The sequence below is a fragment of the Amia ocellicauda genome, chromosome 8, assembly GCF_036373705.1.
Source record: "Amia ocellicauda isolate fAmiCal2 chromosome 8, fAmiCal2.hap1, whole genome shotgun sequence".
NCBI lineage: Eukaryota > Metazoa > Chordata > Actinopteri > Amiiformes > Amiidae > Amia > Amia ocellicauda.
This window is the reverse complement of record NC_089857.1, coordinates 10,857,838-11,002,016: the sequence shown is the minus strand read 5'-3', so window position 1 is coordinate 11,002,016 and position 144,179 is coordinate 10,857,838. Positions and strand designations below refer to the sequence as shown.

Sequence of the window (144,179 nt, the reverse complement as noted above, 5' to 3'; positions counted from 1 at the left end):
TGGGGTTAAAACTAACAATAAAGGGTATACAAGATGAGCCGAGTGACATGTACAGTGTTTTTAGAAAAAAGACAGGATTCACTTGAGATCATAGAGAGGAACTGGCAAATGTAATAATCAGGTATTTTATACAGGTGTTTGCTAAAGCCGAAGCTGTGCCTCAGGTTCAGTAAAGACCCTGTGCAGTATGAAATAATCCCAACATTACATACAATGAACTGTGACTCTACGAGTGCTTGAACCACACCAGCCAATAGGGCTTGGTGGTATTTCAACTGCTCAGCTCCAGTGATGATTGTAGAGGATTATCGAGGAACTGTGAACAGATGTGTAACACAGGGCTTGTACCCACTCTTCCAGCAGCATCCTGGGTAGAAAACATGTTTGTTCCATCCTCATCACATGTTCAGTCCATTTCCACCAGGACTTTCTTGTTTCGCTGCTGTTGATGCTCTATTTGCATTTCCAATATGTTGACTGGATTATTATTCTTGTAGTCAACTTGAAATACTTCACTGCTGTTGATACAATTAAACCTACCTTTGGTGGCATTTGTAAACTGAGCACAGTGTTATTGCGTGGATATTTGATCGTGTGTTTTTGTCCTTGGGCAAAATCTCTATGGTCTAGGTTTTTAATTAAAGGTATGATATTCATTTTATTTTGGACATTTCTGCCCATCATTCAGTCTGTAGCCAATATAAAGGCAAACATGAAATAAGGTTTAAGATGTACTTAGTCTTCTATTTAAGACTGGAGTGTTTTACATGAATAGCACAGTAGGCAAATGGACAGACCCTACCCAAGTACTATTCTACCCTACTCCTACTTCCTGCAAACTCAGAGATTAGTATACATCTATTCCAACCCAACATGTACCACTTATCAATAGATGCAAACTTAATTCATTTTGAAGAGGCACTTACATGAATAGAAGACTAATTTCTTTCAATACTCCACAGAAGGCAAACCCTCCCAAGCCCAATGACTGATTGACTGACTGACTGACTGAATGAATAAAGGGTGGGTCACCAGTGGCTTTCCAACAGTCATATCCTCAATTCTGACGCCCAGGTGGCGCTCTAAATGCCAGGCAGTCCCAGGATTGACCAAGCATGTCTGGGGCCAAGTACTCAGGGTTTCCACAGCTGTTGCACAGCAGCACCCCTGCAGCTCAGAGAGCCCTGTGCTTGTGAAGCCCACGGTGTTGTCAGTGCAAGTGACATTAGACCCCCCCCCACACAGTAACACAGTGCTCCTGTATGTGCTGTGGATCTGCAGCATGAGGAGATCAAGATGACTTGGCAACAGGCATTTCAGTTCATGGCCTACATCCCTCCTGCATCCAGCACAGAGGTCGCAGGAGTGAGACCATTTGATTAGCCATTTGGAAATTTGCAAATTAGGAGAGCATGAAAGGACAAAATAATTGCCAATGCAATTAAAAAAGAAAAAAAAGAAAAAACAAACAGGCTGGGAGGCTGTCTTCCAGTGTGGTTGTGTAAGCATGTCATGTTGTATATCTCCCCTGCAGCAATTTTTCTGATAGTCTGTAATCATTTTACTATATGTATATTTGTGTGTATATAGCTGGTTTACATGTATATTAAGCTGTAAAAGATTTCCACCACCTCATCATTTGCTGCTTGTATTCACTTATTGTTTTAATCACTGTATCAAATAATATGCTGTGAATAAGAAAAACAAGTTTCATGAACAGCTGTGTAAACAGTGACGCCCTACCTCAGTGCTTTTCTATGAGAAGAAGAATCCCCTAAGGACAGCCTCAGCACGGGGGGATATAAATTCCCCACCATTTGTTTGTGCATTTTAACCAAGTCTTCAAGCTGAAGCAAATCATTGTGGCAGTAACCTGGTGCAAATGTGAGGCATCCCATTCAAACTGTCTGAACTGGTGTCACCTCTTGTCATGCAAAATCTAGCAGAAACATGCCTAGAATCTTCACTCAATGTACCTCCCCCACCTCCACCCACCCTCTTTGAAATACATATGTTTGGTTTTCTGCAACAGACCTCTCTCTCTCTCTCTCTCTCTCTCTCTCTCTCTCTCTCTTTACTTCACACACATAAAGTTCTGCTCCAATTCGCCAGCTATCGTTTCACCCAATTTCAGCACATCTTTTAAACATCAAACTCCACCTGTTGTCTTCAGATCCACCTATAAAATCCCAGAATCCATTTGGTCAATAGCTTCCCTAAAGAAAGAGAGACAGACAGACAGACAGACAGTAAGCAAGCAATCAAGCAACCTGCAACTTCATTCACTCCATAAATAATCTTGAACACATTCCAGTAAAACACTCTCACCCCAGGCTTTACTTGTAAGTACCAACAATCTTAAAAAGGTACAGACCACAATAATTTTCAACAGTCTTTTCCTTATCTGATTTTCTTGCTTTAATGCACTTCTGGACTGGCTGTATTAAGGACCAAGTAACCCATTTAAATGTTACTAGTTTCCTAGTTCCTGAAACAAATCTCTTGAAGGCATAATCCTGAAGCGCAGTTTAAATACAGTACATTATTCAAGTGATGGTATCCCTGAAATCAATGGCTTGGGAGTCCAGACTTTACACTTCCCCTCTCCTTCCCCTCTCTGGTTCAGTGAACTAGGATCTTTACAGTTTTCACTACACTGAATTGGTGTTCAACAAACTCAGAAAATATAAACACAGTTTAATGAGCAATGCTATTAAACTAAATGACTCCATAATATTGTTTCAAATGAATACTCAAAGAATACAACTGTAAATACAAAGAGTTACCAAAGAATATAAACTCCTTCCTGACTATCTAAGTTACTGTCTGGGTCAGGATAACTTCCATAGAGGACAGTACACTGGATTTTCTGATGGCCAACCATGAAGAGCACGTTAACTCCGTGACCACCCAGCTAAGTGCCTGCTCAGCTGACCATAAGGCAACCTTGGGAGCCTATAGTTACAGAAATAGAAAGGGCTCTGGTGAATAGCAGATGCTGCAAACAGAAAAAGAAAGTAATGACAAAGGCTTTAAGGCTTCTGAAAGTGTCAGAAAGAAATGCTCTGTACTGGACATGAGGAGGAGGTTCACCCTGCATGGAAACTGCCAGTGAGCAGCTGCTTCAATGAACAAAGCTTTTAAATCCTCCTAAGGGATCCTCCTCTTTTAATGGCACCGGCCTTCAAGTAAGGCTCCTGTACGACAACACAGAGGACCAGTGGCAGATGATCTTGAATTTACAGAATGCATTTGCTTATTCACACTTTTTTTTTTTTTTGTGTTTTGCTGGAAAAACTGAAAGTCTTTCCTTCTCTCCCCATTAATGAATGCACTAATCCTTCTTTTCATGGCTCTCTCTCTATAATTAACTCCCAGCTGCCACATGAGTAGGAATCCTCTTCTTTTTTGTTACCCTGATTGGGAAGTCTTTTGTGGAGATTGTAATGTAGCTCGAGCTGTGAAGCAATTCTCACAGGTTTGCTCTGGGCCCAGTGCCGATGCTCTGTGTACCCACACTGCCTCTTACACTGACCCACCAGCTCTCTTTGTGTGAAGACATCAGATCACCATGCCAAGGTGAAGCCCCCTTCCTTTTCCTGGGTCCAGGCACACATCCTCGACACTTCTGTTCCCTTTTCCAGGGATTAGAGACGGCGCTCTTAAGGAATTCCATAACAGTGAGAACACTGCCGTGGATGTGTGAAAGGGACAGGCTGGTGCTTTGAAAGTGAGAAGCTGAAAATAGCAACAATTTCTGCGGCCAATTAAAGTGATGATTCAGAGGGGGCAGATGGACTGCAGAGACAGGGCTACGTGTGTAGCAAGTGTAGTGTGGAGCATTGAGTTAAATGGCTCCCAATGGCCCAAGTGGCTACAATTGTTTTTAATATGGCTTCCGTCATATTTCAGATAAAGAATAATAAACTGTCAATGCTCATATAGAACAGAACTCTGCACAGTATATGTCATATTTTTTTACTGAAATTCACATGGGATTCCTAGCAGCTAATGCATCGCTACCTGTTGCATTGTAAGTCACATGTGGTGGATGCATCACATGGTCTTATGCATCATTTTAAGGTGTAACAAGGAATGTCACACCACCAGTGTCAGACAAATACGTTACTTGTATTAGAATGGGACCAGAATCAGTGTGTTTTAGGTCGTCCTTTCTATGCCTTCATTGCTGCACCACCACATGCATCTAGTTCACATTTGGCCCATTAGAATACGAACATATTAGTTTGATTTGTTGATTGCCTGTCAGCGTGATGTTTTACTGCAGGCTAATAAACCACTAATTGGTTTTACTCGGCTCTGCAGTAATTATATTGCCTCTAGTCGTGTTACTAAATGGAAGTGATGCCCTTACGACAGTGGCTGAAACAAGCATCTTTCAATTAGTAAGTGGCACCAGTGACAGCCTCACGCCATCACTGTCACGGGGGCCTTTATTCTCCATAATGAAGTACAGAGGGAGACAATATACACTGTGCTGTTCTGTAGGGACACACCGCTGGATGGATGGCTGGATGGAATGACAGATGCAATAAAAGACAGCAGATGTTTTCAAGGGTGTTCTAGTCTATTCGTGAAAATATGCTTCTTGTGTTTCATGATTCCTTCTGCAGTATAAGTGTTTTTCAACAGTTAAACAATCATTGAACCCAAACACTTAAGCTGAGAAAAGCCAGGCTGGCTTAATTGGGCACACTTACAGTTTCAGTGGCCTGACCCCTGATTATTTTATCTGTCTTAGCCAGTGAAAATGTATAAATGCGCAATGTTCTTGTCTTTATTTTATTTTTTACCATATCTGTCATTTCAACCTTCAGGCCCTAGATTATGCCACTTCCTCATCCCAGCTGCTATTTACGACATTAGTGTACAAGACTGAGTAAACATAATAGCAGTTGACAGGATCTTCCAAGTTGTTGAGCTGGAATATATTTCAGTGTATGGCAGCGCCTACTCTTCTCTGTCAGACTGCAGACTCTGTCTTTGTAGGTTCGATGCAGCCTGTCATTAAATGCTCCTGCACCTCATGTGTGCCTTGGCAGATGTGTCCTATTCATCCGCTCTGTCACTGATGGATTTTGTTTTTCTACTGCTTACAGTATTATTGGAGTTGGCCCACAGACTGCCATAGATTTTTGTACCAGATAATTGTGTGATAACTGATATTAGCCTTCATAATATTAGTCATGGGTGGGCGGGGGTTAAATAAATTGCGAGCTTTGATCTGTATCAGTGCTTGATCTCTTTGCACTATTCACTTTTAGCAGTTGCTTGTAAAGCCACTAGATTGACCTTTATCAGCAGCAGTACAAATTGCTGGCGACAGCAAGAACAGGACTGTTGCTCAGCCTGCACAATAATAAAGACCTTTCAGTAACATATTGTAAAAACGAAAGTCTGTGAAGGGAGATTGAGATGCGGCTGGTGAGTGTGTGCGCATAGTGTGAAATTGTGAATTGTGTGTCTGTGCGTGTGTGAGAGAGTGTGTGTGTGTGTGTGTTTGTGAGAGTGTGTGCATGCGTATGCTTTCTAAATGACTGAATGGCTACAGAGCTCCTCTGCGTGTCTCAGCTGCATCTGGGAACTGTAGCGCTGCTGGGTGAATAAACCCAGTTTTCAGTGTTTTCCCCAAATCTTTGTGCTACCCTTGACAAATGTAATACCAACATTTTACTCTTACTGACAGAGAGAGGGAAAGTTCCCAGTCACAGGTTTGTATTTCTATTTCTTACAAAAGGGATGACAGACCGGTAATGTGCACATTGAATTACGATGCCTTGCTCGCTTTATTTGATCATCAGTTTTTCTGTAGTCAATCCAAAGTGTCATATCCTGGGGATGTGGCACTCAAAAACTGTATTACTCCAGCAGAGCAAGTATAATACTTAGACTTCAGCATGGTACCCAGGTAGAAATGGGCCTTCTCACTTCCAGCTGTCATCTCATCAGGATCACTGTGGTATATACATGTGAACCCAGGTGAGACAACTATCATTTCTTGCTTCAGTGTATCGATCATTAGGGCCATTAGACTGAGGTATTTATCATTACTTAAATGGGTTCGATATGTCTTCAGCAATTTATTTTAGTGTCCGCTGGAGTGATTACAGTTGCCTCATGTGCAACTTAGTAATGATTATGTACCACTGTGAGTACTGCAAGATGGAGCTCTTATTTATGATGTTTTATAACTATGCTTCAGTTCTTCAAACGTTGTCTTGGAGAATGCCTCGCTAATCACACGAGGCATGCCGTCTCCTACTGATTCATGATATTGTATATTTTCTGATATATATTAAGATTTGAATATGAGAAGAACTAAGATGCTTTTTTTCTAAAGTATAGTTCTTATTTTAGTCCCTTCCTTGTGAACTGATCTTCAGGTACAATATTCAGACTAATGTAGATGTGGAAGAAAGTGCATTCGTAGCCCATCAATTCATTTCATTGCTTGTCACTACTGTTCCAACAAAAATAAACACTGCATGATTACTGGGAAACTCACTGAAACATGATTTATAAATGTAGCTAAATCTTTCATATTCACTACCTGCAATAGCTGCTTTACTATGGCAAGCCAAATTGTCAATTAGAGATATCTCAAAATACAATTAATCTCTAAATTGAATTGTAGATATCTCAAACTAACTCCATTTCAAGAAATTCTCAGATTGACTTCCTTTGAAAATGCTGTATGATTTGTATGAATTTCCTGTCTATTTTAAGATATCTGAAATAGAACAGTAAGTAAATTTGAGATATCTCAAATTCAATTCTAGATATCTGAAATAGGACAGGAAGTCAGTTTGGAATATCTAATTTAACACTCCATTTCAAGACATCTCAAATTTGAAGCTTTAAATGAGATAACTCAAATGCAAGTTGAAATATCTCTAATTGAATTTGAGATATCTCAAATTAGACAGGAAGTCAATTTAAGATATCTTGAATTGTATTTTGAGATATCTCTAAATGACAATTTGGCTTGCCATAGCTTTACTACTGTAAGAGTATGGGCTCAAATTATAAGTATCGCATTAAAAAAAAAAATACTGTAAACAAAAAAAAAGGTTGATGTTGAGATAAAAAATAAAAATATTGAATGAAAAATGTATAGAATTGTAAAAAAAAACATGTATCGAAAGCAAAAAAAAAAAAAACTTGAAAGCAAAAAATATTAAATCGATAGCAAAACTCACCTGCAGTCCCTGTCTTTGCTTGGGATGCTGCAATTTTTGCTTTCACCGCCGGTTTCTTTGCTTTCGATTTATTAATTTTCGTTTATGAGTTTTGGCGCTGTTTTGGCGTGAGGGCGGGATTTACAGGGAGGCGTGGATCATGAGTCTCCATTGGTCCAGCAGGTTTGAGTGACGGTTCTTCCTGACCCAATCAGTGATCAAGTGGGCTGGTCTGACAGTCACTCTGCAACACATCTGACTTCACACTGACTGACCCAGACTGAGAGGAGCAGCTACATGGCCTCGGAATTTAGTTATAAACAAAGCGTGCTTTTAATAAAAGTTGTGGACAGTCGCTTTCTACATATTACATGTGTTTATTTCATACAGCCTTTATTCGCATCTTTATCAATGGCGCCAGTAATTTTGTAGGTGACTTTGCATATATATATATATATATACATTCACCTAAAGGATTATTAGGAACACCATACTAATACTGTGTTTGACCCCCTTTCGCCTTCAGAACTGCCTTAATTCTACGTGGCATTGATTCAACAAGGTGCTGAAAGCATTCTTTAGAAATGTTGGCCCATATTGATAGGATAGCATCTTGCAGTTGATGGAGATTTGTGGGATGCACATCCAGGGCACGAAGCTCCCGTTCCACCACATCCCAAAGATGCTCTATTGGGTTGAGATCTGGTGACTGTGGGGGCCAGTTTAGTACAGTGAACTCATTGTCATGTTCAAGAAACCAATTTGAAATGATTCGACCTTTGTGACATGGTGCATTATCCTGCTGGAAGTAGCCATCAGAGGATGGGTACATGGTGGTCATAAAGGGATGGACATGGTCAGAAACAATGCTCAGGTAGGCCGTGGCATTTAAACGATGCCCAATTGGCACTAAGGGGCCTAAAGTGTGCCAAGAAAACATCCCCCACACCATTACACCACCACCACCAGCCTGCACAGTGGTAACAAGGCATGATGGATCCATGTTCTCATTCTGTTTACGCCAAATTCTGACCATCTGAATGTCTCAACAGAAATCGAGACTCATCAGACCAGGCAACATTTTTCCAGTCTTCAACTGTCCAATTTTGGTGAGCTTGTGCAAATTGTAGCCTCTTTTTCCTATTTGTAGTGGAGATGAGTGGTACCCGGTGGGGTCTTCTGCTGTTGTAGCCCATCCGCCTCAAGGTTGTACGTGTTGTGGCTTCACAAATGCTTTGCTGCATACCTCGGTTGTAACGAGTGGTTATTTCAGTCAAAGTTGCTCTTCTATCAGCTTGAATCAGTCGGCCTATTCTCCTCTGACCTCTAGCATCAACAAGACATTTTCGCCCACAGGACTGCCGCATACTGGATGTTTTTCCCTTTTCACACCATTCTTTGTAAACCCTAGAAATGGTTGTGCGTGAAAATCCCAGTAACTGAGCAGATTGTGAAATACTCAGACCGGCCCGTCTGGCACCAACAACCATGCCACGCTCAAAATTGCTTAAATCACCTTTCTTTCCCATTCAGACATTCAGTTTGGAGTTCAGGAGATTGTCTTGACCAGGACCACACCCCTAAATGCATTGAAGCAACTGCCATGTGATTGGTTGATTAGATAATTGCATTAAATTGAACAGGTGTTCCTAATAATCCTTTAGGTGAGTGTATATATATATATATATATATAGTGTGTATGTGTGCATGTATGTATGTATGTATGTATGTATGTTTGTGTGTGCGTTTCTTGCCTAAACATAAACTGGGACATCACATGCTCTTAATGAATACGATGCCTCTTGCTAAATGACGTGATCTCCATCAGTCTGGAGCTGTGTTATATAAGGAGCTGAATTAAAGTGCTCTGCAGGTGACATTAATATGAACATGATATTAAACATGTTACTGTGCACGTAGCCGGTGAGTCCTGTGTTTTGTTTCAGTGCTGTATGTATGGGCTCACATGGCGGTGGGATCCAGTGATTGTCCAGCTCTTGACTGCAGGTCTCTGCGCACACAGGGGCTTTAATGAGTCGCTGAATCGGCGCTGGTGTTGAAACCGAAACAGTCGATACCATCCAGACCAGCCCACCTGCTCACTGATTGGGTTACTGTCACTCAAACCTGCTGGCCCAAATGAGAGCCATGATCCACGCCTCCCTGTAAATCCCGCCCTCACGCCAAAACTCGTAAACGAAAATTAATAAATCGAAAGCAAAGAAACCGGCGGCGAAAGCAAAAATTGCAGCATCGCAAGCAAAGACAGGGACTGCAGGTGAGTTTTGCTATCGATTTAATATTTTTTGCTTTCAAGTTTTTTTTATTTTTGCTTTCGATACATTTTTTTTGTTTACAATTACATACATTTTGCATTCGATTTTTTTATTTTTGATGTCAACATCAATTTCAAGGTTTTTTTTTTGTTTACAATATATTTATTTTTTTAATGCGATACTTATGGCGCTAATTTGAGCCCATATAAGAGTCTCACAAAACTTTGTCAAATGCGAAATACTTTTCCCCTAAGAAAACCGTATTAATGTATTTTAAACCGTATTTTCCAGATTTACTTGGATACACATATTATCTCCATTCCTCATTTGACATTGGGGATTTCCAGTCTGACTACCCTAAAGGTTCAGAATGTTCTGAGTGTTATTATAGCAATGTTTTTTGAAAGTCTGAGCCCCAAGCAATACATTGCAAATAGTGTTGTGTCTAGTTTCCAAATGATTTAAGTGCTTTTGGATTGGAACTGAACATACAAATATCCAGTTTCCATATGACAAATCACAGTAAATAATGTATTTGTGGTTTACTTTAAGTCAGAGCAACTACTGTAGCTTTATGGGTGTAATAGACCTTTTATCTTATTTGATATTTCATCTTATTAGCAGTTGAAACTATTTCTGAGAAATATCCTACAGACCGATGGGAACATGAAGGGGAGAGGCGACAAATTAACACATATTAGACCAGGGTTTGAGGGTAGAGGGAAACCAGGAGACTGCAGCGGAGTGGCCCTAACAGTGTGCTCCCCACAGTGTACCCTGTCTGCTAATAAATAAATAATGATAAAATAATAACACATGCATGCAACCCTGGATATCTGAGAAAGAGAATACTACTCAAAAGGAGGTTGTATCATGGGTCCTCAGTGAATGTGTTTTGTATTACAAAGCTGCCTATTGGCCACTGTGTGCCGTCATTCAAGCAGCCCTCCCCAGCGTGTACAAAGATTATGACACACAAGTAATCAGCCTCTTTTTGCTGGAAGAGACTCCCACACAACCTTGTATTTTAAATGCACTCGCCCTGTGCTTCTGCAAGAACAGTTCTTAGACCTTTGACCTTTCATTGGATTTCGGTTGACTGATGACCTGATTGCTGGACAAATTCTCGCCCTTATATTTGTAATAGACGTGTTGTATCTAGAACAACATATTGAATTGCTGTTTAAATGTGTAGTCATCTTATTATTAACTAAATATCATGTATGCATGTCTTTTATTGTATGGGGTGTTTTTATGAGATGGTAGAAGTTAATATATGGTAGTAGTGGTGGGAATTTGTGTAAAGATTTTTGCAAATTTATTTTGATGATTTTATTACACCAGCAAATTACTAGACATTAAATAATGTGAATATTCATATTTATCTGTTAAACTATTATTTTAAAATATATAAATTCAAAATATCTTTATCTTATGGACTGTGCTGCTGAGCAACTTAATTGGAATTCAGGAGGTCCAATTCAAGAGTTTGAACAATGTAGGCTATATTTTAAAATATATAAATTCAAAATATAGCCTACATTGTTCAAACTCTTGAATTGGACCTCCTGAATTCCAATTAAGTTGCTCAGCAGCACAGATATATTTTATTGTCAATTCTGGCTCTTATGAAAAAGTTGACAACAGAAGAGCTGTTGGAAAATGTGCGACTAGCTTACTGAAAAACTGACAATCATTTTAAGCAAATTCAGGTTTCAAGACACACTGAATTTTGCATGAAATGTTTCAGCAACTCAGATAGTAATTGAAATATTTTTAAAAGATTCATTTTACAGTCAGAGTTTGGCTGAGCTGCATAAACAAGCGCAAAGTATATTGTGAAGTTTCTGGAGTTTGTTTTTGGTGATATCCCAAAAGTATTTATTAAGTACTTATATTGGTCAAACACAGTTGCCAAGAGGAAAAAAATAAAAAGCATAAAAAACACTCCAACAATTCCCTGCATATCTCCAGTCTTATATTCTTCCAACTTGATGGCTTTCCTTCTCCTGGGAGCTTTATTATTGCCTTGTTGCAGCAGGGTGGAGACATATTCCACTACTTGTAAGGGGGTGCTACTGGGAAGGACCTGCCAGGTCAAAACTGCACACAGTTAATTACATCCTGACCTAAATAGGTCTTAACATTGATTGATAAGATGATAAGAAAGATGATATATACATATATCCCAATATATAAATATAAAATATTAGCCTAATCATTTTAGGGACTGTGGTAGCTCTACTTAAGTACTATTTACAGACTATTTATAATATGGACAATACAACTACATCAATCTAAACAGGTTCAGGTAGTTTGAGTACCAGTCAAAAAATGCTATCAATATTATGTTTTCCTTAATGCCCATAGATGGTTTTCTTCAGATTGTTTTGCCAGGAGAGACTTGAATGCAGGGGCTGTGTTAATTGCAGGAAGAGTTCTAATGGAAACCAGGTTCTCCATAAGAATCAAAGCAGGACATTTGTTTTTCTCTCTCATTTATACCTAGTTGGTTGGCTGACGATCTCCAGCACATGGTGATAGGACAAGACAAGGAATAATTCAGTGACCTTCAAGTTAAATGTCTGACTAGAGTGCATATGCTGTGGACTTGACCAAACCTCCTGCATTGATTTTAGTTATGCTGGTTTGTTCTGATCTTCCTTTGAAATAAAATGGCAAACCCCCCTTTATATACAACAGCATCCCAGCATCTCCTAAAGAAATATATAAAAAGTGTAAAATAATTCAAATTAAACATTACATTTGCTTTTTTAAAAAACAATAGTGTATTTCATGGTAGGAGCCTTTGGGAAAAGTCTGATAAATAACTCAATAATAATGATAATTGTAATTATAACAATAATAATAATGTGTATAAAGAATAATTTTTAAAATGTTTCTGAAAAGAAGATACAGATACTGGCAATTCTAAATTAGAAACACATATATTGTATATTTCACTGTGTTTATTTTAATAGATGGAATCACATTAATAGGTTTCCTTCCCATGTTTATTGTGTGTTTTACTTTGAAGCATTAATCCTAAAAGCATTTTCATAGACTCGTCCTCTCAGAAGTTTAATGGCTTATAACGTGCTTGCTTCTCAAGGGCTGGCATACCAGAAATTATCTGCCTAATCACGTAAAAATTCCTTCCAGTGAAAACCTTCTTGCCTCTTCAATTAGATTTGACATTGAAGCCTGTGAGAATGCGGGCCTGGTGAGGATTCCTGTGGTTTATACAGCCATAACGACAAAATGGAAACTTTATAAAAATAATAATTATTTTACCAGTTTGTGCTCTATGTTTTCTTCCTTAAGACTAAAATGAAATGACTTTGCTTCAAGATACTTTACTTCTGGGTCAAGTGTTGCCACATTTCTAACCAAGTTAGCCCAAAATATATTGAAAGGTGTATATATGTAAAGGTAACATCAGAGGTTACAATGTTTAGATGTTGTGTTTGTCCTTTTCTAAAGTGGGACTGTTAAATGAGAACCAAATAAATCGCCATGAAAACAAAGTGGTGTATTTTTTTTTCTTGGCTTTAAGAAGAACATGACATTATTTAATGATTTAGAAATATATAACTCCCCCTCCTTCATTTTCAATCTCATTACCCTTATTAAATCTATAGAGTTGTGCTGCTTTGAAAGGAATGCATGTTAAAGCTTGCTGGTCCCTGCCACATTTGGAATAAATTATCTTCTCTGTTGGCATTGGAATAAAGGAAAGTGAGGCACAGTGAAGGAATATGAAGTACAGAGTGAGAGGGATGGTAGTCTGCCAAGATCCTCACAGTTCTCCCTTAAACTCTTGCTTTGCTTTGTTTATAAAATAATATTTTAAACCCTTTACTTGATTAACTCCTCAGGGCTTTATCAACTCAAGCCTCTGTGTCCATATGTACAAGTGGCTTCAAGCCAGGGCACATATTTACATGATCTTTCTTACTCTTCTGGATGCACAAAATGTTGTCACTTTAATAGAGGAGTGGTCCATTAAAACCCGTCTGAATCATTAAATGTGCTTTTCTCATACCAGTATTTCTTGGAATAATCGTTGTTCTTTTTACTAAATTTAAGCGGTCACCACCCAAGGACCCCAATGTGTTGCATCAATTATCTAGCTTGTTGTTATAACTACGCCATCTTCTGTTTAACGAGTGTAAAGAGCTCTCTTGGCAATCAGGATCAAATTTTTCTTCAGTGGGGAGCAGAGAAAACAGTGACAGCCACAGTGAGAAACCATACAATTTAAACTCTGAAGACATAATAAATAATAAATGTAAATGGCCAATAAAAAGACAATATGTCAAAAGGTTAAAATATAAAATAATTCAAAAATGAAGTACAAGAGATCATATCAACTCAGAATACATATATATGTTGTTTGTCCTTTGACCCCTCAGCTGGATTCTCCATCTGCCTTTACATCTATGTGTGAGTAGTTCCTCACACTGAAAAAAAAAATGGTAGGATGTGTTAAAGCCGAAATGTAGAAATGGAATGAGGGAATGACAGTGAGGGCAGGGTAACAGTGGAGTGGTTGACTTTTGCCTAGGTCACGCTACATGTTTTTTAGCTCGATTTAAGCCTGATTTGGCCCTCCCAACAAATCTGCACTGATCATCACGACAAGCAACCTGGTTGGGGCGCATCCCCGCCACTGATGGTCGTGTAGTGTGAGACGAGCTGCGATGCAATTGCTTGCCCCCAGATCTGATCGTAAGCTAGTCGTAGCCCCTACGATTTTATTAAACGTTTAAAATTTACGACTCGATCAGCACCAATCATGTAGGGTAACGTAATCAGTGTCACACAGAGACCGGCAGCAGCCAATGAGAGCTGACTGACGAAAAAAGAAACAGGAAGACTAAACATGACAGGAGAATACGTTTTTCATATTTATGACACAGACGGACACAAACAGCAACAGCGGCTTGTGGTCGCATTCTTGTTGAACAGATTTCCAAAGTTCTGCACAGATCTGCAGAAATCCACTGATCCCATTGGTGGAGCAGCACAGATCCGCACAGAACTGCGGACATGTGCGCTACACGAACATGACCTGTAAATGTCCATGTTCGTTTACCTTTTCTGGATGGATCATGTGCGTTTCTGCAAGATATGTGGAGTTTAGAGGTTTAGAGATCCCCATGACACAGGATTTCAGATTTCACAATTTCTTAGTCAAGAAGTGTTTGACCCCCTGTTCTTAAGTGATCGTGTAGTGTGCACTCCTTCATGATGCAAAATACATAAATTCGGTGCAAAATATTCGTTAAGTGTGAGCTGCCCAACGTTCACAAAATTGAGTCGGTTTGTAGAAATCCTGTAGTGTGACCCCAACTTTAGCAGCTTGATCGAAGTAGCAAAATGGTGGCACTTCTGTGGCAGAGCAAATCTTTCCCCTCACGTTCCAGGTTATTTTAGTCTCACCTGTAAGAGTTACCCCAGTATTTTTCCATTACCCTTTGTTGCGTACATCATCCCATAATGCTCCACATCACTCAGGCCATCCATCCCTACCCTCGTCATATTCTCTCGCTTCTTTGCAGTGTGCCTATGCTTACCCCTCTCTTCTGTCCAGTCTGTCAGCTCTGAGCCTGATAGCCCTCACCCTTCCAGGTAATCTTTGACTGTTCACTTCCTTGGCTTTTTTAATTATTATTTTCCATGCAGGACCATTAAACCCCTACCTACCAAAAAAGAAAAGAAAAATCCCATTCTCTTGAGATCCGCATTCCTCAGCACTTTCCAGTTACATGGAATGAGTTTCGGTAAATCTGTCATTTTCAACACCCATGGCTGAACCGAATCAGTTTTGAGTGAACCAGAGATTAGATACAGAGATAAGGGTAATTCAGCGCCGCATTCCCAGTTTAGGTTTTACTAGATTCAGAGGCTGTTTTTTCAGTTGAGCCCTACATGATATGGTCCGTTTCACTTGACTGTTCATCTGGTGAACATGGCATGTACACTAAAATAGTTCTTACCCCATATGCATTCCTGAAAATATTTATGTAGTCTTCTTTTAATATTACTATGAGATTCTGTAGTTCTGTAGCAGCTTGTGTGATCTGTGAGTCTTCTCCCAGGCCACAAATGATTTGTTTTTAAATTAATATTCACATAGTCATAAAATTGATTATTTAAAAATTAAAATGTTGTGTTATTAATTCACTTTCATTATTACAGTGAGCTCTTAGTTTTGCTTCCAATGACATCTTAAAGTTAGCAGAGTTGAACAGATGAAAAAACGAATGCAATACACATGTTCTGAAAGGCGCACACATTTGTCGGCAATGCTGCCTCTCCCTTTCCTTTAGCCCTGGGCAAACTGAATCTAATGAGGCGGGAGATATACAATATAATGAAAACTAACACTCATAATACTGTATCACATTCTCTGATCTTATTTAACTACATACAAGTTAAATCAATTCGATGCTGCTTCTATGACTGAGAAAAAACGTTGAGTTATCCAAGAACAGGTTAAGTTGCCCTGAGAAGGCGCTCGGTGCCAAGTGCTGCAGGTGGTAGAGAACAGTAGGCTCTCTGTGTAACTCAGGGGGGATTTCCCAGGATACCATGGGAAATACACCCCCATTGGTCAAGTCACCAATCCCGTCCTTCCTAAAGGGATGGGTCTTTCAAAATCATGGTGTCTCCTTTATTCATGTTTTTTTGTACTAAATTGATTTGTGAACCAATGCAAAAACAAAAGCATTTCAGGATGAAAATACAGCCAATGGCCACCAACTATCCTCCTCACTTCAGTGACATCGATAAGGATTTATTTTTGTGACATTCCACCCACATTCCATGGCAGCAATTGCTATCTAAATATCAACTCTTTCTAGGATCAACATAAAGTAAAATGCATTACAGTAAAGGCATAAATATATTTATTTATATGTAATATATATTCCTGGAGAGACCTATAATCTTAGTGTATGCTTTCCATGCAAATAAACCTGTAGCATCTCCTATTAACAATTAACACGTTTACAACAAACTCTGGGTGTTACTTTGTTTGTTCTGTTTGTTTATTTCCTTCAGGGCTCCGTTACAGTAAACCTATTGAAACATTTCCAAACGTTTATATCAAAATATTTGCACAAGGATATGAGTCACAGGCTTGTCGTGTCTCCCCTGGGGAGTGGGTAAGCAGCTCAGACCGCAGTGACCTGTCATGGTCCAAGCAGTCAAAATTGTATGTTTTCCCTAGCTCTGCATGACATGCAGACAGGATGGCTTAATTTTTCTGCTTTTATAAGGATCCTGTAAATGAGAGAGCAGTTCTTTCATTACTGAGCCATTGTATTTTGTTATTTCTGTTTTTCCCACAAGGAACACATAATAAATGTTAAGCCTCAGTTTAGTATCTGAACCACAGTGTTTATTTTTTATATAATAATAAAAAATAAGAAGCCGAGAAGAAGAATCATGTACAGTGCATCCCTCTGGTACATGTCAAAGAAGGTTAAAATGCCTTGCTGGCCCAGGCCATAACTATAAAATCCCTACCCTAATCTAAACCAAAATAAAAAATAAAATCTCAAGATCCTAACTAAAAGCCCTAAAATCCTAAACTAAAACTATTCCCTCACTCATACATAACGTGTCTGTGCACATGCCCCTGGGCTTGTCCCCACAGACAGCAACACCAGGCATTACCACCACTAGGTAAGCGTGATATTGTGGCTCTGTGGGATTTGATCTTCGCAAGCCGATTACCTCTTTAGCTTGTCTGTTGTCTCGTCCAGATGTCTCCCAACTAGATGGCACTCTCACCACTACAGGCAAGTGCCTCCGCCTGGTGCCGCGATCTAAGTGTCAGGAACAAATTGTGCAAAACACGCAATCTTCAGGGGAGGCAGCAGAGAGAACTACGGGAGGCATAGGCGGCGGCGGCTCTCTACTTATAATCCAACCCAATGGCTTCTTCCACCACGCGTCAGGGATTGCCATCTTCCGACCACAGGTTCACCGTCCTCGCCAGCCATTCTCCACCCGCACCAGGAATTGCCGTCTTCTGGTCACGGGTGTGCCATCCACTATACCAGGGAAAGCGGTCTTCGCCACCGCTGCCACACACCATCACCTCCTGTCTCATCCCAGTCCCATGCACTGCGCTCGGCTGCTTTCACCCTGGCTCCAGTTCACTCTGTGGCACAACCTTGCTGCTCTGTCAGCTGGGGCTCTGCAGGCGCAGAGGGCAGAGGCAATGTGATCCCAGGGTCTGTGACTCCTTTCCCCGCCTGTCCGGGGCACCTGAGTGGATGGTCAGGGATTCGGGAGTCCTGGGGCTGCCCATCTTCCACCTGCGTTGCCACAAGCTCCCACGCGGACGGTCAGGGCATGCACCCACCTTTGCTCTCCCATCTTCCGTCCACTCGGCCCCCAGGCGGGGCGCCTGGTCACTCACCCCCTTCTTCGGTCACCTCTCCTCTCTGCCCTCGCCTCATGCGCTGCCCAGCCCCATCTACTGCCCAGAGAGAGCCACCACCTCCCACTACGCTATTGCGCTACTGTTGCGCGTTTCTGGTCTGTCTGTTCCCTTCTGTGCTCTCATCTCTCTGTTCTGCTCTCCCCTTCCTGCTGGACCAACCAGCCTTTATCCACCTGGGGGTCTGGGTGCGGTTGAAGGATTGCAGAGACCATGTGCGGTATGTCCAAAGGAAGGCAGGTGATTTGCTGGGTGATAAAGCAATAAAAACACACGTCCAAATAATAAAGCAATTAAGCAATAAATTGATTAAGTGATTAAACAAAGCAAACCAAGTGTAAAGTGAATAATGGAAAATAAATACAAAAATAATAAACTAGTGCAAAACCCGACTGTCACCGTCTGTAACACATGTATCTAATCGGTGACAGCAGCAGGCTTTGCCAATCCCCAGCTTCATTAAGTGCCTCCCAATGATGTTTCCACTTGTTTCGAGTCACAGTGTCTCTTGTCCGGGTCACTCTGGCACAGCTTCTGATCCCACACATCTCCTCTGTGGTCGGTCTTCTTCATTCTTCTTTAGCTCATCTCTGATCTGTTGTTCTTGCCGTGTGTCTGGCCTTTTGCCCTTTTAACATCTTCACTAATTCCCATTCATTTGTTTTCCTGTCTCTTCCTGTTATTTCAGATATGTGCACCTTTCCTCCTGCTTCATTGTGTTGTTTTGAGTTTTTGAGTCACTTTTGTGTTTCCTGGACAGGTTTCTGAGCCTCAGGTGAGAACGGGGAGTGTGCATTGGTCAAACACCTCACTGCAGGCATGTCTTGTGACTATAATGTGAAGGAGACACCCAAGCAAGTAATTAGTAACCAATCAGAAGTGGGTATTATGTTTAAAAGTCTTTAAGTAGGTGAGAGAAAGAGATAGAAAAGGGAGAGACAGATAGAGAGTGGGAATGAAAGAATGTCAGGCAGAACAGTAGGAAAAAGAAAAGGAAAGATAGTACATAGTAGTAAAGATAAACAAAGATGTTCTGCTGAAGTAATGCACATTGTAAACAGATTTGGCTTTTTTTTTTTCTTCTACTCCAAATGTGTATTGACTGTGTGGTTGCCTCTATCTAGTTAATCTGAATCAACTTTAGCCATAAAAAATGTAATAGATAAAGAACATACACTTATCTGCTGAGAAATATATACTTCCTAAAAGCAAACTTGCTGGAAGGGTTTTTCTCAATAAGTCATTGGAGGCAGGACATCTGGGATTAAGTGCTGCTTTTATTGCCTGTACAAATGCAGTTCTTACTGTTACTGACATAAAAAGTCTGACTATTGTATCCCTTACAATAGAAATATAGTATTCTTAATTAGATTTTGAGACTTACATTTTAATTGTTGATGGGTTTATTAATGAAACAAAGCTTAAATATATTTATTTTAATTTACCAATATTTTCCATTTGCCGTACTTACTTATTTTATTAAACCATTATATACCACCTTAATTTGGAAAGATTATCCTCCATTTTTGTTTGGGAAAACTGCTTAACAGAAGCTGATCAGTATTGTTTTATTTGTGTAGGAGGAGTCTGTGTAATCTGGAGAAATATATTAAATTCCAAAAGAACTACAAAATAAAAAAAATTATAAAATAAAGTTTTATCTTAAAATATTTACATGTATTGCTTTCAGTTTCAGGGAAAAATGCAGAAATCTTTCCTATGCCCAGATGTCTAGAAATTGTGGGGCCAGTAATCCTTGTCACATCTGAACATTTAAACTTCTAAACTGCATGCAATCAATTGGCAAAGAAGAAATTCCAGTCCAGGAACTTTGGTTTATATTTCTTGTCTTCATACCATTAAAATTATAAGAAACATTAAATTGAATTCAAATTTGACCTCTTCAAAAATGTATTGCTTTTCTATGTAAGCGTACAGAATGCAACCCAGCAATCGACTATAGTTATAGTGTTTGTCTTTCTGTTTTGGTTTGCCACAGTTGTATTATATTTTTACATTTGACGATATAGAGCATGTCCAGTACACTCAATTATAGGTTGGATAAGACATATGGCCATATTTTATGTGTGTTTCCATAGTGTTCAATGCTTGTCTTTCTTTTTTGCTTTGTGGTTCTGAATACTGTAAATCAATGGTGAAGTCTGGAGTGCACTTTGACAGCAGTGTGTGTCATGTGTCCAAGAATATGTTGGGCCTGCATTATGTGCTAAGACTGCTTCTACTTTGGAGGGATAAATCATTCAAAACCTATAGTAGAGAATGTAATATATCATTTTTTAAAGCTGATGAATCATTTTTCTTCATTGTAATATCCTAATGCAATGTAACACCTTTCTCACACGTTATCTCTGCACTGCATGTCGTACAAATGTTAATCAGTGGGGATCAGTGCTGTGATATTGAAGAGTCTATAATGAAGTGAATGGTCTGATATTGCTCAAATCACATGCCTACAAAATCAAATCTAATCCATTTAACAGAGCTCCAAATGTAATCAGAACCAGAAGAATCAATGCACTTTTATCCCTTTGCTTTTAATTCCAGCTCAATACAGACAGCATCTTCTGAGGATTTCAAAATCAGGAGCTCTAAGATGCAGCAAAGCAATGAAAGCACGTATTGCAACTATTGACTCAAAGTAAAAACAATTGTTTCCTTTGTCTTATATTACCCATGATTAACACAGATAAGCATGTTTTCTCTTGTATCAGTATAATGACGTTTCATTTACTCCCATGACATTTTTTCATTTAATACTGTGTATTTGTTTATAAATCAAAATAAATAAATGTTTTAGATTACATTTTGGTGCAGTGTCGGGTAATTACAGTTCATCTTGCTTTTCTTTAGCGGTAGGAATAAGCAGGTGCAGTCCGTAATTAATGTTTCATTTAAATACAAAAAAATAAAGAAATAACTGAAAGAAAAGGTACATCTGCAGATATGATGACCTCTATCTCAAATAATCAAAAAGGAAAAGGAAAAAATCATATTTTGTTTTAAAAACAGGCCAGTTTTTGCTTCAGGTAGCATCCTCAAGGTTGATCTCTCTTCAGTTGTGGTTTTGGTTTGATGTGTGTTTTGAAGTATATTTCCTCCCTCCTCCCTCTGTCACAGACATGATGTACAGTACTGTGCAAAAGTTTTAGGCAGGAGTGAAAAAATGCTGTAAAGTAAGAATGCTTTCAAAAATCAATTAACTAAATGCAAAGTGAGTGAACAGAAGAAAAAGCTAAATCAAATCCATATTTGAGTGACCACCCTTTGCCTTCAAAACAGCATCAATTCTTCTAGGTACACTTGCACAAAGTCAGGGATTTTGTAGGCATATATTCAGGTGTTTGATTAAACAATTATACCAAACAGGTGCTAATGATCATCAATTCAATATGTAGGATGAAACACAATCATTAACTGAAACAGAAACAGCTGTGCAGGAGGAATAAAACTGGGTGAGGAACAGCCAAACTCAGCTAACAAGGTGAGGTTGCTGAAGACAGTTCACTGTCAAAAGTCAAACACCATGGCAAGACTGAGCACAGCAACAAGACACAAGGTAGTTCTACTGCATCAGCAAGGTCTCTCCCAGGCAGACATTTCAAGGCAGACAGGGGTTTCCTGATGTGCTGTCCAAGCTCTTTTGAAGAAGCACAAAAAACAGGCAACGTTGAGGACCGTAGACATGCCAGCAGTGCCATCAGAATTGGCAGAAAACAGTGGGACCCTGGTACACCCATCTACTGTCCGGAGAAGTCTGGTCAGAAGTGGCCTTCATGGAAGACTTGTGGCCAAAAAGCCATACCTCCGATGTGGGAACAAGGCCAAGTGACTCAACTGTGCATGAAAACACAGGAACTGGGGTGCAGAAAAATGGCAGCAGGTGCTCTGGACTGATGAGTCTAAACTGAAATATTTGGCTGTATCAGAAGGCAGTTTGTTCACCGAAGGGCTGGAGAGTGGTAATGAAGTTGGGGATTTGGTCAGAATTAATGGTCTCCTCATTGCTGAGAAGTTCAGGCAGATACTTATCCATCATGCAATGCCCTCAGGGAGGCATCTGATTGGCCCCACATTTATTCTGCAGCATGACAACGACCCCAAACATACAGCGACAGTCATTAAGAACTATCTTCAGTGTAAAGAAGAACAAGGAGTCCTGGAAGTGATGGTTTGGCCCCCAGAGAGCCCTGATCTCAACATCATCGAGTCTGTCTGGGATTACATGAAGAGAGAAGCAACTGAGGCGCCTAAATCCACAGAAGAACTGTGGTTAGATCTCCAAGATGTTTGGGCCAACCTACCTGCCGAGTTCCTTCAAAAACTGTGTGCAAGTGTACCTAGAAGAATTGTACCTCCAAGGTATTACAAAACCAAACCTATTTCCATTTTTCAGTTTTCCATCTTATTTTCCTGTGCCTTTGGTCGGAAAATTTATGGAAATGCCTTGGGCATTCTGAATTAATCTGGGGATTTGCTATATATGTTTTAACATTGTAACCAGTCACCATTTGTTCTACAGTCACGCTTTTGTGATTCATTTTTAAAAGTACTGAAACTAAAGCTTCCATATATTTCGGTACAATCCATTGGGCAAAGCAGCCATATAGTGATCTTGTTTTGTGATAAACACAAATTCCATCAAGTTCTCCCTTTGTGAAGGGCAGAGACAAGACTCAAGGTGGGATTTTCAAAGCTTGAGGTTTACACCTGTCTTCATGTCTGGGACTGGCAGGCAGGTCAGTAAAGAGTTTTTTAGTTTTTAGTTTTTTTTTCAGATTTCATAATTCATTAGTGATCCCGCCAAAATTATACCTCTATATATTCCTTTAAGAAAATCAATAAAAATGTTTTAGAAAGGTCTGTCAAGACTTACTGAAAGTGCATCTGACAGTGTCTTTTGCTGCACAGGAACAGTTATTACTCTAAAGCAGGGGTCTCCAACACGTTGCTCACAGGACACCTCTGAATCACTCACCAAACGAATTTGAAAACTCGTCACCTCCCCCCACCCCCCAGGTTCACGACTGAGGAAATACCGTCAGCAACACCCCTGTAAATTACAGTTAAAAGGAAACACTTTTTGGCCGAATACAAACTACAAAATGTGAGCAGTTTAGTCTAATTTTAAGCAAAGTTAAATTGTAAATGTATGATAGTATTGATTGGAATTAAGAGACTAACACAGGGGTTCCCAGTGTCTTGTGATGGAGGCCCAGTTTCCGGAGGTTGCATGGGATGGTGGGCTGCAGTAGGAAATAAACCACCCGATCAAAATGAAATATGTCCCAAATCATACCCTTTTATTTTATATACATTTCTGTTAGGGAACATTAATGAACTTTAATTATTGATTTATTACTTTCCCCCAAATTACATGTCTGATTTGTAACAGATTTTTTCAGACAGTGTGAAAATAAAGTAAAGGTTCAGAAAAGGTGTGGTTGAAGGCTGGCTTTGGGGGGCCGCACCAAACATCCTCGAGGGCCGCATTTGACCCCCGGGCCGCACTTTGGGAACCCCTGGACTAACCACAATGTGTTTACATAGAAGATGAGAAAATTCCTTTAACGTTTAGGTATTTTAGTGTTAATTTAATAGTACTTAATTAATGAATGTGCTTTTCTTTCAAAGTTTAATGGGAAACTACTGGGGCTTTCTATGTGTAAGTAATATGTATTTATTCCTGGTAGGTTTGTTTTGTTATTATCAAACAAGCTTTAATGTCCACTTCCCTACAGAACTGCTGAACAGTGAGACAAGATCTCTTACTGAATCATTTACAGAATATTAAGCTTTACCTTGACCTTGAGTGGTACAATTGGGATCCATTCTCATTAAAATGGAAAGCTGCCAAACCATGGAGGTGGCAGTAGATCTGGACCCTTTGTTCCCTTCCCTTCCCTTCCCATCTGTACAATATATTGCCCCCTGGTAAGTGACCCACCATTGGGATTTCCATTCTTAATTTTGCTTCACAATAATTAAGCAAATAAAAACACCTTGTTGGTTTTAATTGAGGCAAAATGCAATGACTAAAGCCAGGTGTTAATAATCATTTGCCCACTGCAGTAGTTCAAAACAGGTACCATAGACTGCAGTGACTATAACAGGAGCTCTGTGTGCAGTAACAGAAAATTTCAGAAGAGATGTAGTAACTTGATGTAGAAAAGTCAACATTTTCTTTCTGAGTGTGACTAATCATTGGATGCAAATGTATTAGCAATAGTTAGGGTGATTTGGCCCTTTTTACTTTTTCATAAGTGACATGGTTCCTTCAGGCTATAGTGCTGCAGTAGTATTTATTACGAAATGAAAGAAAATGGCTTAATTCATGTTTATCATGCTGCACTGGAATATGATGAAGGCCAAAATAATTTTAATTTTATATCTCAATACATCATAAAGCATAAGTCATAAATCACACAAGTTCCTGCCTGCAAGACTGTATTTGTTTATTTTCCAACGTAACCCCTGAAATATACCCCCCCACTCCAAAAAAGAAAACAAAATATCTGAATAAGCATATCTGAATAACTGTAGATTAACATTAACCTGATTTTCCAGAGATGCACTGATATGCTTTTGAGGAAGAGTTTGACTTATTTAGTTACTGATTTGTTAAAAAGGAAACAACCCCCCCTTAAAATCTGCCTATATTTCTAGCATGATTAAGGTACATTGTTTCTTGATTATGTACATTGCAGCTTAAAGTTTGTGTGCTATTTAATTTGCTTAAATAGAAGGCCAACTGTGTGGTAAGTTCCCTGAAGATTTTCTCCACCTATTTTGTATTTTCTCTGTTGTGCTGGGATTTTATTCATTTGTCTTCACCAGCAACATAAATCTTCTCCCCCTGGGGAACAGGAACACTTTATGCTGCCAAACTCAATCAGGGTCCTAAGAAGAAAACACTGCACACGTGACAATACATGTCAACAAACAAACAAAAAAAACAAATTACTTCCATTATCAAAAATGTACTGTGAAATAAGAAGGAAAGTGAATGTACAGTATCCACAATATCATAATAAAACACAGCTGTTGTATTATGTTTTGAATCCCAGGTATAAAAATGTTGAGAAACACTTTATTAAACAGGTATATTACCTGCACTGTAATAGCACGTAGCAGCAGTGAGGAGGTCTTATCACTGCATATCGAAAAAACTTGTATTTCTTGAGTTTCTTCTTAGGTTTTCGTTATCCTTGACCTTTTTGGTAAGTGGTTGTATATTGAATAATGATTCCTAAATATGCAGATACATCTTTACCAAGGTACACAGTAAGATAGCACTGAAGCAGAGAGTCAGAGTACTGACTAATTGTACACTTTTGTGAGCTACCTTTTGAACTACAGCTGTTTGGCCTGATTTCTATGAAGGAAAAAGCAGACGTAGAGAAAAAGGAAGAGGATGAATATGTGACGTGTGTCTAGTGTTTAATATAGCAGCTGCTGTGTGTTTGGTTTGTGTATTATTGTTGTTTTCTTTACTGTGAGTAAGACAGGGGTCTGTGAGGGTCTGTCATTCACGTTCAATTCACTAGAATTACACTTGGGTATGGTTACCTTTTTGTGTTTTTTAAGTTTTCAGTTGGCTCCCTCATGGGTAGCTTGTGATGTGACTCGGGGGAATAAATGAATTTGAAAAGATGCATAAGTAATATTTGTGTTTCTGTGCATGGGAACAGGAAACATGCAATGGCTTAAATCAGTTAACACCCCCACCACAAGCCACAAGAGTGGAGCACAGAGACAAACAAGTGATCTGCTGCTCCAGGTCCCTAAAGCACACCAGTCCACTTCTGCTCACAGTGAAAGGAGCAGCCGGGCCGGGGGAAGCACGCCAAGTTGAACCAAAGTGCTGCACTGAACAAGACACCTTTTGAGCACTGGGATAATCTTCAAACGAGAAGATTCAATACAGAGCATGAAAATAAAGTAAGTGGATTAGGGCACACTGGCTCCAGTCTATTCCAGAGCACTCACTCAATTACACTGCATGCACAATAACTAGCAGCACGTCTGTCATACAAGACTGAGAAAAGGAAGGGAGAGAAATGCGAGTATCATAACCCCCCCTCCCTGAGATACTTTTAAAATTCATAGTTAAAACTGTAATGGAGCTTCTGCCATAAGCTGGACTGCGAACATATCCACGAGCAGCGTGGTATTGCTCAAGCAGCACATAAAAAAGTAATGAGATGCTGGATTGAAGATCTGCGATTGCTTTTAATGAAAAGCTGAAAGGAGGCAGCTGCTGACAGGTTCCTGGGGAGCTCACTTTTAAAAACCGCAACACGCAGCTCATCGCCGCTAATGGCTTCATTCACGACCAAATTGTCATGAGTCACGCTGTTACCATGACAACCTCCGCTCTCCCTCTGCTGTTGATCTCCATTAAAAAAAAATCCTCCTCATCTTTAGACACATATGCAGAGTGAACGCTATGGGCTGCTCAGATAGTAAAGGTGGGAGGTAGTGGATTTTGGGGGGTGGGGTGTTCGGGGTTTGAGATAATTCAATTTAGAGTGTGGCTCTTTCTTAAGCAATTTTCTGTCAGGTGGACTGATATTTGCATATCAATGTGACTTTGACAGAGGTGGCTATGAAGATCTTTTTTATTTTTTGTATGTCTTTTTTTTTTAAGGAAAGCACTTGAAGTCAATTAGAGAGGCCTAACAGTGTTATGGAATAATCAGTCCTGCCACTGTCAGGTCAGGCACTGCTTTAGCTTAATTGGTTGCTTTATACGGAAAAAAAACATAATGTGTTGGAATTTATTTCATGCCGAGACCACAGCAGGGGGCCAACTTATCTACAGACCCCCTTCCCCTTCTGAGTCTCTGGGCAGAGGTGTGAGCTTCAGTCTGGGAGGACGTGGAGAGCTATTTGAAAGTCTAATACATGTGTTCAAGCTTAAATCATTTGAGGAGATAAAAAAATCTATATTATATCCAGCAAATTTGGCATTACTTTTTAATCTTTTGAATTTGATTTAGTGGCACCATGAAATGCATTATAACGACCAAATAATGAGACCGTTGCACACGCCCACCCACCCCATAGAGATTTAACTAACCTGTGTCTTGTTTTTCTTTCCAGAGACTTAAGTATCTTTTGGTTCTTTTTAATAAATGAGTCATGAAATAAATTAACTGAAACATCAACAATATGTAGCCCCAGCAATCCTATCTGAAAAACACGACATATTAAACACGAGAGACATTCACAAATCAAAGCTTTATTGTGGCAGATGAACTCTTTCCTTTAACCATATTAGGTCAATATCTACTGACAGATACTTCATGGCTGATAAGATAGTTTATCCCAAAAGTTTACTTGCCAGAAACCACAATTTCTGCCCTGTACAAATTTATCTGACTTGATTAAAATCATGGCTCATAATATTAATAATATTAAAATTGTACTCAATTGCTTGAGCACATTTCTCAAAACCATATCCAATTTTTCAAAACATTTAACACAACCCCAACAAACTGTAACATGATTTGCAAAATGACACATTTAATTTGCAAATGGCACAAACACACTCAGAACAGCACATATATGTCACAAAATCGAGTAAGCCCATAAAGAAAGTATCATGTGTCATCTAATGAAAAGTTATTTCTGTCAGCCCTTTCACAATGGAGCAATATGACATGGTCAGCCCTGAGTACATGCTCTTTGCATCTATGGTCTGCTTGTTGGAAAATAATCGTAGACATCTCACCCCAGCCTCCACTATATTCATGTTCTCTGAGTGACTCATATCAAGAAGACCAAAGCAGGAAGAATTTCACTCAACAGCAAAAACTACTTTGACAAAAGATTTAACGTCATTCAGTTACAGTAGTGATAAATATTACATTAAAAAGCAACAATAAAAACCTCAGTGTAATTGTTCATTAATGTAATCCTTTTTTTTGCTGTCTTTCAAGCAAGATATTCTCGTCCACATAACATTTAATATTTTCCCTCGCAATACAGCCAAGGAAAAACCTCCTGGCATGTCGGATCATCCTCTGCAATCTTCTGTGGAGATTGACAAGTGACATTATAGTCATACAGACAGTTGTCATATACCTTCCATAGCCAGGCCTTGATGGGGTTAAGCCAAATATGGAGGGAGGAATTACATGGACATGTGTGGGTGGTTTTCAATCAAGGTTAGTGTAAAACAAAGTCCCCAGGTAACAGATTCCTGACTTATGCAGCCATTTACACTTTAGTCATGCTGGAAAGACAATACACCTCCCAACATACAACATTACTGTTTTAACACAACACCCCTAAGAGATGAGTCTGAATGACAGTGCTCTATAAACTAAAAAATAATAATAGAATAATATTGATTTGACAGGTCTTATACTAATAGTTTCCGTGCCATTAACACGTCAGGTCTTTTCACTCTGTGGCTGCCGTTACACTGAGATGTTATGAAGGGGGTATTTATGGTATGGCATTGGTACATTCACAGACCATGAAACGATGCCTTCCGCGGCAGTGTAATAAAATCCTTATTAAAGTACAAGTCATCTTATGGTAGGACAGGACTGCTAAAATCCATTTTGAAATATGATGGAAAGCCTACTTAGGCAAAGAATAAAGAACCTTAACATCCATAAAGAACTATCATTGCACTTCCTCTATACTGGCATAGGATAAATGCCCTGCTGTGGTATCTAAGCCTGTTTAATATAGGATTGAAATCCCTGACATGAAAGCTTAAAAAATCACCACAGTAATAGGGTAACCCCCTGATTATAGAGTGTATTTTGGACAGGGCTAAAGTGCTCTCAGGTTTCAGCAACACACAGCTAAAAAACAATCCATTTAATTTAATCTCTTTAAAGAAAAACATATTCATGAAATTGCTACAGGTTGGATAAAAAAACAAGACTATATTCTATTCATAAACCTCTCTTAAAAATGTTTACTATGTCAAATCATGTAAACACATTGCAATTTACATACACGCATAAAAGTGCTGTGCGTAGAACTTGGTCAAGAAGCTGTTCAAAGCTACTGCTCTATGTGAAATGCTTTATTGAATGAAAACAATACAGTTGCATCATGCCATCGGGGCCAAATTATTTCCAATTCATATATTTTCCAAAGTCTACGTATCAACATTTCAGTAAATAAGATGACCCCTCACCTCACAACAGGCCCTTATTAAGAGAATGTGTAGTTTGTATGTGCCACTGGTGTTTCAGTTGAATGCCAGGCGTCGAGGTGAGTTTTACACAAAACATGTTGACTGTTGCAAAATGTTATTAAAAAGTGTTATTTTTTAAATAATATCAGGCTTGATCATATGAAAATTAATTAATGTGAGTAAAACGCAGTTCTATGGGAAACACGCCCCCTTGGTTCCACCCCTCTGATGTCATGGTTGATGTCACATGGGCAGCTTTGGTGTCTTAAACTGCTTGATTATTTGTGATTAATTAAGAAAAACATCCAATGTGTTTTATCCTGCAGTATTCTTTTATTCAATTCAAAATAAATGTTTTAATGGTATTAAACACAGGAAGTAATAAAAAGCGGATGTTAGCAAGCTAAAAAAATAATCATATAATTAATATATAATCTATTTGATATAATCATTTTAGTAAAGTTAATATAGATGCGTAAATTAAGTAAATAAATAGTAGCAAAGACATAGGCATTGTCTTTTTTTCCACCTACAGTTTGTATAACGTTACAAACAGACAAATACAGCACTTTAGATGTAGTGAAAGGTATGTAATACCCAATATTTGTGTTTTTTTTTTTACTGTCCCTTCCAACACATGATGCCTGTGTGTGTATACAGTATATACACTCACCTAAAGGATTATTAGGAACACCTGTTCAATTTTTCATTAATGCAATTATCTAACCAACCAATCACATGGCAGTTGCTTCAATGCATTTAGGGGTGTGGTCCTGGTCAAGACAATCTCCTGAACTCCAAACTGAATGTCTGAATGGGAAAGAAAGGTGATTTAAGCAATTTTGAGCGTGGCATGGTTGTTGGTGCCAGACGGGCCGGTCTGAGTATTTCACAATCTGCTCAGTTACTGGGATTTTCACGCACAACCATTTCTAGGGTTTACAAAGAATGGTGTGAAAAGGGAAAAACATCCAGTATGCGGCAGTCCTGTGGGCGAAAATGCCTTGTTGATGCTAGAGGTCAGAGGAGAATGGGCCGACTGATTCAAGCTGATAGAAGAGCAACTTTGACTGAAATAACCACTCGTTACAACCGAGGTATGCAGCAAAGCATTTGTGAAGCCACAACACCTACAACCTTGAGGCGGATGGGCTACAACAGCAGAAGACCCCACCGGGTACCACTCATCTCCACTACAAATAGGAAAAAGAGGCTACAATTTGCACAAGCTCACCAAAATTGGACAGTTGAAGACTGGAAAAATGTTGCCTGGTCTGATGAGTCTCGATTTCTGTTGAGACATTCAGATGGTAGAGTCAGAATTTGGCGTAAACAGAATGAGAACATGGATCCATCATGCCTTGTTACCACTGTGCAGGCTGGTGGTGGTGGTGTAATGGTGTGGGGGATGTTTTCTTGGCACACTTTAGGCCCCTTAGTGCCAATTGGGCATCGTTTAAATGCCACGGCCTACCTGAGCATTGTTTCTGACCATGTCCATCCCTTTATGACCACCATGTACCCATCCTCTGATGGCTACTTCCAGCAGGATAATGCACCATGTCACAAAGGTGGAATCATTTCAAATTGGTTTCTTGAACATGACAATGAGTTCACTGTACTAAACTGGCCCCCACAGTCACCAGATCTCAACCCAATAGAGCATCTTTGGGATGTGGTGGAACGGGAGCTTCGTGCCCTGGATGTGCATCCCACAAATCTCCATCAACTGCAAGATGCTATCCTATCAATATGGGCCAACATTTCTAAAGAATGCTTTCAGCACCTTGTTGAATCAATGCCACGTAGAATTAAGGCAGTTCTGAAGGCGAAAGGGGGTCAAACACAGTATTAGTATGGTGTTCCTAATAATCCTTTAGGTGAGGGTATATATATTACACTTGAAGCGATTTATAATTATTATTCCTTGAAACCACCAACCCCTTTGTCTTTCTTTCTTATAATTATAATTATAATTATAAATATAATAATAATTTTAGCCTCATATTCTAGAATGGTATGCAGATATCATTGTTAACTTTAGTATTACAAACCTCTCGAGCTGCAGAACAACAACAAAGACTCATATAACAATTTCCTTTATCAAAAGCAATACAACTAGAAGAAACATTCCAGATGCTTTTTCATTCCTTTTTTCTTGTCTGGGTGGCTTTGATCTGCATGATGAAGTCTGTTGAGTTTTGCACGGGAAGATGTGCTGCTGAGTTAATCAAGACTCGGTCTCTATAAACAAAGCCACCTGTGAACCTCTGGGTTTGTAGCTCTTACTGTTCGTAGCACAGCGCTGAGCGGACAGCCCTGAATATGAGACTCCTCCATGCTGCACAACAGGTCGGAGTGCAGCGCTCTGAAGGCGGCTGATTGTAGACACTGACAGTTAGCTCACGCACAAAAGTGTGCATGCCAGAGGAGCAGGTTGTGTGCACTGGTAATGGCTAATAGAAGCCTGAACCCATGCAAGGTTTATATTCATCAAAAACATTTCAATTGACTTACATACGAATAGCCAAAACAAAACCTGAATGTGTCCGAGTTATCAGTACCCAAAACAGTGTTTCTGAGCCGTAGGACAGGGGACCTGCATGCTGCACTCAAGGATTTTATTTCTGTTTCCCTAAGGCTCATCTGCACACTATAACACATTGCCTGGGTTAATTCCAGCTGTGTGGCACCATGCTGGCAGGCCCTGTATACAGGAAAACGGCAACATGTGATTCACACAGGCTTTTACCCCTAGGCTTGGCCTTAAGCAGGCACAGTATGGTTATTATTATGCTAATGTTTTGTTGTGTGATATGATACATTGTCCATAGTTTACCTGGTAACAATATTGTTCAAATAGCCTGGGTTAATTGTTTTGATGGGGAGTTCTTTCCACCTCCCTGTGAATAATTTGTATTCCTTGAATATGTATATCAGGTTCTTCTTGATGTGACCCTCTTCCTAGTCACCTTTCCATACTATTGAATCGAAAGGTAGAATACATTTAATATCTCAACATGCACAATGCAGAGTATTCGGTGTGACTCACCAGTGTGAATTAGTCACATTATTTGGCAAGTTTCCACTTGAATGTAAAGCTGTGCTTTGTGATTGTATTACCTTTTTACCAGCAAAGAAAAGCTAAGGACACTTACAAGTATCAGCTATGTTTAGCACTGTGTAGAGGAATACATTTTTGGGTGAACTTGTACTTTGGGCTCAGTTAGGTTCATGCAGCAAGGGATTCAACAATAATACATTTCAGAGGAGCCCATTAGGGAATATTTTTCCAGGTACCTAGAGGTCTAGCGTTGCACCAATAAGTATGTTGTATCATTTTATGTTGACAGAATGTATAATTAGTTGATATTACACACAATTTAATCTCTCTATCAGCACTTAAGTACTGTGCATTATTTTAATTACATTTGTTTTGTACCGGTCACTACTTACCTGTTGCACCTGTGTTGTAAACGCCTTGAAAAACACAACCAAGCTACATTTTATCTCAAAACAAATTGAAATACAGATTTCCATTTAACAACAGAGGTATCATCCATTTAATTTAAATAGGCTTTTGTCTGTAATGGCAAGCATCCAAATTATTTGAGTATGTGGACAATTGTGGGAAGCCTGTAACTATGTATTTTTAATGCTTAATTCACTTTATTGATGCTATTTGATATCCACTTGTTTGGGTTATATATGTCAGTAATCTGTGCTCTCATTAATCAAGGCATGATCTATTTTGTCAAATTCTAGTAGTCTGTCAATGTAATGATATGTTGTAACAATCACCAAAAACATATACATGTATTAGACATGAAATTAAAGCTTTTGGAAGCTCACCACTGGTGAATGAATAATGGAGTGAAATATACCGTGAAAAATGAACCTTGTCTCCCAGTATGTCCTTGGACAGTGACATAGTAATCCTGTCTACCAACCCATAGAATTTTCCATAGAAATTCACGTCACGTTTAAATGACAAAGGATCATCCCATTCACACGGGCATATTGCACACTTAGCCACAATCATGTCAGTAAAACAGCACAGCTTAATAAATCATGTGGTGCAGTTCAGTTTTAAATCTTAGGAAACCACAAGTGCAATTTCAGGACCATCAGAAGAATTTGTTCCTGGCTTTGACATTGTGGAAATGCAGCGATGCGTATGAAGAAAAATAAAAAGAGAAGCTCACCTAGATGATCCAATCAAGTGACCCAAAAGATGCAAGACAGAAATATGATGGACATCACAACAGTAGCTTTTCAAGCGAAGTCAGGCGGAAGACAGACAGCTCAGACATGCCAGTCAGATGTTATACTTGGTTTTACTTGCAGATTTCTGTCAATATGCAGAGCCTGCTCCCTATGTACAGTTTGTAACATTGTTTTTTGAATATTTGTTTTTGAAAAGGGCACCTGCTTTATCATTTGTTTTGAGCCAAAGTGGATCCTACTTGAACATTTCAGGAAACTTAATAGCTGTGGGGAAAACTAAACCTTTTTTGCTTCACATCCTTCCCGAGCCTTGGGTTAACAATGGTACCCTCATATTGCAAGGCAAAGTGTAGGTAGAGGATATGCACCTAATTTTGCAAAAACCTTTTGAATTCATTCTGTGAGAGGGACATTCTAGGTGTCACTTAAAAACATTACAATATCTACCTATCAAGGCAGTGGAACTTCAGAATTTCAAAGGCATAAATTGGGTAACAAGTCTTTTTTCACCACAGTAATAGGTTTGCAGAAAAGTAGGGTTCGAAGCAATGTTTCATGTCTCTAACTACACAGGGATATGCTGCTATTCCTCTTGGAGGGATAGGTTGATCCGGTTCGAGATGTCTTGAGGATGTCCCAGTAGACACCTTTACTGTGATTTGGGTGTTGTGGCCTTGCATCATAGACAGAAGTACTGGTACCATGTGCTGTCTTCATCTCCACATACTGTGCTAGAGCAATTTTATTGAGATGAGGGATTATATATTGGGGGAAATTTAACAATTATAGTGGGTTATTCAAAAAGTCAAGAAAGAGAGATCCAAAGAAAGTTTTACTGAACAGACTGACAATCAGACTTCATGATCACAATGAGTCTCTGAACTTGGAATTATGACTACTGAATAAACAATGCATGAGTCTTCTCAAATTTAGTCTTAAATTCACAACCATTATGTTCAAATTATTTCATATATTTTCTCCCTGTGAAAAACTGGCCTTGAGGGTTTTATTTGTTGGCTGTGGCACCCTACTTTCACATTAATGTCAGAGAAAAAATATGACTCTGGAAATGTGTCAGATTCACCACTGAGCTCTTTAACATGAAATAGATTTAGATTTCTGCAATGATCCTTGTGTTTAATTTGGCCTTATTGCCCATAGCTTCATTTTCTCTGGTGCTTTCTTTGGATGTTTCTCTTTGATAGATCATCATCATGATTTCTGTGTTTCTCTTGTTTTTTCTTGTCATTTGTTTTGTAGAATCTGGTGGATTAGCTGCGGCCTAAACCCCACATTCCCACTTCCCTATTTTTTTTACTAATCAGCCTCAGTCCTGCTTTCAATGTCAATTATAGCAGTCTTTGAGAGTCTGAATGACAATTACAGTGCTATTGTGTTGAATTACAATTATGCTCTAGAATTACAATGACATGAAATGTGATATAAAAAGGTGGGGTGTTGGTATTGTAATGGTCATTGAGCAAAATTACTAATCTTAAAAATGACAATGGTGCAATATAGTGTGGCGTGGAGAAACACTTTAAATACCCTTGTGTGTGCATCTGGGAATGCTTGTGTGACTGATTGGTCACTAAGAGAATGTAGCAAATTACTTTCTCGTGTATGATTGGACAATCGATTTTTTTCTGGACAGGCTTCACCCCCGTGGCTCAGCCCACCTGCCAGAGGGTTTCTACTATGTTAATTTAATGAAAGTCTATATATATATATATGACACAAATCCATTGCCAGCAGCCTTCAGTGCCCCCCTTCCATAGGGCCCAGTCTCCAAAGGGCAAGGACTCTAGCTGTGGGACTCCAGCGAGGAGAAGACTGCGAGGAGACGCCGCACAGCAACAACAGGCAACCATGACGATCTCTCCGATTCCCGTCCTGCTCTCTCCGTCTTCTTGGTGTACCCTAATCCCTCTAACCTCATCTCTCTGCCCCTCCCCTCCTCCTCCCTCCCCTCTACTCCACTCTCTGGGGGCCTGTGAACTACCACTCAGATTCCAACAAGGCCAACTCCGCCTTTGCCTCCCACCAGTCTCTGGATTTACTCACTCTCACCGAGACATGGATCTGCCTTATCCTCTCTGTTTGTCCTGTCCCACTCCCCTCGTCTTACCCGGCGGGGAGGAGGAACAGGGCTCCTGCTCTCCCCTTCTCTCCTCTTCTCTGTCCCCCCCTCTCTATCCGCTATCTCGACCCACAGCTTTGAATTCCATGCAGTGGAAATCACCTCTCCCTCTCACCTCTTCCTTCTAGTTCTCTACCGTCCACCTGGTCCACTCACCTCCTTCCTGGATGAACTTGACTTTCTTCTCTCCTCCCTCCCCTCGCTGTCCTCACCTACCATCCTCCTGGGAGACTTCAACATCCACCTCTCCAACCCTTCCCACTGTGCCGGACTTCTTCCTGTCCTTCACTCCTTTAACTTCTCTCTCTCCCCGTCTCCCCCCACTCACAGGGCTGGCCGCCAGCTAGACCTCATCTTCTCTAGAGGCTGCTCCCCTCCAACACTCTCCATGACACCCATGGACATCTCAGACCACCACTCCATCTCCTTCTCCCTTTCCCTCCCCTCCCTCCCCACTCCACCCACTCCCTCTGTCACCTTCCGCCGTAATCTCCGCTCTGTCTCCCCCTCCAGCCTTGCCTCCACTGCCCTCACTCTCTTACCTTCCATCTATCTGTCAACTGTGCTACCTCCTCTTTGTTCTCCTCACCCCCCCCCCCCCCCCTGACTCTCTCTGTCCTCTCACGTCTCGTCCTGCCCGTCCCTCCCCTCCTCAGCCTTGGCTCTCTGCTGTTCTCCGCTCAACTCGAACTAGTCTGCGTGCCGCCGAACAGAAGTGGAAAAGGACCAAACTCCCAGCTGCCCTCGAAGTCTACCGCTCTCTACTGTCCACATTCTCCTCCTCACTCACCTCAGCCAAGAAATCTTACTTCCAATCACTCTTTGAATCCACTGTAACAACCCCCGCAAACTCTACTCCACCTTCTCCTCCCTCCTTGCCCCCCCTCCCCCTCCTCCTCCCTCATCTCTCACTGCTGATGATTTCGCCTCCTTCTTCTCCTCCAAGATTGCAGAAATCCACAGGCTCTTCAACACTCCCCCCTCCTCTCCCATCACACCCAAACCTCCCACCGATCAAGCTTCCTTTTCTTCATTCTCACCTCTCTCAGATGCTGAAGTCTCTGCTCTCCTCCTACGTCACAAACCTACAACGTGTGCCCTGGACCCTCTCCCTTCTCGTCTCCTCCCAAGCGACCGCTCCAGATCTTCTCCCCTTCATCTCCTCCCTCCTCAACTCCTCCCTCCTCTCTGGCTGTTTCCTCTCTGCATTTAAACAAGCTCCTGTCATCCCACTCCTCAAGAAACCAACCCTTGACGCCACCTCTCCTCAGAACTACCGCCCTGTCTCCCTGCTCCCCTTCCTCTCCAAGACTCTCGAGCGGGAGGTCCACCGTCAGCTCTCTAACTCTCTGTCCCAACATTCACTCCTTGATCCTTTGCAATCCGGCTTCCGCACAGCTCACTCCACTGAGACGGCTCTCCTGGCAGTCATTGACTCCCTCAGCTGTGCTTGGGTGGCCTCCCTCTCCTCAGTCCTCATTCTCCTTGACCTCTCCACAGCATTTGACACTGTCGATCACTCCATCCTCCTCTCCTGCCTTGCTGACCTTGGAATCTCTGGAACTGCTCTCACCTGGTTCTCCTCCTACCTCAGTGACCGGACCTACCAAGTGACATGGCGAGGCTCCTCATTCACCCCCAACCTCTCCTCACAGGCGTACCCCAAGGCTTCTCCCTGGGCCCCCTCATCGCATCCCATGGTTTCTCCTACCACTTTTATGCTGATGATGCCCAGATCTTCATGTCTTTTCCCTCTTCTGACCCTCTCATCCCCTCTTGCATCTCTTCCTGTTTGTCTGCTATCTCCGCCTGGATGCACTCACACCACCTCAAGCTCAACCTCTCCAAATTGGATCTCCTGTTTTTCTCCCACTCTTCCTCACCTTCTGCTGACCTCTCCATCTCGATCCCCTTGGAATCCACCACAATCTCTCCTTCTTCTTCTGCAAAAAATCTAGGAGTCACCCTCGATCCTGCGCTCTCCTTCTCCCAGCACATCACCACGCTGACACTCACCTGCAGATTCTTCCTGAGCAACATACGCCGAATCCGTCCCTTCCTCGCCGACTACTCGACTCAGCTGCTCGTCCAGTCACTGTTCCTCTCCCGCCTGGATACTGCAACTCCCTCCTGGCCGGCCTGCCTGCATCCACTACCCACCCACTCCAGCTCATCCAGAACTCTGCGGCTCGTCTGGCGTCTCTCTGCCACGATTCGCACACGCTGCTCCACTGCTCTGCTCCCTCCACTGGCTCCCGATAGCGGCACGCATTCAGTTCAAGACTTTGACCCTCACCTATCGCTGTCTTGACCACACTGCACCAAGCTACCTTCAGTCACTTGTCTCTCCATACATCCCCACCAGACCACTGCACTCCTCCAGTGCTACCTCCTCTCCACTCTCCTTCCTCCAGAGCCACTCCTTCTCATCCCTGACCCCTAAATGGTGGAACGTACTGCCCACTGAAGTCAAAACAGCAGAGTCCTTGACCTCCTTCCTGCGCTTACTCAAGACACATCTTTTCAGACAGTACTTTTAGCATTTTAATCCCTGTTAGATAGCACTTCACAGTTTTATTATGCTTCTTGCGTTTTTGATTGTTTTCCTCCTTGCTCCCTTTCCCGTAGCCCTTGACCGTGACCCTACATCTTGACAGCACTTTTTACCGCTTTTACCGTCCAGGATGTATGACCTCACTTACTGTGCTTGCCTGTGTAAATTGGAAGTTGTAAAATGTATTATATTTTGAATTGCTATGTTTTATGTAAATTGAATTTGTAATGATTGCCTTTCCTTAACTGTAATTTTGCACTTTGTGTTGCACTTATGTTGTAAGTCTGCCAAGAAATAAAAATAATAATATTAAAGTATAAATATATAGACATTCTCTTTGTCATTCAGATAGGTCTAGTGGCATTAAAGCTATTTTTTTTTACAAATCTAAATGGGTTTGGTTATTAGAGTGTATTAATTTATTTGAGAAGCCATTATTAATCAAATGCATTGGATCATATAATTTTTTACTGACAAAAAAAACCCAACACATTATCTATCTGTAGGACATTAATGCACTTATCATCCATTTAATGAGGCTAACAGTATTTAAATGGCAGGGGTATTTTTATTTTTCTGCACACAGTGAGCTGCTCGTGATGCATCCCCACAGTGCAAGCCATGGAAGAGTTACGGCAATTAATCCACACACCGAAGGTGGAGGGCTGGGGCGGGAGGGGTTGGGTCAGGTGGTGTCGAGTTCCCTTCTGCAGCCAGCAGAGGGCTCATATATGTCAAAAGGCAACAGCTCTTCTGAACATGCCCAGGCTTATTGAAGAAAAGGACGAATCAGCCCGTCACTGACTGTCATGTCTGCTGCTTGTAGCTCTTATCCTTTGCTGGTGACATAAGAAACATCACTTAAAAGTCTTATTAACGTCCACACATTTTTCCTGGTACACCAGCTGCAATATTGTTTCTCTTTGATAGTCATTTCCTAGAAAAGAAATCACAACAGTGATGTTTAGAAGAGAAATCCTTAGTAGGTTAGATAAGCCTAAATAACTAGTGAACTTCACAGGCACAACAGAACAAGTTCACTAGTTATTTAGGCTTACCTAACCTTATATATATATATGAATAAGACCATACATGTTATATCTGGAAAGTTAGAAATGAAAACCTTGGTCTTGGAACACTGGCTGACAAGTGATTTCACCTTTAAATGGCTCCCTTAAGTGTACATTTTTGCTTCAAATGGGTTATACAGGACATAGCATTTGTTAACTTCTGGCAACTTGCATTGTTTGGTTGTCTGCCAGGCTATGTGACCCCCTTAGGGAAACAGAGATCTGCACCTCAGTCCCGCCAGCAGCAAACCTGCGGGAAAAAACAGGAACCCGCTAGGACTGTGAGTGCACTGACACAGAGCTCTGCACAGTTGTTGCATGAGCAAGAAAGAAAGCTGCAATTCATTTAACTTATACACAAATGGCTATAAAGTAGCCCCACCAAAGATCTTGGAAATGTTACAAAGCTCTGATATCTGGATCTAATAAGGAACATATTTCTGTGGGTTAGGAAATTCATCTCATGAATAAGGAAAGAATGAATATCCCATTAGCTCCATTTAATGTCTTAGGTCATTTAAACTCCAAGCTCATAAAATCATTTGAACAGCCTGTCCAGTTTGTTTTGTCAAACACAATGATCTGACTTTAAATGTTTTTTGTGTCTTTTTCAAGTTCAATTATAGAAGTAAAAAATGTATCTCTTTCCATTTGAAATTGTCCATAATTATGCTCAGTTACTCTAAGCCAGTGGTGCCCAAACATGAAGAGAACCTATCCAGTAAATTTTGTCAGTCACCCTAAATTGCTAATTTCGACAGACTGGGACCACAAGGAAGTTTTTGATCAATTAAGCAATTAACTTGTTCAATTAAGGGAATTCTGGTCATTGAGGGCTGAAAAGGGTAGTGCTTTTTCTTTATACAAAATCTCTACATAACTTAATTTCACAAATCAATTGCTTAATTGATTACATTTAAATGGTTCCAGGTGCTATGGAATTGATAATTAAAGGTTACCTATAAAACCTGTTATATAGGGGACCTCAAGGATTGGGTTTGGACAGCACTGCTCTAAACTATTTTGTTAAAACCAATGCCTTTCTCCAGACTTGCAATTCTTCTATAGAGAATGTATGGGACAAGGTAGGGAGAAATCGGAGAAACAGACATTAGTTCACTGCTCAAACCAAGGGACTGCCCTGCTACTCAACAATCTCTTCAGAGTCCTCTTTATGAGCAGACAATTATAGGAAAGATAAGACACAGTTTAATGTAAAGAGGCTTTCGACTGGCACGTTTAGTAAACATCTTGTTCAGAATATGGGAAAGCCTTTGTGGCCGGCTGCTTGCTGGGTCCAATCTAGGCTGTGCTACAAGCTATGGTTATGAGCCTGAAAGGGCTGGTCAACCACTAAGTTCTGCAGGTTGGTTGGGTTGGTTAACTGTGCTGGGACCTTGGCCTGTGGCACCCAAGGGATTTGTTTCTGCCACTTGAAAATCGGTGGCATTGTGAGCAATCTACCTGAGATGAAAGCCCTTCTAAATGCACTCTCCTATCTTCAAATCTGAAAAGGAGGAGACAGCCCTATGGAGCAGGTTTCAATTGACATCTTTATGTAGACTGCTGCAGTTTTGTGGCCAGGGGGGGTTGTAATATATGAGCTATACTTGTTTTTAGTACTAGTATAATGTGTTGACACTTTGGGCTGCTGCAGTGTAACACATTGTTGATTGAACCGCTCATTAAAAGGAATGTATCTTAATTTAAAAAAAATGTGGTGCCTCATCAGCCCTCAGGGGGCTAATGCAAATTTAATGCAAACATATTTTAAGCATGTCATTTCTACGCATTTGATATACCTCAGCAGTTACTAAACAAAAATGTGATATATTAGACACAAACTATATTAAAGTTATCTGCCCAGCTAACAATTTAAATATGTTACTGGTGTTGTCAAAAGATTCTGCTTATGTAAAATTACATCATAAACTTGTAGACTCACCGTTACTTTAATCCAACGCTGTGATCAGCAAATGTACTAATCAGGGTTCTCGCATTTCTGTAACGTTGCTACAACATGGGACACACACAGCGACGTACTGCTGTTCAACATCTCTGGTGATGCGGAGTGAGTTTCTTGACTTCATAATGTATTAGTATTGCACTGTGCAAAATAATAGTTATATACGTTTCACAATACTGGAGTTTTGAAAAAGTACAGAATGAACAGGGTATTGCATTACGCACAGGAGTTTTAGAAAAAACTAAAAGAAAAGGAAAAAAAAAAACCTTAATCATTCAAACCACGAGCCACATGTAAATGTTAAGGTCATGCAGAAGTGCACTGTAGTCATTTCTGGCAATCTGCCCAACCTATGATTTGCTCATAACAGTCAGTGCTTGAGTTCCAGGTGGAACAATACATATCTCTAGTAGTAAATAGCCACTTAATATGGATTATCTTTATATATGTGATTGTTTAAATACTTTTTTTCTACACATAATTAATTAATGTGTGCATTATTTCTCATCAGATCCCCTTACTGAGGGCAATGTACAGTAGCCTAAATATTGAGTGCAGTAATGGGTAGGCTAAGTCTGATCAAAGGCCTATATGAAACTAAGTATATGGTCAAAGTGGATTTACAGAAATGGGTGTGCATGCTTATATGCTAAAATCTCATTTTAGTTTCTCTGCAGAGGTATTTGTGTTTGGTTATTAAACAGTTTATCATACCAGTTTATTTAGCCATAAAAATCATAACATTTCAGATTAATTCAATTAATGAGCTCTGACAAAAGCTTTGCTATACTTTGTGCTTTGTTAATATCCATGACTAAGAACCATGTGGAGCTCTGTAAGTCAAAGATATTAGAAAATAGTTCAAAACCTACAAGACAAAAACATTATAAATGGTCAATTAGACAGAGACTTTATCCTGCTTGCCCATTTCAAAAAGGCAGTCTGTTAAACTTATTTTAATATACTTATCTGCCTGAATAAACTACAAATAATCCAAAAATGAAGAACCTCAGTCCCCTTGTCTTCCCACAGTGCATTCACGCAAGTTGCCTTGTTTTTATTATGATTGCTCTGTCGATGAGGTGCCCCCTGGTCCTTGGAATTATCTGCAAGAGACACATTGTTTAATGTGAGCTGCTTGCTGCATCTGAGTCAGAGTGTCATTAGCTGAGAATAGGGTCATCTTCAATAGGAATCAATACTGCAAAGCAGATTGGGCATTATCAAGGATATTTAACTCGACATCTGCTATCCCCTAGGGGAGTGGGCTTGGAGCTTAGGGTTGAGTCAGTAAGCGTAAGACGGTGCTTGTTAGTAATAGCCACTTCAGTGACAGCAATAGGCAGAGGTACCTTGGGCATGGTACCAAATTAATATTTTTTAGATGCGACTAGTTGATAATCTCAGCTGTGTCTGTTGAGATAATACACCGACATGGTTATTGGATACAAGGGATTTGCAAGGAATTTCTGGCAACCCTGCTTGTGATATAATGAGGCTGGGATGTCAAGCTGTGGAGCCATAAGCAGAAATTGGACAAAACCTACGTCTACAGTATTATTAAGCCTTTTCTCTCTGGCCACCTTGATTTTTAATTTTGTTTTGCAAACCACGCTGGGTTACATAACATTATAAAATGCACACCATCGGAAATGCAGACACAAAGCACAGTGCTGTAATAACTGAGGGAGGGAAATGTGTGTTCCCCCCAAAATGTCTTTGAAAGCGGCTGCTGCTCACTGTGCTCTCTGTGGGCTTGGGCATATTTGTCACTCAAGACTTTGTAATTTAGAGAATACATGTACCACTGGTGTCAAAGACTTTGAGACTAGACCTGGACTACTCTTTATAAATTACACTGATTCATCCACACCTGGTGACAATCTGTCTGTGAAATCACCCTATACAGTTGATGCATATTTAATACATTTATACATTATTTTTAAATGATTAATTCAGTTTACTTTATATGGTTGGTTGTTGTTATAGTTTTATTTTGCTTTCTAATAGTGCTTCTTTTTCAAACTTTTCTTACTTCTATTTCTTAAAAACTAGAAGTAAGTACATTTTAGGTTTCCTATGCAGGTCCTTGCTCGGGAAGGACAATGAAGTACTGTAGGTTTTTGAAATGTTCCTGACAATTACTCTATGAAACATTTTTCATTCCCCTCTAAGCAGGAAGATAATAGATGACTGTTAGAGAGACTGTGAGTTTTAATTCACAAGCAAATAGGCTTTTAATTGAGCGATGCCTCTTGTCAAAGTAATTGCTTACAATTTCCATTTGGGGCACAGATTTAAATGTAATCACAGCAATATTGTTAAGCTAAGCAAAAAGTGGACGAGGCTGGCATATCAGATCTAGTTCGGTATAATCAGTCACTCTGTACTTATACACTGGCCTATTCTTTAGGTGAAAATAAACAGATTCTCTTATCTGTTAAATGTGTAGCAGCTTTCCTAGCGAGAAAATCAGCGCTTGAACAGAACTGTGAATCTCTTGTTATTTATAGCCAGCGTGGAGCGCTTCCAAATTCAAGCACCTCAACATTCGGTGTATGTTGTGCACACCTGAACAGGAGTTTGCGTGTGCGCACAACATAAGTGTGCTTTGTGTTTTTCTTTTTTCTTAAATGATTTAAATAAATCGAATACTACATTTTTCAGAAGTCTGAAGTGCTCTAGATGTGTTGTACGCTAACCAGCTTATATGTTTACCTTTGTGTTCAAGCTCAAATCATCAAATACAGTAGAGGAGAGGGAGGTGCACTGTTCATTTTAGGGCTGGTATATCCTACCAGGTCGTCAGTTGTTTCTTGCCGCTAAGCTCTCAGTTATATTACTATCATTTAGTTATATTAGTTATTCAGCTACAATATCATTATTATTTCAAGTAGGAGTGGGGTTAGAACAAAAATGAGAATACATGGGGGTTAGATTTCATTCTATGTATAACAAACCCATTTGCTGTTTGCTCCACCAGTTGTTCAGTTGCCATAGCTGCAATTAAAAGAAGAAAAAAAAAGAGGTGTCAATTATATCCAAGTATACATGGCTGCAGACCAAGCACGGGTTTGAACTTATGAATGGCTTTAGCCTAATTTAGAAACACAGACAGGGCTAAGCAGCTCTCAGGAGTTTAATTAAACCATTTTTAAAAAATATATTTTTGTCCACACTTCACGGTAATGCTTCGGAAAGCTAATTGCGCTGGAGTGTGTTAAGTGTAAAAGGAAGCCCGCCATATGCTCCCTGAAGAGCACTACAATTAATGGTGCCCGTATATGGACCTTATGCCCATTGCTCTTAAAAAAATTCCTCAATGACAGCATGTGTCTGTTTTGCACATGAGTATCACTCATGCCCTTATACAAGTTTACCTGTGTAGATTTACCACAAGATTGTAACATTTTTGACATGCTTTTAGTGTGCTTCTCATAGTTTTCCATATAGATTCAAACATGCTTTCAGTGTGCTTTACTACACTGGCCAAGATCTGCTGTTTATCCAAATAAAAAGCCATATGAAATCATTTTGGGTTAAACCTTCATTTGATGTGTTCCATTTATATCTGTGGAATGCTTTCCAGGTAAAATTAGGAACATTATATAAGATGTTATTTTAGTTCACCAATACTCTTGTGTTTTCAGTTAAGCCCCTTGCTATGCTGTGGGATTAAAGGCATCATTATGAATAATAATATATTTAATTCTCAGTTAAGGAAAATAAATGCATCTGTTCATGTGCGTCTTTATATTATTGTAAATTAGATGGATGTTCAGTGTTATGTATTTATTTAATGACTTGCTTTTTCTCATTTGTGTTGGTGTAAAGGTGCTGAAAGGTTAAAACCAGCAGGCACTAATTTAATAGATTTAACTTCATTTTCAATTTCACCATGTTTGCGACGCAGTCTTCAGTTGCGGTCACATTTTACATACTCGGTCAGCTAAAATGCAAAGAATCTGCCTGGCAAAAGACATGGCAAAATTGGCCACCATTTCTATCTTTCACAACTTGACAATTTAAAGAGAAGAAAAAAAAAAAAAAAAAAAAGGTAGCGAAGCACATAAAAGGTTTATTCTAGTCTTGTGCGCCTCAGCAAGAAATTAGTTATTCACAGTATGTATACTAAAGAAAGTAATTTGTCAACACCTTTCTTGTACAAAGTAGTTTTTTGTGAGCGGACACACTCACAGAATGCTTCCTACTGGTCCTTTTGCATAAGGCTGGAACGATGCCATTTGGCAAACCATCTACAAGATGTTCCTTTCTAGAGGTGCCATGGATTAGCTAAAAAATCTGTCGACAAACATCAGTCTCAAGACTTTGCTCAGACAGCTAAATTGAACCACCTTGTACATTTGCATTTTACACTGTCTCAGAGCTTGGTGAACTTTACGCCTGCTCAGGGAGGGATCTGTGCTTGTTTATTCCTCGGCTCAGCGGTCTAGTGGGAAGTAGGGCATTGACACAGACTTATTTAGGGTTTAGGGCTGTGTAGTAGGTCAGACTGGAGCGGTTTGGGAAGATCATATTCTCACTTGTATTTGCCAGAGGTGAATAAGAAATCAGAGCCTGCTGTAGGTTAAAGCAGCTTGTTTGCAACACTAAAGAGGTAACGATATCTGCAGAGGCTCGATTCTCAGGCATATGGGCAGTTCACTGTGCTGCCATGGCAACAGGATTCTGCGGCATGGCGAGCGCCTGTGTGTGCAGCTTTTCACATGGATCCCACCAGTCGCTGCCGACAACAGGGCATAATGCTTTCATCATGGTAGTTCAATATTAGTCTACTACCAAAGCCCTGAATGTACGGAGAAGAGGCGATTAGCAAGGGTTTCACTGTACTCTGAAGTCCAGGATATTAACACTTAATACAGTTCATTTGTTATGCAGCAAAGGCTGTGTTTACATGCTGGGGAAGAGGCGTGATAGAGCTGGTTTCTTGGCTTCATGTAAGGCAACAAGGTTGGCTTACAGTATGTGGCTGAATGATGTATTCATTCGCCAAATACCTGGACCGATACATGATAATGTGATAAAAACAAAATGGTAGGAATGCTACCAGAGAGTATGTGGCACTGGCATCCCTGTTCTTGTCCACTCATTCTAAAGGAAAAATGTTTGCTGCTGGCATCCGGTTTCCAATTGACATGTTAAACCAAGACCCTCTAAAGCCCATGACCCTGCATGTTAAAAGGTTCTTCCAGTTCTTGGAAGTGGATGTCAGGGCTGAACACTGTAAACATGACCGAAGCAGATCCACCTCACCAACCTCTCCATGTGGTAGACCAAACAAACAACGCTTTCGCAGCTTTCAATAAACTCATTTATTATTTTCACACAATGAATAACATATGAACAAGGTCAACTTTTAATTTTATTTTTAAGTGCTCTATACTGCTAACCAGGAAATGGCAGCAAAAAGATGAGCTTTTCTTTAAGAAAAAAAACAAAAAAAAAAAAAAAAAAAATGGAAAAAAAAAACAACAACAACTAGATCATGAACAAACATGACCAAAAGCATGCCAGCATATATATATAAATATATATGTATGCAATTTTTACCCGATATATACCTATATATATATGCCAAATATTTGCAGTTTTAATATCCATACAATGTACAAAAATGCTTCATGAATTAAAAATCCATTACAAAAAAACATATCAAACAATGTACAAGTTTTCCTCCGAATTTAATTAAAATACAAATAACTTTTCCCATTGTCTAAAATATGTATACATACAATCAAGTAGAACATGCAAAAAAGGAAAAAAAAATCCACTCTATTAAAAAGAGGTTAAAAAACACTATGTATACAAACTGAAATAAGCCAGCACGGTCGGTCAGAGCTCTTGTTGTGCTCCTGTAATGTACGTTACGTTTATTTATTTTTTCTTCAATACTTCATTTGCACTTTATTTTCGAAACAACAGTATTGTTAAAAATCTTAAAAACACCTTGATGATGCAATCTGTGTTGCCGTGAGAGCAGTAATTCTGGTATTCTTTCAGATTCACCCTTAATAGTGTTTCACAGTCGGGCAAGATCTCAGCTTTGTGTGTAGTGCCTATTGTTTTCATAACACTAGTTATAACAGTTCAAGACCCATGCAGAACACCTCTGGATGCCCCAGAGAGTGTGGTATACCATATGGTTTATTGCTGAAGCTTAAGAACCAGATAACAAGAATACTTTTAAGCTTATGAAGGCACCGGTATTTCGGCTGGTAGAGTATCTGGCATTTTAGGCTTCAATATAGCAATAAATAATTACCTGGTTTCCTATATGCTGGCTTGACATCTTACCCTCTCTTCTTTCTCTGTACCTTTAATGGTCATTATATATATGACCATATGACCATATATGACCATAGGTATATAAATAAACCTATTTTGGTAAGATTAGGACATTCAAATTCCTTTACTACAAAAGAACCATGAAGCCCAGTCATGGTAATGCTTCACACTTTTGCAATGGAAATCATTCAGCCTTTTCTTTTGTTGGTAAGGTCTCAGGATGATATTTAGCATCAGTCCCAAACCAAGCAGGTCCACAAGCCTGTACAATTGACTGAAGAATTAGCTGCTAGTCAACATTACCCATTTGTATTGGCTGGGATTCTACACAAGTCATCTTTAGTCTCAACACGCTCTACAGCTGTGGCTGTAGTCTGGGACTGGAACCCTTTTGTAGACCCACGTTTTAGTAAAACACAGTTTGCATCCATGCAGTCAGATCCAGTTTAATTACATTATTTACAATTTACTTTTAGGTTAATTAAACTTCAGATTAAGGCTCCACTGCAAACAAGACTTTCTGATCCTTTGCAGTAATAGTTGCAATGATAGTCACTTTTTGCACAAATTTGCTATTATTATTATTAGTATTACTATTATTGTTATTATATATATATATTTTTTTACATTATTGTTTTTTTTTTTTATTCAAAATTAAATAAGACCACTTATTTATCTTTGTGAAAGGGTGGACCCGAAACAGAAAGCTGAATTTACTGATCGATTCAACAGTTCTTTGTGAAGACTTAATCCACCAGCAGCTTACTTGTATAACCTGATGCATAGCAAACTAAGAAGTGGGGATGCCACAACAGATGCAGTATGTGTTGGGATACAATCGTGAGGGCACAGAAGAGGGAGCTATAGGCAGGTCAGGGGCAGGGGTGTATGACCTCGGTCCCTTGAGGGGCCATAGGATCAGCTGGTTTCCTTCCACCTGAGCTCTGAATTAACCAACTGAACTCATTATTTGCTGGTATAACCCTCGTCCCTCCGCTATTGGTGCCTTTCAGAGACCTGTCATTCCTACTGCACTGCCTTCCCTGGCAATGTTAACCCTTGGACGAATGTCAACAATGATGATGATGGATATTTCAACCCGATTCATATAATTCAAGATGAATTATAAATGTATTTTTAAAAATAATTTAAGATAAAAATAATTTAAAGATAGCTCCCCCCAAGAAACTAAGGAATATTAAGTAACAGAAGTAACATGAGCTCTGGTTCACATGAAGGGACCACGCTGATGTATGGATTGATATAATATTGTTCAGGCACAATGAGTTGCAAAAAGATGCCAAGAATAGCTCTAGCGTCCCCATTTTTTATATAAATTTGATCAGAAATGTTATGCCTTGGGAAACAAACATAAGGCACATCAATAACTGTTAAAAACTAAACTAGTACAGCCTCTCCCAATGGCAGAGCGTAAAAGGGAACTTTCTTCTCTAAAATAGTATAAATTCAGTTGATTGTTACTTTCCATGTTTGACTCCCATTAAAACCAACACCAATTCTGACATTTGAACAGCATGAATGTTTCCCAAAACTGAAAGCAATGTCCTTGCTTGCAATGATGGATGAGAATAGAAGTATCATTGTTACTAAGCCAATTTCCTCCAGTAGTTATTTAGTATTAATGAAATGGATAGTGACTTTTATGTACCCATTTCTGTTCTTCATTATTGCCAATTGCCATGGTATTCTGCATTTATTTTTTGATGTGAAATTTCTATGACTGCAAAGAAAGAGAGCGAGACATAAAATAAGATAAATTGCTTTTCAAAACCCCCTCCTTTCTAATCACCACAATCCAAAATGTGGGTTTCAACTTTGGTTTCTAGAAATTAGTAATTTTAAAATATCTGGTAACTAATTCAGTTACTTTGCTTCCTCCAGTGCTATCATCTGGAGAAGACGGGAAGTCTAAAGGCGCTGGGACAGACTGTGTCCTTTCCCCTGCCCTCCCTGCCTCCTGGCTGGTGTTTGTGTTCCCATCCTGTGCAGCAGCAGTAGCAATACTGTAAATTGTATCTTATTGTGTGAGCTGCATACACGGTTTTTCTTACCTTATGATCTTAATCTATTCATTTGAAATTATTTTATTTTGTCTAGTTCTTCCTTCAAGTCACATCTTTGATGAGAACACAAAGATCAGTTGAGAGTGGACAGCTTGGCAAAGCTCTTCTAGCATCTGACGTGAATTTGTCTGACTGGCTGAAAATGCTTCATTCATGTCTGTTAATGGTCGTATTTTATTTAAATAATCAAAGTTATCAATACTTTTAGAAATCTGTGTGAAATATATTGATACTTTGGTATCAGTATGTCAATTGTTCTGGGATGTTAGTCAATAAGGGACTGACAGACTTTTTTAAATTAAGGCTTAATTAAGGATCTAAGTGCTGAGTTTGTTTTCATAATTAAGAATTGTATTGATATTAAAATATTATAATGAAGTCAAAAGTACTTGAACAGCTATGTGAATGGCATGCAATATTATGAATGCTCCATTCATTCCATTGATAAAACCTGATACTCCCATATATGTGGCGTACCCACTTCGTATAAATGAATCGGAATCTTCTATCTGAAAACAAACGTGTCTCGAGTCACACCCATCTCTATTTTTGGTTAAAAACAATACCCAAATGTCATGTTCCAGGGTACAACACTTCACTATTTTTTAATAAGCCAGTAAGTCAAAAATACTTTCTTAATCACGTTGTACAGAGAAAAGGCATGTACTGTAAGAAGAATATGTTTCTATGTACAGTCAGACCGCTCGTGTACCAAGCTGGGGAGACAGCCTTCATTAGGTCTCATTCCAAAGTATTGCCATCCTCCCACCAGTCCAGAAACGGATGAATTCGGAACAAGGGGGCAGAGTTTTTAACGAGAAGGAAGATTGGTCAATGCACTGCCATTGTACTAAATGCACTGTGCTTTGACAACATTAGAAATCCAAGGCAAAGAAACTGAAGTTGCACAGTATGAACTGATGGGTCATTGTTTATGTACTTGCTGGTTAAATATCCCCACAGCTATAGGACAGAGGACTGAGTTATAACTAGAGGGGGGGGTGGAGCTTTGCAGGAGTCCGACACACCATGGTAGTGTCTTGATTAGGCAAAAAACAAAGAAAGAGAAAGAAAATGCAGCAGAAAAGCAATTCATTTCCTGTTTCATGTATTAAGATGTGTCCTGCAGAGTAGGCCAAGTTCTCCAAAAGAATCCTCCAAGAATGCCCAATATACTTGTGTGTGTGTATATATATTTATGTGTGTGTGTGTGTGTATATATATATATATATATATATACACACACACACACACACATACATATATACACACACACACACACATATAGTTAAAAGCAAAGAAACAACAACAAAAAAGGCTAAAGTGCAAGGAGGATTCACTGCACAGAGTGCATTGTTGAATAGCTGGCCGAGGAAGGACAAGAGCTGCCATGCCTTCTGCCTGTGATTGCACCCTCTTCTTTTTCGCTTCCTCGACACCTCCGTGGTCGCTGGGCTCTAACTTCCTCCTGGTTCGAGTGCCAGCGCTTTCCACCCCTCACCACTTGCGACTTGGGCTGCTGCCGTGCCATATGTACCACAGACTCGATGGCATCCATGATGGAGTCCTGGTTGGAAAACTCCAGAGGCTCTGGCAAGTTGCGGAGGTTCCTTTTTCCAGGAAGGTCCACGCATTTCTCCAGCACAGGCATCTGACCCATGGACTCTTCATCCAAGAGCAAAGGCTGCTTCCTGGGCCTCCCTCTCCTCTTCTTCACAATGTTGTTGCCGGTCTTCGCTTGGCGCTGGAGCCTTTTTGCCTTCAGGATCTTGTTGACATGATCCAGATTCTTCTTCGTGGAAAGGATCTTGGAGAAAGTACACATCTTGCGCACTTCACACTGAATCTCTTCAATCTCTTTCCGTTTGAACCTCTTCTTCAAAGGTGGGCTGTTGTCTACAAGAGAAAAACACAAAACAAATGTCACTTTTGCACGGAATGAAGGGGTGTCTTAGTATGTAAGCATCTCATAGACAGCACAAATGTCGTTTCAGTTTTATGGCTGCCTTTCTTATGGTTCTGTGGCACATATACTGTCATTCAAATGCTTTCATGGTAAGAGATCACAAGGGTGCACGGTAGGGATCAACTCCCCCATTACAAAATCTCCCATAAACCTCCCTGAGAAAATAATGACATTAATTGAATAATTGAGAGATCCTGTTGGCACAAAAAACAGCCGACACTGCAGCACTGCAGTTTTGTTTCGTTTTTCTGGCTAGTTTATTTCTAAAATCAAGAAGTGAAGCAATATATCAAATAAGTTTTCACAGAATTGGAACCAATATAGTTGACACTAAATTTAAAGTATCAGGAGAACAAAAAGGCAAATGTTAATAGGAATAAAACTCTTTCAGGAAAAGACCAGTACCTTCATTTCATTCACTTACAATGTTAGTACTGAGGCAGTTCCTATGGGGTCTCAAATATGGAAGATATTGTTTAAATAGGATGATGGAGCAGACTGTCTAAAATAGAAAAATATAACCTATGCAATACATTCTAAAACATGTTATTCTGGGAAGTTGTTTTAGGTGTTATAATATTCATGACATACATGAAATGAAATCCAAACTTTAAATCCAGGCTTTATGTCATTTCTTTCTTCTTTTAATTGCCATCCCAAAACCTCATCCTTGCTTAAGATAATCACAATCCTTGTAGATCACTGCATCACATCTGGCACACTAAATTGTTACACAACATTTTTTCCATGGGAAAAAACAGGCTAATTTACATCCATTAAAAAATAAAAAGCACTCATTACAACTAATCTTAAAATGTGACATTTTCTTTTATGTGGATAAGGGCCTTTGTCTATGGTTGAGGAAAGGCTGGATGACAAAGGTAGATTTCTGTGTAGACAAATACATTATTAATATCAGGTCCCATGATAAATATCCATTCAAGAGCAAAGGGAAAATGCTCCTATGCACTTGACATACGGATAATAACATCCACACATATAATTAAAGAACCAGGAAACATCCATCTGATTGTCATCAGTGTTTGCCTGCAGATTTTACATTTAAGCCCCTGTAAAGTCAGGCAATAAACTACAGCGCTCAGAAGCATAGGTGGCTAATTTACTGCCTTTCCACTTCAGAGTTCGGAGTGCTGGAGCCAAGCCCAGACCAAAACAGAAACTGTGCTCCTGCTGGCCTCATGTGGAATCAGTTCAGGCAGCCTTAGCTTTGCTGTGAGAAAGCTGCCGGCAAATGTATTCCACCTCTGAAATGTACCCCGAGTACACCTATCCTTGGAGAACTCCCTTCTCTCCTTTATCTCATTAGGTTTGGGCAGCTTTCCCAGAAAACAAACAAAACCCGACTTACACCGAATTTAAAAGGCAACAATAAAAAGCATCAAATAAAAATGTAGATAGATGACAAGTTTAATGGCGGATCATGTTGAGATACCTTATGCTTACGATGGACTTTTAATGTCGATGCAATGAAAGCAAAAAATGACAAAATGGAATCTAGCGCCATGTACTCCCTCTTAATTTTCCAGTGTGTGTGGATAATCTTGCGCATACAAAAATGCTTCCTTTTATTCTCATGGTTTATTTGAAGCCAAGTGCCTATAGTACTACAGATATAATCTGGCACTAGGAGGAAATGCTGAGGACTGACCACAGATGCACAATATCTTTACCAAAGCCCAAGGCAAATAAAAAAGGAAACAAACCAGCTGTTCTGCATATCCTTTCTTTGCTTGCAGTCACAGTAAAAGGTAGACTCTTGCACACTAAATATTACCCTATAAGCACATATGTATGTATGTATGTATGTATGTATTCCTAGCATAGTACACACTTGTTGAATACATGTTGTGTACATGTTATCAGCACAAAGATGTAACTTTGCATGCTGCAGGAACTTTAAGTCAATACATTCATGTCAACTACAGTATGTACAGAAAACCCATTCTTTAGTCACCTTTTCAGGATCCATTCATTCCCATTAACGTGCAACTCATTGATCAATTGAAAATGTTTTCCTGTGAACATAACTACTTGAGAGAAAAGGACAAAATACAATTATGTGCATTACTTTACCAGTGAAGCTTCCAACCTCAGTTCATGAACAGTTCTTAAAAATAATGAATGAGATTTGTGAGCCTGTCATGGGGATCCTAAGAATAACATTTTTGAAATTAGTCAAGAAATTTCAGTAATTGTTCTCACATTTACAGTCATTGATTACTTGTCAAAGGGGATGATCTCAAGTGTGGTGGCCCATGGGATGTTAGAATCCAGGCAAAGGGCTTCTCATGAGAAAGGGGGCATTTTAAGATGGTGTAGTATTCTACCTGCTTAACAGTCCGATTATGTGTAAGATATGGTATGAGGCAGACTGACAATCCAATAATTGTTTTTCATTAGCAACCTCCATTTTGTGAACAAATTCCACACGCTCCCCTCAATAAAATAAATACATAAATCCCCTTTATATTCTCAGCAGTCTTGCTTCGAGGAGTGCCTGAATCCGATCGATCGGTTTCACCCCAAATCACATAAACAATTCCTTTCAAATATCTCTAGTTGGAATTCCTCTATGGGAGGTGAATTGCTCAGTACATTTCTGTGAGTTTTTGTTTTTCATGCTATACTATAGATACAGCTGGCCAAAACTAAAAATGCAAATCTGGCTCATTGCTCAAGAGGATCCATGAGGTAGACAACCCAGCCTAGTCTCACTTTCCTACTTCTATAATGGCAGTTAGTCTCAATGAGCACGATGCACATCCGTCAGACAGACTCCCCACACTTCACATGTCATTATTGTACTGAAGTGCAGAATGATTAGAATATTGCACTATGTTGACATTATCATAATTTATGGTCTGGTATAATGGTGTGTGTGTTACATAAATTATTTTTAAATGCTATACATTTAATAGAAAATATAGGTAAAAGAAGGATGTTTTAATCTACATCACAAGACTGTAAGTTACTGTAAGCTGAATGGTGCTAGTGAAATATTTACAGTTGACCATTTTCAAAAAGTAGAAATGGACTGCAGTACTGGTGAGAGATTACAGTCTCGTCAATTAATATACTCTAAATATACTGAGAAGTGTAGAATAACGTCATTTCAGTTTTCATTATGTGCAGAGGAAAGAAGGACAGATGCAAACGTTATTGTTCTCTGTTCTCAGGGAGCAGAAATACTGAATTTGTAGCGGTTTTAGTTTTTACGTGTGTCAAACTACTTTATTTTCATTGACTGGAATTCCAAAGGTATTTTGAGGTTTTGAACAGGGAGAGCATTAACTTTTGCTTTATCTTCTATCCCATTGTATATTATTATAACTTTTGTAATACGCATATATCGGATTAAGTCATGTATTGGTCAGCTTCTTACAACAGACATCCTGTAGTGATGTCTACATTGTGGTTGGGAAGGATTCCGATAGACAGTCAGAGCCAACACTGATACACTACAGAACTGCCGGCCTTATTTTTGGCACTAAGCTCTTTTTGTAAACAAGCCCGGCCACGTAAGAGGGTTGCTGTTCACAGCAAATAACATTCTTCCATTAAAATTAAAATAGCCCACAATTTTTCCTTCATTGTCGAACACATTGCTCAAACATTTTAAATCAATGATTAGATGATAATTATGATGCTATTATGGAGGTACAGAGACCATTCTAAAAGTAAATGATGCCCGAGTACCAAAGAGACACTGATCTACCCCCAAAATGAACAAGTCAGACCAGTTATATGTACTTTATATGACACACTTTATATGAGCCGATAACACCTGTGGGGAAAACATGAAACTGAGTCTAAAAAAAGAGCACAGACAAATGAGTCACCAACAGAAACATTTTATAATGGACTCTTTAAATATTTACATCCATAAAGGCAAACAGTAATTTAGGCAGAGTGAGGCCCCCTAATGTTTTAATATAAACCATGCCAACCAACCGTCTTTCTAAACACCTTTAGGAAATCAGTCAATGCCACAGTTAAAACCCAGTGTTTCATAAATAGCTTTATAGTTTCAAAGCCAACATTTCTAAAGAAAAAAGGCTGCTCTTACAAGTTAATTTTCACTTTGCAGTATTTCAGTTTTGCACTGTAGAACTACACACCTCTGGGTTTAAATTTGCAGTTGAAAGAAAGTTGTGCCATTTGTTTTTTTTGTTTGTTTGTGGTCAAGTGTATATACATTAAATATGAATTTCACCACAGCAATGTCTAAAGTTTTTTTCTTCATAAAAACTATTTTCTTTAAGAATTCTGTGCAGTTATCTGAGGGTAATGGAAAAATATTAAACTTTCATCAACTCCAATCCCTCTTCTATCTGAAGTGAAGTAAGGAGCTTTGAAAAATACAAAAACATACATCAGTTCATCCTGACAGAATTTTAATAATTAAACATATCGTTTTTGATCACCTTACACTGTGCAAAAGAGGATCCCGAATGTTACAGTCCCTTGACTATAATAAATACTTTATAACTGAAGTAAAAGCAAACTATTTCAATATTTTCCCAAACACATCCGTAACTACTCTTTTTAGCCTAAAATGTTTTTTTTTTCTAGTTAAAACATTTTCATTTTTTAATCGTGACAGATTGGAAACAAAAGTAATTACAATTGCATGTTTATATTTTATTTTTGTATTTCAATAAAGAAATACTTTTTATGAGTCTGAGTAACATTTCCTTTGCAATTTGTAATATAACTGTGAATGTAAAAAAATAATTGAAAATGTGTACTTTTATTTGTAATTATTCAGCAGGAGCTCTGATTCAGATTCCTCAGTCTTATATGAAAAACTATTAAGACAGACTCAGGATTTATTTTTTTCCATAAAGTTCCAGTTTCTCCTATTTGACTGCCAAACTTTGACAGTATTTTTTTTTTTACTGGGTACATTTATTGGGAAAACAATTATAATCTTGCGACGTTTCTGATCGACCTCATTGGTGCCCAACTGCAAGGGATCAATTTGTTTCAGTGCCTGACTCATGGACAGATACTGTTGGGTCAGGAAAAAGTCTATCAAAGCGCTGCAATGGTTTCCCTGTTCCAGCACCCAGAAAAGCATTGGTGTAGGTGGGGACTGTGGATTCAGACCAACGATTTCAAATGGTCACATTTTAGAAGCATATACAGTGCATCCGTAAAGTATTCACAGCGCTTCACTTTTTCCACATTTTGTTATGTTACAGCCTTATTCCAAAATTGATTAAATTCATTATTTTCCTCAAAATTCTACAAACAATACCCCATAATGACAACGTGAAAGAAGTTTATTTGAAATCTTTGCAAATGTATTAAAAATAAAAAACAAGAAAAGCACATGTACATAAGTATTCACAGCCTTTGCCATGACACTCAAAATTGAGCTCAGGTGCATCCTGTTTCCACTGATCATCCTTGAGATGTTTCTACAACTTGATTGGAGTCCACCTGTGGTAAATTCAGTTGATTGGACATGATTTGGAAAGGCACACACCTGTCTATATAAGGTCCCACAGTTAACAGTGCATGTCAGAGCACAAACCAAGCCGTGAAGTCCAAGGAATTGTCTGTAGACCTCCGAGACAGGATTGTATCGAGGCACAGATCTGGGGAAGGGTACAGACAAATTTCTGCAGCACTGAAGGTCCCAATGAGCACAGTGGCCTCCATCATCTGTAAATGGAAGAAGTTTGTAACCACCAGGACTCTTCCTAGAGCTGGCCGTCCGGCCAGACTGAGCGATCGGGGAGAAGGGCCTTAGTCAGGGAGGTGACCAAGAACCCGATGGTCACTTTGACAGAGCTCCAGCGTGTCTCTGGAGAGAGGAGAACCTTCCAGAAGAATAACCATCTCTGCAGCACTCCACCAATCAGGCCTGTATGGTAGAGTGGTCAGACGGAAGCCACTCCTCAGTTAAAGGCACATGACAGCCCGCCTGGAGTTTGCCAAAAGGCACCTGAAGGACTCTCAGACCATGAGAAACAAAATTCTCTGGTCTGATGAAACAAAGATTGAACTCCTCTCTGGAGGAAACCAGGCACCTCTCATCACCTGGCCAATACCATCCCTACAGTGAAGCAGGGTGGTGGCAGCATCATGCTGTGGGGATGTTTTTCAGCGGCAGGAACTGGGAGACTAGTCAGGATCGAGGGAAAGATGAATGCAGCAATGTACAGAGACCTCCTTGATGAAAACCTGCTCCAGAGTGCTCTGGACCTTAGACTGGGGCGAAGGTTGTTCTTCCAGCAGGACAACGACCCTAAGCACACAGCCAAGATAACAAAGGAGTGGCTACAGGACAACTCTGTGAATGACCTTGAGTGGCCCAGCCAGAGCCCAGACTTGAACCCGATTGAACATCTCTGGAGAGATCTGAAAATGGCTGTGCACCGACGCTCCCCATCCAACCTGATGGAGCTTGAGAGGTCCTACAAAGAAGAATGGGAGAAACTGCCCAAAAATAGGTGTGCCAAGCTTGTAGCATCATACTCAAAAAGACTTGAGGCTGTAATTGGTGCCAAAGGTGCTTCAACAAAGTATTGAGCAAAGGCAATACAATCCTGTCTCGGAGGTCTACAGACAATTCCTTGGACTTCACGGCTTGGTTTGTGCTCTGACATGCACTGTTAACTGTGGGACCTTATATAGACAGGTGTGTGCCTTTCCAAATCATGTCCAATCAACTGAATTTACCACAGGTGGACTCCAATCAAGTTGTAGAAACATCTCAAGGATGATCAGTGGAAACAGGATGCACCTGAGCTCAATTTTGAGTGTCATGGCAAAGGCTGTTGAATACTTATGTACATGTGCTTTTCTTGTTTTTTATTTTTAATACATTTGCAAAGATTTCAAACAAACTTCTTTCACGTTGTCATTATGGGGTATTGTTTGTAGAATTTTGAGGAAAATAATGAATTTAATCCTTTTTGGAATAAGGCTGTAACATAATGTGGAAAAAGTGAAGCGTTGTGAATACTGTAATACACTGTAGTATAGAGTCTTTTCTAGATATTTCCTATTGAAGAATAGAAGTAAGTAAAGTGAAGGAAAACCCTCCTGAGGCCCTGAAGCCCTTTTCCACTGCACATAAAGGTGACCTGTAATGCCTGTTAAAGAAACCTGAGCATTTTCCATTTCAACTTCAGCTGGAACACTTGGCCTCACAGTGCGGCTCACCAAACGCTCACAAACCCATCCTTGTACACATGTCATTCACACACACATGAGTACATCAGCTGCCAACACAGGAGAAACTCTTTGTGGATAAAGTACTCTAATTTTTAGTGCCAAGGTATTTTCTGCAGTGCCACAATTTCCGCTACAGTGTCGGAACTGGCACGCTGGAATGGAATTTCAGACTTGAAGAAAAAGGCTAAAATGAGCTCTTTTCACCCTCTGACAAAACGCAAATAATACAAAAATGGTTTGTTCCGTAATTCAGGTACTGCCCTGTGTTTTTTTACTTGTCGCTCTCTGGTGGTAGGTATAAAAACATCAACATAATACATGTCCAAGCTTATTTGAATTACAAAATGGCTGAATCGATGGGAAACGACTCGGTGATTTGGACAGAAGAGGATAATTTTTCTTGTTTCTCTTCTAAAGGAACAGTTTGTGCGTTGACACATCCCAACACTTTACCATTACATTCTTGAAACCCAACTGTGTAAAGGCTAGGAAGGGTAAGAAGCTACTTATTTTAAAGGATTACTGACAAGTATTTAATAAAACAATCAATATTGTCAACGCACATAGTGCTGGAAGTAGCATGTCATTGTCAAGGCAACGTGACACTGCATACTTCCTATTGGCTACCCTCAAGGACAGTGCAAAGAGCTATAATGAGGATAAAGTACCAAGGCAGACAACTGTGGAATTGAATTGTCTGTGATTGGCAGAGCAAGCAGCCAAAAGCTAAACAGTGACGTTACACGGCCTCCTCGCACAGACTGTACGAAGCCACTGAAGGAGAGAACACTTGACATAAAGGGATCTGTATCATTCTTAATTCCTAAATGATGAGCTCCAGAGCTTGATAAAGCAAACAATCTGCACATATTTTTAATATAGTTTACTTTCTGTTCAGTTGTCCTTCAAGAACAGTTACTTTTATAGGAAAATGTACCATGGCTTTAATGATGGCCAAAGAAACTGCAGCTTGCATATTGTGAAATTATTAAACTAATTTTTTTATGTGTGCACACTTATGTACAAAAACAAATTAATAAGACATTTTGGAACATAATATAACTGGCTCCATAGTTTCACACTAGACCATGTGTGTAATTGCTTTAACGGTAGTGTCCCTGCATAACATAGCAGTTTGTTATTTTTCTACATTAACATTGTTTTGTAAAATTATCTGACATGTAAAAATATATATAAACTATGTGCAATCATGGCATGGGAAAAATAGAGAGTTGTCCTTAAAAGTAATTTAGAAATCGGAGTAAAAAATGTAAATACAAAGGTGAGAACCCAGCTAATGTGACAGAATTTTTCATTTGCTTTTAATCAAAGCTCGTGAGCCTGCCTCTGCTACCGAATCCCAAGCCTTCTCCTCTGCTCCCTGACCTCCATTAATCGCTAAAAACCTTATGTAGCCTTCCCCTGTGCCAACAAATCATGTGGAAGGGACATTAATTTTCAAAGGGACCGTCACAAGCCATTTATCCCCCGAAATCTCTACCTGCAGCCTGCACACCATGTTTTCATTAGGGACACTGATTTATGGACTTGCCACTGCTCTCCCTCCAGCTCCTTCTCCAATGCAGAGGCCTACTTCCTGTTGTCATAGAAACCAAAGCCCCGAGTTCAAGGTTAAAATATTCCCTGAACAAATTTAGTGTCAAAGCACAGATTCCAGCCACGGTTTTATTGACTTCTGAAGGATACTGAAAGGTCAAAGACAGGTGCAGAGAGGCAGCTCTCTCTCTCGGAGGTCAAGTTAATATTTTCTGTTTCACAGGCCTTATCAGATGTGTTGAGAGACATTGTTTGTCAGTTATTGACCTTGGGAGAGCAACAAGGATAAACAAAATTGACCTTTCACCTCCTTTTCCGGTACAGTGGCTGAACAACATGTCCATTTCTGTCTTTCTTTACTGGATTAAAAAAAAAATAACACTTTGATCTATAGACACAAGGCATAATCAATAACAGAGTTCTCTATTGAACCAGGGTTATATACCTCTAAAAACACCAAAGAAGAAAAACTCTAGATTTCAAATTTTATTTCAATCTTCGGTAGATCTTTGTAAATGTTTCTCAATTATTACAAAATTGTATCAAGTTTATTGTTCTATTACTATATGGCCACACTGCACTCACTATATTTTAGGATGGGATAACGAAAAATGCTTTTGGCACACGTCCAGTGGCTTTTGATGTGTGTTTATAATAATGTCAACCACTGTATGAAGCCTGTACTGTGCACAGCTAATTTAATAAGTCTTCATAATATACCTTTGTATATTGTACAGTGGTGTTTGGAGTTTCCAGTTTTTCTAAGTGCTCCTGATAGGCATTACTGCGTTTGTAAGTACTGTTTATTTTATGCCCCATGAATAGGTATTGTGTAAGATTTATCTTGGCAAAATGCATCTGTAAGTTACACATTACTGACCAAAACGCACATCTCAAAGCATATCGTAAACAATTGCCTTGATAAGGTGTACGCTGAATGCTTGTTATGAAACTCAAACACAGTAATACGTGCATCTATGTTGGGCGGGTGGGGGAAAGGCCAGTAGATTTTATTTCAAACTCTTGTCATCACTCCACCTCACACAGCTTTCCTCCGAGACATCAATAGGTGGATTGCACACCACTCTTATCTGGAGCAGTTCACTCCAGGGAACAAACAACAAGATGACAGTGAGGAGAATCTCTGGGGATCGAGTGAATACAAGAATTGAAACAGACGGCCATCTCCGGAGAATTCAGAAGTACTGTGTGAACCCCACATCAAATGTAGCACTCGCTCTGGAATCAATACGGCATGTCAGTGACATATAATATACAACACACTGCTGGTTTAGAGAACCCATCAAAAAGCAATACAGCTGACCTAATAGAAACATTTAACCTCCCCACAACCACACAACTACAGTGTAGGTATCAACTGTATGGCCTTCTAGTGTGGGACTTCGTACAGGTTTAATTTAATTTATACAGTTCATCACACAATGACACCTACGGATCTGTGCAACCGTCGCTGCAGAAAACCTCAGATTCTAGCTTTCAACCTTGAAGATGATGACTACTTTTAACATATGAAGGTGTCTCAGCCTGAGTCAGAATTGATGAATGTTGTTGTTTGGATTTCAACATTACAGTACGTTGCATACAGCATTTGGAATTATTTAGAAGTAGTATATTAAGGATATATTTTTGGAAAGCATTATTAACTAGCAAGACTTTTTATTTTGGATGAGGTACCAAAAAAGTATACAGATGAATAGTGTAAATAAATTACACCCCTTTCTAGTGTGAAGCACAGGTACGATGACATTTCTAAAAGGAATCTGAATATTATCGGAGTGGTTTCATTCTTGCTTCTGAGTAGGCTTATTAAAAAAACACAGGGTTTGCACTCTCTCTAAAGGTCACGAGAGGCCAAAACAGCTGCCATATATCAACTTACATCACAAATTAAGAATAGTCTGAAGATCTCTTTGCATAAGATTCTTGGCTACTAGGAAGAATTCTGCTGCAACTAATATACAGAGCCCTGTCATATTTAAATGAGCATTCCGAGATCTTCCACCAGAAGCTGGACGTAAATTAAATACCAGTCTAACTTGTGGCCATCTGAATTATGCCCTACCTGACCATGCTATAGCTGTGTGAGACTGATGGCATGACAGTTGTCTCAAGGCTCCTCATCTTAATGACAGGTCTCTCTAGTTTCCATGTGCCAGGTAATTATATGTGTAGTAGTAATGCAGATTTTACAGTTTACATTTGTTAAAACTCAATTTAAAACTTTTTTCCTCCTTATCACTGTATTGTATTTATGTATGTTACAAAAGTCATTGTCATTTGCCATACCAGCTCCCAGCATCAGACATCACATTTTTAGCAGATTGATTATTTCAGTCTTAAAATTAAATTAATCACATTTTCAAACACAGATAAAAAATAATGGGAATGTATACTAATTATCTGAGTAAGGTAGGAAGCGCTGCTTTAGGTACAATACAACAGACACTGAGGGTATTGAGTTTTTATGGCACACATAATAACATATGCTTTTGAAGGTTAAAACAAACATTTAATGGATGTTTTTGCTTTCAAAATAATACAAATATTCTGGATAGATCTAATAAGAATTAATGTGTTGTAGCACAATGATCCAAACCACATTTTCAAAAGTATTACTTTATAAGATACTCTAAACAGTCACACGTAGAGCTTTTTTTTTTAAAGGGCAAACACCTTAAAAAAATAATTTAATAAAGTATCGCTTAAATATTTCTCCTTGCATTCAAGTCAAGAGTCAAGGGCACAACTGTAGCAAATTTAGTTTGGAGGCAAATTACTACCCCCCACCCCCCCAAAAAAAACATTTTTTCCTTCTGACAAGAGCTAGATCTGTCAAGTGCTGCAGCAAGCCAAGGAGGTGTGGGGTTGAGGGGGGTAGGCATAATATGAGTCATCCCCCTTTCCCCAAGGGAGCGGGAATGTAATCTAACTGAGCCCAGGGCTTCCAATTCCCCTTCAGAGGAGTAGGCCGGATTCATTAAACTGCTGGCTGCTTTCCAACTCTTTTAACACAAGGAGCTTTTTTTATTACATGTCTGTAGAAAATAAATCAAAATGTGTGAATAATGTATTTCTAAGAGACCATAGGTAGGAGAGGAGGCACAAAAATAAAATAGAAAATAAATGTTTGTGATTTCTGTGCTATACAAGTATTTAATTTTATCAGTCTGAATGTTTAAATGAACATTCATTCTAAGATGCATTATTTATTTCTAAATTATCTTACATCTAGCCAATACAAATAAAATAAAAAAAATAAAAAACAAACAGCATTTTACAGGAGAAAATGTTGAAAATTTGAAAGCATAGATTATATATTTAAAATAGAATACAACAGACCAAGGTAATCATCGCTTCATTAAAACGTAACCTGTCCCTGCATTGGAAATCTTTACATAGTTCATCATGAATATAAACCTGGGTGTGTTTTCTTCCATGCAAACCTGATCATCTTATTATGATCCCAAAGCAGAAGACAACACAGCTTAGGGATCACCAATGGCACTTGTGGAGGATTCTAGTGGGACTATGTGGAACTGGAGGTGTATTTTGTAAAATACATACCATTATTTCATCAGCTTATTTATATTAGATGAGACTGTTAGGATTTAATAAAGTTTATAGATACAGACTATGGTTCACTAAACTCAAAATGAAAAATAAAAATAAAATCAATCCTTAACTTGCTGAGCACTACCCTGGTAAAAGTGAAAGAAAGGAATATATGGAAAGAAGAAAAGAAGAAGAATCTCACCGGACAATGACGGAGTTGGACAATTATACATCTGCTGTACCTTCTCTCTTCTGCAATTCTTAAACGGGGCCACGTTTTGCTCCCTGTACACCCCAAAGCTTTCCAAGCTCCGCCTTCTGCTGCCGATCCCAGAGTCGCCATCCCGTGATGACTGCAGGTCCCCAAATAGGTCGGAACTGGTCCTCATGCTGTCGGGATGCCGGCGGGGGCAGGCACTGTGGAAGTCGACCGTGGGTTCAGCTCGTTCCCGGCCGCGCTTCCATTGCGAATCAGAGAGGGACAAGGTCGAGAGGTTATCTACTTCAAAGACGTTCCTGGAACTTCTCTGCAGAGTGTCTGTGCTTTGCTGGTTCCGTTGCTTGTCTTTATGCTTCTGCAAAGAGGGCTCTTTGTCAGCCATCCCAAGCCTCTCGCTCAGGAGGCTCAAGTAGCTGGGGTTCTTTGCTCCACTGAAGAGTCCTCCTAGATCTTCTCTCTGGGAGCTGGACAGCTGATCTTCCTTGTGTTTGTGCTTGTGCTTGTGTTTGCGTTTGTGAAGGCGGCCACTTGGCAAGCTGCTGGCACCGCCTTTGGGAGCCACTAAAGTCGACTGGGCTTCATCCATTCCACTAGAGGGCATCTGGTGCGAACTGTGTTTGGTTTTGTGTTTGGCTGCAGCCGTCAATTTTACATGAGCACCAGAGTGGAACTGGGGAGGTGGGACTGCTGGTCTCATAAAGGGAGAAGCTGCTGCCCCCAGAGTGTGGGACAAATACAGAGGCGCTGGATACTGGCCGTAGTAGCCCAAGTTCATCATACTGGTGGCAATAGGCATCGATGTATAAGGCATTGCGTAGGGTGCATAGTAATTGCCACTGGGGATCGGGTAGCCGAACCCTTGGAGGAAAGGCATCTTTGTCATTGGCTCGTTGGCTTTGGCCGGCCTGCCACGTCTCTTCTTAGACTTCATCTCAGAGTTCCTGCGAAGGTAGGGCAGAGGGTCATAAGGGAAGTACGGCACAGGGTAGTAGTGGTCAAAGTTGATCCGGAAGATGCTAGGATATGAATTCTCATGGTAGAAGGTGTAGCTTCGGTGGGAGACGCGGAAGACTTGGAACTTGCCAATAAGCTCCTCAAGATCAGCCAGAAACTGAAGGTCATCTCGGCTCTGAAGACCCTTGCGCTTGCGCCGATGCTTCTGTTTTTTCAGGCCCTCGTGAGCTAGGTAAGGGTTTACTGCTACAGCAGTTACGTGCTTGGGGCAGTGCCCTCTCTTGGCTTTGTTGCTGGCTTCACGTGCAGCAGCTTCAGACGGCTCAAGGGTGCAGAAGTCGAAAGAATATCTCCGTCGGGATGCTGGGCCCTTCTCAGCTTGGTCTGATGTGCTGTTGTTGTCTGTGCCGATCCCACTGTCACTGGGTATTGTCTCTTCACTGTGGGACTCGCTTACAGGAGACAGGGTCACTTCTTTGAGAGAAGCTACCTCGGAGAGATGAGAAGGTGAGTTGGCCATGAGTCTAGGAGGAGAGAGCTTCCAGTTGCTGCTGTGTAGGCCTTTGGGGGCTTTAGTGGGCAACGCACTGATAGGCTGCAGATTTGGCATGGTCTTCAGCTCCTGCAGGTTGGTTTCTGTGGTGGCAGGGCATAGCAGCCCACCAGCTCCAGCAGTCTGAGCAGCAGGTGGCTGTGTGGCCCTGGGAGAAGGCATCCCAGCTGTGGGCTGTGGATTAGAAGGCACTATTGGGTTCTCAAACAGGCTAGGAACAGGCACCGGGTGCTTATCACTGGCTTTGTGCTCATCTTGCTGAAACTGCATCTCAGCTCTGGGCTTTCTACCCCTCTTTTTGCCAATGTAAATAGTCCCTCGCTTACTCACATTGATCTGCTTGCCCAAACGGGCTTCTATGGTCGATGCTACAGTTGAAACGGCGTTCGACATGGGGACCTTGGACTTCAGAGCAAGATTGCTACTAGTAGAACAGGACAATATTTCATTTAATATGTTCTTCCTCTTGACCATTTTCATTTTGTTAATTGTCCGTATTGTCTTCTTATCCAGGACACCCAAATTTCCTACTTTTTTGTTAAGCTTCATCTGGTTAGCAGGGGAGGCATTTGCTGTAGCGATCTGCACTAGCTTTGCCAAACTTCTTTTCTTTCTCCTTTTCTTCAAAGTCCCAGGTGACTCCCGAGTGATGGGGCTTATGGGACTTGTGGAGGTTCCCTCATGTATAGTTTCAACAGTGAGCAGCGGTTGCTTTTTTGGCCGCCCGCGCTTCTTCTTAACAGGTGTGATGACAGTCAAGCTGTCAGTATTGGTATACAGTGGGCTAGAGGGTGTGATAGGGTAGGCGGAAGGAGGCTCTGCAACAGCTGCTGCTGGACTGCCGTTGTCTTTCTGAAGACTAGGATTTTTGGACTTCATGTAAGACCACCTTCCCTTGGCTTTCGGTTGTTTCTCGTTAGCCTGCTTGTTTACAGCTCGACTTGAATCAATCATGAGTTTAGGTCTCCCCACAGGTGCTGTTTTTCGCAGCCTATTTCTACAGATCTCCGAAAGCTCAGTTACAGCCACTGCATTCACTTCAGCTGCCTCAGACTGCCCTTCCTTCTCCACCAGTTTGGACGTCCTCGATTCGATCTTGTTGAGAGTGGCAGATTTTGCTTCAGAAAAACCTCTACTGCCCCCATCAATCTTTCCAGCCAACTCGGAGTCCTGCATGTCTTCTACTAGGTTCTCCACTGGGAGCTGATCTTTTATTGACCGTCGATACCGCCTCTTCCTCCCAGGATGGCCTTTAGAGTCCTCTATCTGCAATGGAACAGATCCTTCTATATCTTCGCCCTCCTTCTCTGCACCCTTTCCAGTGCCCTCACTGGCCCCACTGGGTGGTTCTGTTGTTTTTTCTGGCTCATGGGTTTGCTTCTCTTTTACATTCACTTGGGTTTTAGCCTCAAAATCCTTTTCGGCCTTTTTGCCCCACAGCATATCTGGGTTCTGGGCCGCCATGCACCTCGTCGAATCTTTCCTACCATACTTCCTCTTAATGTTTCCAAACATTTGCCCTGCCATCTCCTGCAAACCCCTCTCATTGTTTAAGGAGTTGAGGATCATCCTGCTATTATCCGGCTGTATGGTAGCTTGTGGTGTAACTACAGAGGATGGCTGAGTAAGGGAGCCAGTCATCACAGAACCGAATGGATTTGGAGATGGGCTGCCTGTGACCTTTTTTTGCTGTGGTTTGGTGTGCAGGCTTGAAGGTTCTGGAAGGGAGCTCTTATTAACTCCCATTGCCTCTCTGTTCGATTCCATATCTGTCAGGTTTCCCTGGGTGCTTGTCCCTCCTGCTGGTGATTTTGACCAATCAAGTTGGTGCTGAGTGCTCTTGGGCTGGTGCTTTGGTTTCACGGATTCCCCAAGGAAGTCGACTGGACTTTCACTTTCAGTGTGTTCATTATGCTTGAAAGGCTTCTCATAGATCTATAGAGAGAAAAAAAAAAAGCATATTCAAATTAAATTCAATACTGCATGGCATAACTAAATGTCATTCACACAGAGTCATCACAATCTGGAACAAACTCCCCAGCAATGTGGTTGAAGCTGGAAATTTGGTCACATTTAGAAATAGACTGGATAGGATCACTTAGTTATTAATGGACAAACGAGCATGATGGGTCGAATGGCCTCCTCTCGTTTGTAAACTTTCTTATGTTCTCATGTTCTATCCATGTTTTATATGACAGGAAAATAGTTTGTCAAGAATATAAATACAAATTGAATTCAACCCTCCATATCAGATCTCATATTAAGTGTAATAATTCCTTACTGTTCAGTTCTTTAACATATCGGCAACATTTTAACTAAACAGAGGCAGTTTTTCATAAGCTCCCTAAACTATCCATTCAACCACATTTAAACAAACAAATCCCTCAATTATAGTCTCTAGATCATTTTCTGAAGACATCCACCACAATAAAAAAGCAACACAAAGTAAATGCAAAGAAATGCAATCCATGAAACAGTTTATTTAAAAGTGTAGTGGCTTTAGTTTAAAAGTAAGGTAATGCCGTTGAAACACATTGTGCTTTACAATCTGACTGTTTGAACACAATGTTTTCAGAACTATTTAGGATTTGAGAACCAGCTGTGCCAGCGGTCAGAATCTGATACAGGCATTCTGTTTCCATACTGGAAAGGTGACTATGACAATAAGCACCAATACACATTAATAAGGATATAAACCATGCCATTTACAATATTAACAGTCCTTTACAAAACAGTTTTTGCTTTACTATATTTGCCAATATGACAGATGCATAATCAGTGTCATTGAAGGCTAGTGAGGCTGTACTTCGGTCTATAAGATTAGAAAGAGAGAATTATATACTTGTATTCCGGTATGTTTGTATATTTCAATAGCTTGTAGCAATTTTTTGTATTATTATTGACTGAAACTGAAATGCACTGGCCTGAATTCCTGGGAGTATTTTCAAACTTTTTAGACAAAGGTAGGTGCAGATTATATAATAGATTTACTGATTACAAACACTACCAGCTAAACACTAACTTCATCTCTCCATACTGCAGTACTTCATATAGAAGCAATTGATTTTAATCACACAAAAATAAATATGAAATACATTTGGGATGGCACCACGATAAAAATACTTTCCCTGGGGGACATTTGTCAAAGAAATATGAATATATTATATACTGTGCAGTATACTGTGAATAAACATACTATGCTAATAAATATAACGGGAGATCCACTGAACTCCCTGACATCCTGCAGAACCTTTACGGATCTCATTTCACAGGTGTCAGATATTCTCAAATCATGACTGGTTGCTGCCCTGAGACATCTACACATATCACACTGCATTTGTTGTTCGTTTTGCAATTACCTATAGGGGTAGAACATAAAAATAATACGATCAGCCGCTCTTCCTATATAAACATAGTGCAAGGGCAAAACATAGCATCTTACAACTATCTACTGATACTGCTCTGTTCCGTTTGGCCTGCAACAGCCCCCCCGGTTTGGCATCTCAGCTTGTCCTACATAGTTTCCATGTAGATGTATTGATCAGGGAACTAAAACTTAGAAACACACATTTCGAAATTCAAAGTGCCATACAGGTCGATCTGTTTATCTGGGTCAACTAGATCCTGCGCACAAAACCTAGCAACTTATATCCAGGCACTAAATAGAAAACTGCCATTTAAGTTCATATAGGATATAAATACACAATAATCACCAGACAACAAATGATGATAGAGTATTTATTTAGTTTGTTGCTATTTAGTGTAATGCAAGGTACAGAATGTAATTGTGGTTTCACTGTTACGAATAGGTAATGAAATGAGCAATTTGTCTTGTACTTCTCACATGCATGTTCTGTAAAACCATCCTGTTTTTGAAAGCCAAGAGCTACAACCAGTCCTGAAGTTTAACCGCAGTTTTGTTTTTCAGCACAGGTCAGCTTCCATTCTGCAGCTTTGCAGCCGAGCCTGAAGCATAAAAGTGGTTTTGAAGTTTTCTTTTCTCCTCTGTGGTTACAGTTACACTGTGCAGAGGGTTCTTTATCTTGGTGCCGTGGCCCCATTGGCCCCTAAAACTTCATGCATTTAAATAAAACAAGATATTGAAGAATGTGCAAGCATCTTATTCAGCCAAGTAGCACTAACAGCTCACCTTCAAAGCTTATCTGTGACTTCAAAATGTTCCATCATAATATTGATAAAGAATGTAAAGAATTTGTTTAAAATATGATTCAAAGCTGTTCCAGATTTCAAGTTTCAAGGCTTGAAAATGTAGTCTTTGTCATGTCACACCCGCGAGTCAATTTAATTTTTATAAAATGTACTCCTTGTCCCACATGGAGCCTAGTGCCTAATTCTCAATATTTGTTCTGAACTATAAAATCCTTGGAGGAGAAATGCAGCTCTCATGCGAGGGGGGGGGGGGGGGTAAAGTAAAGTGCTACACAATCAGTCCAAACTGATTGCCCATGAATGGACTATTTTCTAATGTTAAGATGTACTGAAATCCTTTATAATTTACCTCTAGAGACAGTATTCATTCAAGAGAAACTGAATGAACTGAGTATCATTGATTGGCACATTGAACATGTAGAACTAAGATGTTAATGAAGAAACCAGTCTTTAGTCCAGCAGGGATATGGAATCACAGCACCTGAACAGCAAGTAGAGCTTAGTTTTAGAGTGATATCAATTCCTATTTCCTTCATAATCCTCATATCAGTAATGTAAAACTCAACATTTAAAATACATTTCGGCTGTGAAGAACATTGCCTGGATGTGCATCAAATGAGTTACAAGATACAAGAATGACTAGATATAAACCTATAGTCTTTTGTTGCCAGTAATTACAATGAGCTGAAGGTGAGGGAATTGGACAAAAGGAAAGGGAATTTGTAACCCCTGGTAATACCTATTATGTAAAGTTACTACTTCAATAATAGGACGTATCATCCCTGATATCCTTTAGAAGGAAATGCAACCTTCCTTTAATTATTTATGAGTTGCATTGGGCCGACTTTACTGATAGTGTGTTCTTGGCAGCGTTGCAATGAAATGTGGATTCTGGAAAAACCCAAAATGCATGTAGATTTGTATTTACAAAAAGATCAAAAATATATGGGATAATGGGATCTTAGTAAAGTTCTTATGTAACACAGAAAATATGAATAGCAAAGTATCCTGTAAATAAAGACACAACGAAGAGAAAAACAAAGAGACTTTAGAGTTTGAGGGTAGCTCGAGGATGTTCTTTTGAGTGATAATTAAGGGTGACAACTTGGCAGAATTCTGGCGCCAGGCACTTCAGAGGAGAATACTGTAACAGTTAAAGCGAGACTCAAAATCAGAGTTGGCCAAAGTTTGAGATGGTGTGCAAATGCTACACGGTACTTTTCTCATCAACAACCACTTCTTTATTAGGGAGGAATTCAGATTATCAGAACTTTCTTTGCTAGCCTTCCCGGTCACAAATCATTAAGCCATAGTTCCCCCAGGTTACTAAATATCAGTCGTTATATTCTTGCAGCTAACTGCGATGTACCAGCTCTAATCAGTGAAGTGACAACTCATTAAACCTCCTGCTCAGAGAATGCAGCAGCAGGACATTTTATCTGCATCGAGCACTCTACACAGTCATGCTTGGCTGTAACATTCCCAGCAAGCTCTGTGCAGAGCCAGGGAGGCCGAGCGCAGTGTGGCGGAGGGAGCTGTGTGCTGAGCAGCAGTGCTGTTTCAGAGTCCTCCGGGTGCCTTATCCCTTTCAGGATCTTTCAATCAGTGGCTTTTAATTAAAAGGAGTGCCGTTGAGAGAAGCATTAACAGGAGATCTCCACACTGCAGGTCTTGCTCTTTTTATTTTCTGTCTGAGAAACTGCATCACCTTTCAGCTTCTTAATCCCATAATCCTTCAAGGAATTCATGGTCTCCCCAAACCCTCAGGATAAGGTCTCAAACTAAGTGTGCCAAGCCTTCCAGAGGCTGCTTAATTTTACGAAGCAGCAGCATTATATTCCCCCTTCTCATAAACAACATCACAACCATTACATAACAGCCCTGTAAAAGAAGGCTGTTCCATTATTAAGACTCCAGTAAATTGCTTATTAATGTGTAACTGGTGTGACCATTTTGCAAAATTACATTCCCTTCTGGCCCTTTTGAAAAACAGCATCACAACCATTGCATAAGATTTATGTAAAAGATTACGATTCTATTAGTATTACTTTGATTGTGTAATTGGGTGGACTGTATTACAAATTTACATGCCCTACTGTTCCCGATTTCTACAAAGTAATGTGGGCTATTTTCCATAAACATACATCATTATACACACATATGTACATGAATGCATGCATGCATACATAGATACATATGCATATACACTCACCTAAAGGATTATTAGGAACACCTGTTCAATTTCTCATTAATGCAATTATCTAACCAACCAATCACATGGCAGTTGCTTCAATGCATTTAGGGGTGTGGTCCTGGTCAAGACAATCTCCTGAACTCCAAACTGAATGTCTGAATGGGAAAGAAAGGTGATTTAAGCAATTTTGAGCGTGGCATGGTTGTTGGTGCCAGACGGGCCGGTCTGAGTATTTCACAATCTGCTCAGTTACTGGGATTTTCACGCACAACCATTTCTAGGGTTTACAAAGAATGGTGTGAAAAGGGAAAAACATCCAGTATGCGGCAGTCCTGTGGGCGAAAATGCCTTGTTGATGCTAGAGGTCAGAGGAGAATGGGCCGACTGATTCAAGCTGATAGAAGAGCAACTTTGACTGAAATAACCACTCGTTACAACCGAGGTATGCAGCAAAGCATTCGTGAAGCCACAACACGTACAACCTTGAGGCGGATGGGCTACAACAGCAGAAGACCCCACCGGGTACCACTCATCTCCACTACAAATAGGAAAAAGAGGCTACAATTTGCACAAGCTCACCAAAATTGGACAGTTGAAGACTGGAAAAATGTTGCCTGGTCTGATGAGTCTCGATTTCTGTTGAGACATTCAGATGGTAGAGTCAGAATTTGGCGTAAACAGAATGAGAACATGGATCCATCATGCCTTGTTACCACTGTGCAGACTGGTGGTGGTGGTGTAATGGTGTGGGGGATGTTTTCTTGGCACACTTTAGGCCCCTTAGTGCCAATTGGGCATCGTTTAAATGCCACGGCCTACCTGAGCATTGTTTCTGACCATGTCCATCCCTTTATGACCACCATGTACCCATCCTCTGATGGCTACTTCCAGCAGGATAATGCACCATGTCACAAAGGTCGAATCATTTCAAATTGGTTTCTTGAACATGACAATGAGTTCACTGTACTAAACTGGCCCCCACAGTCACCAGATCTCAACCCAATAGAGCATCTTTGGGATGTGGTGGAACGGGAGCTTCGTGCCCTGGATGTGCATCCCACAAATCTCCATCAACTGCAAGATGCTATCCTATCAATATGGGCCAACATTTCTAAAGAATGCTTTCAGCACCTTGTTGAATCAATGCCACGTAGAATTAAGGCAGTTCTGAAGGCGAAAGGGGGTAAAACACAGTATTAGTATGGTGTCCCTAATAATCCTTTAGGTGAGTGTATAACCACATACATATCCATCCATCTATATATCTGTATCTATATGTGATGGTGATATACACATACACACAGACAGGCATTTTATTTCTGTGCTTTTGTGGGTGGGTTGCAGAAACAGAAATTTGTCTTGCACTACATAATCATAAACCTAAATAAAATTTAACTCCATCACTAGATAAAGTATGCTCCCAGGAATTCTCACACAAACAAACAACAAGGTGGCTTTGGCAACAGTAACATACAGCACAATGTTTAAAACCTTAAAGAAATTGCATTTAACTACACTGCAAAAACAAACTGATATAAAAGCAAATGTACCAATATAAAGTACAGGTGCATTCACAACTGCTTCTGATGGGAGAGAGAAAAAAATAATAATTTGAGCTTAGCTGTTCCAACAGCGGTTTAGTATGTGGTACTAAAATAGGATCAGGCAGCAAGAGTATCTGGCTCATTATCCTGGAACATCCATACATTGTTGGAATGGTTGTTACTGAAGTGCTTTGTGAGTATTTCTGTGTCTGTTCAGATGCATCACATGAGTGCAAAAGCAAAGTGTAAATAAATAGACAAATCAAATAAATCAAATAATCAAAAATAATCAAATAAATTTTCCTTAAAATACTGCTGTCCTATCTTCTCAAAACAGAATTTGCTAAACTACTAAGCAGCTGGCTTGGACGGACTTGAATCCAGCTGGAGAGTTAAAATGTCTGCTCAGATCTGCATCCGGCAACCTTTAATGGTCTTTATGAATAAAAACAATAATAAAAAGCCAGCGTGAATACAGCTAACCCTAACATCAAAACACTCAACTACTAATAGTTGGGGTTGCCAAAGCAGTCCTACGGTGCAGTGTACTTTTTTGCATCTTCCTCTTCTTTCCTTTCTGTTTTTGTTTTTTTGGTATTCCTGTTATGATGAGTGGCAGCCAGTGACGTGCTAGACCACCATGTGTGTGCATTCAGTAACTAAGTGTCACCGTGAGTCACTGTTGCCAGAAATAGCCATCAGTACACTCTGTTAACCTTCCCTGGCTGACCCTGGACTGTCGGTAAAATCCATTTAGAAGCTGACAGCCTCTCAGATTCCAAGCCCAAACACATGGAGCCCAGACTGCTTTTGTAATTAACCTGCATGCAGACTACATCCAGCACCAGCATGTCTTTAGGCCAAACCTCCCTTTAAGTCCCTTGGATGAATTCAATTATTTACGCTGACCTGAAGACTTAAAACCCCCATGATACCGTTTTCACTAAACGCAACAATACATGGAAACTCAAGGTGTGTGAAAGGCAGGGTACAAATATGGTTGTAAGGTGTAGGACAGTTTAAGTTTGTTTACATTGCCAAAGTGTGAGAAATGCAAAGTATTAATGAATGTCATCACATGAAGCATATAAAAAATATGCCTTTCAATGTAGAAACTAATAGCAAAATATAATGATTGAAACATAGAAGGATTCCTCACACTCTGCATAGGACTGTCATTCACTTCCAGTCTGATGGAAGACCACCTATTTGGTTCTAGTCCACTACGCTCATTCTAGGGACAAGAGATTCAGGTGCATCATCCTTCAGCACACAGGGAGAATGACCAAACCTGGCCTTTCAATGTCAGCTGAGTGTACAGAGCAAGACATACAGTATCTGGGTCAACTTGTATTCTGACCACTGCTAGTGTTCATCTAAACATAGTACTAATTGGTCAAATTACAGTATTTGTAAGTCAGTCTCTGGTGACAATTTATGGAGAGTTGCGAGTGTATAGGACTGGCGGTTAATTTGACAACTCCTGTGTCAGATCCATTCAGAGTCATGAGACACACGAGCAAAAACAAATGAGCGGCTCAGGTGACGTTCACCCGATATGGAAAAGCTTTTCTCCAATTACCCAGGAGGCCTTCTGGACAGAGGTGAAAAGACCGATGGAGAGCTGCAAGAAGTGCAGTGGAGGGGTGCCATCAGTGACATGTGAACCAAAATATAGAAATCAGGATTCGAGATGGATGAATTGTAAAATTAATATAGAGAACAAGAAGAAACAAAACCTTAAGTGAGATGGAACACAGAGCAGCTAGAGGGATTTCAAAGAAATGAAAGCTAGATGGAAAAGTGAGGAACAAATAATGGGGGGGTGATGGAAATACAGGGAAAGAGGAGACGAGCTGAAGGAGATGCCCAAGCACGGGCTAAAGCCAGAACGGCAGCATGTCAGAAAGTTCCCGCTTGGATAGAAGCGATAACTGTGTTAAATAAATTAGAGCGAAACCAGCGATTGGATAAAGTAATTGCTGTTCTGAAGGACTAATGGAGAATTCGAGCTCAGGCTCACGGCTGCCTTTGTAATAATATCCACATCTTTCATTTACTCAGATCTTATTTCAACTGACTGCTCTCTTCAACTGGATATTCCTAGAGAATAATTGATCGATCCCAGTGGACAGTGGGCTTGTAATACAAGTTTACAGAGATTTATTGCCTTTTCTCTTCATCTAGATGAAGTGGTTGAATCCATGCCTAGATCTGGCTTCTCTCACCAGCACACGGTTCATTTGACCAATGCCTTGTAAACCTACAGCACCACAAGCTGCACATTACATCCTGATAAAGCAGCACCACAGTTTAGAGAAAACGTAAGAAATGCAATTACATTTGACAATGCATGAAACGGTGGCTGAAAATATTTACTTTCTTCACAATGATCAACATCCAAGGAGAATGACATCACGTGTCAAATTTCCGAACATTTAATACAATTACAGTTTTAACAACTCCTACATCCAAATTTAGCAAAAACCTTTTTCTTTCTTTCTTCCTTCCTCTGGCAGATTGTAAATATGGCCAGTGCTTTACAGTTTCCATCTGCGCTGAAAATGTAATCTGTTAGACAGAAATGCTTCCCTGACATTTGGTTTCTCATACAATTTTAAAACCAATGCTGCTGGCTTTGCCATCTGCAAGCAGTTATAAAATCATTAAGTCACTCTCCAAACTGAAATGACTGAAAAACAAAACAACACAAACACTTGGGTTCATCCTGTCTACCATCAACCCACCTTAGAAAGCGATGCAGACTTCTTTTGCTACAATGGGGACAGTCTCTCCAACACACTGTAGTTCGGGTTGAGTTGCAGGATTACTAGTTTATCGGTAGTCAACACCCTTCTGGTTGCACATGTATCAGAGGTTTAGTCTCTGTTCATGGAGAAACTCTTTCAAAATATTAATCCTGGCTAAATCCCTAGCAAAATCCACAAACCCTTATAAAGCAATGTCAGGAGTGATGAGTCTGTTAAATGACATCGCCCTCCACAGAGACCAGACATAATTAAACAGAAAGAACACCTGTTCATTCTGGAACAATTAAAATAGACTTATTACTCTGTAGTGCCAACCTCTGGCTTCATGCAAAGGCAGAAAAACACTCAGATACAATGTGGGAAGGATCAGCAATGCTGATATTTGGAATTGCATCCTGCACAGAACACAGGCTGATTTAACTGGATTTGGTTTGGGTTGGAGGTTGATGTCCAGTGATGACCTAGGCCTCTTAGGTGTGTGGTGGGATTTGATGCTCACAGTTCGTGGTCTAAGAAGGCCCTTACTGTTAATATGATTGGTTCCAGAAGGCTGATTTCCCAAACTTCAACATCACTTTGTCTTACTTCTTTAGCCTATGTTTTGTGCCAGTGTAGATAGAGTGTATTGTTCTAGCTACACTGTCCACAACTGGCTCTCTTGCAGGAATTCCTCTGAGGGCGGGCAGTACTTCCTCCTTCAGTGGGCAACTCATGGAGAGAGGCTTGCTTTTTGCTTTTAGGCATGCAGTTAGGCATGCAGTGGTCTTAACAGAAGACCTGAATACTTTTCATATTTTTCTGCAGAAAAGTGGGTTTGATCAAAGGAATATACCTAAATCTGATCTCATTCATAGACCAGAGTTTTAGAGCTGACAGTGGGAACTGACAAGGAGGTTTAATCAGAAGTTCACCATTGGGTTTACCTGGAACAGCCAAGTCAGGTCCTGATACAACAACATTGACCACAACAATAATTAAATGCTGGGGACAAATTGGTTATACTCCCGTATACAGAAGTGCTCATTCCTCCATTTGAACAGCCTTCTGATTACATTCATCTTAGGTTCATTGACAAGGAAATATAAAATGAAAAGAATGAAAATGTAAAAGAAAACTATATTATGTTTTTGAAATATATAAGCAACGAAGAGACATATGAACAGAGAAATGCCTCATTTATGCTTTCAAACTATCGAAATGCCCAAGCCACAGAGCTGCTTTCTCCTGTTATTTGTGGATATTTCCTGTCTTGCTGGCTATGGGTGTGAGGTGACTGGAGAAAAGGTTTCTAATTAACTGAAGGTCTGAACCCCACAGAATAAAACTACCGCCACGTAATCTGAAAAACATGATAGCACAAAATGTATGGCATGAACCACTGTAATAAGTCACCCGGCATAAACAAAATGGAGACAAACTCATAAATGAAAGAGGCTGCAGGACTACGTGCACGGATGAAAAAGAAAAAAATATCCCTGTGTGTTGGATCATTCCCAGATTTAGTCAAACAGGAAACTGAACTATTCAAGTTAAAAGTCATTGCTACCCCACCCCCACTCCCCACCCAGATGCATGAAGAATGTGACTATTGGGCACAGAAAACCGTTTGCCTGCTTCCAATATGTATGACTTGTTAGCACAATAGAGGTAGCGTACAAACAAAGGCAAAGCAAGCTAAATTTAGTCGTTTTAAATTATATACACAAATGAAAATAAAAATAAAGCAGGCATGGCACAAAGACGTGTCTGAATCCCTTGCCAAAAGTAAAAATCCTACAGCCTCAGGGAGGAGAAGAATATTACCTAAAGAAAACAACAAACATTTGGATGCAGGAGAGGGGCATTATTATTAAGGAGATGCATTATATTTAAGAATGCTACCGAGTGAAACCTGGCCATTTTTGTTCATTCACGGCACGTCCCAACACTGCACACCCGCTCCGTCTCTTGCTCTATAAAAGCATTTCACATTGCAAATATTAATCTGACTGCAGAGTCTCTCGTCTTGCTGCAGCAGTTGCTTTCTGGCACAGGTTCAGCTTTTTGTCTGCCTCCCTGCTCCCCTGCCACCCTCCTCCTCAGAGTGCTCTCTCTCCCTCCGACCTCAATCAAACATTCGAAAATGCAGCAAGAAAGGAATAAAAAACAGATCCCCTGTCTGAAGATGAAAGAAAGAGGGGGGGGGGAAAACACCTACTGGCTAACCCTTTGTTATTCATCTCCACAAATATACATGCTGGTACATGTACACAGACACGCAAAGCAAGCCTGGCATCTTCTCTCCTTTGACTGCAGCCAGTCCACATTTAAAAGTAGAAATTCAAGCTTGTGATGTATTCTCACCATACACACACACACGCATGCATCTATGTACACCCACAAAAGCAAGCATAGTTACATGCGATTTGTATTTTTCCCCTCAGTAATCAGCAGCTCCATAGAGAGAAAAGTAGGGGGCTCATTTCCACAGCGCGCACGTTGCAGTAGGCACGTCAACTATTTGAGAGGCACAGCTGTCATTTTTAATCTTCCTTCCTTCCCACTCCATGTATAAAAGGACAAAGATGGCACTGGCATGACTTCAGGCAAGAGGAATAAGAATGAAAAGAAAGGAATCTGGGCATTTGAAAGGGTCTCGCATACAGGACTGGGGTTCTGTAATCAGCTTTATGTGTATTAATCACACAGGCCATTATTGTAAATCTTAAATTGTCTTTTTGTGAATTCCAAGCCGCTGGACACTAGCAACAGCCCACATTTCAAAATGGGTCTGTGAAAATTGAGGAAATTAAAGTGTGAACTTTGGCAGGCTTAGCAAAGGCTTAATTGTAGGGAGAGTCATACGCATGGCTAGGAAACCACTAGGATTCCAGGCTATAGTCCATCGCTGTTGTGTAAAACACATAAAGATAAATATAAATGTTGGACTTAATATTGCACTGATATAATCCCATGCAACGTCATTTGCCAACTGAACCATGCCTCCATCTAAAACGTGAATTCAAAATTGAAGCAGACTGCAAACAGAAGACGGCAGCTAATAACAGCATTAAAAAGCATGGCGTTCTTAGGAAATCAATGCTGTCTATTCTGACAAACTGTCCTGAGGTGGGCTGAATGTACTTCCAGTTTTAGGACCAGGATATTGTCCTTATGAGCTAAGCCTGTTACTATCTTAGCAACCTAGTGCTCATACTACAAACGGTACAGTTAGACATCAACACATGTGTAGTATTACCAACTAGGATTTAAGTAAAATATTAAATGATGGACATTTTGTTTCCCTTTCCACAATAGCATACGGTGCTCAATCAGCTGTCGCTGGTATTGTCCATTATCAGGTAAACTGTCTGATCGTTTCCTTTGCAGATGTTCATAAATTAAGGTAGCCTTATGTTAGTTTTAATCAGTCCATACGCTGAAGAGGAAAGAAAAGGTGCCATTTCTAAACAGGAATTGATTTATAATTTGTCATTTGTGGGTGTTTTTGTTGTGTTTAAGATTGCATAGGATTGGAAGCTGAACAATGAAAATTTTATAAAAATATATATAACCCTGAGGGGTTTCTACATAAAGGGATAATCCTACTAATTTATGAGGATGTATGTGAAAACAACAACAAACAACGTCTTGGTGTTCAGGCACCAGGGTTCACTAGGTACAACGGAAGGTGGAAACTTGCTCCATGTTCTTATTAAATGATCCATTACTCATTATCGTCTGCATTTACTGTGCTTGTTATCAGAGGCTTCCAATTGTCAATAACTAGACATGGTGATTAATGAACCAGCACAGGCTCCTTCCACTGTGTAGGGCAAACAGTGCAGCTTAAACGATCACACAACGAAGGCTTGTCAGTGACTCTTTAAGACAGTGTTTCTCAGCCCTGCTCCCAGAGTCCCACTATGCTGCTGATTCTTGTTTCAAAGGAGCTTTGAATTACTTGAAACATTAACTGAAGTAATTATATATATATATTATATATATATACACATACACATACACATATATACACACACACACATTTAATTTGGCTTTTTTTTTATTGTTAAGCTTACAAAAAGGTGGGAGTAGTATAATGTTAAAGTGATAATTTTTTAATTTCACCAAATGTTAAAAATCATTAAATCATAAAAAAATCTCAGAATGGACACTTTTATTGCAGTTAAGGGTTAGATTCAGTTATTGAGAGCTCAGCTGGAACAACAACAAGCAGGACCAGAACCAGGGCTCAGAACCACTGCCTGTGCTTGGAGTAGCTGTGAAACAATGCAGTCCTACATTTTTGTCAGCTCTAACTGAAGCACTGCTTACATTGTGGAGCACTTTATTTGTGCAGCAACTAAAGACCAAGGTGAAGCAGCTGCTGCCAAGTAGCTTTAAATCTAAGCAGCCACACATCAATCCGGGCCCATGGGCTGACAGCTTAAAAGTGTTAATGATCCTCAAATGTTTCACCTGAAAGAAATCCCACATTAGAAGCCAGTAATAGAGACACATCTCTGTACAATGATCCTCTGTACAATTCCCATACAGGAGTGCCTGTAGATGAATTAAATGGAAGTCTTACTTTGTGTCAAATAACAGGCACAGTTCAACAGCCAACTGAGGCTGAATATGTATATTATGATTATTATTATATAATGATTTATTGAGCTGAGATTATCAAACTTCAATGCCTTTGAGCTCTTAAAGTATGATTTAAAGGTATGAATATCTTCTGTTGCACAATCGAGACAAACAATTGGGATGAAAACGAAATCTCTTCTGGACACTGCTTGAGAAATGGGAAAGCTGGAATGCTGCTGCCGGCGTTTGGTGGAGTGGAGTACTTAAAACTGGATCACCTCTCTACAGTTTTCCATGACTGCCCTAACATCTCCATTTCCTAAACCCTGTTCAGACACGTCTCAAATGACCTTTTTAACAGCATGCTTGATATTTTGAGCTCTGAGAGGTTACTAATCAGCTGTGCTTTCCCTTATGCCTTTCTGGAGCCAACAGAGGCTTACCTGTTGTATTACAGTTTTGTAGCAATGCCCTTCTGTTTCTCAACATTATGCAAGGACTCAACGCACATGAGATAACACTCCACACACAAGCACAACTGACCTATGACCTGGAAGAAGAGGTGACTTCGATTCTAAAGCTTAATACAGGAGTCTAGCCTTTTCCATCCTAAAACTTCGACATCTGAGACCTAGAAGATCAAATCAACTCAAAAGTTTTTTTATTACTCAATATTACCGTATAGCCAAAAAACTTGGGCTAATCCTTCTGCATATACTGCCAGCTGAGGCAAGGACCCACATTTTGGTTTTGCTGCCCACCCTCCCCCCCTCCAAAACATAAATGCTAAAAATAATGCAAACTACAACAGTCACTACATGTTATCACTACTGTCTCAGACAAAAATGTCTAAAGCATTTTAGTGTAATCCCTATATTTTATCACATTGTGTATCACACACACGCTTTGCCTCTAGTGGAATTGTGCCTTCTACAGGTGTGCGTATCCAGTGGCTGGAGCCCTGCAAGTAGGAATTGTGGTTTTCAAAGGAGGAAAGCACACTGTCCTCTCCTTGAGAAGCCCCAGTCTTTCAGCAGCTGCCTGCAGTCTCACTTTCAGTGCGCTGCACAGTCACAGCGGGGATATGCGTCTTTACAAGGGGAGGGCAAATGGATATTAACTACGCTTGCCCGCAGACAAGACATCCTAGCCTCGGGGAGAGTAACAGACCGGAGCCTTGCCTGCTCGTCATTTTCAGTATACTGACTGTAGACACAGATTGTTTTTAGTAACACAATCAGCCTTGCAGCCAGGGACACAGGCGCAGCTGCATACTAAGTTTTAGAAGTCATTCTATTGATACTTGAGGTCCCTGTCCACACATAAATAAATATAAGATTAGAAGAAAAAATATAATCATCATATTTTATTTAAATGAAGAGATGAAGTAATTTATTGTTAAATAAGTAATTTTTCCTGAGCACCAATTAGTCTCCCAAGAATTTGATGAATTCAAGAGACAATGACTTCTAAGAACTGCATTTTAAAAATGTAGACATGCAATGCCTTTTATCTTACTCGTAATATCCTATAGCTCAATAACACATTTGAATGATGGGGTCAAAATTAGACAATCTAAAAAAACAAGTAGGCTGTTCAGATAATGTTTCAAAAGTCAGCTAGGACACCTAACAATTTAACAAATGTAAGATGAACTTGTTAGCACAAGGGACCACTGGACTATTGATTAAAGATGGACACACCAGAAGTCTGGGGAGGTAAGGGATATAGCTAACATTCTTTCTAAGGGCAGTAGGGCTTGCATAGTCATTATGTTAGCACCACACCCAGAATTACATTAAAATTAGGATAAAATCCCAATATTGTTTGCAAGGCTGCATATGTATCATTGGTATCATCAAAGGCCACCAGGTCAGGTTCAACTTGAAAAGGTACATCTCCTGTCAAAAGATTCACCTGATTTTAGGAATCCACTATGCCTCCAACTGAGAACAATAAATCAAACTGTACCTTTCAGGATGACTTTTAATAACAACATTAATTAAGGCATTTTCAGCTGACATATCAGTATCAACTTGACAATGAAAACATGTCAAAACCGCAAAGGCATAAAACATGATGTTAGTCATGAAATTACCATTGCTTTCTTCTCAGTATGAATAAGGTATTCACAATTGAAAATACTTTCTTCATGGGTATGAAACAATAAATGGTAAAATGCACAGGTAATTACTGCATTTTCAGCGGCAAGGAATTATGGGTGATCTTTATAAACCGGGCCAATTCCAAAATACACATGAAGGACCAGTTCCGGCAAACCAGCATACATCTGTATAAAGACGGTTACAGAGAAAAACTAAAACACTGGGTTCCTTATCAAATCTATCACAAGTCTCATACACCGAAATGATCTGTAACAATTATGTTAAACGACACACAGATTATTTTAATTGGAAAATGCAACCAAGTGAATATCAGGCTCTTTGAAGCAAGTCTACCTTTACAAGGGTGCCAGAAAGGGCGGTGTTGGATTGGCTTTGTTTACCTTCAACTTCATATAGACGCAGACATTAAGTAATGGAAACACAGGACACTCATTTTTGCCTCCCTTCTTCCTTTTTTATTTTACATTAACCAGAATATGATGAACCAAACTGATCAACTGGAATCAAAAACATTAATTTAATGGCCACCCCCTAGCCTGCCCACCCCCCTCCCCTCCCCCTTATTTGCTTTCTATAACCCTTTCTGGATAAATATCCAGTAGCTTTGGGTCTTTTGAGAAGAAGAGAAAAAAAAAAAAACCTTTAAGAGACTGGGCAGATGTCCAAAGAAGCTTCCTCACAAAGGAGAAAGGGATGGGAGAGGGGAAAAAAATCCTCACTTCTTTAATAACAATTCCCTCCAAAAACAAGTGATTGATATGATCCTCACATAGCTCCCTTGGCTTTGAGACAACACTGACCCCCTCCCCCCTTCCCTCCACCTTCCACATTCTCAGCACCCCAACCCCCCACCCCTATTTTCTCTCTCCCCTTTCCCTTTCCCAAAGACCACCCTCCCCTGTGGGAACCAGGCTCTCAGAAACTAACCCCCAGAGACCCCCTTGGGTTCTATTGAGCGAGAGGCTCTTCTCTGATCTCTCTCAGCTTTGTGTGACTGGCTTGACAGGTCCAGAGCAAACAAACAAAATGAATACTAACACGCCTTTGTGTCCACTCAGATGAGGAGTACTTTATATAAAAAAAAATAAAAAAAAATGGGGGTGGGGGGGTGGTTGGGGGTAGAAAAGAAAAGAAAATGGGACTCACACAGCACGCCGCCTCGGAGTCTGATCCCCTTGCAGTTCACAGCCCCCACCCCCCACTCTCAGCATCCATTCCCACCAGCTCGTCCAGGAATAAAGACCCCCATTCATTCCCCCAGTTAGTATAGGAAGGGGTGGGCTAGGAGACAGGGGGATCTTCTCAAGGTGTGGCAAAACAGACGTTCTGTTTGGTACCAAGCCCCACGAAAGACCACAGCATTTAGGGAGCACGGCACAGGAAGGCCAGATCTGAGGCAAACTCTCTCTTATATATACACACACACACACACTATATAATATCTATATTTACTATATACACTATAATGTATCTCTCTCTCTCTCTCTCTCTCTCTCTCTCTCTCTCTCTCTCTCTCTCTCTCTCTCTCTCTATATATATATATATATATATATATATACACACACACACATTTCACTTGAAACAACTACAGTGTCACGCCACCAGATTACTTCTCTCCATCACAGCCACAGAACATGCTCAGTGTTATAAGGTTGCTGTTCCCTTATCTAACCACTCTACTAGTATTTTTTATATATTATTCAGACCTCCATGGCATTTGATGGTCAGAGCGGTACACCAACACCAAAGTACTAAGGGGAAGCTGAGATATTTGACAGATTGCCTTATAACGCAAAGACCAGACTAGCGAGTGTACCATCCACAACAGGTCATATCTTTACCATGTGCCTAAATACCGAAGCCACCACACTTAGGTTGAAAAAAAAAATATATATATATATATATTTGTACCCTTGAGCAAGGTACTTTACCTAGACAGACATGTGATATACTGTAACAATTGTAAGTCACCCTGAATAAGGTTGTCTGGTAAGAAATCGAGTAATAATAAGAAACTGAGTAAGAGCATGAAATACTGAGGGGGAGAAATCTCAGAATTGTGAGGATAATTGCTACAATGAATCATTATGAAGAATATACCCTTGACCTAATGGAAGTAGATTTTACAAAAAGGTGTGAATGGAACAGCATTAGTTTAATTTCAAATGCAACACTTACATGTAAATGAATGAAGAATGTGATCAAACTCGCCCATTACACTACAATATACGCTACAATGTATATCTGGTAAGTAACACATTTGTCACTTAATTGGCTTCATTTAGTCATGATTACAGCCTTTAGTTGTGGTATTTGATTGTACCTTTGTTTCCAATACCTCTCTTTACTAATTGTCTCACACAGCTGCTGGAAAGAGGATGCATCGTTCACCTGTGAACTGACAGCTGCGGTCATGTCCCCAACAAAGACATTAAGGCTACATAATTTGTTTCTTTCTTACAAATCACTGTGGGCTGATGTTTTCTGATGTATACTAAAATGAATTACTGTGACCTTGATAAATGTTTCATAGCAAAACAAAGCTAATATCAAAGTCCACAGAAGTACAATCAGGTCCGCAATGGGGAAAGGGGCAAATACATTTGTAGCATCTGGCACTGTTTGACCAGAAGACGATACATCTAGAACACATTTCCAGTTAGATTGCTGCCTTTGTTTTCTATTATTAAGCATGAATGCACGACTGGGATTTCTGTTGATTTGCTGGAATCAGTGGTATTCTTATCTGTAGTGTACCTCCAGCAGAGGATCGTGATGATATCTATCAAACTATTTATTTTACTTCAACTTTAAGTTATTGTACTCTCGAGCTGCAGTGAGTAATTTCCCAGTTTTCAATTGAATGTGACCTACTGGCAATGAAACCTTTCTGGCAAACCTAAGATGCCTGCTCTGTCAGACATTTCTGAGAAGGAAATGATTCCAGGTTTTAAAGATTCAGGGTTATTTCTGTTTGTGGAAATGCTTTAGGCACTGTAATTTGGGCAGGGAAAAAAACACAACAAAGTAAAAAAACAAGCTCGTCCCTGGAAGGCATATAGCCTGTGCAATTAACAGGGCCTGATTGCTACAGCGTTGCAGGAAACAATTTACGGCCAGTCCGCTCGAGTTTGGGATTTTAGCGATTTGTTTTCTTCTTGGTATATTTCACAATGAATGCAAAACTGTTAAAAGAAATCCCAACATTCTACAAATGCACAAGAATTAACATAGCACCACCCCAAGATACTACTAAACCATCCTACCAATATCTTTCTTTCACCTCCATTAAAACATGTATAATTTAAAACATTTTACAGTACACAGAACATTCTACAAAGAAGCCTAGAGCACATCAACCCAAGAGACTATTTACAAGTTATTTTATAAGTTTTCATTGGACTAAATAAAGATAAATAAAAACATGCATAATACCAGACAAAATCTTACATATTCACTGAAGAAAATAAATAAATCATAATTAGGCTATATATTTTTTTTTTCCCCCAATTGATTCCCAATTATTATTTTTCCAATTAAAAACTGCAATGATATAGCCTAGATGTTTTAACTGGCTTAAAGAACATCTTGCACAGTAAGTTCCTACAACTTTGATTGTTTGTTATGTGCCAGATCACTGTGAAATGGACACTGCAGGACCACCCCCCCTGTAATGAATTCCGGGACTTCTCTGAGCTTCCCGTATGAGTCATACCTGACAAGCTGGGTGAACCGTTAAGTGATTATTGTAAAAAGTCAACAATTTCTGTGGTTTGAGAGGAGTTAGTAAGTGACCTTCCCTCACCTGTACAATTAATCTTTATCACTGCATAAACACACAGATAGAGATGTGACATCATGGAAACAGTGACTGGAGGGTGGGTGGGGGGGGGTGGCAAGGAGCAATGCAACTTTTCTCTATGAACTGAGTGGGATACTACATTGAGAGAAATCTGTACATCTATACCATCTCCACAGGTCTTATTTTATAGATTCCTGCAGAGTGCTTTGCATTCATGTGGACCGAGGGTGCACTCCAGCCTGCTGCAGGACTGCTAGATCTAGGTTTAAATGACAGCAACAGACATAGCCATACCTTGACCAGCGGAGCAATATTCCAACACTGCAGGAGTCTAATACAATCTAAAGAGGCTATACCTTTTCTTCCACATGGGTCACCACACCTACTCACACTCTGTCATGTAAGTATGAGCACGCAGATGAAAGAAAGTGATTGGGTGAAAGAAATGAGCTTGGTGTCCAGAAAATACTCCCAAAAAGAGCACATTGCATCACACGAGATACTGCCAGGCTGGGAGCTGAAATCATGAATCCAGAAATCTATTCAATTATGCAAAATCAATGAAATCAAATGAAAATGAAATGCAGGAACACAAGCAGCTGTAAAACGGTCCAAATAGTGAGAGCTGGCCTCTTCTCCCCTCACTTGTCAAAATTAGTTAGAAGGAAATTGGTCACTATGGCAACCATCCTTCCCTGAGTGCAAGATAGAAACCTCATGCACTTGGAATGAGTGTGAAATCTTATGAACTGACACTCGGAGACATGTCTGGAATATCACTCATAACAGCAACTAAGATCAGACTTTGCACGTTTTAACAAAGTTTGACTTATTACAACAGCAGCAACTCTAGCAAATAATTTACTGAAAAGAAAACGGCTCAAAACAAAACAAGACCGAACTAAATATAGTTTCTGCATACCTTATGCATCTGTGAAGAAGATGAATGGGGGCATCTTTGAACCGTCTAACATAATACAAACACAAAGGTAAAATGGTGCCTCGGACAGCACTGCTGGACACAGCTCCTCTCTAACATTCACCTTCTGACCGCCGATTCCCACCACCTCAGGAACTTGTGTGTGTGGTGAAAACATGTCAGATTACTTTAAGCAGTGGAGTGGAAATTATTTTTCTACTACAACCTTTCTGTAACAATCATTTCGACAATGCATCAAGAGCCCCCTGCATCAGGCGCGAGGAAGCAAAGCCTCAGCCGGGAGTGGATCTATTGTTTTGGCAGACGTCTCACTGCTCTTAGCTGGTGGGTGATCCATTCAGCTTAAAAGCCACTCCAGCATCTATGTGTGAGACACATCCTCTTTATTTATGAAATAGTTTGTGAATGGTGCAACACCCTCTGTAACGCAATAGGGGACAATAAATATTAAAGAAATCCAGGGCATCCATGTGCTTCCTATGTAAATCCTGAAGAACTCCTGAAGACCTGCAAGGAATAGCAGGGGGAATGGAACCAAGAACATTGCGTTTTGTCTGAACATCTTGTCCCAGGGATAAACTGTGCCTGGAGTTTGTTACCTCACTGCTTATATTTAGCTCATGACGCAACCAAAGTCAATATTAGTCAGTCAATAAAACTGCTCCAAGCTACAGAGATGGCTTGGCGTGGGATACAGGGCTGTGTTTTACAAGGAAAAACAAACCTAGCAGTAAAGAAACCGTGGCAGAAGGGTAAAAGGAAAAACAATAAAACAGAAATGTGAATTGTTTCATAAACAAAAAGCTCAGAAATCCTTTTGAGTAGACTAACTCTTACAACCTGTCAAATATACCTTTTCTTTTAAAGATGTAGTAGTGATATCACATGGCTATCTGTGACCTTCCCATCTGCTTATCTCATTAATTGTAGTAATCTGTCTCTATATAACCTAGTACCTTGATAGACTAGACTTTATATTTTGTTACTCTTGTTTTCACATCAAACATTTGTTCACTGAACATGAAATACATGCTTTTTAATAAAGACTAATTCTAAAGTAAGCATATAATAAGTGAATATGGCTGACAGAAAGATAAGATGTCATTATTATAGCCAAAACTGTTTAATACAACTAGGGTAAACATGATAACAGTACATCTCTTGGGGAAGGAAATTCAAAGGAGCTTTAATAATGCTTGGACTTACATCATATTTTCAAGGTTTTTAATTAACCAACATATGCCAATGAACACTGTGCAGTCCATAACGAGTGTAAAAACAAGTAAAGGTTCATATAAAGCATGCCACTGATGTCTGGTTGTACTCAATATGTTCACATTTACTGAATAAGCAGGGCTGAACTGAGTAATCATTTCCTAAACTTCTAGGGTTCTACTATTACAATTCATGAAATCTGCCATTTCAATATAAAATGAAGGTGACCAACTAACAGCAACATGAAATCTTGAACAGGGCAGCATATAAGCAGTATTTTGATGGCTTATTCTCATACTCTAAGTCCCACAAATGTGTAGAATCACAGATGAATTCTGTAACCAAAAAAAAAAAAAAAAAAGACATTGCTACCCCCACCCCTACTTATTGGCTAAACAATAGGCCCTTTATGTAGCTGTGCACTTAGATCCCCAGCAGCTGGCCCAGCTCTTTCTACATATTGATCTTACTCAACAGAGTATCAAGGAGGGAAGGGCCATAGAAAGCACCTGTAGTCCAGGGCAGAGGACAATGGCGTTACAAATGACTCGGTGGGGCCTTATACAAACAAAATCAAGCCTTTCACTTAACAGTTATTAACAACTCCTTTACGGCAACAAAACTAGCCTCCATCAGCTTCAGCCTTCATCATCCTCTCCTTCATGGAGATTACTTTAAATCAAATGCAATGGTCAACTGTGATTCTACAATGGAAGTGAAGGCAACGGATGACTCAGGGGGAAAGTTGGAAAATTATATTGGGGGGGAAACTACAAAAAGAAAAACTTTGTGTGGGTTCATAAGAGAGAAAACTGTATACAGTCAAACATGCTGCTGCTTTCATTCTGTGGTGACACGAGGGAAAAGAACGCTTTCACAAAGGGCAGGCCAGGCCAAACATTGCTGGTTCCCATTTGCGTAGGTCTGATTTATTTGGACCCGTGAAGACCTCTACCCTCGAGTAAATCGGACACATGGCGTGAAAGACTGCAAAATAGATGGGGAAACTGCCATTTCTGTTCTTTTGAGGACCCACGGTTTGGAGATCAAAGGAAATTCAGATTTGACATCTTATTGCTTCAGCTGGTCTCTGACAATTTTTTGTTAATTTCCACCAATGGTTTCTGTGACTGAAGCAACTGTGAGACCTTCCCCAGATCCCCAATATTTCTTAAAATTGAAAAATGTGCATTATGGGTTTTCACTGGATTTCAAGTTTAAAAAATAAAAGATAAAAAAAAGTCAACTCAAGTCATAAGCAATATCAACGAGTGCTTTTGGTTATATTTCAAGATAATTGGGTGCAGGTTTGTTTCATTTAGGAACGATAGATCCAGGAGAATTCTTTTAACAGTAGCAGGACCAAAGCTACTACAGGAGCTACAAACAAAAAGACAGGATTACAGTTAAAAATAGAGAGAGCTAGAGAGAGAGAGAGAGAGAGAGAGAGAGAAGTTGTGCTTTAAATTAGAATAAGAAATGTTAACCTCTCTCTGCAGTTGCTGTCTAAGATCTAAATGTAGATTTTAAAAGAACAAAACAACAACAACATTTGATCACTTCTAAACAAAGGCTTCCTTTCAGAAATCCACTCCTGGGATGGCAGCATAATGATTTATGGGATGTGGGCTGCACTCCCCGTTTCCGTTTCTGAATTTAACGGGCAGCTTTTGTTTTCACCTGGGCACATGACAGCCCCCACCCCTCCGATCCCCACCGCAGAATGTGCAGCTCAACATTCACCACAGTGTGGGTGAAAGGTCATGGCGAAGTAGCATTCCACCCCGTCTGAGACACTCACACTGCAGAGAAAAAGGTTTGAGTACACGCTAATCCTGCCAGCAATTCAAGGATTTGCAAGGAGAGCCCCGATTCATTCCCTTGCAAAATCCTGTCAACAACAGAAGTTTTATTTCTTCGGTAGGTGAGCGTGTCTGGTCAGAGGGGATGGCCAGCACAATAGAGAGACTCTTTGGGTGCCTTTTTCAGCCCATGACCATTACTTTATTTATTTATACTCCCCCTCGCCTTATCCCTCAGAAATCACACCATTGTAGAGATGATATCAGTGCTGTCTGACTTTATGCTCTATTGATTTACACCGTTAATCGAATACTCGTTCTTTAACACTACAAGACTTGGGCTTCTGGACATCATCTAAGCCCTGCAGTCATCCTCCAAACAAGATACAGATGCAGAATTACAGTTTATGTACCTCTGTGGACATATCCGTTGTGCCGACATTTCCACCAGGGAATTTTACATGCATGCATGGACAAAAAAGAAATGTGACATGCGTTTCCTAAACCCTTTAAAACGGTGGACCCTACTTGGGATCATAAACAAAACACCTTAACCCATTTCTCTATCTCGGCATCCCAACATTCAAAGAGCTGTCATGCCGCTCAAGTGAAACAGCCTGAGAAAACTATCAAATTTCACATTTATTTCAAGACCACCCATCTGCCATGTGGCGACCAGGCAAAACAGGTTTTGGTTGAGACAGTTGACGGACAAGACAATATTTAGCCTACACTTGATGGGTTCTAAATTTGTTTGGTTAAGCACTGGGAAGTTCTACCTTTAAATAGGCAAGACCAAAAGACTGTGGCAAATAGATACAGAATTCACCAAAGAAAAAAAGCCCTTAAGAATACCTTCGACTTGCACCTTTCATTTCAGTAAAAGTCAGCGCCTCCCAAGTCTTCTTCAGCCCTTCCTTTGATCAGTGTGTAAGCGGAGAGCTCCGTGTCTGCCACTATTAATTACTTGCTTTTCAATTGGTGCTCTGAGGAAGAGCTTATCTGAAACGAGATCTGTGCCTGCTGACATCTCTGTGCTGGTGACAGGAGCATCTTCGAGTGACAGCTGATTGACCCGATCAGGTTTCACTGACAAACTCAATCGCGCTTAAGTGAGATCCAGTGAAAGTCAATACGCCAGCCCCGCCAGCCCCGCCAGCCCCCAGCCCCCAGCACGACAGACAAATGGGACAAGATAGCCAGCCTCACTTTACTTTGTTGTTTTCAGTTTGTTTGCCTGTTGGTTTGTTTTCATCTTCTCGAACTTCAAAAGACACATCCTAAAGAATCTGCAGTATGGCTTAATGTTCTACAACACTGCTTCTACTTCTACCATTCTTTTATAAATCCATCTATATTATGTTCCACACAAAAAAAAAACTTTTATATAGAAACAAATGTTAGATCTATAATTACTGCAGGATACGTACACATTTAGAAAAGGTCACAAATGGTCACACACATGGTATGACAACAAACACTAAGCCCTTCTTGCAAGACAACACTGCTGCAGAATGTCACTTCTCTCAGTTTTAATTTGACCCTGCTTTGAAAGAAAGATTTTGTAGACTGACATAACCTAACCACAAAACACACAAGAGGCCCTACTTCTTACTTGCACTACTACACTGACCAGCTGACAACTTACCACAGACTAATATGTGGTTACTAACAATACCGACCCTACAGGCAGTATCCACAAGCAAGGATCTCAATTACACCACCTGCATTGATTATCAGCCTGTGAAGAAGTTTATACGACAGAAGAAAGGACAATTAAATTCTTGATACGTAATTAATTAGTGGTTCTTGCCCACTGTAGCTTGGCAACAATTTTGTTTGTTGTCATTTGAGTTGAGTGTACTAAAGCACAAGCCATGCTCAGAAACCTATAGTGTGAATGAAACTGGAAAAACCATTAAGTAATTAGGGCCTAATGCAGGGACAGATCACACTGGTTGGCTGTTTAAATGGTTTGCATGTTTTTTGTCTCTGCGAGAATCAATGTGGCAACTGTTCCTTTGTCTGAACAAACATGCAGCTAGGTCAATTTAGAGAAGAATTACTTTTTCCTTCCTTGAAGAATAAAAGAAAGTAAAAGTGAAGTATTCCAGGATATAAATAACACAGAAGCAACCATCGCCAAATACAAACCTGGCAAAATCATAAGAAGGAAGGAAACGTAACACACCAAATGGCTGTGCAAATTTACTATGGGATTACTCCTAAGGGACTGACCAGCATTAACAGGGACTGTAAGGGTTAATGGCTACAGAATCTGAAAAGGCCTCTCATACAGTCAACAATTATTGCAAACAGTGATATCATACACTGTGGTATGAAGATTGCAAAACATTCCCTAGCCAACTGGAGCCACATACTTAAAGGCACATGTGGTTAGAGGTGCTCTGTCTGTGGCATTACAACAGCAGCCAGCAAAGGAGAAGGGAGGGGAAGGTCACATCTGAGCAAAGGCCTGACATGCCACAGCAAGAGCATTTTCAATCTATCGTGAGATCTAAAGAGAGTGAGTGTGTTAGCAGGCCAAGCGCTGCTTACCTGAATGACAGGCCGTGGAGATGTTAGAAACGCCTGGGAAGAATGCTGAGGTCAGGAGGCATCGACAGTTGGACTAATGGAAAGGGTGCAGGCCTTAGTGTGGAGGGGGATATGTGATCTGCCTATCAGTGGTGCCCACGTGGATGTCATGGGATCCTGCCACAGTCTTGGCTGGACACCCACACGAACAACTGTATTGGCGTAAACACCCCAGTTGGCAAACTGAATAAATGTTGGTTTGAGTTTCCCTGCCTCTCTAAACCAGTGGACTCCCTCTCACCAGAGGCAAGGTGAAGGTCTCCAAAGCACCGCCCCCTTCACCAGAGCTGCTTGGGTGGCCAACACTAAAAGATCACAGGTTTTTTTTAAGTTTTTTTTTTAAAGACTAGGAAAGGTGAGGTGGGATTTCAGTCTCCTGTGAATGGATGATTGGTCAACTGACTCTGCCTTTCCAAACTATGAAAAAAGGGACACTCTAAATTAGTATGTGAAGACAAAAATAAATAAACAAATAATTACTTAAGCAGTCAATTAGTCCCACTCTCACCTAGATGATACCCTCCACTCAGTGACTGCCACATTTCAGAGCAGCTTTAACAGCCAACATCTTATATTTTCACCCAAAATCTTGTCATGTGACCCAAAATCTTAAATTCCACATAAACTGCCAGTCCACTTTAGCACCTCTGGGATCGAGACTTGCATAGGTAATGTGGAAACTCTAAGTGTGCCAAATACAACTCTACTCCAGTAAATAACATGACAGAAAGATTGCTTAGTTAAAAAGTCTTATCCCAAATTTTAAAGGTGATCTTTCAAAATCAAGTAAGTCCACAGATGGGCTGTGTTGTTACTTGGTGGACTGCAAATAATGCTGTAACGCATTAAGCATTTCACTCTAGTGCTTCTGGAGTTGTCAGATCCTTCAATAAACTTGCAGATCAAAAAGCATCAAAATCAAAGTGTTATATTAAAACATAACTAAAATCACTCTTCCACAGATAACCTCAGGGACAGGTATATTATACAAGCACTATAGCTATAGTCTATGCCAACACATTAATTATAAAAATATATCATCAGAAAATAAATGAATCACTTGATATTCTGCTGATCTTTTGCTCCTGAGAACAAAGGGTAAACAAAACAGAATAGGTAAGCTAGGCAAGGCACAACAAAGTACAGCTAACGAGAGCTCATGTTTAAAACAGTTGTGTATGTTTGCATAGTCTATTGCCTTGGCAATCACTGCACATTTCTGATACTTCAGTTCAATTAACCCTTTCCTATGAAATATTAAACTCGTTTTTCTTGATGTTAAAAGCTACAGATGCCTGGTACCTGAGGAGAATAATGCAACATGTCTTGAGTCACAGCTGTTTCCAGTTTACAATGAATGAGCAGCATTTTATAGTGATTAGTCATACCATACACTTTGTGCATGCTAGCTGCTAAACTTCCTTCCACCTTACTTGAGAAGCAGTGCTTGTTAGGACATCTGTAGTATTGGTGTTATTCCCTCTGCGGTACATTGCCATGTGCGAGAAGGCTATCTTTATTGCAACTTTTTTTTACTGGAATAAGTCACTGGTGTATTTTAACATGAGACATTTCACGTTAATTTACATCTTCCACAATTAGCCACATTCAAACATTGGCAGAGAGCTCAATTAGTTTTTGTTCAACATTTCCGATCGTGCTTGTGTAAAGGAATAATGTTTCAAAGCATTCTAGAGCTGTGAAAGAGTTGGACAACACTAGACTAAGGGGCAGATGTTTCCTACTATTTCATAGTTTTGGGCTTCACGTTTTGCACTTCTTATTTTTTCTGAAGATCATAAACTGTTTTACCAGTCATGATGTTGACTAGGCCTACAGCTAGTACAAATTTGCCAAACACTTTCTGTGTTGAATGCAGTTCCCAACACCAACTGTTGTTATTGGTAGGTTATTACAACAAATCTGTTATCACACAAACAGTTACAGAGCTGCACATTTGGATTACTAAGATTTAGCTCCATAGTAACACAGCAGAGGGTTCTGGGGCTCTCCAGGACTGAGGGTGGAGACCTCCATAATACAACATGGATAAATAAATCTAATATGAATAAAACTTTAAGCAAGCATCAGCACACTGAGAATTTATTCTGGCTGACTAAGACAGAGTGATTTCAGTTTTCACATACATTAAATAACATGCATTATTTCAGCAATGGAAAGAAAGGAAAACAAAATCTCAGTGATCTTCTGACATGGTAAGCAGAGATGTTATCCCCACATAATCACAGTCATTCTTCCTTGGTACCATTCAATCTGGGAAAATACATTAGGGAAAGTTTACAGCTCGGTCCTTGTAAACTTTAACTGCATTCACTTGAGAAGAAATAGCTTCAAGGGGAAATTCAAAACTACATAAATCCCCCCCCCTGGCCTACCCCTCAGACACACCCAGCAGAAATTCCAAAAGCTTAACCCACCCACATTCTTCAAACACTTCCCTCGTAACAAAATAGTAATTTGACATCTGGGGAGTGTTAACTGCAACTCTAAGCAAACAAGGCCTTTTACCTCGCACAGGTACAGGTAAACAGTGACAAGCCTACTTCACTGCCTGTGGACGGACAAACTCAGTGTATCACACACATTACTGTTTTGCTAGTCATTAAAGGATCACTTCAGGTATTGCTTTGGCAACAGCCACCTGAAACCATCTTCCTCAATCCTTTAAAACAAGGGATTTATTTTAATCTTGGTTACCCTTTCTGAGAATCCACCTCACAAAAGAAATCCTTAGCCTTTCAAGGAGCTGATTTAAACCATACATTTAAAAGATCTGTCTGAAGTTGTAATTCTTGGCTGCAATTAATGGAAATCGATAGGTATTACTGCATTTAAAGCCGGAAACTCCACAAACACACTTGCTTAAGAACCTTTTTAAAAATATATGCTAGATGACAGTACTTTGCAAACATCTGAGAGCGATGTCCAGTCTTAGCTCTGATGCAGGCCCTGTAGATGTAAGCAAGTTAATGCACATAAGGTCATCTGGGTAATACCAAGCTGAATGGCTTAGAGTGATTTATAGCTTGAGGTTGTGCTCTGCATTCATGAGATTCCTTCAACTGGTGAACACACACATACATACACACACTAGCTCTTCTCGTAAGCAATACTGTAAAATTAATGTAGTTAACTATTTTCTAATACAGCACAGATTCGGAAAATGAGCATCTTTACACAACTTTTAATTGTTTATACAACATCCCTAATTCTCCTGTTTCTCATCATTGTTTCATAGCCAGAGTGCCCCAAAAGAATTTGCACATCGTTCAAATACAATCACTTTGTAACCAGAGATTTAATCGCTGGGTACTTATATTAACATTGTTTTCGGTTTGCAAGCTCATGAAATCACAATGAACACATGCCTAGTCCACACCTTATAAACCCACTGTTTGAATGTAGCAAATCCAAGTTCAAACTACAAACGCAATAATGGCTGACTCACCAAGTGGCTTCTGGTAACATGCCCACCCACAGACACTGTTACACCCACTTTACTCCAAAAGCAGAACATAATAAATTGTTAAAAAAAGAATTATATATATTCTTCAATTAAGTCACTATCCCCCCAGCCCACACACCCAAATTAAATTAATGTGGTATTGATGTGGCAATCACCAACATGTTACTCACATTTCCTAGAAAGCATGCTGGCAAAATGGAAGAATGAACTTTGTTTATTGAGGCATCAAATTGTTGCATGTGTAAAGGACAATTATAATTCTGACCTTCAAAAGTGGATTATTTAAAGGTCAGCCACTGACTCACAGAATAGGAAAAAATCATCCAACCTTTCAGCCTAAAGATAGATCACTTCAGTTGCCACTGGTCCTTTCCATCGAATATTCAGTTGCAAAAAAAATGAAATACGCCATGACACAGATGGATCATCACAAAAACAAACATATACAGTTGTAATCGCAAGTATCCACAGCCCTCATTTCCAACAAAGTTGCTTTTAACAAAGGAATGTTTTCAAGCTTTGTGGGGAAATAAAACTCTCCTAGAGCTCAATGGGATTTTTTGTGGCATACTATTAACAAAAATTAGTTAGAAGGAGTGAGCCACAGAGAGGAGCTACCATACCACAGCTACTATATTATAGTGAAATCAGTTGGTCTTTGAAACAAAATCCATGTTTCTTTTGTCAGTCTAATAGTTAGCCAATACATAGGAGATCTGTGTCACAGTTGGGGCTTCCCCTGGGGGGAGGTTCAGTTACTGTTACAGGTGAATTATTAATCACTTAATTAAACAATTAACAATTCTCTAGTTGTGCTTTGCCCATAAGATGCCACAGAGCAAAAAGCACTGTACAGGACTGTGCAGACTTGGTCCTGGAGGGCTGTCGTCCAGTATGTTTTACAGCTCTCATCAAATCACTAACACTCTCCAAACTAGATTGTTTCAATTACGATAATAATCAGTTGAATTAGGTCCAGGTGTAATGAGGACAGTGTGGCTCGTCGGCATTAGGATTAGCTACCTCTGCTGTAAACTCACAATAAGTGTATTCTAATTGCCCGAGTTACAGCTTAATCGTTCTAAGGAAAAAGAGACAGATTTTATATATCAGTCAGCACTGCAAACTAATGAATGAATTGGCTATACAAAGACGAGCGGGAAACACACTTGTCAAGGGATAGGCATGTAAAGATGGCAGGAGAAGAGAGAAAATGATAAAAGAAAAGGCCATTTTGAATTTGAAAGGTTGCTTTCTCCCTGCACTAAATGAGAAGGCATTCCATTCAGAGTCCAGACACAACAATCAAAGCTCTTTTGAAGTGAAGACTTGTGCTATGAGGCTAGAACCAAACAGGGGAGGAGCCCAAACATATTAAACAAAAAGGACAGCATTAGGTTAGATGAACAATAATATACATTTATGATGCACACAAAGATTAATCTTCATAATTGTTACTTCAGTGAGCTTGGGCTGCCCTTCAAATAAATGTTAGGCTAAAACAGCTCTGCTGCAGTCCTTCCTACACGCAATATTTATTTCAAATGTTATCAGCCTTTCTGCATAAAAGCAGCAATGGAGAATAATCCAGCACACTGCAGAGCACGCAGGCCTGTGTCCCTGTATGACAATTCCTGCTTGGTGAAAGGAAGGAAGAGTAAAACGTAGACCTGCACAAACATCGGCTATCAGAACAAGGAACCGAGATACATACCCTACAGTGAACTAGGCTACTACCTGTTACTGTTGCTCCCTTTATCCCATTAGTACACACCAGTGCAGTGCATCAGATCGTTCATGTACCTTAAAAGGGTGAAAGCCAAACTGCTACAGTCAACTATATTCAATGAAAATAGATAGTATTGGTTTGTAAACTACATGGCAACATAATAAAAGTGAATTACTTCAATACCCAGTTTAGCTACAGTCGCATTTTCACCTTTACAGCACGTGTGGACCGGTTACTCTCTGTAATTTAATTTTTTTATTGCTGAACCTGTTGAACATGCTCTTCCTTGTACAGATGCCTTTGTGCAAGCTAAAGTCAGAATTAAATATTTATGTAGTATTTGTATTATTTATTTATATTTTTAATACATTTTTTTCTTTCATTTATTACAAATCAAAACTGCATGGAACCCTAACGGGCGAAAAAAATCTTCCAATGTTGGAAAAGGGATACTGCTGTTCTCCGACATTTCCCTCTCCCACATCTTGTACCTTTCCTTGAACCTATTATACTCATTAAACACATCTCTATTTGTTGCCATTTTCCTTTTTGGACAGATAATACCTTTTGATGAAGAAAAAAGTAATTGGGGGAGCTCACAGACAAAACAAGCAACCGTACCGCACAACACTATGCTGACATCCTCCAACTCCTGCCAGGGCCGGTGTGTAAGGCGCAGGGCTGTGCTAGACAGACACAGGAGGACAGCTGGTGTTTGGATGGTGGTAAATCATATTGAAACAAGCCACCTCCCCCTTCCAAACCCTCCCCCCACCTTCCAAAAAATAACCCCTTTCGGCTCACTGGATCACACCACAAAGGCAGGCACAGCTTGTGGCCAGCCAGCCAGTACGCAGGAGACAAAAACGAGATGGCTTCATTTGGGACGTTGTGAAAGCGGATAGAAAACAACTTGCAACCCACTATAACAATAACACTTCCTTATAGCACTATCGCCAACACTGAAGCGGGAGTACTTTCCTCAGTCGTTACGAAACACTCAACCATAATTAACTCCTTCTTCTTGGGGAAAGTGAGAGGGAAGAATGAAACAAAATCACTGTGCATTTGATTTTGTTTGATTTTGATTACTAGCAACTGAAGGCAGGCTATTGGCAACATCCTACATTGCAACAGTAACCCTTTTGGACTGTCCAGTTGGACAGTAACCAACGTAATTTAAAATTAAGATACCCAGATCATCAAAAATCACACAAGTATTCAGCATGTGAGGTTATCGGCATTCAGAGGCTGAAAGGCTTTTACCATTTGCGGATTTCACAGTGGCAAGAGCAGCTCCTCATTGCTCATGACATCCGATTTCGACTGTGCGGAGACAAACCACAGAAGGTCTTACATTATATAAGTAAGCCGGCATTAATAAACTGACTTCAGCCTTTGTTCCAGTCAAAGCTCACAGAACTGGTGTAGCCTAACTGCAGCCTCTGCTTTCATCTCTGACAGGGCTTCCCTCCCCAAAGTCAATCTACTTAAGAGATAAATAAATAAATACACTGTATTTTATGAGCACAACAGTAATACAAGGCAGTATATCCTATTTTTACACTAAACATTCCATGGAGAATAACTCTTTTCTTATTCAACTTCAGTTTTTATTTATAGACCGAAGCTCAGTCACCTAACAATGCCTTTTATAGGGCTCACTTACTGCCCATAATTTGACTGTGGGTCACCGGCCATCAGCCCAGCATGACTAATTGCTTGTGATAAATATCCTTCGCCTAGAGGTTGCTTGTCACTTATATCTACTTGGAAACCATTACAGAATTCATTTTCCGGAAAATGTTAGATTTGTTCTTAATGATAATATAGCAGGGATTCAAATATTTTACAGAATCCTTGTAATGACACTGCTCAAAAGAGGTTGTGTAACCAAGAGATAACTATATCCCCCCCTTCCACTCTGAGATAAGTACTCTACCTCACCGCATAATTATACTGAATGTGCCTAAGTGTGGGCACCTTATCACTTGTCACAGATATCAGAAATGATTTTATCCAGAGCACAGAACAACCTAGACACTAATTATATATATATATATATATATATATATATATATATATATATATATATATATATATATATATATATATATATATATATATATATATATAGTGACAGACTAAAACTAAACAGCATCCACTTCAAATAATTATGAAACTGCACTCATTTTTGGAAACTTAAACCTTTGCTTGCTATACACCAACAGTTTGCAGACAACACTTTTCAAATTACATTTGGTACTGCAAGGTCCAATAAAAGGTTAGCTCTTAAGTGAACCAAACACTGCTGTTTTCAGGAAGTGTCAGTTGAATGTTGATACCTTCCCAAGAATTTCTTGAACTAAATTGAGAACTTAAATCAAAAACCTAAGGGAACCCTTGACTTCAGGCCTAGATCATTAATTACAGTAATCTGCACACCCAGTAACTCTGTCCAACATGATATGGGGTAGTGATGTCTCTACAATCAACAGGAACCCATACATCATTTGGGGATGGTATCCTATGCTAAGCACTTGTAAGGATGGTCAGATGACTAAGACTAAAGTAACGCATAGGGATAATTAAGAGACACAATACAGTATCTTCCAAAAACCCTGAAGTGGTGTATGTGTGTGTAAGGGGTTTGATTTATGTCGGTAGGTCAGCTTTTCAGATGTTGAAATGGAAAAAGGAAGTATAGTACAGTGTACTGCTATGCGTTCCCTGGACTGAAGCCAAAGGCCGGTACAGGAAAACACATAAAGTAGAAACATACATAGATACGATAAAATCAAGTCAAATGGCACCTTCACAAGAGGTTCCCACAGGGATCTGATACAGAAAACACTGAATACCCAGTTGGGTGATATGATTCTTTCTATCAATTTATATTATGCATAACTCCTATGTTACGTGGTCAACCATCTCTATGTCTGATTGTATTAGGAAATCAAACGTAAAAGGTTAGGAACCACAAGTTTACCAAGTTTCATTATTGTTATTATTGAACAACTGATTTGTAGTGCTCGTTTTCTGTAATATTAAATATAATACTTGTTGTACATGTGATTATGCCTATTATAGTGCAAAGCATACTAAATCCTCATCACCCCATTTACTCCTCTGATTACGAGGGCTGTACCTTTTATTTTGCATGTAATGGCATAATTAAGTGTTGAGTGTGAGCCAGTCCTGCTGCCATTCTTACAGATTTCCATTAGGCTGGTTCCTCAGTGCTTGCCTTCAAAAGATCAAGTGACAGTAAGTTAACATGACAGGACTTCCCATAGCCTGGTGCAGGCACATGTGTGTGCAGCACATTTACACAATAGCTCATTTACTTATTAATTTATTTATTTTTGAATTTGTCTTTCACCCAAGACATTGCATGTAACCTTGATTGCATTGCACTTCACGAAGGACTGGTTTTCCAAGAATTGTACGAGATGTGTCCATTAGAGAGCCCAGCCTACACCATGTCCACCGAAGTCAAGTCCTTTTCTTAATTTCCTTCTATTGTATCCCACCCCCCATGCCCAACCCCCACCCCAGCAGGGTCCCATTTTAAACAGGCTCCCCATATGCCGTGCTTCACTTGTTGGCCTTTCCTCTTTGCCACCATCTGGCCTATTAGTTCAGCCAAAATGAAAAAAGAAAGACCCAGACACAATGAGACACAGAGGCAGCCCATCTGCTGCATGCCAGACTCCCCAATCATTACAGCACAAAGGCAGCGCTTAACCCAAACACAATCCGTCGTTTATTTAACCTGTTCCTCTCCATCAACTGAACCAACACACAAACTGACAAGCCCGTTAGGCACAGAGGGCAGAAATGAAAACTGATCCACTAGCTTCATGTCAAATACCTCGAGACTCCTACTGACACCGCTCTTGTCAGATCTGCACCAGTGGTAGCTTAAGAGCACAATGAGAGAAAGGCCAGCCAAGTCTCTACTGACAGGGATAAGCATTTCAGAAAACAAAAATATCCTGCCTCAGACAGTCATACTGATGCTCAATTACAATTATTGATTCTTTTAGAACTTCTTAAGAGAAGAAGGAGCACACAAATACACAAAACAGAACTGTAGACAAAAGAAAAAGAAAATTACGTTCCACATCCATTTACATGATTTCTGAGATGTAAAGATTAGAACAAATTTGTATTTATTATTGAGAGAGAGGGTTTATCAATCCTAAATAAAAACCTAGTGAAACAATTTCAATGACGGCTCATCATCGCCTTTGAGTAGTTAAATCAAGCAAGTTTTCTTACAATTTCCAATTATTTAAAATGATTGGGTCAGTAGAGTAAATAGTTCTGTGAAAACTTGTAAGACAATAATTTGCTCACCCCTTCTGCATGCAAAAAAGGGACACGTGCAATTAATTGCAATGCCCTCGAATAGTAATGCAAAAAAAGGCGCACAGCCCAGTCTAACCATTACATTGGTAAGGCCACCTCATTATCAAAGCTGGCCCCTTGCTTTTCACAGTGGATAATGGAGACGGCAGGACTTGTCTACCTTCTAATGGGGGTCGAGCATTGCTTTTCCACAACTAATTGCTAAGGATTCACCCACTCATTGCAGCAGGTTTAACAAAAATCTATAAAAAATTAAACGCACACACACACCCCAGCAGAATTCACAAACCGCTCTGAACACTCCTGACTGGTGGATCCCCTAGAATATGGGATTTCAGAAGGTGATGACATCGAGCCATTTCCGCTACTGTACTGCACATTGCAGCCAAATCACTACAGCACAACGAAGTGTATGAATTTCTTTTTGAATGCCAAAATAATTCTTCATATAATTATAACTCCTAATTTTAAACCTTGCTACAATGTGGGGGGGAGTAAGGACTTGTAAAAGCCACTGTGTAACAGAATCATAAGTAAGTGGTTGGTAAAAACAGGCAATCTTCATTTCAGCTTTTTAAATTCATTCAAGGAAGGAGCAGGATGGTTAGGACAAACAGAGAGAGAGCAGCCAGCTGTCACACTATCACAAAGGCCTGACCAGTGTCAATTACTTCCTAACCCTTGACTTCAGTCAGCTGGTAACCAGGCAGATCTACAGGGGGGTGGAGCCAGCTACTCAAAATTTCTTGTTCTTAAAAAAGGGTATCATTTTGTAAGCATATGCCAACTCAACCTAGCAGTGACCAAAAATACGAAGGGAGAGTGTGTACTTGGTCTCCAGAAGAGGGACGCCCCCCCCCTCATCTCTTCTGTACGAAATCTGTGCACTTGACAGATGTTCTCTCAGTACATAAATCAGTGATCAAGCCTATTTAATTCCTTCCATTTTGTGTTGCCCTCAAACCTAGCACTATGCACAGTGGAGAAAGGGTTAAGGGTAGTTTTGACCACCTGGTGCTCAGCGCCACTCTCTACCTCCATTCAACACAGCGTGATCTGCGGTGGTGAAATCCTCACCTTTCTTGGCTGTGCTAAGCTAACCTTTTTTGTCCTTCTTGTCCCTTTTGACCTTCTGTCTGTGCCGATGTTGTGATGCCTAGAGCAGATAGCAGTATTTGAGGCTGCCTCGCGAGATTAAAGTGCTTTCTAGGCACTCTCTCTCCCAGCTACGCAAAACTAATCAACTGTGAAGTTTAGCCTCCAGTCAGGGACCAAAACCTAGTGCTATCAAGCAAGCTGCAGTGCTGTAACAGATCCTTAATTAGGTCCCAGCAATGGTTTAGAGTTGCCACCTGCTTAGTTCAAAACAGAAGAAGCCATTTGTTGGCAGTGCTTTAAATGCAGGGCTTAAAACACTACATCAAAACAAATAATAGATTCTCTGTTTTGGACTGCTGGTTCAAACTGTAATCAATGCACAGTGAGAGCTGGCAGGTGATTGTTCCTACAGTTTTGCAGAGATAGAGTTATTTGAATGATTCAGCTGTTAAGTTAATGCACTGCCAATGCATTGATTTAATCTCAGTAGGATTACAATTTCAAGGGCACGATCGTCTCTTGTAATTTCATTTCTCCTTCAAGTAGTAGCAGGGGCATACTTCACACTAAGAGAAATGTAATGCCAGGTAATAGCGTATATAACAATGTACTACAATGGTGAGTTTGAAACGAAGACTGAGAGGTTCAGACATCCTTTAGCATGGAAAATGAGAAGTACTACATGAATCTCTTTAGATTTATTTGACATGTATTTTATGGTTTAAAAAAGGGGTGAAAAGGACATGACCAAACCAAGTAACAAAAAAAGTAATTGTTTTAGAAAAATTATTTGGCTTAATGGATATGATTAGCCTCTTTCTATTAGTACATAAAACACTTAGTAATTACTTTGAAAATGTAACCAGTACCCTTACTGCAAATATACAGCAGCATTGCGATGATTATATGCTTTAGAATTGCAGTGGTTAACAACCGAATTCCTCAATGTTGCAGGAAAAAAAAAAAAAATCAATTTGAGCTCCGGTGCTCTTGTACAAAGCTGCTGATGCTGGCAGTTCCACAACGCTTCTGCAAGCAAGCATTTTCTCCCTAATTATATTAAATTACAGGGTTGGGCTGCGGTTTCACAATCCTGTCCTTTCATTCTCTCCCAGAAGCCTCTACTTTCCTCTCTCCTGCTTTTCCTCTTTAGAGAAAAAACAAAACTACAACATATCAGGTTCTGTGGGAAAGGCTGGGCACGCAGTGTGTGTGTGTGCAGTGTGTGAAAGTCGAGTATCTAACTTGGCCACACTAAAATCAAGATATTTGCATAAATATTTGACAAAAACACTACTCGTGTGTGTGTGTGTGTATATATATATATATATATTCCAATGGTAAAAATGTAATTTCCCAAATGTGGTTACGTGGCTGCATGTGACCACAGTCTTGACACTGTGAAGCCTTTGCCCACGAAGAAGCACAGAAAAAAAAAAACGCTTCTTCTTCCATTACACCTCAGTGACTGTTCTTCCTGCACCACATCGTAGGAGTCCACAATAACCCATTCAGACATCTCTAACCTGACCACTTGCATTCATAATCGTTCCATGAGGAGAACATGAGCAGACATTAGCATAGCAATCAGTGGTGCCTGTGCTGTGCGACCAATACAACGTCTGTTGAAAAGCTTGAAGATTTTGGATCTTAATAAATGTTCTTTAAATTAATTTATGTATGTAAAGCCTTATGTTTTTATATCTGGTGGCAATAAACCTTCAATATATATCCATTGCTAGGTGTTATTTGCATTGTAAAAAGATACTACAGTTACAAAAAATACAAGGAAATTAACCCATTATTACTGTACGGTATGCAAGAGAGGATCAGTCATTTTGGAATTGGAACAAAGTAAATATTTTATTTCCTCTGATGAATTATACAGCCTTACTCCCCACACTTTAAGGCTCCATTAAACCATACATTTTCATATACTTTTTTTTCCCCAATTACTCCAAAACCACTATTTGGTGAAATGAGAGAAATGTATTCCAACCCTGCGGTTATTTATTGTGGCTAGAGCATATAGTCATTTTGGGTATTTTGACATTTGCTTTCCATTTAAAATTTATATTGGCAAATGCTGATAAAATGCAGAGCAAAAGAGAAGTGCAGAGACGCTGGAGACTATGGAAATGCAGTGAAATTTCAATTGAGAAAATTTGTATGGCTTCCATGCTTTTAAGCCATGGCAACAACAACCTTCTTTATAGCATTCAATGAACCTTCGACTATGTAAATTCAGAAAGATGCCATTGAACACATATTGAAAATATAAATACTACTGTAAATGTTGTTAATAGGACTTAGGGGATGTCTTGTGATCATTGAATATTCCAATTATCAAATAGCAATGACTAAAGACTACTCAAATTAAAAGTAACTTCTAATTGATCTGAATTGCATCGCTAAAATATTTGCAGGCTGTTCAGTGCCTGCTGGACATTGCATTTCATATTAGTGAGCGAACAAGCCCACTGACCTGTGTAAACCAAACATACTATTAAAAACACTAAAATCTTAAAAATAAAAAATAAAATTCCATTAAGATGCTAATGATAAAGTTAAGGTTACCTTCTTCTTAGTCGCTGCTTTTTCCTCCTCCTTGGCCCCTTTACTGCTCCTGCTTAGCTTTGCGGCCTTCTGCTCTCCGGGCTGTTTGATGGTGATTCGGATCTCCGGCGGACAGATGTAGTTCTCCAGGTTCTTCGGGGGTTTCTTGGCCCTCTTGGTGGTCTGGATTTTCAGCTTGAGGCTCCCCTCTGAGAAACTGGCCTCCTTGATGGAGAACTCCTGCTCCTCCAGGCCATCTCCCTGTGCCCACTTCTCGCTGTCTGCGTTCGAGTTGGCATCTACATCGCGGCCCAGCCCTAGGTCTTCCTCCTCCTCAGGGTCCACCCTCTCTCCGGCGGCAGGGAGCCCTTTCCCTGGAGCAGGGAGAGGCCCCCCCGAACCCTCAGGGATGGTACCCGGGTTTGGGGTCCCCCCGCCAGGCCGAAACTCAGACTCACCCACCTTTGGTCGGGCAGGGCCAGAAAGTTCTCTTTGCTCCATCGACGTTCCCGAGAGTGAATTCGGGACGCAGAAAGCGTGAGTGAACTCGCGCGCTGATATTGAACACCCCCAGTCAGTCACGGCTCAAAAATCCAAAGTCACAGTTGCTCCAAAATTCCTATTAATCCCAGACGTAGACACAACGGCAAAGGTGTAACTGCAAAGAGACAAAAGGAAGGAAAGAATTTGAATACCATTGTTTTCATCTATCATGTTTATACAATTTTTTTATTAGCAAATCAATTTCATGGAGGGATAGTGATATAACTACTAGAAACAACAAGTAGTAATAGCAGTATAAATAATAATCACCATTATCATAATAAATGCAGAAATGAGAAACTGTGTATATTTGCAGTTTGCACAGGTTCCAAGTAACCTCACATTGCCTGCACAAAGCTGCTATTCTCAGCCAAAGCTTTTCATATTCTCTTTCTGTAGGCATCCTTCAAAAGAAGATGTAGCATGGATTGCAAGGCAGCGGGGTCAGGATGGAGCGCATTTTAAATTCTCCAAAGGAATCTCCTAGCTCAGTAGTGACAGCATTTGGTTCGTTATTTTGTTGGTGATGCTTAAAGGCAATGATCCTACAGCACAAGTAGGAGGAGCTTCGGCACTCTTGTCTTTTAACACATCGCAACTATGGCTCCCTCCCTCTCAAGCGGATGCATACAGGCTTTATTAAAACACACCTGCCAGACTAACTGTCCTCCATTTAGATTGAACAGGAATTAAACACAAAGGTTAGTATTCCCTGCAGGAGTCAAAGACATGCAAATAAACAGGTGAAAGAATTGAGAATAGTATCTTATTTCAAACCACAGGTCGTCCTACTCCAGGTTCAAGCTAACATTCAAAACTCTGCTGCTGAAGGATCGCGTATAACCAAACCAAAATCAGCTGGATTTTCCAAATAATTACTTTCAAGGCCAGTCGCCACGCAACAGAGTAATTATATCGGAGACCACCTCATCTGGCTGGTAGTCTTCAGTGGTATGCCAGTTGTGTGAAAAGGAGCAAATGAGGAACTCCACATCAGACAACTGACACAGTGATAAATATGTTACTTTAAATGCCAGATAAACCAGTGACCTGCAAAGCAATACAAGCTCTAGCTGGAAGAAATTCCTAATTAGGGTTTGAATTCACTACTTCCATAGCGGGCTATTTAACATCAAAATTGAACTGTCAGTGTCAAAGTTCCAACATTTTTCTGTCAATAACTGGAAGCTTCAAAACCTGAAGAGAAAATAAGGCAGAAATCTTTCATCTAAGGCCTGTCTGGTAGAGATATGTTTTATGAAATCTCAATGAGACAAGTTAAAAGCAGACACTGCTGAAAGTGTCATAAACACACACAAATAAATAAACACAAAGTTTCAGGTTTTCTTGTACTTGTGGGGGCATTATCATTTTCTTACACAAATCAACAGTGAACTGCACTAATTAGAAAGATTTTGAAATGCATATGAATGTTTATTTTCCAGTTACTTTCTAACATACTTTCTTTATTTACAGTTGTATTCTAACATATTGAATAGATGACAGTGGTTTATAAAAAAAAAAAAAAAAAAGTGAACACGATACTAAAAACAGCTTCTTAAAAGACTTGTCAACAATTAGTATTCGGCCTCATTCAGCAGAGACCGTGAAATGTTGCACCATGTTTGTTTTGCTCCATCAAAGGCATTGTGGTGCAACATGGAAACACTTCTCTATGTGGTTTCCTGTCATTTACCTTTTCAAGTCTGTTCAGGAGTTATTTTTGCTTTAATGAGTAATCTAGCATCATATAAATACATAAAGGAGAAATAGGAAAAGAGAATTACACAACAGAGCCTTCGAACCATAAGAAGTGTGTTCACAGAAAAATACAGATGTGGTTCCCTAAACCATTATTATTTTTTCTTAACGCATGCAAAGTGGACTAAAAGTTCAGCATAAAAAAAAAAAAAGATCACCCTACCTCTTGAAATGCTGTTGGTGAGAAAGGGTAAGCAAAGTCAGTGAAAGCCAACAAACAAAAAAACAATGCTATTGATCAGAGAAACCTAAAGATACACATAAGGGTTGTGTGTTTAATGCATCAAATGATCCCTTCAGGGCTTGTGCACAGCAAATGAGACAGTGGCTACCACAGGCTACATGATATCCACCTATTTATTTCAGAAACTCATTCCATTCCAGTCTAACAAACTCCCAAAACGTGGTAAGAAAGTGTCATAACAGATTATTATGGCATTTCCTTTCTCACCACAGTCAGCTTCCTGTACACAGATACAATACATCAAGAACCAGCCATTTCCCAAAAAAAAATCCTAGCTGCAGATGCTCAGTCAAGTAGGCATAGAACCAGCAGAATGTACAAACGACCTTCCAATCCATTAAATTACAACAGGTTTAAGGTTTATGAAGAAAATTAGTTTGCGGAGGTATTCTGCAATAGCAATCTACCCTGCTACTGCCTACATCCAGTTTTCACTTGTCCGCTACTGCAGCTACCCATAACAAAAATATCAAGTCAATGAAAGACTCATTCAGGCCCCTATTTGCAAGTAGATAGTGCACTGCTATGTTATGCATTTCATAATAAAGCCCATTAAAGCATATGAATCAAAATCTGATTGTGTTTTTGACAGTTAACCTTTTTGTACAGTCAGGAAACTGTCCATTTCATACATTAAAATAAAAATAAATAAAAACAATCATAGGAATCAGTAGGAATCTTAAAAAGGAGTATGCCAGTGTTTCACATCTGTTGTTTACAGCTGTTTTTGGCCATAAGGTCGGTTAATTGCAGTACTGAAAAACGTGAATAGCAATCTATACCAGTAGATCCCAGGCACTGTCATGTGCTCTCCTCATACTGAGGGGTTTTCAATTCTCTGCCCTTCTCTTTTGGAGTAAGTATACAAACCACCAATGGTAATGTTGACTGCAAACAGACAGAAGAAAATTGAAAAAAAAAAAGTCCGCCCACAAGCTTATCTTGCAGGGGCGACAGGGAGCTCAGATCTTGCAGCATCCACAGCACACAGTTATTAGAGACGTAAAAACCACAGATGAATTGCATTGCTGTGTTTTCTGAGAACTGGGGCATCCTGTGGCGGAGGGACACTTCATCATGTACACAGAGTACAGAAAGTATACAACACTTTATTTTGTTTATCTTTCCTCTCTATTAGATAAAGTGGCATAGACCAAAGGAGGACACTCTGAGGGTTTGTGAAGGGCTGGACACAGCGGGCAGATGTTCATCACAGCTCTTTGTTATGTCTTCACTTGCAGGGTTGGGAGCACAATGGCTGAGATTTATGTTGTATATAGGATGTGCTCAGGCCTCATATAATGCCTCTTTCTCCCTCTGAATGCTCTCTGTCTGCACGAACAGTTAGCAAATGAAAGACACTTCATACATTCAGCCATTAGAAGGTTGTACATGTGAAGTTCAACAGAAACATAAATTGAACAGAAGATCCACTTTAAAAACTAAAATCAATGATGTGAAACTATGACCACTGCCCTATTCGAAACAACAACAGGAGACGGAGGGAAATGACTTTGACTGCATGTAGAGCAGTAGCTGCTGGGAAATCTGTGCTCATTGGCTGAATGCCATGGCAACCAATAAAAGCATGTGCCTCTGAAATGATGACTGTTGATGCACAACCTTTCAGTCCTTGTAAATGAGAACGAATGAAGTAGTCTACCTTATCAAGCACTTGGTCTGCTAAAGAAGCAAAAAAAGACCATGGGGACTTTTAAAAGTAGGTTTTGGTTGGGGGGGGTAGTGAGAACTGTGAAGCAATCGACAGAGTTGAATCTGTTTTCAACCCCATTGTATACACAAATTGTTTTAATGAGTTCTGTCATGTTGTACAACAATGGGTTCCAGCTATGCTGTACTGCAAATTGAAGCTTCATGACAATTTTGTATGCCTCGGTCTGCCCTTCCAGTTTCCTGGTTGCTACATGTCACTATACAGCAATCTGTAATCTAATCCACTTAAGACAAAGGCCTGCGCATTGAGCATTATAGAATATAGATCTAATCTTAAACAACATATCCCCCCCCCAAAAAAAAATTACTACACATTTTTAAATATGAGGTTTTCATCTCCTCAACCATTCCTACAGTGACTCAGAATAAAGCGCTTTAACGTGTTTGACCAGAATTTGAGATTACTCTGACTTGAACTCACAAGGTCTAAAAAGTAACGACCAAAACATAAAGAGTACCTAGAATCATGTAGCCTTCAAATAAAGGCCCCATTGTGCAATAGGAGAGATTAAATATGCCTGGCTTTGTTTTGGCATCAATCACAGCAATAACATTTTTAGAAGACGTTAACCAAACCCAGAAACACAAAACCCCGTAAGATTCAGGTTGACATAAATATCGTCTAGTCCCCCCTGCCCCCTCATATGTAACAGGGTAATGAGGTTACCGTTTGGCAAAGTATTTCTTCTCAGCAACACTGCTAAGCTATTTGTCTGTCAAATACATAAATTAACTGTAGATGGGGCCAACAACTATTCATATTTTGAATTTCAGTACATCAGGGCCATTCAGGTAGGGTGTCTCCGAAGTGTAGGAGTCAAAAAGTCTCTACATGTATGACTCCATGTCAAGAAATACAGTTTAGGTGCTCAGAGAACTTCAGTGGGAGATGCATTTCATAACCATTTTCTTTTTGTTGTTGTTTTTTTGAATAAACCATTCACCCATTCATATACAACACTGAAAAACAAACAAGTTGAAAGATGCACCCAGCTTGCTGAACGATCATACAGCATGCTGGAGACACACATTTACGGTACACTGCGACACACCTTTTTTACACTAACTAGGCTACGAGGTGCATTCTTGCACATCATTCTGAAACAGCTATTCTCAGAATGCAGGGCTGTAAACTGTATGCGACAGTATGAACAGTGTATACTATAACAGTTAATTAATTACTTGAGAAAATCACAGAAAATAATGCAATAACATTTTCAAAATACAGTATAACAGGAATGCCAGCAAAAAAATATCTGGTCACAAGTTTACAGACCAATAGAAGTACAGAGGTGTACATGGCAGGAGGGGTCTCCTTCTTGCACCTTCAAACCAGGCACGGAAGAGCAGCTTGGTCATGACCATTACACAGCGCATCCCAAACACAAGGGGGTACACAACGCAAACTAAGAACAAATGAAGGAGCTCATTTTAGATGCCGTGGGAAGGAGAAAAGAAAGAGCACGAGTCACCACAGATAAAATGTTCTTTTTGGCTGCATGTCATGACATCAAAGCTCGCAAGTGAGGGGAAGAGGTCAGAGCACAGTCTAAAATCGACAGCAAGGAGCCCATCAAATCTCAGATGTCCTCCAGGAGCACCCCTGCTGCTGGGAGCCAAGTGCTGAAGCCAGTTTCCATGGTGACAAAAGGGGGCCCCTTAGCTGCCGACACCTCAGCGATATGGATTGTCAAGGTGTGAAATGGCCCTTTCCCACATTAAACTGGAAGGGCCAAGCTCACTTCAGACCTGCCAGCGTCAAAGAACGGTCATTTCCTGGAACGATGGCGTCAATATACAACTTCAATGGCTTTTAGCAGAATGAAGAATCTCCAACGTCCCCAAGTGTACATAGCAGCCAAGATTATCCCCCAAGGAATTCCCCACAGAGGAAACGGCAGATAAGATAAAGCCATGCAAATTGACAAGCAGCATTTTTTTCATACATACATCGGCTTCTAAAACCAAAGGTAATGCATTTCTCATTACTTCGCGGTCAGCTGGGGCCGCGACGTTGGGTAATTAAGGAGTACATTTTGGTTTCCTATCTGCACAGAAGTAAAATTCCAGCTATTGTTTTTAAATGTAACTGAAGAGCCAAACCGCAGGATATCCAGACACCACCAGGCACATTTTTTTTTTTTTTTTTTTTTTTTTTTTGCAGTTCCCCAAAATGGTACTGATCTCACTATAACCACTAACCATTTGGAAAAATGCAATAATATCCTTATGAGCCCTCTATAGAATAGGACATAAAACACTATACATCATGATTAAGCTTCCCAAAGCCACATACCAAACAATAACAATCCAGTGTGTGGTACTGACATTTTAAATGGTGGATTCGTTTTTTTCTGCTTTTCCTGCACACACCCTGGTGCCCAAACCCAGTCTGTGAGTGGCTACACTGAAGAAATGTTGTGCTGTGGAACTTAAATTTTCAAGTCACTAAACCTGCAGTACATTAATTAAACACGTGACAACATACTGTGGCATACAAGGCAATAATGTTAGCAACCCTGCAAGTTACCATTTTAACACCAATGAAAAATAATAACAGCACTTCAATGAACTCTTTGCAAAGATAGCTTTAGCCGTTAAACTTGACAAATTTCCTACAGCTTCAGAAGTTTGTAAGACTGTTAAAATCAGAGAAAAACCATTTGGCTTATCCAAGAGTACTAGATAACAGAGAAAAGCCCATTATCAGCACATAACTGTGTCTCCAACATTGGGGTTGCAGAGGTCCTCCCAGCTACACTTAATCCTTCGTCAATTACCTCCCAGGCTGCATTGGAAGGATAACCCTGAAGGATCAGACTGGAGTACAAGCATCTGATATTGTTATGATATTTCAACATTGTTAGCATGTATAAATAAAAATCTACACACACACATACGTATATATATTATATATATAAAAATTCTTCCTAACTCAGAGAGAAGGAGAAACTAAAGCTTACTCAGGTGTTCCTCTCTCAAAAGACACTGCTCGCACTTGTTTAGCCAAGACTCGCAATCTTGCCACCAAGTCCTTGATCCAGCATAAGTAAGAATACAATGACTGTGTTGACTTTACGTTCCATGTCAACTCTGTATTGATCTGCAAAGACTACAAAAGCACAGGAGCTAACTGCCCTGCTGACTGACTTTACTCCACTAGTCACCAGAGATATGGCAGGCGTGAAGTCAGCATGCTTTTTGTGTCGTTTCATGTTGCGACAGTGTGACAGGTGACAGCTAAGACACTTGGACTTCATCATTGGTGACAACTGGTAGTTTCCTGACCACCCGATCTTACCAGTTGTTGATCTGATGCAAGCACTGTGAACTCCAAGCCTATCTGTGCTGTGCTGCAAAGACTCCACAGCTCTATATACAAGGAAATCAGAGGACTAAGACCAACTTGAATGAGATTTTCCTTTAAATGTTCTGCTCATTATTACAAAATCTCAAGACTTAAATGTCTGCAGTAGGTGACCGCATTCTCATTGTGAAAAGCGTTCAGCTGGTTTGCATACAAATAATTGGTAACTTTAGGGAACAGAGCTCAAAGGGCATATTTCATGGAGGTATTTCACTGGGAAATGTACTTTGGAATCCATGATCATACGTTTGCCAAGGTAAGCCGCACCAGAAGTCTTATGGGTATGATTCTTTGCTGGAATGGTTTGTATCAGATCAAGAGAGAAAAAGAAACAAAATAAATGCCTTTGTTTACTGTATAACAAAATCAGCAGAAATTAATTAAACTGAAACTGACAACAATAAATTGTCTGCACATGTGATTGCTGAAAACACATACCATCTAAGATGCACACCAGTGTGTTAGATACTGTGGGCCTGCTTTTTCAATTGTAACAAAGGCGTGAGCCAGTCCAGTCAATTATACATTAAAAAAAAAAAAAAAATGATATTGCTCTTCCATACCTAATGCACAACACCAACATGAAATTAACAATAATAACTGGCGTATTGAACCTAGCATCCTCACGTCCATGGAGATGTTGGAGTCTTCATTAGCTTAAAACCGACTCCCTTTTCCAGCTCAGTTTCAATTGTGTTAATGCACAAAGCTTTTATTTCTTCTCTTTTTCTTTTCTTTCTTCCCAATCCACAGCCAAATGGTTTCCAATAATCCCCCTGCGACATGTACTGTGCAATGACAACCTGTCCCACCCCCAAGGAATCATGCCACATGATATCCCATTCAGAAACCTCCCCAATCCGGCTCACAGCCCTTCCACGCAAGTGTGATCCAGTTTAAACTGAGTGACTTGTAGCACAAGATTAATCAGCCTGGTGATAATATCACACAGCCAGCAGAAATCTGTGCAGACCCCGAGGGCCACTTCCTGGTAAGAGTACTTGTTATTGCTTTTCTACCCATCAGGGAAACTGTCTGACTGCTCTGACAGCTGCACAAGAGAGAGCTCCTTCAGTGCGACAGGAGGAAGCAGACATTGGGATAAAAAGGGACACTTGGAACTAACTGGTAAATATGTATATTAGACAGCCTTTGATGTCTCTATCTAGTCTAGATAGGAGGAAGAGTGGCTCTGAATGTCTTCTCTTACACTCTCACTCCAGCAGCAGGTTTCAGGTAAGAACTGGCTTGCCATATGGATTTACAGTTCTTTTTTGTTTAGTTATAAGAATATTAAAGACGGAAATGCTGTGCATTTTACTTTCCCACACTGCAAGAGTACACCAAGAGTTAATCTATTAAGAATTGCAGAATCACAAGAGCAAAGAAGACTTAGAGACAGAATACATCCTGAGGTACACTGACCGAGGACTTCACTAGCTTGCTTTACAGTATCATTCTGTTGTAAACAAAACAATGACAATGCAAGTCACAGTCACGAGGTTCACTATGAAATAGTGAAAGTTCATGGACAATAAAAACAGCCCTCGTTGGCAGCCCCTGGACTGCTTGGGGAAAAAAGTTTCACGAAGTTGATTAAAGTCTTTCTGGATTAGAGTTCTTATTTTATTAGGCTTTATTCATGTGTTTCTGCCCAAATCGAGTAAGGGCAAAGGAATGCGTTTTGTTTTGCTTTTGTTTTAAACTCCTGCACACGCATTTTCTACACCACTACCACATGCCTGATGACTTGCTTTGTAGGCAGCTTCCAGTGCACTGCAAACCCCACAGTAACATTTTCAACAGAATACGTTCTTGCAGATGCAGGCTGCATCAGCCGAGGTCACCAAGCTTACTTGAGTTGTGATGAAAGGCACGTATAAGGCCAGCTGGCACAGTTAACGTACATTTTTGGTTGTTTTTTTAATCTGTGCCACTTCCTGAAATGAAACGTGCCATACGAAATCTATAGCATATACAATTTCAAGCCCAGAATCATTCGATATGAGGCTCCAATCCAACCGGAAGACTCTTAGTGTTTTGGCTGCAATTCCTGAAGATTAACTTTAGTAAGAAAAAAGTCCTAGAAAAGGCCATGGCTGTGTAGTTTTTGTTGGCCAGGTGGAATTTAGGCTACTTTACAGTACTTTACTGTTGCATATGTAACGGCCCCAATGTCCCGTGTTGTACAGAGACTGGCCTTTAATATCTTAATTCCTCATTGCCCGACCAGATTGATAATGCAGTCTCACCTATTACAATTTGTTACAGCTAAAGATCTATATTCTGGATTACCCATCTTCATTACTCTGGCTTTACTAGTTCCACAGCCTTCAATGCCAGTGGAGGCTTCAACATCTATGTCAACTGGAAGCCCCAAACATAGCATATTCTTATACTAGAATATGAAAGTGATTTGTTTCCATGGGCAGTTAGACGTCACCCATGTCAAGCCTATTTGGAGACGAGAAGTACATGTGTTGAAGATGTGCAATTTGAGCTAGAGCCAAAAGTTTCAATAACCTCAAGCAACAGTTGGGACAGCTGAAACTTAAATAATGAGTTACACTCTTCAGAGGATGGAAAGGGTTCCTCAAAGACATGCTCTAAGGATGCTGTAATGCACAACACGCATGCATTTAAAAAATGCTGTTTTCAACACTTACATCAAATGCAGAAACACAAAGGAACAGTCACCTTGAGACCAACACACACCATAAGATGACAGCTAAGCAAGAGCACATTTCTCAGTTTCATACAACCAATATGAATGAATTAAAAAGCTGTTTTGTAGGTTGCCAACTTCCACATGATATAATGCGCATGTCATGAAAAGAGCTTTGCAAATAGTACATGTACTATTTTAATTTTCAGGGACAGACCAACCAGGTGCATGTGCAAATAAATTTGAAACACGACAGCGTGTTCAACAGAATTCGACAGATTTTAATTTGTAATTTTAAAAGCTTTACTCAGATGTTACCAGAGGGTGGTTATATATAAAAATGACATGTATTTAATATAAATATTTATACAATAATCTATTTCTTTCAATAAGATAACATTTTCTTTCTACATGCTAATTTATTAAGGTACAAAGGTTTTCCATGTTGTATGAAGATATTTAGTTTAATAATCTTTTAAAGAGTCTGTTTACAAGTAAAAAAAAAAAAAAAAGGGTATATAAATCATAATCCAGACTGGACTTCGCAGGACGGCTTACAAAGCCCTTTCTCAAGGTTATGGTTCAGTAAAAGTTTAACCTTCTATGATCCCCCTTTTCCTGCTCTGCTACAGTCCCATGGTATGACGAATATCAAATTAAATGCAATCTTACTGGTAATAACTGAATGTTTTCTCTGAAGCAGCGTGCAGTGCGCTGGATTTTCAGGGAGGCCCTTCTCTGTACAGGGTACAACTGAAAAGAAGGAGCTGCTGAACACAATCCCTTTTAAGGCCAGGGAGAGAGAGAGGCCCTGGGGAAAATCAAAAACAGTCAGCCAAGCTGTCGAAGATTCGAGTGTCTGCAGAGGCAAAGGGCAATTTAGTCAGCACACAGGCCCATGACATCACAGCGACTCTTCTACATTCTTCGGCAAAGCGGACGGAAATGTACCAGGAACCTGGCTACACTGTCTTTGTGGGACATCCTTTTAATCTCCGCAACTACAAACACCAGCTTCTGCTCTTTTCTTCCATTAAACCTGTTTGTGGTTTTAGGAATGGCAAACTCAGTTGTCAAGCTAAACGAGGATCACGGAAGCAGGACCTTAACGCAGAACAGAGTTGCTGTGAAGACATACAAGATGACTCCCAGGAACTTCACACAAATAATAGTATGCAGCCTGTTCTTATACAACACATCATCCTCTAAAAAAATCCACATCTGTATTCAAACTAATAATACATGAGCCTCTGGAACAACAGAGAACAAATTGGGCGAAAGTTTGCACCTCACTAGAATTTTAAGTGCATCATTCCAGGGACACAGCTTTAGACTGCAAGTGCAAGGGGAAATGGAGGTAAATCTCTTCTCAAAAAGCAGCTCCAAGCTGTGATGTACCTGTCACAAGTTTAAGATTCTCCCTTTGCCATCTTCTAACATTGACTATATCATTAACCAAAGCTACAGGAAGGCAGTGCTGGTCATACTGAAAATTATTCATAAGAGAACTCTGAGCAGATCTGCAAGCAAAACAAGCAAACACCCTGTACCAGCTAAGCTGCATGTGGTTTTTATTGAAACACCCTTGAGTTATTCAAATAGTGACAAAGTTGTCATTCTTTTCTGGTGTGTTGTACAAATCAATCACAACAGCCCATCCAGAGTGACTTAGCTAAGGCAGCTCTCATTTCTCTTTGTTACCCCCATTTGCTCATCATTCCTCTTCAGGAAGCATCATCTGTGGTTGCTTTCCTGCTGCTTTTCAACGTTAGCATGAGCTATCTAAAGCAGTGACAAAACACTGCACACAACAGACTTTTAAAAAAATGATATTTTGATGGCCAAATGTAGGACATTTTTCATACAAGAAAAACTGTCGGAATCTATCGGTATCTGCATTCTCTGGTTTTCCCCTGTACGTGCTACACACAGATGTTACACATTACAGTTATATACAATCAGAAGCAGAATACCGATTCTCTGATGTAAGACCAGGTTCTGGACCTTGGAATGGTCTCTTTCTTGTTGCCTGTTAAAATGCACCAGAGACTAAATCAAATCGTCTCCACAGAAGAATAATGCTGCTCCTCAAAATTGGCCCATACTCATTTATCTGCCAGCTAAATTTACTGAGACCAACACAACACCCTGTAACTCAAGGTCACGCAGTCTCAAGTGGCTGTGGGAATTATTTCTTTCAATGTTTCACCTTTTGTATGGAGATGAAGCAACACAAAAAGTACATGTCACAGCCACTTCAGACTTCATCACTTTGAGCTGATGATTATGTAACATACATCATGAAATTGCCTTGTCTGACAAGAAAAGGTCACCCCCATATTCAGCACAATGGAAAATGCAGAATGGCACAAAACACGCAGATCCAGAGATTACTGAGCAAGACGAATGTTTCAGGATGAAAATACTGCCACTTTCCAACAGACCAGTTTCTTCAGAGCCTTCTAAAATGTCATCTTTAATCCAGCCAAACTATCTATGATGTTAGTTGAAAGCAGGTGCTGCTTTAGAAGACACCTTATGACCCAAGAACCAGCCTCAATGATACGCCTAAACTTCATTATTTCTATTCACAAACTACACAACATAGTAGGTTTACCAATGCTATTTTCAGAGCGTAGAAAACAAAAAAAAAAAAAGGTTTATCGCTTTCTTTAATTAACACCTCCAAGCTTTAATCAGGTCTGCCACATTCTCGTGAATTATTTATTCACAATTCCAATTATTATTATGTATTCATTTCTTAAATCAGATAAACCTGATAAGTGGGTTATTTCACCCAAAACGTGCAGCTGTCATAAAGGCCCCTGTGTCTAAAAGCCCAAATGTAGTGACCGTTCATGCCATATGCTAAATGCCAAGTTAGGCCTTTGACATAAATGGTGCAGGAGATGTACATGAGAACAGGGCTATAATTACTGAGCATATCCTTAATTACTTCCTTGAGCCACACTGCCAATAGATTCTTACATAAGGACAAGTGGAACGTGCTTGCATCTTAAACACCAAGGAGAACAATGGCTTATTTTCATGTAGAGGTTCAGTAAAATAGGCGGGGTATTTAAAGGGGCAAAAGCAGCAAGACAATGCCGTACCAGTGGTGAGCTTCATGTAACGCATAGATCTCCACCATGTCCTGCAGAGAGTTCAGTCTGTGGTCAGAAAACTTCTTCCCAGCAGTCTGACCCTTTAATATAAACCAATATCAGACTCCTTCGAATCAACACAATCTCTCTCTTTATGCCTAAATCTTCTCACTTTGACTACTTACTGATTGGCTAACCTCTAACTCTGGCTTAAGTGGATATGAACATCTTAAAGGAAGTCCTCACTGAGAACAGAAATAACAATTATACAATAAGACCACGATGTGAAGGCAGATGCAAAACCTTAAATCTTAATGTGCATGCATAAATATAGAGGCTATATGAAAAACTCAATAATAATATTAAGAATAGTAACAACATTTTTTTTTTAAGGTTTTAGGAAATGTGTCCGATGTGTGCCATATATTTAAATTGATTCTAGTATGGCAGTACCTAAAACTAAAAAATGAAAGACAAGTAGTGTGCGAGTATCCTCTGCCACATAACTACAGCTCGTCTGTCTGACTGCAGCATGGAACACAAAATGGCTGTCAATAACAAAGATTAACTTTCAGCTTATGAACACTGCCAACAGGTATACTTGCTCTGAAACTCAGTCCTGAAAACCTGCCAACAATTCGGCTTGTCCTTGGTCCTCTCTTCTCTTCACTTTGACTCCTGTCAGGTTTTGGCTGGTTTCCATAGAAACCAGGCCAGAGGCAAGCATAAGTGAAATCTAAATCACATCTTAAGACACTCGAAACTTCTACTTTTGGTTAACAGGATGAAGGAACATGCCCCACTCAGAACAGAACAGTTCTAAAGCATACTGCAAAGGCATTAAGCCTGCATTTCTCCGTTCACTTACTCGGTTAACATGCAAACAGAATACAATTTATCAAGCTAAGAGTGTGAGACTCTTGAAACCTATTCACAGCATTGCATCTCTAATACATTACTTTCAGTACTCCAAAATGTTATACATTCAAATTTTGCCAGCTTTTACAGTGGCCAGCAAGACAGATCCTTGAATGTAATAGCTGTGTATTGTACCTTTATGTCACTTAGGTTACCAACAAATACACTTTACTATTATCCCAGCAACTGGCCGCTATAAATAACTAAGCTTTTGATCCTGCACTGCTATTTCCATCACCAGTCATCGACCAGGCTCACAGCGATCTCCTGTACTTACGGTATACAGACCGCGTGGACACAAAGTTATAAACAAGAAACCCCCCTCATATTAACACAAGACCTGATCTATGAAAAACAGGTTAACCTTTGCAGGTTTTTTGTGAAAAAGAAAACAATGTTTGGAATAAAAGAATATGTATGCATATTAAATCATCTTCTTATGAAAGGGATTTCTTTATCCTCCTGCTGTAAAACATTTCACACTCAAAATCACTTTTAAAGGAATGATCACTGGAAATACATCTACACTGAACATTAAGTGTAGGATGCAGTTAAATATTTGGTGTTAATCTATGAATCTTTGAAATTCGGTAGAGTGTTTCCATCTTTGCTTTACTGCATTAATATTATTTTTCAATAACTGCAAATTGGCAACAAAGACAGTATTCAGGTTTTACTAACCATCTTAAAATGCCCAAAAGCAACAGTTTAATTTTGCACACTAATTTAAAGATGGAAGTGCAACTTCTACATAGAGTCAACAAATGAATTAGTATTGGAAGCATCACAGCTGAGACGAGCAAGATATTTCAAGAGGGGCCATAGTGGACCTATCAGGTGCAGGTATTGCAGCATATGCAAGAGGTGATGTTCAGCACTGAAGAGTGGTAATAGTGATGATGACAATAAAGTGGACCTCGGAGGAAAACACTGACTCCCTGGGGTCACTGAATGTCTAGAAAGTGTTGACAATAACCCAATTCAACCTTTCTACCAGTTTTAAGATCTCAATTGTATAGTGAGGGTAATTTCATGAGAAATTTGTATGCCAATACTAATGATTCAATCACACATTGGTCTCCTAAGATAAATTGGCAATGCCTCTGTAGTGAGCAGCTCAATTAAACTCTCCCTTTCTACACTTTATAGCAACCTCCATTATAGATAGGCATCACTCTAATTCATCTCAGACATGGCAGTGCTGTAGTTGTGTATCTGGTCAGAATCCAGATTCAAACGTCTATCACAGGCCCAAACGTGACTGTCCAAGCCAAGCTGGCTAAATCAGTGAACACCCCTGGCCTGCCAAGCCAAAAGGCCAGCTCCTGGATAAACTCTGGAGACCCCAGGGCAGTGAAGTCACCGTGACAAATCTGTATACATACTTGAACAGATCTGTGTCTAAATTGGCAAATAAATCTTGATATTTGGAAAAACTGTTATAGTTGGTTTGTTTGCTTATTTGGGGCAGCAGGAACATTTATAAAGCAGCAATGACCAATTTTAAAAGTGCTCGAAATTGTGATTATGTCACAGGAAGTGGAACTGCCCAGTCTATTCAAGTTACCATTGCTGAGGGAGGGTTGCAAACCAGTCAGGATTTGGAAAGTCGGAACAAAGTAATTGGCAGGGAAATTAGTGTACCGCAGATATTTATTGTCCTCAAAACAGCACAATATAGATTATAAAAGTGCACCGTGACTTCCCCACCAAGAGTTCCGCAAATAATGAAATGAAGCAGGTTAGAGAGGGCATAAGAATTATAATTACTAAACATATGTAAATGCTAAGTAAGACATGTTCCATCATTGAAAGATCATATCATTTTGACAAGCATCACACACAAAACGTACATCATATTATGATTCATTTGCATTGTCATAGCACTATTTCCGATAGCTTTATTCACAGTTTTAACACCAATGAGGTTTATAAAACTTTCCCAGCCACCACATATAAAGTTTCTGGTCTAGGCACCTCTTAGTCCGCACATCAACCAGATGCAGTCAGATACTTCACTGAAGTTTTACAAATTACATTTCTTGTCACATTTTATTTTACAGAACTTCTGCCCAACTGTATCTGAGAAGCCTGTGCATACCTAAACTAGATGTCCATTCACATTCTGCCCAATAAACCTTTTTCCTATTGATATCCCAGAAGCTGTTTTAAGTAAGGAATGGTCAGTGTATGCCTCTGAAATCCATTTTTCACCAGAACATTGAAGCAATTGACCCACACTTGAATTACTGCTGGAAATAAATGCTTCTGGAATTATTCTCAAAGGCTGAACATATTGTAAATAAGGTACACTTGTGAACCCATCTCGTCCACATATCAAAGCTCAATGCTTCAGCCACCACACGTCTTTTCACCACCACAGTTCCCAAGACCATATATAGAAGGATAAAGATAAAAAGCTGAAACAGACTGTTGTACAGTTTTGTCAATTATTGTGCAATGTAAAGTCTGAAGCCATCTATGCCTGCGTGTACCCATTTGCCCTGGTGTGGTAATCAATAGGGAACGAACCGTTGTTAGAGCTGGGAATTGATTGGGAGCAGGTAATTTCCTGATGACTGGAGCTCAGTATTTTAACTCTTACCTATAAAGCACCCCTGACTGGAAACAACTACATGCCTCACATCTGGTATTCATAGCCAACCACATTACACACTGAGCTGACCTCCAGAAATAATCTCTCTGGCAGAGTAGTCAATGAGATCCATTTTCAAGAATGACAGCTGCCTTGGTGGGCTTTTACTTAACTAATCCTCAAACCGTATTTTGTAAGTCTTGAATACAAAATACTCAGAGCTTTTAGACAAATCACATATGCTGAGCCCTTCAATCCATAGAGGGGAAGAATGTTCATTTCCACGTTTCAGTAGAAAAGGGTGAATACAGAGGTTTTGAAAATGTGTCAGAATGAGATGACTGGTTTCATTTAAACCTAATCAAATAGAATCAATCTGTATGCAGTGAGTGTTGTTTCCAGAAGAACACAATTTAAACCTTAACCTTCACATGATGGCAGGAGGACTGCACGGTGATGTAAACATTTAGGTCCCCCCACTTTTTCCAACTGTTCATGAAGGCCTTTGCTGGACACGTGGAGCATTACAGGACATTTTCTGACCAGAGACCCATTCCAAAACAGCTCCTAAATCACATCTGTCAACCCCAGAGGTTAGAGAGTGCTGGTGGAAACCTCCATAGAGATCAATAGTCATGTCCTCTCCACAACCCCCACAAAATGAGATTGCAGCAGCAGCAGCAGCCATTACAGCAGTCTGAGCAATCAAAGGGGATTCCCTGTGCACAGGAACTGAGTCAATATAGGACCTCTTTATGAGCTTGGTTTCAAAGTAAATGCACATCTATTTTAAAAACCTCTCTTGCGTGCATTGCCCTGAAACTAGGAGGAGAGAGGGGGGCAGCAAAACACTAGGATGTCCATAGGAAATCTCTCTGATCGTGTGTTTCCCATGGCTTGTTACACGTGTCAATCTCTATACTGGTAGGTACACATGCAAACACTATGGGTCTGCAAGAATCGGCGCAACAGAGAAGAAGAAGACAAAAAAAAAACGTCCAGCACATTTTAGTTCAAGTCGCACTTTGCACCCTCCATTCACCCCCCACCTCCCTCTCTTCTTCGCGGGAAAGGGTTTTGTATTCCCATGAACCCTTTTAATACGGATTATCCTTCAGTACTTCTGTATTCTCCTCTAACCCACTCTGATCAACACTACCCAACGTTAAGAGAGACAAGGTCTCCACTGCATGCCATGCAATGAAGCCCAATTCTGGGCACCTGCATCGCTGATCGATATGGGCACAGGATTTTGAGTTTGGATCCATCGACCCCATCCAGCACACGTTTCCGCGCCCCCAGGCCCTGGTATATAAACTGCTTTGCAAACATGGCACAGCTTTCCTAGACACATGCATTGCAAACACGTAAGTTTGGGTTGGCACATCCCCACGACAAACTTCTCTGCCCGGTCCTCAACACACAGAGCGACACGGTAAAGTTCAAGCGCAAACATGACATACACAGCACATAAAACAGCCTCCGGAGGGCAAAGCCGCCGTGCAAACCAATGCAGCTCCACGTTTTCTGCCCCGGCGCAGAATAACAGCACACCTAGTTATACTTTTACACCCCGCAGCAGCGCATTCACACACCGACACGTTACTTACTAACCCATATCCGATGCTGTGTTATTGTCCTCGAATCGTCTTGTTGGCGACGGTGTGTGTGTTTTTTATGATTTAAAATCCATTTACACGCACAGCGGCTGCACTGACATCCTCCCGGCGGTCTGTCAAACAGGACGAGGCTTTAAAAGAGAGAGTGAGAGAGAAAATGCGGAAAATGGCGTCGGTGGAGGCTGAGTTAATCAAAAAAAAAAAAGGCAGAAATTAAAAAAAAAAAAAGGGTCGGATTCGCCAATCAATCTGTTGGGTAAGATCCCGGGCTCAGACGCATCGGCGGATCCCCCCCAGCTCGCCCTCTTCCCGGACCACAAAGGTAAACAGCCAAACGATCCGCTTGGTTTGCTTAATGCTGCTGCTCAATCAGTACCTCCATAGCTTCCCTCTCAAATCCTACACCTGGAGTGGGGGGGCAAAAAAAACAAATCAAGCCGATTTCTTTTTGTTGTTGCTGTTGTTGTTTGTTTGTTTTTTACTGCAGCGAGAGAGAAAAAAATTGAAAGGGGAAAAAAAAAAAAGAAAAAAAAAATCCGCGTATCCTGGTGAAATCCGGAGTCCCGCTGGCGGGGCAGTGGCGCTAGTTGGCAGCCATGTGAAGGGCGACCGTGGCCGAGCAGAAGAAGGTGTTTTTCTGTGATTTCCCTGGCTTGTTCGGTCACAGTTGGAGTGTCTGTCTGCCTCCCTCCATCCCGCTCTCCAGTCCTGCAGCAGTGATAGTGATCTCACTCAGCGCGCAGCTCGGCGCTCCGGGGCTGGAGCTCAGTGCGCCCCTACCTGCCGCCGAGGGACGCACACCTCGCTGCGCGCCGGCTGCCCTCTCCCCTTTTGCTGCCTTCATCTGCTCCAGTTCAATTGTTTTTGTTGCAGTTCCTTCCTTACATTTCATACTGGACATTCAGTCAACTCAGTCAAAGGTTATTATTTCAAAGCAGGTCGTTTTCAATTGACATCCACATATATCTAGGTAATTACACCGATAAGCCATAACATTATGACCACTGACAGGTGTCAGTGGGTGGGATATATTAGGCAGCAAGTGAACATTTTGTCCTCAAAGTTGATGTGTTAGAAGCAGGAAAAATGGGCAGCGTAAGGATCTGAGCGACTTTGACAAGGGCCACATTGTGACGGCTAGACGACTGGGTCAGAGCATCTGCAAAACTGCAGCTCTTGTGGGGTGTTCCCGGTCTGCAGTGGTCAGTACCTATCAAAAGTGGTCCAAGGAAGGAAAAGCCGTGAACCGGCAACAGGGTCATGGGCGGCCAAGGCTCATTGATGCGAAGGCTGGCCCGTGTGGTTCGATCCAACAGACGAGCTACTGTAGCTCAAATTGCTGAAAAAGTTCATGCTGGTTCTGATAGAAAGGTGTCAGAACACACAGTGCATCGCAGTTTGTTGCGTATGGGGCTGCGTAGCCGCAGACCAGTCAGGGTGCCCATGCTGACCCCTGTCCATTGCCGAAAGCGCCTACAAAGGACACGTGGGCATCAGAACTGGACCACGGAGCAATGGAAGAAGGTGGCCTGGTCTGATGAATCACGAGTTCAAGGTGTTGACTTGGCCTCCAAATTCCCCAGATCTCAATCCAATCGAGCATCTGTGGGATGTGCTGGACAAACAAGTCCGATCCATGGAGGCCCCACCTCGCAACTTACAGGACTTAAAGGATCTGCTGCTAACGTCTTGGTGCCAGATACCACAGCACACCTTCAGAGGTCTAGTGGAGTCCATGCCTCGACGGGTCAGGGCTGTTTTGGCACCAAAAGGGAGACCTACACAATATTAGGCAGGTGGTCATAATGTTATGGCTGATCGGTGTATATCTATCTATCTATCTATCTACCTATCTCTATATCTCTATCTGTCTATCTGTATGTCTGTTTGTCTGTCTAGTTAGCTGTCTATCTATATAGCTAGCTGTCTATCTGTCTAGCTAGCTGATTGTCTGTCTGTCCAGTAAATGTATCAAACTGTAATTACATTTCATTAAATAATGCCCAGAGTGGTTCAGGTTAAAGGTTCAATTTAAGGTTAGTTTATTATTAGTTTTTCCAAAACAAAAATACTTTATTTTTTTATTAGTATAGTTATAGATTATATAGTAATAGTTATTGATTATGGATCTATTCTTATACATCTCTTTAGCAACGTTATGTCCTACACTTATCAAATAAACATTTGTCAATGAAAACGTCAAAGTTCCTCTTCTGCAAGACGTTTGTGTGTCGTGTGTCTCGTAGGTGCTCTGTTCCAGGGTTTTCAAAAATTGTTTGCATTGAAAATATTGTATTATTTGAAAGTCACTTAACTGCATTCACTTTCATGAGTATTTATTTGGTTCAAGTTCCAAAACACTCATTTGGGTAGCTGCCCTAGGTAATTTGCACATTCACCTCCTGAAGACTTGTTAAACAAATACACTGGTGGTGTGATTATCTCTACTGGTAATTATGGTATCTGCAATGGTAAGATATCCAACAAGCATCATTGTGTCTGAATGATTTGTTTAAGGGTGAGTCTCATCTTTCTTCAGGTAACTGTGTTGTTTGGGATCTTACTCCTCTGGCTGGGTTAGTTAAGTTGCTGAATGAGCACATGTTGTAGTCGGGCTCATTCACTCATCCATTGCTGCAAAGTAAAAGCACACAGCCTAATGCAGATGGATGTTTTTAATGTTCATATTACAGGGAGACCATTGCACACTCAGACATATCGTCCTTTAGTCGCATTAAAGCAAGATAACCAGAGTCAATGTTTTATGACTATACCAGTCACTCCATCATTATTCCCGAGGTATTATTAACTCTCCTAACATTGAAATGATATTATACACAACACAATACCAAGAGGCAGATGCATGCATTCATACACAGGGCTCATATGTATGCCATGAGCTGTGATGTGTATCAGACATGAGACATCAGACACACTGTTTGGGGGCGATCCATTTATTATGACTGGGTCTAGATATCTTAAACACATTAAATTATTAAATACATTCATATATATTACGCAACTACATTTATAATGTTAATGCATTTTGCTCAATGTATGCATGTCTGCTTAACCACAATGTATGTATGTCTGCTTACCCAGCCATGCAAACCCACATTTTGAATTTCAACACATGAAGTCAGGTGTCCATTCTCTGCAGCTTGGAAAAATAAAATAATGCATTTACTGCCAACTGCCAATAAATACATGCGCTTAATGAAACTGGCAAACACCCTATAATCTCTCTCAATATAATTTCTGGGGGTAAGTGAAAACACCCTCTGCTGGAGGAGTCAAGAATGTATGCCCTAGGATCCCCAGGGATCCAGTGATTTGTATCAAAGCACTGAAGGAAGAGATGATGTGATATGGGGAAGATACAGGGCTTTTCTCAAAGAGGGAAACATCCTGCCCTCCCAGATCAAGAACAGGACAGGATCTGGGCAGCTAAGGAAACAAGACTGCAGGTAGTCTGTGTGACATGTGGCACATGGGAGAAAAAGAGGATAGGCAGGGACTGATCTTTAAATTAGCCAGGACAAATGACATACAGGAAGTCACTGAACTTGTAATTTGAATGAGTGAAAAAGAAAAATAGAAAAACACTTACACAAGAACCGCTCAAGAGGAATGTCAGTGTGGCGAGGTGATCATGTTAAAATGATTGTTTTTGAGGAGATACCACTAATAAGTTGTTTGTGTCTGGTTGTTTTTGTTTTTAGTGTTTAGATATTTTGGCTGAATAATAACTCATGTATGCAATGAAAAAAGTAGATTTGTTTTAGATCTGTACTAATTGCATTCTTTTATACTCCCAAGTCTACCCTTGTAAAATGTTTTGTGCTGTTCTGACAAAACAGCACAAGTAAACATTTTAATATAAAGATACAACAATGCCTGTTTTGCCCTTGAAACCTCACATGTAGATGGGATTCACTCTGGGGTAGTTTATTTTGGCCACAAACAGTATTCTCCAGAGCTTTCCCCTACACACAATGTCACTTTGAAGTGTACGATGCATAGAAACTGGACCAAAGTAATAGAAAGGGATAATTAAACAGAGTAACTTATTTCACATGTTCAATGACATTTATGCTGGTTTATTTTGTGAAATATTAAAATAAAATATTGTTTTAGTTTTTTATTAAATCCCTCAAATCAAATGTATCTGTCTGGATGACATCAGAAGAAATGGATGTCTGATTTTTTTCATTGAGACATCTTAGGCCTCAAACCCTTCAGGGTACGACAGAAAGGGCGAAAGAAGGTCACACGCATCTCAGATTAGACAGACATGCTTTCTTTCTTTGGGCAGTGCTATTTTTCACAGGCTTATTTGCACCTGGTGACCTAATAGAAAGGATGCAAATATTTTCTGATGACATTTCATGGAATGGCTCGCAAACAATAGATTTAATGTTGGAGACAAAAGATACGTCATGACGTGATTAACACAGGCAGCTCGGGAAATTCCACGCAAAGCAAAAACATGATAATTAGATGTACCAACTTTTTTTTCCATTATACAGAATACAAAAAAATACGAGGAAATCTGGCAAGGGAGTTAAATATCCTATCACTAATTACAATGGCATCTTGTGATTCTTATGAACTACACGCTAATGGTTTAAATGAGTTTATTCATTTTATTGTATTATTTAAAGGCCTGTCAATTAAACACTTTATACTTTTACTAAAGAATGTCATTTTAATGTCCAGCTTATTGTTTTGGAAAACTCTAAGTTATAAATCATTTTACTTTATTTATTTATTTCCCACTCAAACATACATTATTACATCTCTCTTTAGCTACAATACTTGCCGTCTGCTCATCGTATTCCATTTCTATCTTCCGTCTCCAAAATCAGATCCCAAGAAATCAAAGTAAATTAAAGTAAATCAAATCCATATCACAGATAAAAAAAATTAAAAATACAGATAATATAAAGTGAATCAAGTTCCGTATGCATATCTTCCTATACTGTGACCAGAATTAAGGATTAGGGATTAACCACTAGCAAAGGATTTTTATCATAACCTTCAGCTTGAAATGCATTTTACTGAATTGAAAACCTTCATCTCTCAATGAGACAGACACATCCGCAACCTGAAACGGGCCCAGTCATGCATGCAGCACCCATAATGCAGCTGTCATCCATTGCCTCATACTGTGCACTGCTGCTGTACTCTTCTGAGTAGACGATGCACAAAATATGTTTATTTGACAATCCAAAATACTCTTTAGGATTCAGGCAGCACCAGGATATGCATTAAGGAGAATGCTTAGTAGGAAGGCAGGGTTAAAGGACACAGATGGAAGATGAAAACAGGTGTTTTAGGGATATAAACTGTTGTGCTAATGGTTGTTTGGAGCAAATCAGCTAATCAGCTCATGGAATTAGTTGAAAACACAGAAGAGCGATATGGACCAAAAGGCTTTTCTTGTTTGTCACTTCCCTTCATTTTTTTATTCACCCAGGCTTACAACAATTTGAGTATCTGGGAAGTAACCAAGCACTTGAAATAATAGTTATAAGGAAATCATTTACTGTGACATGTTATCTCTCTAAAGAAGCCCACAGTATTAAAAATCCCAAGAAAGGTAAAACATTTTATAAATAATAAGATGGGGATGTCTGTTCTAATTCCAGATTGTAATTTTCTCATTTAATTTACTCTAGCAGTTCTGAGATGAATGTCTAAATAAATCCTGCCCTGATGGTGAGTTTTAAAAACAAATGTAGACATGCTCTAATGCCTAGTAGCACTGCAATGTCATTTATAAATATGTGGGATCACAGAATCATGCATGACAGCACGGGGTGGGCTGAATTCTGAACGAAAGCAAGCAATAAAAACATACAGAATACACATATAACCAATGACAGTATCTTATCAGGAATTCCTCGACAAATTAAACCCAAAACATTTAAAAGAAATACAGGAAATGTATTTCTTGAACTGGGTCTTTTTACTGATTGCTTGTGCATTTATGTTAATATGGAGAATGTGAATACACTTTTACTTACATGTGCGGAGGTCTTTCTCCTAACATAACAAATTGAATTAAGATTTAAAGAAGGGCCAGCTTCTCATAGCAGAAAGAGACACATGGAGGCTCCTACAGCAGGGTCGTATGAGAGGCACACTTTATTTAAAGGCCCATCTAGCTTTCGAGATATAAATGCCACTTGCAGATTTATTTTGAGCATCTTTCTAAAATACGCATTCTCAAGTCCAAATCATTTTAGACAAACATTTTCAAGATGCTGTGATCCACCAAACCTCCTGCTACCTGTACCAGCCCCGTTCAATCACCTGTTAGCTGTGCCATTTTCTAGAAGAAGTAAAAGGGAAAACAACATCCTTGCAAAATAAACAGCTGATTGAGGGCCTGAGAGCTTCTAAAATAACTGATCCCAGTTGGTAAAACTACCTTAGTTTGAGTCCCATGTGAGTAGTAAACCCCTTGAATATGTACCTGTGGGCAGCATTGTTGTGTTGTGATAACGGTTTCAGTGGCATTCCTCCCTAGCTAGTGTGGGATAGTGTCAGTCAGTGATGAGAACATCCAGTCTGAAGCTGCTGAGGAACTAGGAGATACAGACCAATCGGAAAGGGGCAAAGAAAAGCATTAGTTTGTAAAGGCAGTCTGCAAATAGGAGGCACATTACTTCACCTAACATTGGACCAGACTGACCAAAACTGTAGTAAGGGCAGTCTTAGTGTGGGCCGCACCAACTTGTTTTCTTCATCCATATTCTCTGCTAAGAGTTTTTAGACAGGTGTTACTGCTCTACCCAGAATTATTTTTACTACCAAAAAAACTAAGAAATTAAAATGTTGTGAAAGCAATATTGAAGATTTCTGTTATGTTCTGGTTAAAGTTTAAACTAAATTGAAAGCGTATTTTTCTATCTCAGACACTGTTAGTGTCTTAATGCTCTTTATACAAACACTGTAGCATAGTATTTCAAGGTTATTTGCCTACTGCATCAATACATTTGCCTATTACTTCTTTAAAGGGCAAATAATAGGATTACACAAAATATAGCATTATACATAACTTTATTGCTCTGTCAGAAATATATTAAAAGTATGATTTTCAAAGGGAAAATGCTGTATCCTGATTACTTAATTTAAGAAAGTAAAGAAAGTGCATAGATTGAAAATATATCATACATTCATTAAATGTATTTTACACCTTTTGAAAATCACACTAATAGATCCAATGTTTTTTGCGTTTTATCAGCTCAAGAACGAAATATTTTCAAAATCCTGCTTTAAATGTATATGTTATATACATATTATATACATGTCCAATGCAATTAATTTCAAGATCCTGCCAAAATGTCTGTCTCTGAACAGTGATGTGATTTCAATGCCTGTAGCTAGCCTTTTCCTGGCAGCTGTAAAAGAGGTCAGACAGACAGCAATCACAAAGACACACCCCCATGCACGCATGCACACTGACATTCCCAAAGTCATTGCATTGGACTTCTAACTCCAACCTATAATTTCCCTGCTTTATCAATTCAATTACAATCTTCTTTAGACTTTTCTCCACCACAGCAGTCATGGCCAGTGATTTGTGCACACTCTTGCAAGACCTGGGATTTGTCCTTTTCAACATCACAAAACGGAGTATAAGTACGCTTGCTAGTATCATTAGCACCAGAGACTGATTTTCATTTAATCTATTATCTTACTTTTATCCGATTGTCAAATACAAAACTGCTTTGCTTGTACATGTAGTTAGATGTTTGCCATTAATGTAGTCTGCTATGGCCATGTATTGACATTCCTAAATATCTAACCAACAAATTAGATTTTTGTTTACCGTCTGTTTTATATTATTTCATCAGCTGTGTCTCAATTAAGTAGTTACCCCAAGTGGGTCACGGTTATAAGCACTTAGAGTCGTTTGAAAATGACCGGAACTCAGCAAAGGCTTAAGAGCATTATTGTGAACAGCCAGCCGCGAAGGACGTAGTCGCAGCCCGATCAGTGAAGCAGTGGCATGTCATGGCATTGGTTATCTGCCTGTTTCTAATGATTTATTGTTTGATACAATTCACTTGCTTATCAAGACTGCTGCCTCTCCAGGGCTGAATGGAAAGGTGGTTCAGATCAGTAAAATGTTGAAAAGTGAAATCATTTCTGCCTGTTCTGGCAAATGGCATACAACCCTCCCGTGCTGACAAATGAATGGGCACTGCTCATGTTTGTTATGCTTTATTTTTAAATTGAAATCCAGTTTGAATATACATACAGTACTGTGCAAAAGTTTTAGGCAGGTGTGAAAAAATGCTATAAAGTAAGAATGCTTTCAAAAATAGACGTTAATAGATTATATTTATCAATTAACTAAATGCAAAGAGAGTGAACAGAAGAAAAATCTACATCAAATCAATATTTGGTTTGACCACCCTTTGCCTTCAAAACAGCAGGAATTGGGGTACAGAAAAATGGCAGCAGGTGCTCTGGACTGATAAGTCAAAATTTGAAATATTTCGCTGTAGCAGATTGTTCCCAAAGGGCTGGAGAGCGGTACATGAATGAGGTCTGCAGGCAACAGTGAAGCATGGTGGAGGTTCCTTGCAAGTTTGGGGCTGCATTTCTGCAAACGGAGCTTGGGATTTGGTCAGAATTAATGGTCCCCTCAATGCTGAGAAGTACAGGCAGATATTTATCCATCATGCAATACCATCAGGGAAGCATCTGATTGGCCCCAAATTTATTCTGCAGCATGACAACGACCCCAAAAATACAGCAACAGTCATTAAGAACTATCTTCAGTGTAAAGAAGAACAAGGAGTCCTGGAAGTGATGGTTTGGCCCCCAGAGAGCCCTGATCTCAACATCGAGTCTGTCTGGGATTACATGAAGAGAGAGAAGCAACTGAGGCGCCTAAACCCACAGAAGAACTGTGGTTAGTTCTACAAGATTTTGGGCCAACCTACCTGCCGAGTTCCTTCAAAAACTGTGTGCAAGTGTATCTAGAAGAATTGATTCTGTTTTGAAGGCAAAGGGTGGTCACACCAAATATGGATTTGATTTAGATTTTTCTTCTGTTCACTCACTTTGCATTTAGTTAATTGATAAATATAATCTATTAACATGTCTATTTTTGAAAGCATTCTTACTTTACAGCATTTTTTCACACCTGCCTAAAACTTTTGCACAGTATTGTATGCCTTTGTTTTCAAAACATGAAAAATCTGAAGGATTTCCATTGCAAACCATTCTATCTTTAGTTAGAAAGGCAATTAGGTGGGCAACATACAGAGTTTGTTGGTGGCACCTCTGCTACATGCAAAAGAGCTCTCCAATGTGGCTTATCTGATTTGTAATAACTAACCAGCAGCCTGTAACTGCCGGTTTCCTTGAGCTAGTCCAAACAGACCCTGAGCTTCAGAAGAATATTAAATTACAAGCTATGCACCTAAAACACTATACCAAAATATGTTATTGCAGTGGCAGTACAAAACATATTCTTGACATATCTCATACAAAGGGCCAGAGGATTGAGATTTTTTAGCAATTTGTAGGACAGGGAAAATGCTCAGAACTACGTTAGCAATATTATCCCACAGAATCCTTAGTCACTTTATATGAATATAAAGTAAGATGCTTGTATTTGTTGCAGTATAATAGGTTGCATACTTTATTAAAAGGATGTCAAATACATAGTATAGTGTAGATATCTTATATGCATATGTTCTGTAAAAAGGCAGAATGCTGGCAGGGTATATTTTCTTTACAGTATATTATCATAACAAAAAGAAAGGGTGAAGATTGCAACTTCTGTTTTTATGTGTGTTGGAGCAGTGCCACATCAAAATGTCCAGAAGATGCCAGAGTGGTTTGGATTTGTGCAATACCCACAGACACAGGCACGCTTCCAAATCAGGAAGTGTGCAGTGACCCTAGCAGTGGAGCTTGTCATATCAGTTGATGATATCCAAACTTGAACAATCTAATCCAAAACAATGTGCTCAGCTGCCAAGTTAATGCAAAGCACCTGGGGAAAGCAAACAGACATCCATGGTGTTTCTCTTGTACTGTACATGTGAATGTGAGCAGCTGCAAGTTAGGACAAGTGCTTATTTCACTTTACAGTCATGATGTTGCAAACAAACAAACAGAAGATGCAGACGAGCAGATCGATTTCAGCAGCCAAATGCAGAGATGGGATTACCTCCCAAGAGTCCCTGTTCTGGCTCTGTGCTAAGATGTAGTAGGAAAAAGTGTCTTCTGACAATACATTGAAACTCAACAGGGTTGTAAGGCAAAGTCTTGGTTTGGTCTATGCCTATGAATTAGATTTCAGATGTATACCCTCCATTATACCCTGTGAAAGTAATGCCAGGAAAGACATTAAAGAGTGGAACCAGTTTGACCCAGTTATTTGATTCACAATTAATACAAAAGTATCACTCCCTAAAATGCTATACACACCACATGCAACCCTCTAACGAGTAAAAAGTGATGGTGTAGCATTTTGGACATGCATGTCTGTCTGTCAGCTGTATCTCCACTGTTCATACAAGGATCATAATGTTGAGTAGGGTTGACTAACAGTTGGGTGATTCCACACTGGGGGGTGTAAAAGGATAACGTGAAATAAAATGAATTGATATGAAGTGATGGAGAAACCAAGAGAAGTGTGGCATCGGTGAAATGAATCCACAGCAGATACTTGTTCAGTGATGAGAATCAGCTGGTTATTAATGCAGTAACAGTCCTTAGTTCACTTGTGAAAATGTTTGGATTATCTTTTGATTTTAAAGAGGCACAGTAAAGGAGTAATAAGTAAACAAGACCGGCTTTGAACAAAGTAGGGCTATGAGACTTTGGGCTTCAGATATTGAAAGGCATTACATTAGAATGGATTTTTATTTGTTTGTGCTTTTTATTCTTCCTGCATGTCACCTTGTATTTCACCTTTCTCACCTCCAGAGCCATAAGAAATGAAATGTTTAAGTTGCAGCCAGGTATTGATTGAGTGTGTTCGGTAAATATACAAGGAGACCTTTGTGCAACTGGGGTCATTTCCCTTGATAGGCAATCAATGAGTTATTTATTAGTAAACAGTCTTCATAGAATGAAACAGGGCAACTTTAGAAATCATTGACCCTGCCAATTGCCAGCTTCTACAATGTCTAGTGATTTTCTTTTGGATATGTTTCCATGGAAACCTTATGCAGGCAGTTAAAGGACGGCAGATTTTCAGCTTAAGCTCTAAATATTGGATTTATTTTTTCAGAGCAAACAAAAATAAGACAAAAAGAGCAGCCTGGTATAATGTTCAAATTTGAATAGAAAAATATATAAAATTATTTTTCAAATACTGTTGCTCTTTATCCTACTAAATCCCAAATGTGCTTTCCCATTTTTTAAAAATTTCAAAATCATTTTAGAAAAAGAAAACACATTATTTTAATAATCAAGTATTATTAGTAGCATTATCTAGCTCAGTTTAGTATTTAATTTTAATCTAATAATTACTCTAAAAAGTATAGAATATTTTGTTAAAAACACTATAATTATTTGGCAACAATGGCACTAGAAGTAGTTGCACTTTATCATTTTAAGCAGCATATCTGGTTGCTCACTGTTAGTTTGTTATTTCCTAGTTAGTTCGATGGGGAGGCAGCTGGCAAATTGTCAACCAAGAGAAGGGGGTAGTGCTGGTGTTTTCTCGACAGGAGGGTGGTGGGTGTGCTGAAGGTTTCACAACCCCCCCCCGGCACACTCACCACCCTCTGGTCGAGAAACCGCCAACACTACCCCCCTCTTCTGGTATACACAATGTAGGCTGGGGAATGGCAGATGAAGGACAAAATTGGTTATAGGAATTATAGGAGGGTGTACACAAAATCTTTGTGGAAATACACAAAGTTCTGCTGCTGTGGCTTTTTGCAGCACACGGTGTTAAAGCACTGTGATTATGTAGTTCAATTTGAAGCAATGCAGAACCATTTCTAAAACTGATAAAACGGGGGCTGCTGGAACCTATAGTACTATTGTCCATGAAACAATTAATTGAGACTGCTGGGTCTGCTCTTGGCAGCGCCGATCGCTGATCTGGCTCTTGAAACACGTAGCTCTGACTGAGTAGTCCTGTGCTGGAGGACACTTCGATCAGAGCACTAATACAGATACCACAGGGTTTCAATTGGTTGTAGCGATCTAGCTGCCATAGGAAGTCTGACCCTGGATTCTGATATATTCTGCACCTCAATCGATGCGAATCCCTGAGTGCAGCGTCTCCCTGGTCAATAACGCCAAGCAGCACTCGAATGTCATGCTGGCTCTCTAAACTGCTGCTTCATACTTTTCAGGTGCAATTACACTGCATCAATGTGATTGTCCAGTCTCGCACCAGATACAGCACAAGGCCTGTTCTATCTGGTTTGCACTTTTGCCCAAATTGTCTCACCTTCCTCATGCACCTGTTTCATTTTTACAGCCATTAAGTGCTCACAACACGGGCTCTGATCCTTCCACAATTACTGATGATTCAGATACAACAACAACAGAAAAAGTCTCTGGTTATGCTCTCTGGCTGAAATTATTCAAGGGCGATATAATGAGATATATGTGTATTACAAAATTAGCCCTTAACATTTTATCATAATAGTTATATAATTTAAAACATTATATTATTGTATACAAAATGTATTTTCTCTGGAAAATAAAAAACAAAAGTGTTACATCTATATAACTGTAACATTACTGAATAATTATTGCAGAAACATAACCATCCTTGTGTTTTCAGTACTGTTGCATGATTAAACTACATATTGAATTTGATTTGAAGACAGGTGTATGTTTTGTAAAATAATAATGTAAGAAGGTGTATTTTTAATGTACAATACTTTGTGCAATACTATCATATATTAAATATTCCATATATTTAAGGCACATTTTAAAATCTTATCATGATTTAAAAACAATGAGATCAGCTACCAGTATGAAACAAATGTGAATCTCCTACATCATGTTTTATTATTAATGAGATTTTCTCTGAATTGATCAGCACGTGTAACAGAATTTAAACTGGTAATTTGTCAATGTCCAATAGAAACACCATAGAGATCCTAATAGATTAAATATTCCTCTAATGTTTCTTACAGAATTCCCTTACAACCTGCTCTGTCCTAAACAAAGTCTTATAGTAATCTTTTAAGACCATATAGGCCTTTTTGTGAGTTAATAATTGACAGTTTTATAAACTAGCTATAGTAGCCCATTACCATCTTACATTCAAATGGAATTACAGCCTTATAATCAATGCAGTTTATAAAGTGAGGTTGGGAAGGAAGACAACTCCAATCTCACGCCTGACTTCCACCTTCCCAAGCATAAGTATCAGGCAACACACACGCTTTCCCAGCCTTCATTGCTTTGCATGCCTCCTCCACCCCACACAGCGCCCCAGCAGACGCTCATTGGCTCATTCCAGGTAAATGGCCCTTAGTCAAGTGAGTCTAGGCCAAAATAAACTCTATTTAGCTTCTACTACATATGACTGTTGGGGTTGTCTGGAACTCCTGAAACCAATTTGGCAAAATAAATAGAAAAAAATGTTTTTTACACTATGTAATGTTGTTACTATGTTTTTTCATTAAACAAAGATAAAAAAAAAAAAAAATGTTGGACACTGTCCTGTGTAACAGTATGTATATGTTATTTCTCAACTTCTCTTCCACTAGCTGGCTGTTGGTCATATTCTGACCAATTAATAAAATCAATTGGTAAAAAAACAGGAAGACAAGTTTAACAGAATGAGCCACTCCATCAGCCTGCTTAGGGAAATAACAAAGGGAAATCGGTGGGAGTTTGATCTGTTATCAGAATTCGCGCAGCATCCATTCTCACACGGAATAAAACGTTTTCCACTGATTGTTGGAAACTGCATTCTTTCAAAAGCAACTCCGACAGGAAGCTGAAAACAAGCTAAGAAATGAATGGAGGCTGAGAGCTTGTGCAAGTGCCAATCCTCTGGGCTGGAGCTACAGACAGAGCTTATTCCTCGAGACTGCGGCAGAGACAAGCACTGCTATTTCTGGAAGACTTTGCATATCAAAGACTGCTGGAAAATCTAGGTTTCAGATTGAGAAATGTATATCGTACTTGGAAGATATGTCTTCACAGGGCAGCCTCCTGTGCACACAGAACATGTGGCTATGTGCAGGGGAGCTGGGCCTGCAACACTGACAATTGTACAGACCAAATCTGCCATGTTTTATTGACATACAGCTTTTTAGTTTTGGTAGTTTTTTTATATATATATATAAACTGAACAAACAGTAGGAAAAAGCATTTTTAACTGTATCTTTGTTCCCAATAATAAGCAAAATTAGGTCCTAATAGGTGCATTGTTCTCAGTGTGCACATATGATTTGTTTTCTCGCCTGCAGCATTTTTCAGGTTGCAGTTTTCAAGAGCTGCTGATTTTCTGGAATACATTCCCTGCTTGGCAAATATACTTAGTAGAAACAACAGATTATCTCAATGAATACATGCACTATGCCAAGCAAGGAACGGAAGTACAGGAAAAACAAGATGACTGAAGACAGTCTCCCACGCTCAGCTGTTGTGTGTTGTGCAGCGTAGTGCTGAAGGATGACTGTCTACCGAATGGCTGGGTTTCTAAATCTTCATTTTGTGCTAGATGTCAAATACTAAATGTATATATTGGTTGTTGTTCTTGCTGTAGCTATTATTATTATTATTATTATTATTATTATTATTATTATTATTATTATTATTATTATTATTATTATTGTAGTTTTAAAGAATTCAGTTAAATATTAGTTTATATACCAACAGTTTAAAATAGAGCTTGAAAGACAAATATATATATATTTTAAAGTTTCTGGCCAAGAACATGTTAAACTAATTTAATTTCAGTAGCACCAAAAACTTTGATGTGGGTTTCAATATCCATCATATCATGTAATTTGTTCATTAATCCATCAATAAATAAATACATATATTATTAAGGAAGAACATTGTTTTGTGTTTTTACATTCATGAGAGAAGCTGATTGTCTTTTGTAACAAGACTAAAAGTGAGTTTCAGAGAGAGAAGTTCTCATCCTTCTGCAACAGGAACATGGAATAGATGGAATCAATAGCCTTTAATGAATGTCCCTGGAACAATGAGTCATTAATCACGACTGGCAGGTGCATCTCAGTGCCAGAGCCATTGATTCAGATCAACTGATTGGCTATTGATGGCTTTTTGACTAACATCTCTACAAAGATTGGATAGCCTTTCTGCCATATTGACCCACTGAAATGGTAGAGATCAGTATGGGGTCAGGGTTAATAAACATAGGTCAAATGCTTTACTTTGAACTCGTCCAGGCAACATTATGTTATAGTTTTCCTGCTTGCAACAAATTATATATATATATACAGCTCTGAAAAAAATTAAGAGACCACTTAATTGATTTCTAAACTTGGAGTGGTCTCCTAATTTTTTCCAGAGTGGTATATATATATATATATATATATATATATATATATATATATATATATATATATATATGTACTCTTCATCAAATACATTGCTGTGATTGCAGTCTGTTTATATATATATATATATATATATGTACTCTTTATTGCTCTGATTGCAGAACAGGCATTTGTAAGAAAAAAAATACATAACAAATTAATCATAATGCTTCTAGTGGCTTCAAGTCTTGACATATTTATAAGTCATCAGACCTAGTGCTGCAGTATGTCAGTTAAATACACTAGGAGCTCAACAACTAAGTAATTTTTGAATATGTATTTTTATTTTTAATAATGATCGATTTGTTCTTTATTATTTTCTTAATTTAAAAAATATGTATTTTGTGATCTCTCTGGTGTACACACTGTATACACTATAAAAACGCCTTCCTAAAAAGATCTTAGCAGTTGAAAGCATTTGCATGTTTCCATATTCATAATTCTGTCAGAATTGCTTTTCTGAATTTTCTGGTAAATATATTGTAAGAAACAAAATGGATAATCAAACCAATAGCTGGCCAGATATGTAAAGTTTTCTGTAAAATATTAGTTTTTTTCCATAGTATGAGACCAGTTTAATAATTACTCCCAAAATGTTAGTTTCATATTGTGTATAGTTAAAGGGGTGAATGTACAATTGTACAATGTACAAAGCAACATGTAAAGACAGTGGAAAGAAAGCTTTCAATCCAAGGTCAGTTTTGTGATTTTCAGGTCACTGTGCGGAAGAGTTTTCAAAAACCCCGAAAGCTGATGAATAATCAAGCATTCGTTTGCAACAGGACTAATAAAGCATGAGGATAGACTGAACACTCAGTTAATTTGGCTTATGTCTTCATCCTCCTTGGCGAATCACTAACCACTGCTTCCTCCTGGTCAACCGCAAGTGAATCTTCAGCAACATATGCCAAGCGTTTGCAGTGTGAACTCACTCTGTGCTTCCCAGAGTTTCATTCTGGCGCAGACAGTGTCCGGGTGACACTCACTGCAAATGACACAAGTGCTGTGGGGGTTATTTTTCACTTATACAGTGACATTTCGATTTCCTTAAGTGTTGTCGACTCCAATAACCATCACTTTTTTTTTTGTTCCTTGATGTGTTGATCAATCTCTGCTTTGCTGAAAATGTGCCCTGGCTTCATATACTTTCCTGGCCTCTGACACCTTGTTTCATGTATTCTTCTGGTTTAGCCAACCAAACATGGATTTTTTTCCACCTTTTCCTCAACCTGAACAACATACAGTGATGTAATTTATGGACATTTCAACAATAAACAATGTAGCTGTTCTTTTTATTGATACATTAATTTATGAAATGAGTGCCAGATATTAATGTGTGTATCAAGAGAAGGAAGAGTACCTGGTAATACAAGTACTGTAATCCCAGAGGTGTCTTATTTATTTATTTAAAACCTGTGCCAACAAGTCTAAAATCAAACCAGGCATGAATAAGGATTGGGTTTAGGTTTTCACAAGGGAATCATCTATTGTTTTCTATTGAGACTGCAGTGAAGTATGACAGGTCGGATTTAAGATTCTGACTACTATTTTGGAGTTAGGCTAATTAATTGCACATATCTGCATGTAATGAAGATTTGAGGGTTTAAGAAAAAATGAATGTTGGTGGGGGGGGGGGGAATTGGAAGACCCAACATTAGAAAATGTCACCAAACTGACCTTTAATTAGGTGTACAGATGAGGGTTGGAATGGTGTCATTTCTTAATATGTTAGACAAGCACACTGAAATGAACACATCCCCTCCTATATATCACTGTGAATTAAGCAGTTTGCATCAGGGCTCATGGATTCTCTCCCTGAGTCTCGGCCACCGCAAAGTGTTTCCTGAAAGGTATTTTCAAATTGTCGTGGTGTTTATTCCACCACTGTAAAGCCAAAAGTCAACTTTAACCTCAGCACAGGGAACAGGAGGTATTTCTTTATATAACTCTACAGTTTATGTTATATGTCTCTGGGGTATTTAAAAAAAACTGTGTTCTTTGTTTGTGTCAAAGTTTCAAATAGAAATTAGCTTTTAAGAATTATCCAATAGAACATAAGAACATAAGAAAGTTTACAAATGAGAGGAGGCCATTCGACCCATCGTGCTCATTTGGTGTTCATTAATAACTGAGTGATTCAAGGATCCTATCCAGTCTGATTTTAAATGTTCCCAAATAGATATTGGTTGAAGTGGTTATTGAAAAAGGATGGATGAATGGATTAAATAAAAATTTCCCTTTCACTGGTCATTTCTGATATTAAGCTCTTATTTTACTGTTGATATCAAGTCAGGCTGATGTAATTTTATATGAGAGAAAATAGTTAAATCTCCATCCGTGGTTCTGTTCTTTCTGACAGAGTTCATTTTGATAAGCCCAGCTAATATCTGTGACTCCAGTGGTAAGCATGGCTGTCTAACTCTGGTCAGAGTTGTGCAGCTGGACAACTGCTTGTCATGTTATATATGTTTGCTCTGTCTGGATTAACTTAGTAGATCATTAAAGGCCAATATAATGTGTCCGGTTTCAACAACAAATGACCAGTTCAGAAAAGAAGGATGGATATGTTTGTTAGATGTTCAGATAAGATTAAAGCAATAAAGTCTCAGTGCAGTGAGGACAGGGAAGGGCCCCAGACATCCACCATGCTTCTCAAATCATTGCTGCTTCAATTCAAGCAGGACTGTATGGTTTCCAGTTGGGATTCCTAATAAAATACATTCTGTCAAAAACAAATGGTGCCACTTTAACATACATTATTTTTTAAAGCCCCTTTATCCCTGTGATACAGAGAGTAAGTTAACATTGCTGGTCCTAAACCTGGAAAAGGTGTGTATGTGTGTTGTGGGGGGGGGGGGATGTTACAAAATGTGCAACATCCAGTTTGCGTGAAAACGATGCTGTTATGAGCTTTAGCACTCCCTGTATACAAACAATAGAGAACCTTTAATAGAGCTTATTCCCTTGACAACATGTTCCAGACCAGGAACAGACCTTTCGACCAATCAGAGCCGTAAGTGCTCCTAAAAGACCATTGTTTACAAAAATTACTGCTGTTCTGCACCATGTGATTGGGTATTCTACAGTAGGCATTACAGAAACTGACATTAAACTGCTTTCTTTCAGCCAACCTAAATCTACTTCTGCTAAACTTCCATTTGTGACCTTGTGTCCTCCTGAAAGAAATTACTTAAAATGAATGTCCAGTCTACAACATGTAATATCTTAAAGGTTTCAATTAGACCCTCAGACTCTTACTTCTAAGGGTAAAGAGATTAAGTTATTTTTATCTGTAATCTTAACTGAACCCCTTTAAACCAGATACAGAGCTAGGTGCCCTAGTGTGAAACTTTTAAAAGGTATCTATGTTTTTGATTATGTGGACACTACAAATGGGCAGTATTTGAGATATGGCTTGCCCAGGTAATGGTACAATTTTATTACACCCTCCCTTAATTTGATATCAGTAGTCATATATCCAGATGATGCCAATGAGGAATCAAATCCTTTTCCCACAGAAATAGGTTCCAGACCTTAGCCAGCCATTTAATAAACATACTTATTATGTGTAAAAACTAAAATACAAAAATATATTTATATGTATAGAGTTTTCAGAATTCTATACTTAT

At 39.7% G+C, this 144,179-nt stretch overlaps 1 protein-coding gene across 2 annotated transcripts; it reads right to left on the bottom strand.

The window, feature by feature from the left end:
- Positions 1–46,390: 46,390 nt before the first annotated feature.
- Positions 46,391–125,760, bottom strand: setbp1 (SET binding protein 1). Of its 2 annotated transcripts, none has more exons than XM_066711998.1 (4): positions 125,016–125,760; positions 106,491–107,127; positions 63,970–67,429; positions 46,391–51,358 (listed from the first exon to the last, which is right to left on the bottom strand). In XM_066711998.1, the coding sequence occupies exons 2-4, from the start codon at positions 106,968–106,970 to the stop codon at positions 50,799–50,801; spliced, it is 4,500 nt and encodes a 1,499-aa protein (XP_066568095.1). In that variant the 5' UTR covers positions 106,971–107,127; positions 125,016–125,760; the 3' UTR covers positions 46,391–50,798. The 2 variants fall into 2 exon arrangements, with proteins under 2 accessions (XP_066568095.1, XP_066568096.1); XM_066711999.1 differs by having other exon boundaries at positions 51,209–51,358; positions 64,010–67,429.
- Between the last annotated feature and the right edge of the window lie 18,419 nt (positions 125,761–144,179).

Excerpts from the sequence above, each read along its gene's own strand:
- setbp1 (XM_066711998.1), bottom strand. The coding sequence starts at position 106,970 with ATGGAGCAAAGAGAACTTTCTGGCCCTGCCCGACCAAAGGTGGGTGAG. Across the intron at positions 67,430-106,490 it reads AAGCAGCGACTAAGAAGAAG|ATCTATGAGAAGCCTTTCAA; the intron begins GTAACCTTAACT and ends TTCTCTCTATAG. Across the intron at positions 51,359-63,969 it reads TCCAACTCCGTCATTGTCCG|ACAACAGCCCACCTTTGAAG; the intron begins GTGAGATTCTTC and ends TTTCTCTTGTAG.